The sequence below is a fragment of the Phodopus roborovskii genome, unplaced genomic scaffold (assembly GCF_943737965.1).
Source record: "Phodopus roborovskii unplaced genomic scaffold, PHOROB, whole genome shotgun sequence".
NCBI lineage: Eukaryota > Metazoa > Chordata > Mammalia > Rodentia > Cricetidae > Phodopus > Phodopus roborovskii.
The window spans coordinates 20,403,373-20,547,551 of record NW_026126563.1 but is presented as its reverse complement, the minus strand read 5'-3'; the positions used below and the strand labels follow the sequence as shown (position 1 = coordinate 20,547,551).

Here is a 144,179-nt window from a genome sequence, read left to right as displayed (position 1 = left end):
TGTGGATGATCCCTCTTCTGTTTTTTTTTTTTGTTTGTTTGTTTGTTTGTTTGTTTCCTGCCAACATCATGCTGTTTTTAAAGCATTCTGTGACAGGAGATTGGCTGGGAAAGAGTTCACATGTCACACCAGTGTGGGAAAAGGCCAAAACATTTGACACTGAGGAGCCCTGTGGGAGAGAATGGCTCCTGCTCTCTTTAAGCAAATTTCTACTCGGCAACTTCTGCTATGTTAATGAGGGCAGTCCTGACTGTCTCCTATTGAACACTGTATGGTGTGGAGGGACCCCAAAGCTGCTCAGTGGTACAAGGCTATGTTTGCCTGGGACCTGTGGATGCTCAGCTGATTGCACTGTTCCCTCTCTTAAAGTTATATTAATTTATTTATTTAGGGTGTGTATATGTGCATGTGTGTGCGTGTGCATGGGTATGCATGCGTGTGTGCAGCACAGCACACAAGGGAAGGTCAGGGACAGCTTTGTAAAGTCAGGTCTCTTTCCACCGTATGGTATGGTTCCTGGGGTCAGGTTTGACAGCAAGTGCCTTTAGCGGATGGTCCATATCCCTGGCCCTGCTGGTCTCTGTTACAGTACTAGTAATGCTTGCTGAACCAGGCTTGCTTTGTGGAACTTCCCCCAATGGGGTCTGTTCCCCTTCAACCATGTGTGTCCTTCTCTCCACAATTCCTTTACTCAAAGAAATTTCATTTACCTGTTTCTGAACTTTGTTTTTCTTTCTGGTTTCCAAGGGTTCCCGTCCTTACCTCCAAACACCAATAAAACCCATCAGCTTGCAGCCCACCCCATGCTGCCCTCTGCATCGTTCTAAGCAAGGAGCATCATTTGTCACTCTGCACCAACAGATTTGGATGCAGCTACTGCAGGAAGTTACTAGCACAGACATCACTTAAAGTCAAAGCTGTGTGCACCAGGTTCAGATATTTAGTGGGAGTGCCTGGCTGAAGAAAGAACTCATCATGGAGCGGAAGGGAGCAAAGGGGGTCCCTGGAATTTGGCTCTCATGTGACCTCATTCATAATGCTTATCCCAGGACCTGGGTGGTTAGTAAGAGAGAATGAAGAGAGAGGAAGGGAGGGAGGGAGGGATGGATGGATGGAGGGAGGGAGAGAGGAAGGGAGAGGAAGGGAAGGAGAGAGAGAGTCAGGGACAGGGAGAAAAAGAGGAAGGGGGAGGGAGAGAGAGGGAGGGAGGGAGACAAGAGTAAAAAGAAAGGAGAAAAAGCAGGCATAAGTAAGATTTCTTTCATATGAGCATTACTCATTTGCATCTCATCTTTTAAGAACTCTCTGCTCATTTAACCCTATTTATTGATTAGGTTGTTTGATTTCTTGTTTAGTTTTTAAAATTATTTGTATATTCTAGGTATTAATCCTTTGTAATATGTATAGCTATCAATGATGACCCAACTGTAACACTCCTGGGCATTCACACACAGGACTCCAAGGTTTATTGCAGAACTCCCCAGAATGGCTAAATTATGGAACTAACCAAGGCATCTTGTATGTCTAGATGATATGAAATGGGATAAAACTGTTTAGGAGGACAGGGGGAACTAACGAGAGGGCTGGGGTGGGAGGGACAAGAGGGAGTTTGGGGGAATACACTTAACATATGACATATACTTGCATGAAAACTTCACGTTCTTTGAAAAAGAAATCCTCTATGAACTCATCTGAACTATTTTCCTGTGGAAGGAGAGTGTTTGCAGGGTGCTCTGATCACACAAGGCTGCATATGAAAGCGATGTCCCGGGTTCAGCTAGCTGTTCAGATGATGAGAGACCACTGCAGCTGCGGACCATGGGCCTGGCTACTGCTTCAGCGGTAAGCTGCCTGTGCAGGGATGAAGAAAGATGCTGGGTGTGACGCTACTGGGCTCTAGCGTTGCTTGGGTCCCACCCCATCCCCTCCCTGTGCTCTCCTTTTCCAAGTAGGAATGTTTACTCTGTGTGTACATCTTTACATCACTTTGACTAATGTAGCTGACATGAACAGCTAAACAAATGTCTTGAATCTCAGTAGACGCTTTAGGTGTAAGACTTTTGCATAACGTTAAAAACAGTTAAAGCGATGGGGACTTGAGGTTGGCGTGGTGACAGCATGCTTGCAATCCAGGACTTGAGAGGTAAAGGCAAAAGGATCAGGAATTCAAGGTCAGCCTTGTCTACACAGTGAGTCTGAGGCCAGTCCAAGTGACGCGAGACAGACCCTGTCTCAACAAACAAATGAGACCCATGGGTATTTTCAAAGCAGGACTGAATGCTTTTGAGATGCCCTGAGCCTTTTGTGCCTGGAACAGGATGCTGTGGCCTGAGCCAGGAATATTTACTCCATGCTTTTGTCTTGAATGTCCCCTGGTGGAGGCTATTTTGGAAGGTTCTGGAAACTTTGAAAGGTGGCGTCTGCCTGGAGGAAGTAGGCCTCTGGGATGTCTTTGAGGGTACATTATCTCTGTCTACTTGTTGTTGCTCTTTCTGTTTCCTGCTCAGCTTTGCTACTTCCTCCACGTCAGAGGGGCTGAAGAACTGTTTGACTCCCTTGGATGCTCTGTGGCGGGCTTCTCAGTTATCAAGACCAGCGTTAAGGTCACACCTTCCTCACGGAGTTCCTCTTCAGGGTAGTTCTGGAAAATGCGGGCGTCTCGTCCCATGCCTCATTATGAAATGGATTACTTCAAAGGGGCGCCTGATGGATTTGTTTACCATCATCTGTTGGTGCCCTGGCCACAGCCTGACATTTTCAGGGAAGCCCGAGAGAGGACAAAGGCATCAACAGAAGGATGTCTGCGGCTCTCTGCTCCGAACTGTCCCTTTGTTTTACGAGAGTGGGCATTTTGCCTGTGTGTATGTCTGTGCACCACTTGGTACTCATAAGCCAGAAGAGGGTGTCAGACCTTTCAGAACTGGAGATAGAGATGTTTTTGAGCCACCACATGGGTTCTGGGAATTGAACCCTAGTCCTCTGGAAGAACTCCCAGTACTCTTAAACACTAAGCCATATGTCTATCCCTGTATCTAGCATATTTTTATGATATTTTTTATTTAAATTAGAAACAATCTTGGTTTACATGTCAATCCCAGTTCCCTCTCCCATCCTTCCCTATTCCATCCTCCAACCCCCATCCCATCCCCTTTCTGTCCCCCAGGGAAGGTAAAGCCTTCTGTGGAGGATCTTCAAAGTCTATCACATCATGTGGAGAAGGGCTTAGTCCCTTCTGCATGTGTCTAGGCTGAGAGAGTATCCCTCTATGTGGAATGGGCTCCCAAAGTCTACTCATACACTAGGGATAAATACTGATCCACTACCAGAGGCCCCATAGACTGCCCAGTCCTCCTAACTGAGACGCACATTCAGGGAGTCTGGGTTGGTCTTATGCTGGTTTGCCAGCTATCAGACTGAGGTGCATGAGCTCCCCCTTGTTCAGGTCAGCTGGTTCTGTGGGTTTCTCCAGCCTGTTCTTGACCCCTTTGCTCATCAGTCCTCTCTGCAACTAGATTCCAGGAGTTCAGCTCAGTGTTTAGCTGTGGGTGTCTGCTTCTGCTTCTATGAGCTACTGAATGAAGGCTCTAGGATGGCATATAAAGTAGCCATCAATCTCATTATCGGGGAAGGGCACTTAAGGTAGCCTCTCTACTATTGCTTAGATTATTAGTTGGGGTCATCTTTGTAGATCTCTGAACATTTTCCTAGTGCCATATTTCTCTTTAAACCTATAATGGCTTCCTCTTTTCTTGCTCTCCTCTATTCTTCCCCAGACTCCATCTTTCTGCTCCTTCATGTCCTCCTCTCCCCTCCTCTTCTCCCCTTCTCTTTCTTCTCACTCTCTCTCCCCTCCCCCCACATGCTCCCAATTTGCTTGGGAGACCTTGTCTCTTTCCCCTTCTCCGGGGGACCATGTATGTCTCTCTTAGGGTCCTCCTTGTTTGCTAGATTCTCTGATGGTATGGATTATAGGCTGGTGATCCTTTGCTTTATATCTAAAATCCATATATGAGTGAGTACATACTTGTGTTTGTCTTTTTGTGACTGGGTTACCTCACTCAGGATGGTTTCTTCTGGTTCCATCCATTTGCCTGTGAATTTCATGATTCCATTGTTTTGTTTTGTTTTTTCCCCTGCTGAGTAGTACTCCATTGTGTAAATGTACCATTTTCTCAATCCATTCTTCAGTTGAGGGCATTTTGGTTGCTTCCAGGTTCCAGCTATTGCAAATTATGCTGCTATGAACATAGTTGAACAGATGTCTTTGTTGCATGGATGTGCATGCTTTGGGTATATGCCTAAGAGTGGAAATACTGGATCTTGTGGTAGTCTGATTCCCATTTTCCTGAGGAACCACCACACTGATTTCCAAAGTGGATGTACAAGTTTGCACTCCCACCAGGAATGGAGGAGTGTTCCCCTTTCTCCACATCCTCTCCAGCATAAACTGTCTTTGGTGTTTTTTATTTTAGCCATTCTGACAGGAGTAAGTAAGATGGTATCTCAGAGTTGTTTTGATTTGCATTTCCACGATGGCTAAGGATGCTGAGCAGTTTCTTAAGTGTCTTTTGGCCATTTTGTATTCCCCTATTGAGAATTTACTGTAGTTGTCTGTTTAGTTTTGTATCCCACTTTTTAATTAGATTATTTAGTGTTTTGGTAATTAGCTTCTTGAGTTCTTTGTACATTTTGGAAATCAGCCCTCTGTCAGATGTGGGGTTGGCGAATATCTTTTCCCATTCTGTGGGCTGCTGTTTTGTCTTGTTGACTGTGTCCTTTGCCTTACAGAAGCTTCTCAGTTTCGGGAGGTTCCATTTATTAATTGTCTATCTCAGTATCTGTGCTACTGTTGTTAAGTTCAGGAAGTGGTCTCTTACCAATTTGTTCAAGGGTACCTCCCACTTTTTCTTCTAAGAGGTACAATGTGGATGGATTTTTGTTGAGGTCTTTGATCCATTTGGACTTAAGTTTTGTGCATGGTGATAGACATGGATCTATCTGCGGTCTTCTACACATCATCATCCAGTTGTGCCAGCACCATTTGTTGAAGATGCTTTCTTTTTTCCATTGTATAATTATAGCTGTTTTGTGAAAAATCAGGTGTTCATAAGTGTGTGGGTTAATATCAGGGTTTTCATTAGATTCTATTGATCTGTCTATTTAGTACCAAGCTGTTTTCAGGACGATAGCTCTATAATAGATTTTTACTATGTTGATATTACCTATCCAAGAGCATGGGAGATCTTTCAATTTTCTGTTATCTTCTTTAATTTTTTTCTTTAAAGACTGAAAGTTCTTGTTATATAGGTCTTTCACTTGTTTGGTAAGCACTACCCCAAGATATTTTATGTTGTTTGTGGCTATTGTAAAAGCTGATGTTTCTCTGAATTCTTTCTCAGCTCCTTTATTGTCTGTATGTAGCAGGGCTACTGATTTTTTTGTATCCTGTCACTTTGCTGAAGGTGTTTATCAGCTGTAGGAGTTCCCTGGTAGAACTTACGTAAACTATCATATTATCTGCAAATAGTCAAAGTTTGACTTTTTTCTTTTCAATTTGTATTCCCTTGATCTCTCTTATTGCTCTAGCTAGAACTTCAAGTACAAAACTGAAGAGATAGGGAGAGAGTGGGCAGCCTTGTTTTGTTCCTGGTTTTAAAGGAATCACATTGAATTTCTCTCCATTTAGTTTGATGCTGGCTGTTGGTTTGCTGCATATATTTTTTATTCTGTTTAGGTATGTTCCTGTTATCCCTGATCTCTCCAGGATCTTTATTATGAAGGGGTATTGGATTTTGTCAAAGGCTTTTTCAGCACCTAGTGAGATGATCATGTGGTTTTTCTTTTTCAGTTTGTTTACAGGTTGGATTACATTGATGGATTTTCATATGTTAAACCATCCCTGTATTGGTCATGGTGAATGATTTCTCTGATGTGTTCTTGGATTCAATTTGCCAGTATTTTATTGAGTACTTTTGCATCAATGTTCATGAGGGATATTGGTCTGTAGTTCTCTTTCTTAGTTGTGTCTTTGTGTGGCTTGGGTACCAAGGTAATTGTAGCCTCATAAAAGAGTTTGGCAATGACCCTTCTGCTTCAATTGGGTAGAACACTCTGAGGAGTATTGATATTACCTGTTCTTTGAATTTCTGATAGAATTCTGCATTGAAACCATCTGACCCTGGGCTTGCTTTTTTTTGGGGGGGGGTCTATTTAAATTACTTATCTGTTCTTGATTTAATTTTGGTAAGTGATATCTTATCCAGAAAATTGTCCATTTCCTTTAAATTTTTAAGTTTTGTAGAGTACAGGTTTTCAAAGTATGACTTGAAGATCTCTGTATTTCCTCAGTGTCTGTTGTTATGTCCCCCTTTTCATTTCTGATTTTGTTAATTTGCATGTTCTTTGTCTGCCTTTTGCTTAGTTTGGATAAAGGTTTGTCTATCTTGTTGATTTTCTTGAAGAACCAACTCTTTGTTACATTGATTCTTTGTATTGTTTTCCTAGTTTCTACTTGATTGATTTCAGCCCTCAATTTGATTATTTCCTGGTGTCTACTCCTCCAGGGTGAGGTTTGCTTCTTTTAGTTCTAGAGCTTTCAGTTGTGCTGTTAATTCTCTAGTGTGACTGTTCTCCAGTTTCTTCATGTGGGCACTTAGTGCTATGAACTCTCCTTTTAGCACTGCTTTTAAAGTATCCCAGAAGTTTGGGTATGTTGTGTCTTCATTCTCATTGAATTCTAGGAGGTCTTTAATTTCTTTCTTCATTTCTTCCTTGACCCAGGAATGGTGCAATTGCACATTGTTCAATTTCATGAGATAGTAGGGTTTCTGCAATTTGTGTTGTTGTTGAATTCTTACTTTAACTATGGTAGTCTGATAAGATACAGGGGGTTATCTTCCAATTTTTTTTTGTACTTATTGAGTTTTGCTATATTGGCAAGTTTGTGGTCAATTTTAGAGAAGGTTCCATGTGGAGCAGAGAAGAAGGTATATTCTTTTGTGTTTGGATGGAATGTTCTATAGATATCTGTTAAACCCAATTGGGTCATAACTTCTGTTAGTTCTTTTGTTTCTTTGTTAAGTTTCTGTCTGATGGTCCTGTCTAGTGAAGAGAGAGGAGTGTGAAATCTCCCACTATTAGTGTGTGAGGTTTTATGTGAGATTTGAGTTTTAGTAATGTTTCTTTTACAAATGTGGGTGCTTTTGTATTTAGAGCATAAATGTTCAGAATCGAGGCTTCTTCTTGATGGATTTCTCCTGTGATGAATATGAAATGATCTTCTTTATCTCTTTTGATTGATTGATTTTAGTTTAAATTCTAATTTGTTACATATTAGGACAGCTACACTTATTTGTTTCTTGGGTCCATTTGATTGGAAAATCTTTTCCTAACCCTTAACTCTGAGGTAACGTCTGCTGTCTTATACGCAGCAAAAGGATGGATTCTCTCTTCGTATCCAGTCTGTTAGCCTATGTCTTTTTATAGGCAAGTTAAGGCCATTAATATTGAAGGATATTAATGACCATTGATTGTTAATTCTTGTTTGTTTTGGATTTATTGGTAGTAGTGACATTGTGTGTGGATTCCCCCCCCCCCATTTTTCTTTTGGCTGTTGGTAAAGTGGGATTATCTATTGCCTATGTTTTTGTGGGTGTAGTTAACTTCCTTGGGTTGAAACTTTCCTCCCAGAACTTTCTGTAGGGCTGGATTAGTTGATATGTATTGTTAATAGGATTTTTGTCATGGAATATCTTGTTTTTTCCAACTATAGTGACTGAAAGCTTTGTTGGGTATAGCAGTCTGGGCTGGCATCTGTGGTCTCTTAGTGTTGGTAGAATATCTATCTATCTATCCAGGACCTTCTGGCCTTCAGAGTTTCCATGGAGAAGTCAGGTGTAACTCTGATAGATCTGCCTGTATATATTACTTGGCATTCTTCCTTTGCTGCCAGGAATTTCTTGGACTTAAGACTTTGGTCGATGACTCTATTTCTCCTAGTGTATCTTTGATGGCTGAGATTCTTTCTTCCATCTTTAGTATTTTGTTGGTTATGCTTATATATGCAGTTCCCAATCATTTCCCCAGTTTTTCTATTTTTCTCAGCCTGTGGTGGGTTTTGTTTTCTTTGTATTTTCTTTGTATTTTTTTTTTCGTTGCTGTTGTTTTTGGTCTCTATTTCAGCTTTCAAATCTTGCCCTGTTTGAATTGTTTCTTCCAATTTTTGGTTTGTCTTTTCTTCCATTTCTTTAAAGGATTTTCTCATTTCCTCTTTTAGGGTCTCTATAATCTTCATGAAGTTGTTTTTAGGGTCATTCTCTTCTGCTTCCTCTGTGCTGGGAAGTTCAGTTCTTGTTGGTGTAGACTCCCTAGACTCTGGTGGCGTCATATTGATCTTTCTGTTGTTGACTGTGCTGTATTCTTTTTTTCCCTTTCCTTTGTTTTTTCTTTTTCATTTCTTTTCTTTTTTTCTTTTTGTTCTTTCGAGAAAGGGTTTCTCTGTATTTCTTTGGTGCCTGTCCTGGAACTCGCTCTGTAGACCAGGCTGGTTTTGAACTCACAGAGATCTACCTGCCTCTGCCTCCCAAGTACTGGGATTAAACATGTGTGCCACCAACATATGACGACTGTGTTCTTTATACTGTCGTCTACCCATCCCTTCTTCCAGTGTGTACTGGTGAGGTCTCTCCCTCTCCTGGTGGGTATCTGACCAAGGTTCTCTTCCAGTGGGTGCACACAGGTCCAATACTCTGATGGCTCTCCTCTTCCAGTGGGTGGTGGCAGGGCCAGGACGCTGGCAGACTCCGGATGGATTGGTCCACCAGGACGGGCTACCCCGCATATGTGCAGTCACCAGTCCTCAGGAGGCTCTGAGCAGGGCCCCGGAAGTCGGCCCAGAATCCATATCTAGCTTTTAAAGTTATTATTACTTTATTTTATTTTATTTTTCCTTTGAGACAGGGTCATGTGGCCCAGGTTGGCCTGAAATTCATTATGTAGTTGAGGATGACTTTGATCCTCCTGCCTCTACCTCTCCAGTGCTGGCACTGGAGCATGTGCAGCCATGTCTGATAGTGATTTTAATTGGCACTTAAAAGTTACACATATTTGTGCTATGTAACATGATGTTTTGATGTGTTTACCAGTTGCCAAATGATTAATTTAAGCACATTAACATATGTATTCTATCAGAGTTTCATTTTTTTTGGGCAGGTTACATTGCTAAGAAAATGTTTTGTTTGTTTTCCTTTTGGAATGAGGAAGAGTGGTAAGAAAGGGCATGGTCAGGAGAGAGAGAGAGAGAGAGAGAGGGGGGGGGGGAGGACTAAGAGGGTAGATAGACATGCCAACTTCTGGAATGTACCCGAATAGTCCTGGTGACAGCTGGATGTGATGAGCAGGAGAACACTCTTAAGGGTCTGCCGTAACTCTAAGTGGACTGGACCGTGAAGATAGCTTGTCCATGCCCACTCAGCATCTGAAGGAAGAGTCAACTCCCCTGCCCTTGAGGAATTCACTCTTCAGGAATAGGCGAGGACAGGAGGGGGAAATGACCAGTAGTTAGCATGAGGCTTCAAACATGGCCCCCAAACTGTGTACTGTGTACCAGGCAGCAGCGATGTTTCGTCTCCCAACCCCACCCCCCCACACACTTGAGTTTACTGAGCTGTGACGATTATTAGTGACTGTTATATTTTTCGAGTGACCTCCAGTCTGTTTTCGACTGTGTATTGATGTGTTACGGTGTGAAATTATAGCAGTATTCATGGAATTTACAGCAAACATCCTAATTCCATGTTATTATGCTTGGTGTGATGGTTAGCTGTAATCGGCAACTTGGCACAACCTGGAATTAGCTGGAAAGAGAGTGTCAGTGAAGAGCTGCGAACTTTAGGTTGGCCTGTGTCTGGTGGGGGGTTGTCTTAATTAACTGATATAGGAAGGTCCAGTTCCCTGTGGGCAGGGTCCTGAACACGGCAAGTGAAGCAATCACCAAACAAGCAAGTAGCATGTATGAATCCGTTTCTCTTTGCCCTCGACTGTAGCCGTGGTTTATTAGCCACTTCAAGCACCTGCCATTGTGACTACCTTGCTCTATCAGTTATCTTTCTATTGCTGGGATAAAACACGGTGACTGAAGGCAACCTGTGGAAGAAAGAATTTGTTTGGGCTGATCATTCCAGAGGGATAGGAGTCCACCATGGCAAGGAGAAATGGCATAAAATGGCAGGTGTGGTGGCTGGAGCAGTAAGCTGAGAACTCCCGTCTTCAACTGAAAGCACAAACCTCAGACGGAGAACTGGAAGAAAGTAAGGCTATGTGATCTCACTGATGTAGTTCCTCGAGCAAGGCTGCACCTCCTAAGCCTCCCCCAACAGTGCGGTAACTGGGAACCCAGGGTTCAAACACCCGAGCCTGCAGGAGTTTCCGTTCTTATTGAAACCACCACACCTGCTATGTGCGCTACAGTGTATTGTAGAACTGCAAGCCAAGTAAATGCCTTCGCCCTTAAGTTGTTTTTTGGTCAGGGTATCTTATCGCAGTGACAAGAAAGAAACCAGAAAGCCCATGACACTTAGTGATAGTATATCATAGAGCTGTGATTGCCAGAGCCACTGATGGACTTCACTTCGAGCGGAGACATTTCTTAAAAATACATTTAGTATGATTTTATGTATATGGACGTTTTGCCTGCTGGGTACCATCAGAAGAGGCCATCGGGTCCTCTGAGACTAGAGTTAAAGAAAAAAAAGAGGGGATCAGGGTCCTGTACAAAAGCAGCTTCTGCTCTTGGCCACTGAGCCATCTCTCTGGCCCCATGGAGCAACTTCTTAGTGAGTGGTGTGCTGTGTGGTTTTACTGATGAGTTTGGAGGTTTACAAGCCTTGAAAATGGCTTAGGAAATAGCATTGACTCACTGTGGATAAAAATATGCTCCTCTTCCTGCCTATGCTCACGGAATTTATGCTGCATTTGCAAAACTGAGCTGTACGAAATGCTATGCCGTGTATTTTAACTACGAGTGAAAAATGTTGCTTGGTCTTCTCCATCACTGGCTGACAGGACGAGCAAGGGTCAGCAGATGGCTTCCTCCTATTGTGTTTGACTCACCGCATGCATTTCAGTCCTCCAGTGTAGGTCACTATGAGAAAGACTACTAGATACTGCCCATTTCCTTCTCCCACAGAATGAAGTAGAGAAGGAACGTGAGGGACCGTGCTTATCAGGAAAGGGCTCCTGGGAAGACAAAGGGTCTGTGGAAGGCCATCCGGAGAGCAGGCAGTAAGAGGGTAAGGAAAGCAGAAGGCTGGTATCTCATTGGAAAGTTACGGGAATGGGTAATGAAAATGGTTGATAATAAAGGGAAGGGCAGCTTAGGGGCAAGTCCAGCCAATTCGTCCCAGGTTTGAAACCTAACCAATCTGTAACAGAAATGAACAAAAAGCAGAGGAGACAGAAACTAAGGATGCCCTAAAAGGAGCTTGTGTGGAACAGAGGTCTGGGGAACACAGAGATCAGCAACAGAGCCAGGCTGCCCTAGTGGCTGAGGCTGGTCTACAGGCAGCTATGGGGTTTGAACCGATGCAGCTGCCATCCTGGGAGTCCCCTAGAAACTGTTGAGGCCACAGGAATGCAGGGACCTTTCCAGTGAAGAAATTTGAGCAAGTCCCATGCACCGGGGTGAGCAATGCCGTCTCCTCCACAGCCCTCTGGGGTCACATGGGCTTGAGCACTGATGTTCTGAGCCGTTTTTTTTTCTACACCCCCTGCTTCTTGTTTTCTTTTCAAACAGAATCTCGTGTAGCTCAGGATGGCTCCAAACTCACTGTTTAGCCAAAGCTGTCCTTGAACTAGCTAGCATTCCAGCCTCAGGCACCCAAGCTCTGGATTCTATGTGAGTGCCTTCACATCTGAACCCGGGCATCTCACTCTGCTTCTTTTGTGTTCCTGAGACCAAGCATACCTCATAGGCCTGGTTTAACCTAGAAAAGCAGCAGATGCAGCACTGGGCCAAACACAACTGAATATGTGTCATCTAAAACATGGTGGGCAGGAGTTAGATGCTCCTGTGGGAAAAAGCACTAGACTCTAAGTTACTATATCAGCATGTCGTCTGTGAAGCAGCAGTCCTCACCAGACCTGTGAGCCTTGCGTTGCTGTTGATTTGCAGTCCCCGTAGGGAGTATGATGAGGTGAGGGATGACACGGCCCAGTTTAAACTGGATAAGGCATTGTAGACAGCCATGAACCCGAATGGGCGGGGAAGGGGGCTGGAGTGGAGATAACACTCATCCTTACCTTGGTTGCTTTTCTGTGGCTGTATCTGAATATTTGAGACTGGATAATTTATCAGGGAAAGATGTTTTGTTGAATGGATGCAGCACTGTGGGAGGATGGTGAGGAGGTGTCAGGCTCACTCTATTAGAACCTACTTTCCCGGGGCTGGACAGATAGATGGCTCCTGTAGAGGACCTAGGTATATGTCCCAGCATCTACACTCAGGTTCCAGGGGATCTGACACCCTCATTTTGGCCTCTGTGGGCACCTGTATTTACATGATGTACATTTGCTCTTAGAGGCGCACCCACCTATTCACAAATAAAAATAAAAACTCTTTTTGAGTAAGTCAGATTCCTAGGTTTCATACTAGGAATTCTGGTTGAGTAGCTGTGGTATAATAGTACATAGAATATCTGTTCTTTGTTCCTAATCCTGACACAGAGCTCCTGAAGGAGTGCAACTTCCTTTCTGGCTTCCTTCCAGACTGGGTCTCTTATAGCCCAGGCTGGCCTCAGACTTGCAATGTAGCCATTGTCCTTGTTTACCCAGCACAACTGGACTGTAAGATCCTATTGCTCAAGACACCACGCATTTTGGTTGCAGGATGAAGAGAAATAAATCAGTATCAAACTGATCAGGAAACATCTCTCCTGGCTAACTTTCTACGCCGGCTGCTGGGGAGAAAAGACACGGAAGGTCTTACTCAGTGGTGGATTCTGCAGCTGCAATACTGACCGCCCAGGCAAGATGTGCTCACTGGTGCAATAGGGACATGGCTCTCACGAGGGTAACCAACTGTCCTTTACCTGGGGTTAATACCTGCTCCGCAGGAGGGAATTCATGCATGGTGCTACCAAGCTGGTTAAAAACCACATCTGGGGAAGCCATAGGTCTTAGAGGAGAACCTAGCACTGTTGTTGTGATTAATGGACATGTTGTCAATCTGCTTTCTAAATATGTGTTCATACCGTAGATTAGCTCTCAACCTTGGCCGGTTAGCTTCTTTTTGTAGTGGGTGGTAGTTGAGTACTTAGAATAAGTTACTGTTGAGTACTCATCCCTAAGTGGACATCTGCTTTACCCACAAGTCTCAGGGAACGTCATAGAAGAGGGGGCAGAAAAAAAAGTAAAAGCCAGTAGACAGGAAAGAGTACTATAACATACTTTCTTCTGGACAGGGCATGCCCATTGCACTTACAAGCCATGCAGTTGTGGTTACCCTCACAAGACCTGCATAAAATAAAACCAGTCAACATTCCAGCGTGGATGGGGGAGGAGCTTAATCTCCAGGTCCCACCCCTTGCTACAGAGCTGATAGTTGATGGTTTCTGAGAGGAGGGAAGTCTTTTTATGAAGATATGGCTGCTGGTGGGTTGCCCAGTCTAACGTGGTTGACTTCATATCTGTGTGCACATGAGCAGTGCTGATTAGACGTAGTGTTTCTTGGTTTTTTTTTTTTTTTTTGTTTTGTTTTGTTTTGTTTTTTAAGAAGAGAAACTAGGTGGGATGACACACATCTTTGGTTTGAGCATTTGGGAAGCAAAGACAGGCAGATTTGAGTTCGAAGTCATCCTGGTCTATAGAATGAGTTCCAGAACAGCCAGGACTATACAGACAAGACCTGTCTCAAAAACAAACAAACAAACAAATTAATTAATTAAAGAGAGGACATATGAGAAGGGGGTGTATTGAAAGGTGTAGATATGATCATCATTGAACAGGTGGATGAAGCTGTGTTCAGGTAATCTTTGTTTTCAACAGTACATTTTGTTTCTGTTCTGGACAGGTGATTTCCCATTCGATTCTACTCGTCATAGGAATAATCTGTAATGAAATAATTCGGATCTAAAATTCTCATGCTTAGGCACAGACCAGTTTGCTAATTCTATAATCGTATCAACAAACAAACAAATTAGTCTTTATTCAATTTGTCAGGAAATTTGGGAGCTCGCTTGAGCAGCTGGCTGTCTTTCCTGCCAAATTAATCATAACGAATGATCTAATTTCTGATAGAAATGTGTCAGAAACATTCTTGGATTAAACAGGTCTGTGACAAGGAGGCAGAATTATTAGTTTTCCTGTACTCTGTTGGGCACTGTAGACATTCCATCCTGGGGCTTAAAGCTAGACTAACAAATGTCACTTTGAAATGAGACTTTGTTTTGATCATCTGTCTAACTGCTCCAGGAAACCAGCTGGATGGGGCAGTTAGGGTCTGACCTAGCTGTAGGGATTCCAGGACCAACACGGCAGGTGGTAAGAAAACATGACTGGACTTTCCTTCTTGTTGTGAAGGGATTGGAAAGTTAGATTCACCTAGGTCTTGGGAAATCAGACCCTGATCACCTGACCTTGACTTTTTATTTTGAAAAAGGAACAATGCATGGGGCTGGACCTGAGTTCAGTTCTCAGTGTCCAGGTCAGGTGCTCACATCCATCTGTACCTCCAGCTCCGAGGGAAACTGGAGTGAGTCCCTTCTGACCTCTAAGGGCCTTGCCTTCACGTGCGCATTCACGCCCACCCATACCCATGCAGGCGTAATTAAAAATAACAGAGACAAATCTTTATACCTGGATTATAAAGTAATGGATTTATTTTGAAAATTGCATTTCACTTATTTAATATTTAGTGTGTGTGTATGTCACAGTGCACATGTGGAGATCACAGGGTAGCTTGTAGGAGTAAGTTCTCTCTCTGCCATGTGGGTCCCAAGATCCAACTTAGGTCAGAATGTTTGTCCCAAGTTCCTTTACCCACAGAGCCACCTTGCCATCCCTGGTGATGAGTTTCATTATGGTGTTTTCTTACAAATCTGTCACTATACTTTGTTCCAATTTGCCTCCCTTCCTATTGCCCTCCCTGCCCCCACCACCTCCTCCCATCATTCTCCCAGAGTCCCTCTCTGCTCTCCAGTACACATACCCATTCTCCTCTTTATCTCCCTTAAGATTTCTCTGCCCCTCTCCGCTGTCTCCTGCTTTGTTTCCCCTCTCCAGCCTGAAACTGACTATTGTAGTTGTGGTTTTATTATCTTCAGTTTCTTAAAACTTTAAGTCCTATTTCTTTAGTTCTTGGGCTATTTTCAAATTCCTGGCTGTATTGAACAGCTCTTGATTTGATTCACTGCTTGAAAAACACTTTTTACACTCATTCACAGGGTTCACAGTGATGTTTAGTTACACCTTAAATATCCTTTGCTTCTCACTTATCCTTCTCCTATATTATAAACAGGCAGTTGACAAATAAAAATTAGATGAATTCATGGATACTTAATATATGCACACATTACAAAATTATTAAATCAGGCTTGACATATCCAACAACCACCTCACCTACTTATTATTTTGTGGTGAAAATACTTGCCATCCATTTAGCCCTTAGTAATTTCCAGGATATAACACATTGCAATTCTAACTACAGTCATCATGCTGTTCCTGGAACTCCAGAATTCCTCCTGACGGAAGCTGTCCACCGTTGACAGTGCTGGTAACAATGTCCTACACAGAATGACTGTGACAGGTAAACAGAAGGATTGTTCCTGGGTAAACAGAAGCCTAAATTCAGAGTTCCTCCCACTCTTGGCAGGTGAATTGGGAGCCCGAGGGTTGCGATGATCTGTACAAGATTGTGAACTGGTAGGAGGACCTGGGGCCTGAATTCCAGCCAGGATCAGGACTCTGTTTCTCTAACCATTGTGCAGGCTTTTGCACTGTGCTTTGGAGAGCTCAACCAATCTGACCAAGATAAGAGAGGAGATGCCATGTTACAAATAAATTGATTCCTTCATTCCATATACATATGTATATATACACACACATATACATACATATAAAACTAGTGTGTGTGTGTGTGTGTGTGTGTGTGTGTGTGTGTGTGTGCGCGCGCGCGCGCATGCGCGTGCGTGCATACCATGCACCACAATATGGGATTTTTGGAAGTGAAGGTTAGAGAGAAATTCTCTGCTCTTATGAGCATCATGTTCTAATTGGAAAAGCAGAGAACAAACATAAATATATATTATAAATAGGTATTTTAAAGAATACAATGAAACATAGCAAACAGAGTGGAAGGAGGTTCTCAGGGTGATGTGTTTAAGTTGGGTTATTATTATTTATTATTATTTGTATGATGAGGACAAGCACAGTCATCTGAGGAGTTAGACAAAGACCCTGGGAAACACATCACAAACAGTTAGACATGATTTTTTGTTGTTTTCTTTCTTTTTAAAAATGTCCTAGATTTAAAAAAATATTTTCTGTGTAAGAATGTTTTACCTGCATGTGTATCTGTGCACCCCATGCGTGCCTGGAGGAGGTGGTGAGCTTCCATGTGGTGCTGGGAACTGAACCTGAGTCCTTTGCAACAGCTGGTCACACTGTTAACCACTGAGCCCACTGACCTTTCGTTTTCTAGAATTGTCAAAGCATCCAGTAAGGCATCAGGGCTCTGCCCTTAAAAGGTCACGAGATAAAAACAAACAAACAAGCACACATTAGAAAGCAACTTCATACATGTTTCTTATTTTTACTATTGCAAAAGTAGTTTGAGGGCTGGAAAGATGGCTCAGCAGTTACAATTGCATTCTGCTTTGGCAGAGGACCTGAGTTTGATTCCCAACGCCCACATCAGGTGACTCACAGACACTTGTTAACTCCAGCTCCATGGTATCTAACCCTCTACTGGGTTCTATGGGCATGCCACTCATGTGCACATACCCATACATAGGCACACACACATATACACATAATTAAGACTAAAGTAAATCTTAAGGCAGTATTTTAAGTTCTGTTCTAGTGAAGTTACAGGATGATGATAACCCACAAAAACAAGTTGCATTCACCGGTTTTGGATACTCAAGAAAGACACCGAAAATGTGTGTACAAGTAAAAAATGGATATATCAGTTCATTGAGGCAGCGGACCCGATGAACATTTTTAAGGAATCCAAGTTAAACATTAACTGATACTAAAGATTATCTATTTAGACTCAAATATCATTTAGTTGATTACCCTCTAATGTTCCCACAGATTTAGAGCTTGTGTAGTGGTTTAATTTTCCAGAATGATCTCCCAAGTCCAATTTAGCACCCACAAAACATGATTGTTCTGTTAATAATAGTACAGACCATCTCCACAACGATTGCCATGTTTCTGAGAAGAAATTAATCCAGGTGAGGCAACTCCCATCTTCCTGAACTTCAGTTCGCTAACCCACTCAGATTCTGTTTGAGGTTGCAACAGCAGCAATGGGATCTCTAGAGTTCATGGGACACTAAGGAGAACCCCAAACAGTTAAAGAGGTCCAAGTGGCTGGGGAGACTCATGTAAGAGGCCTTTAAGTGTCAGGAGGGGCCAGAGTCCAATTGTCCTGAGTGGTAGGAGGGGATAGAAATAGAACAGAGTGGCACAGGCAGGGTCCAGCCAGGCAGCATGACCCAGTTGCCACCTGTAAGGGGGCACTATTCCCTTTGTAGAGTGGCTGCTCTCACAGGATTATCTCACAACTTATAGAAGGGAAACCTTATTTTCAGTGGAATGTCAGAAGATCTGAACTCCTAAATTAGACACCCATGTCAACCTACATTTATGTACCAGGCATATGTCAGTCCCAGAGAATCTTCTAATCATCTATTTATAGATACAGACATGTCCATGTAAACTTAGATTTATGCAAACACACATATATAAACTTCAAAGCATCCAAAGACGCCATAGAGTCATTTGGGTTCATGATTTTTCGTAGCTCAAGTGACACTATCTAACTTGCTAGTTTCTTTCTTGCCTAGATCATGGTCTGAAACAGGAGACTTTTACAAGCTTAGGTAGTAAAATTTCACCTGAGGTCAGAGAGAGAATAACCCAGGATGTTTCTTGCTTCCTGGCAGACTAAGTAGGTGATAATGAACCCTGGCAAGGAACAATTTTAGGGGAATGATGGTGAGCTCACTTTTAGATACACCAATTTTGATGCATCCAGGGAACAGTCCATGGAAAGATCTAGAAAGCCTGGAGCTGGGCAGAGATGAAGGTCTGGTCACCTGCATGCAGATAGATGCAAAGCCAGGACAAGACAAGCACTCTCCACTGTGAGCTCATAGAGAAACAGCCTCCAGGAGGAAGCAAGCAGCCTGGAGAGCACAGTTAATGTTTGCATAGAAGCCTCGTGCCCAGGAGGTTATAATCAAAAAAATTTAGAGATACCTTTAACTTGACTAATAATAAAGTGTTGGAGTCAATCTATCCACTTCTAGCTACCCAATACTCTTTCAGTGATGAACATTAAAACTACTTACAATAAACACAAAGTAGGTGGCTTCTTTCTCCTTTGTCCTATTACTAAAATACAGTATTACATAATTGTCTGCAGGGAATTGAGCGTCAAGCAAAATAATATTAAGTCAACAAAAGACGGCTTAAAAGTTATAAATGTTTCCATTGACTTAAAAAGTTTTTTATTGCAAAACAGTAAAATCATTTGGTCAGTTTTGTACTATTTTGGCCAACCCTGCCACCCTGCCAACATAATTAAACTTTTTCATAGTTTTAAAAGTGTCAATAATATATCATAATTGCTTAACCAGAAGAACCTAAAGCATCTTATTTTCTTCCTTCTAAAAAGGCAGCTAGCCTTGATTTATTTATTTTCACAACTTTCTTCTCTGAAAATGTCACACACGCATGTAATGTATTCTGATTTAACTTAAAAAAAAAAAAGAAATAGGTTGGAAGTAAATTTGAAAAATGCTAGCAATGTTTGTGTGATGGTGGAAATGTGATAGTCATGTTGTTTCAAGAAGTTACATAGTTAAGAACATTTTTCCGGTTTCTTTACTCACCCGTGGCCGACAAGCACAAGCAGAGGGTACAAAGTCCTTCGCAGTCCACAGTGCGTCAGGGTTTACAGCCCGTTGGCATTATCACTAAGTCATTCAAACAAGTGGGCCAAGGGCTAACTAACTCTACGGGTGAATAGTCGTCCCCCAACTTTGTATTTTTGACCATAGTTGAGTAACCAGGAGGTATGGACATTTCATTTGCGACTGAAGAGCTTCTGGGTTCCCTTTTAACCTTGACTGCAATAGCCCCAAGGCGGGCTGCAGCAGGATGATTGGCAGGTGCCTCCCAAGGTCCTGGAGACTGACAAGGAGCCAAGGCTAGGGTTGAGGGCAATGTCACTTCATGTGCTTCTCCAGGCAGTCTCTAGAGGGCAGAGCAGAGGCCGGGCTCAGCCTGAGAGGAGGCATCTTCCAGCATGACCGCCACTTTTTAAATGCCAGGCACTGTGCTTTGTAATATCCTTGGTACATTTACCTTTTTTTCCCCCATGAGATATGATGCCACGTTTCACACATAGAGTTTGTTCCCCAGAAACAATCAATATTGCTTGGTTTGACCAATTCTCTACATATCCTTTCAAAACCTGTGTACATGTGTTGTGTGTAATTGTATGAAGCACACCATGGTCGTTTATGCCAACAGTCCCATCTCCTTAATTATGTCTAAAGCCACAGGCTCCTCCCATACAGCTCAGACAGAAACACAGACTTCTCTCCCTGGTTTAGTTTCTGTGTAGGAAATTCATTTCAAAACCATTGCTTTCCAGATATCTCATGACTGACTCAAGCAGGGACACACACACACACACACACACACACACACACACACACACACACACACACACACACCCTTAACAGTTCTCACAATCTTATTTCCTCTCTTTCTTGGACTGATTTGACATTGGGGAAGGTTTTCTAAGAGCCCAATAGAACCAGGGGATCACAGCCCATGTGTACAATCACCGTGGGTCCTCACTGGCCACTGTCCTGGATCCTGTGTCTTCTGAAGTATTACTGGCAGGTTAAACTGTATGTGTTGGGCTTTGTCATGACTCCCACAATGAAATCCTGCCATCTGTCATTGCCCACTCTCTCTCTCAAGCCCCAGTTACCCCACTGTTCATTGTGGTACCTCTCTGTTCTTTCCAATGACACACATCAAGGTCTGGACACACAGGCATTCTGCTCAGCTGTGAGGAGTCAGGGGTGGTGTTTCAGATGCATCTGCTTTGTTTTCTTACCATTGTTTCCTATGATCACACAAGAAGCAATTTGAGGTTGTTCTAGTTCAGATTGAGAGCCTAGAGTCCATCATGGTGGGGAAGGCATGATGGGAGAGCAGTAGTCAATGTGGAAGTCTGGGTATACTTCCTCAGGTCTCAGGGGCAGAACTTCAGGGTACAAACAGGGCTGGGTCACATGCCTCAAGGCCCTGGCCTCTGTGACTCACTTCCTCCAGCTAGACCCTGCCTCCTAAGTGTTTCACAGCCTCCAAAACCAGCGCCACCACATGAGGACCAAGTGTAGGAGCACAGGAGCCTATGAGGGACATTCCATATTTCAACTGTGAACAAGATGATGGGAATGACTAACTCATGCTTGTGCAGAGATACGTCTGCACTCTTCAGCCTGAAAATCAGACCCGGAGTAGCTGCCAAAAGGTGAATCTCCATTCCTTACCATCTCCTTTCTCCTTTCCACTCCAGCTGAATGAAAATGTCATCTCTGCCTTTCTTGCATGCTGGGGCCTCCCTTACAGCATCATCTTGCCGCTCCCCATCCCTGGTTCATGGCAGACAGAAAACTCAGCAGAGATCTCTTCTAGGAAGGTCACTCCCCCTAAACCTCCCCACACAGGCCCCCCAACTGGGGATGAAGTGTTAAAACATCTGAGCCTATGGCAGAGATCCTCCATTTTTAACTGTAGCTTTAAAAAAATGTAGGATGTAGTTCATTGGTCAAACATTGTTCTGCTTAGTAAGTGCACCACACACAGAAAAGTAGGAAATAATTTCTCTCCAACAACGCAAAACAAAATCAACAGAACAAAATGCATCCTGGTGATATTGTGCTCAACCGTCACAAAGAGCCCCATTTGTTATCAAAAGCCCAAAGTCTATTTTTCTTCAGGAGTCCATTGGTTATAAGGCCTGGTTGGAGGATGACAAGATGACCTTTCCCCAGTAAACAGCACCCTTCCTGGTAGTGGCTGCTCCTTAGGACTGGAGAAGAGGAAAGGGAACAGTGTCACAGCCCCCTGGAGTTGGGGTTGACCCCTGGTGGCCCCAAAGAGCTGGCATAGGCACCATTCTCCCAGACATATGAAGATGGCTGTGTGAGGCACAGCAGGAGGCTGACCACCACTGGGATTTGTGGCAGTTGGGAACATCGAACAACTTCTGCGCTGTGGAGTCAATGTTTTCTTTAAAAAGTGGAGGCTAACCACCATTGGGTGGTAGAAGTGACCCAGACAAGGAGTTAAAGGTTACAGGAGCATGTACACAGGACGGGCACAAATACTACACCATGCTGGACAGTTTTATGTCACATTGATACAAGCTAAATCATAGAGGAGGGAACCTCCTCTATGGAGGTAGGCTTGCAAGGCATTTTCTTAATTAGTGATTGATGAGGTAGGGCCTAGCCCATTCTAGGTGGAACCATCTCTGGGCTGGTGGTCCTGGGTTCTTTAAGAAAGCAGGTTGAGCAATCCATGGAGAACAAGCCAATAAGCAGCAATCCTCAGTGGCCTTTGTTAGGTCTCAAACTTGGGACGAAGAGTTGAGGTTTAACATATTGACATGGACCTGGCCAGCAGGCTCTCCCAGCATCCCTCAGTCCCTACCTGTTACAGGATATGGCTGGCACCCCCTTCCCCGCAACTTCTTGAGCCCAAGAGCTGGGGCTGCCTGGCCCCTAGATGGCCTTCCTTATATAATCCAGACATTTGGTTACCGAGCCCATTTGCCCACCCTCTACCCTTTACTCTCTTGGCCCAGGCCACCCCCTTTGGTTGGTGGCTTCTCTCCCCTCCCTCCTCTCCTCACATGGCCCAGCTCAATCTGGCTATGTCCACTCTGGACCTGCCCAGATGTCTCTGGCTCTTATCTCCCTTTTATTTACAGTTAGCTTTCTCCTGCACCACAGCTAGAAGCAGTCTTGTCCTTCCTTTTGTTTTTTTTTTTTCTCCTCTCCTCCCACCCCCCCCCCAACCAGGTGCCTTCTGTTTGAATTCCTGCTCTGACTTCAATGACTGAACAGTGATATGAAAGTATAAGACAAATAAACCCTTTCCCCCCAAGCTCGCTTTTTGGTCATGGTGTTTCATCACAGCAATAACAATCCAAACTACAATGTATGCTAATTTATATAAGGGGTTGAGTGTAGCTTTTGGAGTCTGTAGGGATCCTGGAGCCAGTTCTGGGAGGTACGGAGGTTGATTTGGCTCCCTTCAAAGATGGCTCATCTGCTCCATTGACTACACACTTTGACCTGCTTTGGGAAGATCTTGCTATCCCCCCCCCCCATCACCAGTCTACATCCATTCCTTGTACTTCTGATAACAAAGGCTACAGCTTTTGATGTAATAAGGGATCCTCATCCTTGATGAGTGTATTTTTGCTGCACGTGCCAGCATCCAGTTCCTCTTCTCCAGCCTGGGCTTCTGGTCAGGCTTTGCTGAGAAAACTCTGTATGTCTCAGAGTCCACACTGTACATCTGCCTTCTAGTTTGCTAAAACTAGACTTTAATTCGCTCTCCTTTCTGATGTCCTTTCGTATCCATAAAGGAGCAAGAGGACATCCCATCTTAGTCATGCAAGTCCTGAAAGTCCTATCTATTGATTTCTAACATTTTAGCTACTGGTAGTAAAACAAGTAACCACTACTCAGTCTAATAGTTGTTAGTTCTTAGACTGTGGGGGAGCCATGAGACTGGGACACAGCTCAGTGTCTTGCGAGCGTAAGGACCTGGTTTAGCTACCAGAGTCTATGGAGAAAAGCTGAGTATGTAATCCCAGCTCTGGGGAAGTGGGGACAGGCAGATCCCTGGAGACTGCAGGCTAGTTAGCCTGCCCTAATTGGGAAGGTCCAGGTCAATGAAAGATTTTTTTTTTTTTTCTCAAAAGAACCAAAACGCTGAGGGTACCTGAACAATGACACCCTTGCCTCAACACCCATGTGAGCAACAACCTCCTACACATAGATGTGTACACCCTCACCCCCACCACACACATCTGCTACTCAAGACCTCTGGAGTGACTGTGTATTAGCTAGTTGATAAAACACTATGACTGAGGCAACTTATAGAAGGAGGAGTTTATCTGGGCTTATGACTGCAGAGGGCCAGATATTGTCATGAGAGGGATGCATAGCAACAAGCAGCAGGCATGGTGACAGATGGAGGAAGCTGAGAGCCCATGCCCTTTCCAGGAACTAGAATAAAGATAATTAACAGGAAGTGGGGACAAGGCTATAAACACCCAAAAGCCTGCTCCCAGTGACATACTTCTCCAGCAAGGCTACTCCTCCTAAGCTTCCCTGAACAGTGTCTCCAACTGGGGACCAAATGTTCAAGTGGCTGAGCCAATGGGGAACACGCTCGCTGAAGCCACTACAGACAGCATGTCCTCTAAAACTAAGTGATGGGAGATGTCATTCTGTAAATATGTTTCTTTTGATTATTATAGATAACTATCTATAATCTGTATTTAATTATACATTACATTTTTAAATGAGCTATATAAACACAATACGTAAGAGGAGAAATATACATATCACAAAATTGACCTTAAATTTGTATCAATGAATGAAAATCTATTCCAAAACAAAATATTTGTATCTATACCATAATCCCCCCCTTTTTATCTTGAAAAGAGATTGGTTGTGGTCATTAGGCATTTATAACCAATCCCATTTAAATGAAAACAAACATTTATAAACAATATTTCGGAATTTGGGCATTGTTCTTTCCAAACTGCTTCCTGCTGGTAGGGGGCGCTGTAATGGGGATCCTAAGAAGACGCAGAAATCCTGGCTGTAGTGGTCTGTAAGGCTGCCTTGTCCCAGATGTTTTGAATGATGGATCACTTGGACCATTGCTTCAGGGGGTCTTGTTTGATCAAACCATGTTAGTCTGGAAGGAATCCACAGCTTTTTATTTTCTGTGGAAACAAAAATAGAAATTCTTTCCCCCAGTAACCTGTCCTTAGACTTGAATTTGGAAGTCAAAGCATTTTTAAAATATATAAGTTGGGTTAATTCAGCAGCATTGATAATCAAGTGTATTTTGGCAGTTGTTGTTCCTTCCTTAGCAATTGAGCAATTCAAAGACAACACAATAGCATACAGTATCCAGACTCTTTGTGCTTTCCATCTTTACTCGGCTTCTTTATTACTCTGTTTCTTCTATTTCTATTTTTTATTTGTTGAGACAGGGTTTTTCTCTGTAACTTTTCCCTGTCCTGGAATTAACTCGTACACCAGGTTTACTTTGAAATCACAGAGATCCGATTGCCTCTGCCTCCCGAGAGCTAGGATTAAAGGCATGTGACACCAATGTCCCAGCTTTTCTTTTAAACCAGCTGCTCATACACACCATTGAATTGTTAGCAGCACCTTTTAAAAGCGGTACGGTTTTTTGCTGCTATGCTGAGTCAGGAAACCTCCCTTAAAGGAGCTTCACAAATCTCTGTTTGTCTCTAGCAAAACAGAGCCCAACTGAGAAAAATGCTGCTACCAAGAAGCCTTGCTTGTCTCTGTTCTTTTGTTTCTAAAACCTTTTTTTTTTTTTTTTTTTTTAAGCTTTTGTCAAGTTTTAAGTGAAAGTTCTCAGGTCCACGTTGCAGCACCATTTTGTTACAAGCAGTTTTCCTGCCATTCTGGGACCACAGCTGTGCCAGCCCCAAATAACACACAGAGACACTGTATTAGATATAAAGCTGTTGGCCTGTTACTGGTGTTTCTTATTGGCTAGCTCTGTCTTAAATATTAACCCATTTCTATCAATCTAAGTATTTCCATGTGATCTTATCAGAGAGAGGGTCCATCCGGAGTTGTTCTCTCTTAGTCCTACATGTTGAATTTCCTCCTACCTCCTCCTCGAATCCTCCTTCTCTTCTAGTCCTGCCTGTCTTGATTTCCTATTGGCCAACAGTGCTTTATTCATCGACTAATAAGAGAAATATATTTACTGAATGACATCTCCCATCAACCAATGATGTTTTTGTTATTGCCTTGTTAATGTTTGTATGTGGGTTGAATAAAAATGGCCCCTATAGGCCCACAGGGAGTGACACCATTAGGAGCTATGGTCTTGTTGGAGGAAGTGTGTCACTAGGGGTGGGCTCTGAGGTTTCAGAAGCTCATGCCAGGCCCAGTCTTTTCCTGCAGCTTGTGGATCTCTCAGCCATCTCTTTAGCACTATGCCTAACTGCACGCCAACATACTTTCCACCATGACAATAATGAATTAGACGACTGAACTATAAACCAGCCCCAATTCAATGCTTTCCTTTGCAAGAGCTGTTGTACTGCGACTCAATGGGCCACATTACAGCTTTCACAACAAGATTCTTCTTTTTTATTGTTGCTTATCTTAGTTTTGTTTCTTTGTTTGGCTTGGTCTCGTTCTTTCTCGTTAATTTGGTTTTGATTTGGGAGGGAGGTTGCAAGGGCAGAGGGCAAATTCAAGGAAATGGGGAGATAAGTGGGATCAGAATGCACGATGTGGAATCCACAAAGGATCAATAAAAGTAAACAAATAAACAATCTTAAAATAAAGTTTTATTGTTAAAAAATTATGGTTAAAGAGTTTCTATGGTAATATGTCTCATCATAACAATAAAATCTATGATATGACAATGTTTTTATCACATAATTCTTTTCATTCCTATTCTTTGGTTATAACTTCTTAGAAATTTAGTATTGCTGGTGATAATTTCTTTCATTGTCTTTAGCCTGTAAAGAATGCCTCGTCTGAAGAAAGGTGCTATGCTTGCTAATACTTTCATTATAAAATGAGTGCCCTGGGGCTTCACTATTAAATCCATTGTTATGTATTAAAAGCATTATTAGCTTTAGGTCTGACCTAGTTTATATTTTAATTACATTTTGTTTACTAATTAATTAATTTGTGTGCATGTGTATATGTCTACATGTGTGGAAGTTGGGGAAGAGCTTGCAGGGAACAGTTCTTTTCTCCTGCTTATGAGTCCTGGAGATCAAACTCAGATCCTTAGATTTGATTGGTGACAGCCTGTTCTCTGTGAGCCATCTTGAAGCCGCTGACTGATTCATTTTAAAATCAGGACAGTGAGTGCCTGACCTATGTTCTGCCTCCAGCCCTTCTTGCACGTCTGGTGCATCTCAGCACTGGGTCCTCACAGGGATTTACGTGTGAGGTAAAAGCCTGTCTGCCATTCTTGTTTCAGATGGTAAAGAACACCTGTCATTTGAAGTGCTAGATAGTCAGCATAGCTGAACCCAGGCTCTCACATCTAGCAAGAAAGGGTGTTTGGAAAGCAGAAACCTGACCAGTCACTGGCACAAGGGACAGCCATGAGAATATGTGGGGTGGCCCATGGCAGCAATTCTCATAAAAAGAGAAATAGATGCTAAAGCTGTTGAGACAGTGAGCAGGCCTGAGCTGTGTCATTGTGAAGACCGTTGCTTATCTCTGGCAAATCCTGGGGTCTCTGTGCCTAGGGGTTTCTAGACATCCCTCCTGTTCTTGCCTTTCTGCCTTAGGCCCTGTGTGTGTGTGTGTGTGTGTGTGTGTATTTCTGTGTGTGTGTGTGTTTGTGTATATGTGTGTTTCTGTGTATATGTGTGTATATTTGTGTATGTATGTGTGTTTGTGAGTATGTGTTTATGTGTATCTCTCTCTCCCTCTCTCTCTCTCTCTCTCTTTCTCTCTCTCTCTCTCTCTCTCTCTCTCTGTGTGTGTGTGTGTGTGTGTGTGTGGTGTTTGAGACTTAGCTCAGGATCTTGTGCATACCAGACACACTATCAGGAGCTACATATCCAGTGTCTTCTTCCTCAGTTCCTGATGCCCTGCTTCAAACAGCAGGCTACTTCCTCTGCACTCCTGAACAAGCTCTCCCTGACTTTGCATACACAATTTGCTAGCTAGCAACTGCCAATCCTGAGACCAGCTGACCATGTTTCATTGTTGTTATTCTTGGCAAAATGACAGGAAATAGATTAAGAGAGACTTTTACCTCTGAAGAGAAAATAGACTCTGTTCTTCCAGTGATAGGCTTTATGGCCTCGGGGACCGGAATAGATATCTATTTAAATGTACAGTACTCACTCACTACTACTGTAATACTGGTCTGGAAATAACCCATGAGGTCACCTGGTCACCAGCCCTTTACTTTCAGTGAAAGATGACTATTCTAGATAAACATATGAGCTCATGGGTCCTTTTTTCTGTTAAAGTACCAATAAAGACCATTAAGGAAAACTTCTGGGCAAGAGAATAGAATCTCTAGCCTGGGTGGAGACCTAACATTCCACTTGGGCTGGGTCTATTACCTTGTCAAGGAGCTACTAGGAAAGCAGGCTCACCTTGAGCCATGCAAACGAGTAGGCAGAATAACGTCTCTTTCAATAAATGGCCCCCAAAGGGAGTGGCACTATTAAGAGGCGTGGCTTTGTTAGAAGTGTGTCACTGCTGGGTGGGCTTTGAGGTCTCTTTTTGCTCAAGCTTCCCTCAGTGTGACTGTCAGTTGACTTCCTGTTGCCTGCAAGATGTAGCTCTCTCAGCTAATCCTCCAGCATCATGTCTGCCTTCACACCGCCACGCTCCCTTCATGAAGATAATGGACTGAACCTCTGAAACTGTAAGTGAGCCATTCCAATCAAATGTTTTTCTTTATAAGAGTTGCTGTGATCAGAGATCAAGAGGCTACACATTGGAAAGGAAGAAGTCACTATTTGCAGATGATATGATAATTGACCCCCAAACTTCTACCAGGGACTCCCACAGTAATGTGGCAAGATACAAGATTAACTAAAAACAATCAGTAGTTGTCCTATATGTAGATGATAAAGGGGCTGAGAAAGAAATCAGAGAAACATCACTCTTTTCAATAGCCACAAACAACATAAAATATCTTGGGGTAACTCTAACCAAACAAGTGAAAGACTGTATGATAAGTTTTTAAAGAAAGAAATTGAAGAAGATATCAGAAAATAGAAAGATCTTCCATGATCTTGGATAGGTAGGGTCAACAAAGTAAAAATGGTAATCTTATCAAAAGCAATCTACAGGTTCAATGCAATTCCCATCAAAATCCCAGCACAGTTCTTCACAGACCTTGAAAGAACAATACTCAACTTCACATGTAAAAACAAACAAACAAACAACTCCCCCCAGGATAGCCAAAAAATACTATACAGTAAAGGGACTTCCAGAGGTATCACTACCCCTGACTTCAAGCTCTGCCATAGAGCTACAATAATGAAAATAGCTTGGTATTGGCACAAAAAAGACAGGTGGACTGTTTGATTCAATTCAATAGAATTGAATCAAAGACCCTAATATTAACCCACACACCTACGAGCACCTTATTTTTGATAAAGAAGCTAAACTTATACAATGGAAAGAAGAAAGCATCTTCAACAAATGGTGCTGGCATAATTGGATGTCAACATGTAGAAGAACGCAAATAGATCCATATCTATCCCCAAGTACACAGAACTTAAGTTCAGATGGATCAAACCTCAACATAAGTTCAGCCACACTGAACCTCATAGAAGAGAAAGTGGGAAGCACCCTTGAACAAATTGGCACAGGAGACCACTTCCTGAATTTAGCACCAGTAGCACAGACACTGAGATAAATGGGACCTCCTGAAACTGAGAAACTTCTGTAAGGCAAAGGATACCGTCAACAAGAGAAAATGGCTGCCTATAGAATGGGAAAAGATTTTCACCAACCACACACCTAACAGAGGGCTGATCTCCAAAATATACAAAGAGCTAAAGAAACTAGACATCAAAATACTGAATAATCTAATTAAAAAGGGGGACAGAGCTAAACAGAGAATTCTCAACAGGGGAATCCCAAATGGCCAAAAGGCATGTAAGGAAATGCTCAATATCCTTAGCCACCAGGGAAATGCAAATCAAAACAACTCTGATTTACCATCTTACACCTGGCTAAGACCAAAAAATACTAATGAAAGCTTGTGCTGGAGAAGGGGAACACTCTTCCATTGCTGGTGGGAGTGTAAACTTGTATAGTTGCTTTGGAAATCAGTATGGCAGTTTCCCAGAAAGTTGGGAATCAATCTACCTTAAGACCCAGTAACACCACTCTTGAGCATATAACCAAGGAATGCAAATTCATTCCACAAGGACCTTTATTCAACTATGTTCATAGAAGCATTATTTGTAATAAACAGAACCTGGAAACAACCTAGATGCTCCTCAACCAAAGAATGGATAAAGAAAATGTTGTACATTTACACAATGGAGTATTGCCCATTGGTAAACAAAACAAAACAAACAAACAACAAAAAAAACCCAACAATATCTTGAGATTTGCAGGCTAATGGATGGAACTAGGAAAAAAAAAACAAAACAAAACAAAAAAACATCCTGAGTGAGGTAAACCAGACACAGAAAGACACAGTATGTACTCACTTATAAGTGGATATTAGACATAAAGCAAAAGATAGCCAGCCTACAATCCACAACCCCAGAGAAACCAGGAAACAAGAAGAATCTAAGAGAGACATACAGGGATCCCCCCCAGGAGGAGGAAATAGACAGAATCTCCTGAGTAAACTGGGAGCACATAGAGGGAGGAGGAAAGGAGAAAGGAGGAGAACATGTAGGATTGGGAAAGTCAAGTGAAAAGAACAGAGAAGGAGAGCAAGGAAAGATATACCTTGATAGATAAAGATTGCCACAGCTAAGAATCTAAGCACAAGTGGAGAGGGTACCCTAACTGCCTTACCAGTATAATCAGATTGATGACTACCTTAATTGTCATTATAAAACCTTAATCCAGCAACTGATGGAAGCAGATGCAGAGATCCACAGCTAAGCACTGGGCCAAACTCCTGGAGTCCAGTCAGAGAGAGGGAGGAGCAATAATATGAGCACAGGCGTCAAGACCATGATGAGGAAATCCACAGAAACAGCTGACCTGAACAAGTGGGAGATCACTGACTCCAGACTGACAGCTGGGCAGCCTGTATAATACTGAACCAGGCCCCCTGAATGTGGGTGTCAGCTGGAGGGCTTGGTCAGTCCCACTGACAGTGGGACCAGGATTTATCCCTAGTGCATGAACTGGTGTTTTGGAGCCCATTCCCAATGGAGAGATGCCTTGCTCAGCCTGGATACAGTGGGGAGGGCCTTGGCTCTCAAGTGATGTGACAGACTTTGATGATCCCTCATGGGAAGCCTCACCCTCTCTGAGGAGTAGATGGGGGTGTGGTGGGGGGAAAGGTGGGGAGAGGGAACTGGGATGGTATATAAAATATAGTTTTAAAAATAAAAAGAGAGAGAGAGAGAGAGAGAGAAAAATATAAGGGAGAAGAGTTGCTGTGGTCATGGTGTCTCTTCACAGCAGTGAAAACCTAAGACAATGAGATATGATACTCTTCCTCCTGGCATTCCCCATTACACCCTCTCCCCAGAGTCCACACTAAGGGGCATTTGGGGTTTGGCTGGGTCTTCTCATCTTTCTGAGGCCACAACTTGCCCTTTTTCTTCTCTCTGCCTTTTTTCTTCCCCAACCGTGGTGGCTTGCTCGCTGAGTGTCTAACAACATGGCTTTTGTCCCTTCACTCTTCCAGGCTTGCCCGCGGTGCAAATGGAGCTTTTGAACTCCAATAAAATTGTTCTTGAGCTTCTGTTTGAGTCAACTCTTAAATTCTTTTGTTAGTGAAACTAAGAACTCCAAGAAGGGACACCAATTTCTCCATTTCTACCAACAATGTTGTCTGAGTACAGGCAACTATAGGTGACTTGATGTCATGTCAGCTCAGTAGGGCAAGTGTGTAACACCCAAAGCCCCGAATTTAATGCCACTGTTGGGGGTGGGGGAGGTATTTTTCTTTTCCACGTCTAAGCTGGGAAATTATTTTGACTTTATATGCTTCGAACTATTTCTCTATTGAAAATTTTCAGTTAAGCGCAGGAGAAAACTCAGCTGGGAAAGCACTGGTCATGCAAGCCTGAGGTGTGCATCCCTAGAATGCCCGCAAACATCCAGCTGTGCTAGAACACACCTGCAATCCCAACACTTCTACAAGAAAGGAGGCAAAGAAAGAAGGCTTGAGACCTAGTTAGCCTCAGGATGCAGGGCAGCAGTACCCACCATGAGAGAAACCCTGGGGCAGCATGGAAGAAGGTAAGAACCCACTCTGCAAAGCTGCCCTTGTAAGGATGCGCTGTTAGAATCCAACCTCTGCTCAGGCCTCTTCTCACGGATGCTGACGGCAGCCTGCTGGGAAGATCGTCCAGCTATCAGACTTGCTTGTACCATGACATCTCACCTGGAGACTTAGGATTTTTTTTTTTTAATTGCTGTGAAGAGACACTAGGACCACGGCAATTCTAATAAATAAAAACATGTAATTGAGGTGGCTGGCTTATTGTTTCACTCCATTACCATTAGGATGGGGAGCACTGTGGCTTGCAGGCGGATGTGGTGCTGGAGCTGAGAGTCCCACATCTTGACTCAGAGGCAACAGGAAGTCGACTGACTGTCATACTGTGTGAAGCCCTGAAAGCCCACCCCCACAGTGACACATTTCCTCCAACAAGGCCACACCTTCTGATAGTGCCCCTCCTTATGAGGGGTCATTTTCCTTCAAACCACCACGCTGGGAAGTGAGTTTATATTAAAGGGGTACCACAACTTGGTCCATACCCACTTCCCTACAGTCCGTCTCGTCTGGGAATCAGACAGCCTGGCTACAGACTCCTCTCATGAAATCTCCCTACACTCGGTAAGCTAGAAGAGGCCCAACTCATTACCTGACTGTTAGGAAATTCCAAGGTCTGAACCAGGTGACTGAGGTAAATGACAGGTTGAACATCTCATCACTGTGTTTAGCAACAGTTCTGAGCATAAAATATTCTTTCAGGCATGGCTGGCCTGCACTGCTGTTGCCAGTCCAAAGGCTGATCTGTATATTATTTTGATTTTATTAGTCAGTATAAACTGTGTTTTGCATCCCTAGATGTCCAGAGACCTGGAGTCTTCGACCTCTCTTCCTTAAGTCTTTCCCTTCAGCCTTATAATTGACTGGTGGGTCAGGGGTGTGGTCCAGTGGATGGGTTAATTCATTCTCTGTTTTCCTCTCCCTCCCTTCTTCCTTCAGTGTCTCTCTCTCTCTCCCTCTCTCTAATTTGCATACTATGAATACTTATATAGGAGTTGAAATCAGGGTCTTAGGCTTACCTATTACTAACAAAAAAAATGTCTTTAAGCCTTGACAGGCCAGTTTTCTCATTGACAAAATGGAGTTGCTCTGCTTTTATTACGTTTACTGTGAAATCAAACAGTTGTCCAACTAATCCAGCAATGGTTGGCTATGAACAGAAAGTCCAACAATCCAGAAATTGCTAAGACATCCATCTTAGCTGCTCTTCAGTGGAGACTGGAACAGTTCACAAGACTGGATGTCTTAGCTGCTCTTCAGTGGAGACTGGAACGCTAAAGAAGTAGACTTCAGTGCCAGCAAAGAGATAGACTTGCTAGCAAGGCAAGAACAAGCAGGCAAAAAAGCAGAAGTTGCCTTCTTTCATGTCCTAGACAGACTTCCAGAAGAAGGTGTGGCTCAGATGAAAGGTGTGTCTTCAAGCCTTAAGATCCAAATTAAAGACTTGTGTCTTCCTACCTCAAAGGTCTGGACCAGAAGTGGACTCACCCACTTCAAACCAAGCAAAAACTTTCTCACAGTTGTGCCCTCCATTTCTGGATTGTAATTTGTTCTAGATATAGTCAAACTGACAACCAAGAACAGCCATCACAGATACAACTCACCAAAAATATCTATGTTTTGGATGTTTGTGCTTACAGTATATGGAAATCTAAGAGTAATATGTTAAGCTCAGAAGAGATGATGTAGCAGGGAATTTTACTTGAAAAGACTATACAGGCCATAAGCTCACTTCTCTGGTTTTACTGTGCCAGCAGCTGCAAAAGTGGGTTGCTCGAGAGAATAAGCTGTGTGAAATTGCCAGGTATCATTAGTAAAACTGCAAGACACTCAGCTAAGTTCCATTTTCAGATGAACAATAGTAGCATTTAATGTGTGTATTTTCTATGTACAACAGAAATTTATGCTAATAGCTCTTGCATAAAAATGTGGCTTTCAGGGTTGGAGACATGACCCAATAAAGTGCTTGCAAGGCAAGCTCCAAGACTTGCATTCAGATCCCTACATAAAAGATATGCCTATCATATCAGTGCCAGAGAAGTAGAGACAGGTGGGTCCCCTGGGGCTTGCTGGCCAACTCTCCGAATGCCCAGACTCAGCGAAAGACCCTGTCACAAAAGGAAAGGTCAAGTAACCATCCGTAACTCCATTTCCAGGGATCCACTGCTCTCTCCTGACTTCCTCAGGCCCTATATGCACCAATAGAGTATGCATGCATGCATGCACACATACATACATATATACATGTGAGTAAAACACTCATACATATAAAATATAACAAGTAAGCCTAAAAAAACAGGTTTAAAAAATAAGTTGAAGAATGATTAAAGACATCTGACATCTTCTCTGGTTTATACCCACCCCCCAAAAAAAAATCCACAGACACATATCTCATGCATACTTGAACACACATGAATACATACACATACACACACACACACAAATATGATTTTGAGTTTATTTTTTTTTTTTACTCTTTTTTTTCCTCCCACTAATTCTAATGCTCACATGAGACCTGGTCATTTTGGATTTGCCTGTGTCTGGGCTGTGTTTAACTTCTCAGCCAAATGCTCTTTATAAAAAAAATTGTCTGTTTCTGAGGAATCACACAACCTCCTGTCATGAAATCTAAGGCTGCCCTTGACTGCCACCTTCATTACAACTGTTTAATTTCACGTAATAAAAGCAGAGCAACTCCATTTTGTCACGAGAAAACTGGCCTGTCAAGGCTTAAAGACATTTTTTTGTTAGTAATAAGTAAGCCTAAGACCCTGATTTCAACTCCTATATAAGTATTCATAGTATGCAAATTAGAGAGAGGGAGAGAGAGAGAGACACTGAAGGAAGAAGGGAGGGAGAGGAAAACAGAGAATGAATTAACCCATCCACTGGACCACACCCCTGACCCACCAGTCAATTATAAGGCTGAAGGGAAAGACTTAAGGAAGAGAGGTCGAAGACTCCAGGTCTCTGGACATCTAGGGATGCAAAACACAGTTTATACCGACTAATAAAATCAAAATAATATACAGATCAGCCTTTGGACTGGCAACAGCAGTGCAGGCCAGCCATGCCTGAAAGAATATTTTATGCTCAGAACTGTTGCTAAACACAGTGATGAGATGCTCAACCTGTCATTTACCTCAGTCACCTGGTTCAGACCCTGGAATTTCCTAACAGTCAGGTAATGAGTAGCCATGGGCCTGTTCTGCCTCAAGAGTAGCACTGCAGGGTCAGAGAGGGGTTAGCCATGCAAAGGAGGAGGAGGTGGGGAGAAGCCATAAACCAAACTCTCAGGTTCCAGAGGAGAGACGATTGCATGCCTGTGGGTGGCAGAAGAAGCTGAGGCACTCATCTCCCTCCTTAAGCTCTTTGCTCCCAAGAGAAACCCCATATCACCTGTCACCACCCACCTTCCAGGGAGCTTGGCTGTGCTTACAGGAGAAATGCATTTGACTCTAAAAGTTACAAGGAGTAAACTGATTTTCTCAAAGGATTAGTTGTAGCATCATCTATTCATTACCATGAATCTGATGTCTTCTCTACATTCTGTAAGCACACTGAACCTTGAGATAATCCTGCAGGAAGGATGCTTAGATGGAGGGTCCTAGGCAGATACTCTGCACATGATGCCATGTACATCAACGCATGAGGCTTGGGATGAGCACAGATACAGCGCCAGGCTGTAGCTCAGCAGGTTCTCCTAAGCCTGAGCAATATGTATCACACTGTAGCGAAATGAATGAGTTATCATGAACATTTGACTCTGATAGAGCGTGTGTGCAGGCGTGTGTGCAGAACTATGTTGGACTTTATTAGCCTCTAAAATACTTGAAAAATGCACCAAATATCAGAAAACTATTGTGTTGTGTAGCAAAGCACAGCAAGCACTCAGCTTTCTTCATTTTCACTCTTCCATGACAGTATGATTACAATTTATGTATTTATTTTTATTTTGTATGTTCATGAATGCACATGTTATGATGGTACCTGCATCAGGACATTTGTTAGACTTTGGATGTGTCAGGTGGCTTGGGGGACACTGAGATGGATTACTGGAGCTAAAGGGTTGGTTAGAAGAATTATTAATGTCCTAGACATGGGCCATAGTTCACTTTAGAGACCCCACCGTTCTGTCTGTGTCTCTCATGGGGCCTGAGCTCTCCTTGGAGCCCCCAGCATGCTGATGGCCTCTGCCTGCCTGTCTAGGACATGAAAGAAGGCAACTTCTGCTTTTTGCCTGCTTGTTCTTGTCTTGTTAGCAAGTCTATCTCTTTGCTGGCATTGAAGTCTACTTCTTTAGCATTCCAGTCTCCACTGAAGAGCAGCTAAGATGGATGTCTTAGCAATTTCTGGATTGTTGGACTTTCTATTTATAGCCAACCATTGCTGGATTAGTTGGACAATAGCCTGTAAATGATTCTAATAAACCCCCTTTGTATACTATATATAGGGGACACACACACACACACATAATATATATAGGACATATATACATATACATATACATATACACACACACACACACACACACACACACACACACACACACATATATATATATATATATATATATATATATATATATATATATATATAAATAACAGAACATTGTCAGGGCCCAAGAAGGCTGGAATGCAAGTCAAAGACTGGGAGGGGATTCAGGCAATGGTGAATATATAAATATATATATGGTATTATATATGTACATATGTATTATACATAAAGGATTTATTAGAACACCTACATATATATCTAAAGATAGAGATATAGAGATGGAGGGAGTAGGGAGATTCATTCTATAAGTTCTGCTACTCTAATGCAGTATAGGGGCATCTTGCTTTGCCAGTGAACTCTTGGAGGTGGTCACATCCTAGGGGTGTGGCTTCAGGTGTGCAGATGGAACCCCTTATAAAGAAGAGGAGGGGCTGACTCCCTCTTTTGGGTTTTGGTCAGAGCAGCAGAATGGCAGACCCTGCCCTAATTTTATTCATACTTATTGATTCCTTTCCCTAAATGCATACCTATAAAATTTAAACTTTCTGTTTTGACATTATTGTTTAGGTCTTCCACGGTGAACAATAAAATTTCCTAACAGCAATCTCTGAAGTCTCCAGAAAGAAGATGGGGCCCCACAATATTGATTCTACTTGATTCTAAATGTTTTCTTTGAAGTAGTAAACACCACTCAAGGATCAGTCTTGGACTAAAACTGCTCTAGACAATTCCAGAGCAGCTGGCTGAGATGGTCTATCTTCTTATAACACTCTGGCTAGAGCTTCAGATAGAACTTCAGGCAAGCATTACGTGCTACTCAGAGACGTACGTGCTACAGTGAGACCCCCATCTTTACAAATGTTAGAGCTAGTCCTCTTGAAACTTAACCATTGCTTTAGTTTAGTTTTGTTTGTTTGTTTGTTTTGTTTTCTACAGTATCTCATAGAGTGGCCTTTTCCGGCATGACAGCTAGAATAATTCTAAGAAAACAATGCTACCTTCCCCTACAGTTGGCTTAGATGGTGTTTTGGTTTTTCCCAAGGATATGGATAATGGTCACTTGCTTGGGGTTGGTTTGAAGTTGTGTGGGGTTGGGAATGGAATATGACATTCAGACTCAGGAATCACTTTCAGAAAAGTATAAAGGGAATGGATGGAATATAAGTAGATTAGTATATCTTCTTGTGAACTATTTTAGTGGCTATTAGCTATAGACACCTTACATTGTTATAGATTCTTGTATTATATTGATATATATGTAATATTAATTTTGTATGCCTGTCTTGGATAGTTTGTATATTGTTTCAAACTTCAAATTGTATTTGTCATACTGTGTAGACTCCTCTTTCTGTTTATGATATTTTTGTGCACAAATGTAAAACTTTCTTTATCATATTGTATGAATGTATGTTTCTAATATGCTTAAGATATTTTGTGTATTGATACAATTTAGGATCTTTTAAATCATTTTGCACTATACAGTTCTACCTTTGGTCAGGATATTTCAGTTCTACCTCTGATCTAGAGATTTACATGTATATGTATATAGTTACAAATTTGAGGTCATTATCCTTATGCTGCGCATCTGTTTAAAAATTGTTTAAATTATGTATGGGAGGCTTCAGTCAGTAAGTGATAATATGTTTTTGAGAATTATAGATTATAGTTACCCATGCTTCTTATATCTAATGATGTTACTCAGGTTCTCGGTGTACTCAGAGATGCACCCTACATAGACCTAAAGAATATGGCACATAAATGTTTTAATAATTTAGAACTCTGTTGACATGAGACACAATTACTCCTGGCAGCACCGAGCTATTCCCGAGAGTATGATGGGCACCGATGACACTCCATTTGGAGTTCGTTTTCTACTGTTAATCCCATCAGGTGAGAATTAGACCGCTCCCAAACTTTTTTAAGCCAAATTAGAAGCAAGCTTTATTAAATGCTGGCCAGGACAATGAACAGTGGCAAGGTTCATACCCAGGATTCCCAGAGTATGGCCACGAATTGCATTAGTCAGGGTCTTATAAAGACAAAACCCACAAGTCTATGTACTTTTCCCCTTAGCCCAATCTGGGGCTGACATACTTCCTGGCTATGTACCTCCCACCTATGTGTGGCCAAAGCTTGTTTAGAGAAGAGAGAACATGTGCCTTGTTACACGAAAAACAACCTCAGTATTCCAGGAAGTCATCTGCTCTTGGGTAAGTGGAGCTCACAGGTTAAAACATAACCTTGATCTCGCATTCTCCCTGTGCTGTGTCCTGAATCAAATCTTTGACTCTGTGGTGGGTACCTGTTCATATTTGGATGTAATAACCATCAGCTTAATGGCACCCAAATGGAAATTTATGTATTCAATTAAAGCATTAATGGTACAAGAGAAAACACTAATCAATGGAAACAGAAGGGCCAAAGGCACTGTGATGGCTGACATCAGAGTTTACTAGTCAGAAGGAGCCTGAAAATAAGAATGGGAACCAGTCATTTATTTCATCTCAGGCCCCTTCTTTGCAGCTTTTTCCTTCTTCCTTCCTTCCTTCCTTCCTTCCTTCCTTCCTTCCTTCCTGCCTGCCTTCTTTCCTTCCTTCCTTCCTTCCTTCCTTCCTTCCTGCCTGCCTGCCTTCTTCCTTCCTCCTTTCTTTCTTTCCTTCCTTCCTCCCTCCCTCCATCCATCCCTCCCTCTTTCTTGCTTTCTCTCTCTCTCTCTCTTTCTTCTTTCTTTAACTACAGCCAAATTATCGCTAATGGTTTCCTAGTGGTTTTTGTAGAAACAAGAATTTTCTTAAAGCCACACAATAACCTCCTTGTTTTACGTAGAGCAGGTCAAGTGCCCTATCATATTGTAGTTAATGAATTTTAGTTAATGAATCTACCTGTTGACCGCTCTGGGTCATTTGTTTTTAACAGGCACCTTTCCTGGTATTCCAAGAGGCACTATAGGTAGTCATTTTGCCTTTTCCAGGGAGTTTCCTTTGGACCTCACATTCCAGCCTTTGTTGAGGATAAGGGTGATATACTCTCTTCTGTAACTGCTTCCTGCTGAACAACAGCATAGTTGTCAGGGCCCAGGAGGGCTGGAATGCTAGTCATAGGCCAGAAGGGGACTCAGGCAATGGCCATTCATCAGAAGCATCATTGCTGACCCAGCTGAAGAGACAGGAAGCAATCATATTGGCTGGACTGGTCCACATCAGCTTTCAGCAAGCCCACGACTTGCAGTCCTTTGGAGCAATTTGTAGTCCACAACTGATTTCTGGATGGGGTCTGTCAGCTGGGTGGAAATCTGTTCTTAACCACGAGCCATCTCTCTAACTCCAGCTCCATGGGGTTCCAACATCCCCACACAGACATACATGAAAAACACCAAGGCATATAAGATTAAAAGAAAAGTTTAAAATATCTCAATTATGGAATCCTACAATATCAAAAAATAAATCAAATACCTTTAATACTTTAAGAGGGAAGAAACAAGACACACTCACAGTCTGGACAAGACAAGACCACACTCCAACAGTGTGAACAACCCAGTGCTCAGCATCTGGGACTCATGATCCTCTGGGCTCCTCCAGGGGGCATGGGTCACCTGTCCACATCTGTCCTCAGCAGCACGCACAGCCTGCCTTCTGGGCTCCAGCCAGGTCTACTTTATTGCAATTGTTTCTGGTGACTATCACATGGCACCAGCATCTCTAAAACTGTGGGAGTCCCTTCCCTGGTCTCTCTTTGGAATCTCTAGCCCCGCTACACAGTGCCAAGTCTTAGCTATTCTCCATGACCCTGTCATGCCTTTAAAACCAATACCACCTGGGTGACTCTAACATTTCAAAGCTCAGCTGCCAGCACGAGGTCTATTCTTGTTATATGAACATAGGGAGGTGAAGCTTTAATACCTCATTAAACAAGTGTCATTTTTAAGTTCTATCTTTTATAAACTTTGTGGTGGTCTGAATAAGTATGATCCCCATAGACTCATGTGTTCGAATGCTTGGCACTATATTAGGAGGTGTGGTCTCGTTGGAGGAGGTGTGGTCTCATTGGAGAAAGTGCGTCACTGTGGGGGGGGGTTGATGTTTCATTTATGCTGAAGCCACACCCAGTGTGATACCCAGCGTGATGCACAGTGTCTCCTGCTGCCTTCAGATACAGATGTAGCATTCTCGGTTCCTCCTCCAGCACCACATCTGCCTGTGTGCTGCCATGTCCTGCTATGATGATAATGGACCAAACCTCTGAAACTGGAATCCAGCCACAATGAATTGTTTTCCTTTATAAGAGTTTCTGTGGTCATGGTGTGTCTTCACAGCACACACACGCACACACACACACACACACACACACACACACAAACACACAAACCAAACGAAGACAAACCTTGTTTTTATTATTTTATTTTCAGAACAAGGATTATCTTACAAAAACCCATCTTAACCCAAAATTTCTTGGAGGTTTGTTATTGACTCCTTAGTTGGTTTATGTCATGAGGCCACCTTTAATCAAGATGTCAGTGAAGTCACATGACATCCATTCTTCCCAACCCCAGCAAAGATGGCTGCCAGCCACATGGTCTTTTCTATCCTATGTGGAGCATCAGCTAAGATGGTACCAAGCCACATGTTGCTTAAGCCCAACATGGCATCATGTCACATGGTTCCTTTAAGATTATATATAGATTTTCAACTATCAATCCCCTGTGTAACGAGTTTTAAATTAACCTTTTTTTATAGACTTTATAGATTTTTAACCATATCCAATAAACTTATAATTCTTGAGGTACAGAAAGCTTGCATATTAGTCTTAAAAATCTCAAGGTAAGGTTTAAATCTTAGTATGATAGGTTGAATGTAATTGGTCCCCATAATCTCATAAGGAGTGGCACTATTAGGAGGCGTGGCTTTGTTGGAGTGGGTATGGCATTGTTGGAGGAAGTGTGTCACTGTGGGGGTTGGCTTTGAGGTTTCCCATGATCAGCATATTGCCCAGTGTCTCAGTCAACTTCCTGTTAACTTCTGACCAAGATACAGCCAGCATCATGTCTGCCTGCATGTCACCATGCTCCCCTCCATGCTCCCTGCCTTGATGATAATGGACTGAATCTCTGAAACTGTAGGCAAGCCACCTCAATGAAGTATTTTTCTTATAAGCGTTGCTGTGGTCATGGTGTCTCTTCACAGCAATACAAACCCTAACTAAGACAGAAGCTGGTACGAGGGACTGAGGTATCTCTATGATAGGTACTTCGGTTTAGGAAAGCAGAGGAATGCTTTTAGCACTGCTTCATGGGTTTACTGGTAGGAGCATGGAAGACAATGGCACTGATAATGATTTGAACTGTCTGGGGCTGAATCAAGAGGTTACGGAGGAGAAGAACTTTAGTATATTGCCTAAAAATAATTCTTGTGATATTTTGGTAAAGAAAGAGGCTGCCTTTTACTCTTGTCCAAAGATTCTTCCTGAGGCTAAAGTTAAGAAATTTAGATTAATTCCATTGTCAGACAAGAGCTCAAAACAGCCTAGTAGAGACTCTTGCCATGTGGTTGTTAGCGATAACTCTAATAAAGATTTATAATGAAAAGGGACAAACTGAGCAGGGAAAATTACAAAATGTAAATTTTGAGGTGAGGAAGCACCAGGAAGTAGGATGGAGCTAAATCCTGTGTTCAAGGAAAGAAATGGATTAAGAAATTGAGTGAAGGGAGTGGTGGCCTCAGGGCAAGATCCCATTGAGCTACATTTCCAATTTGTGAATTAGGGAACCGCTTAGAGCAGATGTGGTGGTGCACACCTTTATCTCAGCACTGGGAAGATAGAGGCTTGCAGATCTCTTGGTTTGAGGCCGGCTTGGTCTACAGAGAAAATTTCAGGACAGCCAGGCTTAGGCAGTGAAGGACGGAAGATATACCTGAACGAGGGGTCATGTTCCAGCCCTAGTAAGGAACAGAACTCGGCAGCTTTGGCCGCATGGTGTTTGCTTTAGAGTTAAGGATAGATGAAAAGGGTTATGGAATTTGCCTCCACGCCTAAAGAAAGCTGCTGAAGCCAGGCATGTGGCAGGGGTGTCCCTGAATGAAGGCCTAGTGGAGAGGTCATTGCATGAAGCTATGAAGTTAACGTTTGGATTGCCTTGGAGAACCCAAGATGTTTGAGACGCCAGACTCGTGGGACACCTGCCAAGGACAGATGCTGACAGGGAGTGGAGCCAGCCCAAGAGAAAGACGTGTATCAAAGCTGAACAGCTGGGGATTTGGAGAGCATTTCAATATCACATATGGAGATGCAGAGTCTGGAGTTTGCCCATGTGGTTTTCAGCCTTGCTTTGGTCTAATATCTCCTCACTGTGCTCCCTTCCCTACATGTTGGAAAGGTAATGTATATCCTGTGACATTTTATGTCGGAAGTATGTGATCTGCTTTTTTATTTTGATTTTTACAGGTGACTATAGTTAAGGGATTGCATGAATCTCAGAAGAGACTTTGAACTTTGGACTTTAAAACATTGTTGAGACTGTGATAGACTATGGGGACTTTTAAAGCTGGATTAAATGCATCTTGCATTATGATATTGTTACATGCTAATGGAGGTCAGGAATGTGGTACTCTGAATGTATTTGGCCCCCATAATCTCATAGGGAGAGGCACTATTAGGAGGTGTGGATTTGTTGGAGTGGGTATGACCTTGTTGGAGGAAGTGTGTCACTATGGGGGTGGGCTTTGAGGTTTCCTATGCTCAGGTTATTGCCCAGTGTCTCAGCTGACTTCCTGTTGCCTTCTTTCTGACCAAGATGTAGTTAGCATAATGTCTGCCTGCATGCCACTGTTCTCCCTGTCATGATGATAATAGACTGAATCTCTGACACTGTAACCAAGCTACCTCAATTAAATGTTTTCCTCATAAGAGTTGCTGTGGTCTTCACAGCAATAGAAACCCTAACTAAGACACTTAGCAAAAGAAGTTTTAGGCAGTTAAATGAAACCAATATCCTTCCCCTGTTTTTGGAATGGCCTCTTTTGCTTTGTTCTCTTCTACATGGCACAGCATCATATGGATCTCTTGACACAGGACACAGATAAGCATGCTTGGGTCTAGAGAAGGGAGAGCCACAACCCAACTCCAGAGCCAGTTTTTCAATAAAGTAGAATAGCATAAAACAACTTTAATATTATCCACACCCAAAAGACATTTGCATTCCTGCTAAACTTAATCCAGTGACCAGAAAGCTCAGAGATAAGGTTTTCTGAGCTCTGGCCATCACAGCAGCCATGGTGGCCAGCAGCCAACAGTGACAGAGACAGAAACAACAAAACCAGTGAACATAGAACACAGAAAATACAAGATACAGAGACAGCAAAAATGAAAGGAAAGACCAGGCAAACATAACACAAAACCAGACTACCTAAGGTAAGAGGTTCAACAATCTTACTTCTTGCACTGGATAGGAGAGTTTTGGGTTCCATCAGAACCAGGTGTTAGAGAAAGTTACTATGACTCCAGGTGGAGGTCTGTGTAGTTGTTGCAGTTTTTCTCAGCATGGCAGTTCACTTAGATAGTACATAAAACCAAGGCACACCTTGGAGTCTTAGAACATCTCAAGGTCTATACCTCCTCAGGTGGTCCTTTAGCCCGAGAGCCCCAGAGTGAAGATTCTGCTTTAGAATTTGTGTGGGTGGTCTGATCTCACTGGGGCCTCTGGAAAATATTAATTCTACTGGGTGAGAATAAGACTACTACCCCAACTTTTGAGTCACATTTGAAACAAGCTTTATTAAACACTGTCGAGGACCATGGATACTGGTCAGGTCCATACCTGACATTCCCAGATTATAGTGCCAAATTATATTAGTCAGGTACTTTTAAAGACAAAACCTACAAGGCTATGTCCTTCCCACTGTTGTCCAATCAAGGGCAACATATATCCTGAAGTACTTCCTGCCTCCATAACCTCCTGCCTGTGTGTGATCAAGCACATTCTAGGGCAGCCAAGCTTGTTTACAGAAGCAAAAACATGTGCCTTATTATTTCACATGAACAACAGCCCCCAGCATTCCAGGAAGTATCTGTCCTAGGGTAAGTGGGGTTTTCAGTTCAGAGGCATTTTGTTTTCTAGATCTCTTAAGCATGGCAATTTAAGCTCAAAGCATAATTTTAGCTGTTATACCACAACAGTGGAAATGTCCTGCGCTGTCTACTGCAGTAGGCACAAGTCATGTGAGGCAACCACACAGGAAGAATTGGGTTTTTAGTTTTACTTACATGTCATTAAAGTTAAACTTCAAATAGTTGCAGGCTGCTCTAAACTCTGGACTCCAAACTTTAAGCTACATCCCTCACAGTCTCCATGGGCTACTTTGGGCATGACTTTTCATGTCTCAGAAACTTGGCTTTTCTGTCTGTAACATTAAATTAATAATGCTTTATACTTTACAGTGTTGTTACAAGACTTTTATGAGATGAAGTGGATAAAGCCCTGAAAAAAATCTGTGATTGGTAATAAATGTAAAATTTGGGAAGCAGCTTATTTTAGCTTATTATAACTTTATTTACAGTTTTTGTTTTTGAGACAGGATCTCGCAACAGCCCTGGCTGACCTAGAACTTCCCATGCAGTCCAGACTGGCTTCAGATTCAGGATTCTGCCTGAGTGTGCCACCACAACTGGCTGATTTACATATATATTTTTTTATATAGAGAATTTCAATTTTGGAAAGAAATTGGTGGAAATGAAAAGATGTAAACGATAAAATATCTTTCTTGTTAGTAAAAAGGAAAGTAAAGGGAACACTATTTTCATACACTTCCTGGGTTTGGTTATACACTACAGTCTTTGGTCATAAGTTAGTAAACCATATATGAAAATGGCCATATATTGAGCCTACCAAGACACAGATTCATTAACATTTCATTCCTTGCTTAGTGGCATTCGTAATCTGGAACTGGGAAGGAGCCAATTAAAACAAGAAGTGAAATTTATATGGAGCATAATGCCATTAAAAATAGGAGAGTGAATATCAGTGTGAAGACAAGAAGGCTTGTGGAGAAAGACACAGAGGCGGCTTTTGTAGATAATCCCCCAACAGGAAAGCTACAGGAGGGTAAACCATTGGAAGCGTAACAGCCAATGGCAGCCACAAACTGTTGCTGAAACCCATGGTAAGTAAGAAGAGAACTTCCACTACAGCCTGTTTGTAAGCCATTTGGAAAGGGGTCCAGCAGGATTTCTCAGATTTTAGTGTTATTAAGATTTTAATATTATTATTATTATTATTAATGTTATTCAACTTTAACTTAGTAGCTACAATCCTTTTAGGATGTTTTATTATAAAAACATAAGCATTTGAGTAAGCTGTGAATGAGGAGTAGCGGGACTCTGCTTTGTCAAATAGAACTTAACATTATTATCTTATAAGTTACTTATTTTTCGAGACAGTGTTTCACTTTGTCACCCAGACTAATTAGGAACTCGGTATGTCAAAGTAAAAGAATAGAGAAAACACAGAGACAGGAAAACACGGAGATAGGTGACACAATAAAAAGATGCACAGTTGATACTGCTGAAGTAGAAACGAACGGATACTGGGAAAAGTTAAAAAATACAACTGACCTAAAAACAGAACAAGGACCTCTATTCAGTGTAGATTTTGTTGCCTCTTTCACACCTATCAAATCTTGTGTTTGAGTCATCAAGTTTTAGTTTATTGCTCTTTTGTCTATACTAGTCTCTGCTTTATATTTCTAGCATGTTATTGATTATCCTCAGACTTTAAAATACATAGTTAATTTGTTTGCACATGAAGTGGAAGCACACATGATAGAGTCTCATTCTGTAGTTCAAGTTGGAAGACCTGGAAGACAGGATCATCTTGCTTCTGCTTTCTGAGTCTTGAGATTTTAGGTATTCACAAGCATGGCCAGCTTTTAAACTCGCATTGTGGCAGGCATGAGAGGTGCTTGTTGGGAAGAAGTTCTCTTTAGAAAGACAGCAGTCTTCAAGGGATGAGCACAGGATCAGACATCCACGAAGAACATTACTGATGATATACATCCTTTTGTAAAACTCTTAAAAAGTAACTGTTTAGGACAGGATTGTAACTTTGTGCAAAACAAATAAATAACTCCCAAACCAAACCCAAGCAAAGACAAAAGAAAGGGCTGGCAGCTTCCTACCAGGATGCATAGTTTCAAACGTAGTTTGTGATTGCAGGCTGTGTGGCCAAAGCTCTTCAAACAGGGAGTCCCACAACACATGGGCCTCCCAAGGATGAGGAACACCCACATGAATCCATTCTCTCTGGGAATTGTACTACATTTTCAAACTAATGTTGGAGGTATTAGATCATAAAATTGCATAAAACTTAATATTTGCTGAGGATTTACTATGTTCTAAGCACATTGTCTCTTCACTGCTTTTCTGAATATAATTTATAAAACTCCCCAAACATATTCTGATATGGAGTGAATTAAGAGTGAGTGAATCAGCAAGATGATAAAGTTGCTTGAATAGAATTATGAAAAAATGCTTGTGTATGTGTTTAAGAAGGATGTTAGAATAAGATTGTGCTTGTAGCCACAAGATAACAAAACATCTGAGCTCATCTTTTCTATTCTATTGAAAATACTTTAGGCCTAGTGATCTACCTGCAAGTTAATATATAATTCCACTAAGTGTAAATTCTTAGTTCCTGTATGAGTCATACAAAAAGATCTGTTCAAAAGTCAAAGGAATTTTACCCCAATAGTTTAGTGATTCGTGAATGAGCAGGGTTAAATAATGACCCAGTGTGTCACCAAAGGCACACCCTGAGTCCTCTCTGCCTTAGATCTAAGTTTTACACATCTCTTAAGGGAATTACACTGGCATTCTTAGAGGAATTGACTCCACAGAATATCTCACTGTACAGGGGATTTGCTAGACTGGCTTGGGCAGTCTGAGGCTAGATAGTTGCATGATGCTTGCATGCATGCTGGAGAGCTAAACAAACAAAACAACCAGCTTAACCCAAGCTGGAAGCCCCCAAAAGGCAGTATTTTAGTTATTTTTCAAGACAAAATACCACGACCAAGGCAACTTATAAAAGACAAGGTTTATTGGTGGTCACAGTTATAGGGAGTTGGAGCAGTAGCTGAGAGCTTGCTTATGACCGACAGGAAAGAGTGGAGGAAAGAGATAATTGGTAATGGTATGGGCGTTTGAAATCGCAAAGCCCACCCCCAGGGGCACAACTCCTCCAACAAGGCCATACCTTCTAACCTTCTAATCCTTCCCCAATTCCCACCAACTGGGAAATGAGTTATCATTCAAACCCCAAGAGGCAGGGACCAACAACACAGTCCCAGATTCAGGCTGAAGACCTGGGGTCCCTGAAAAGTGGCTGATGTGAGTCTGCGTTAAAAGGCTGAGGACCTTGGGGTCTGACATCCATGGACATTGCTGTGGGAAAACTGCACTCACTTGCTGGCTTCCTTCTGCTTTGATGCTACCTGGGCTGTTGGATGGGGCTGCTTGTGTTCAGAGCAGGCGGGCCTGCATCCTCAGTGGCTTTCCCACGTGTCAGTCATCTCCGGGAATGCTCCATAGATATGCCTGTCTCCTGTGTGTCTCTAAAGCCAACCAAGATGATCATCAGGACTACTCATTTTTAAATGAATTAGAATAAAGTATAAGAACCAGGTTTGTGGTGCATGCCCTTTACTGTAGTACCTGGGAGGCAGAGACAGGTTGGTTTCTGAGTTCAAGGCCTGCCTGGTCCAGGTAGTCAGAGCTACATAATTGAGAGGACCTGTATCAAATACAACAAAACAAAAACAAAAAGAACAAAGCATAATGCACCCCCCTCCCTGACCAACATGCCAAAATGAAATCCATCACTTTGCTTGCTAACCTAAAACATCAATAAGGGATTAATCATCACAGTACATGGATGTGTATTTTGTCCTCGTTAATGTCATAGTTAAGAAAATAAGGCTCAAACACATGAAATGATACAAGAGGCAGTAAAAGACCTAGGTCTGCATTATTTTTCTCTATTGTAATTCTCATCCATAAATTAAAAATGACTACATGTAAGTAGCTACCTGGCTTTTACCTTATTAGTCTTGTTTGGCTGATTTTCATTGTATTGGACCTGCTGTTTATGTGTGTGTTTGTGGTTCTAGTGATATGTTTCTGTTGTATTGTATACATACATACATACATTCATACAGTGTGTACACATGTGTGCATTAGTGCGGTGTATGTGTTTGTGGTGTGCACACCAAGTCCAGAGATGCTGTGTGCCTTACTCTGTCACTCTCCTCTTATCCCCTTAAGTCAGGGTCTCTCCCTGATCCCGGACTGAGGCTGGCAGCCAGTAAGCCAAGGAGTTCTCTTGTTTTCACCTCCATGGCACTGGGGTTATAGTCACACTGCCACAGCAGCTTTCTATGTGGTGCTAGGAACTGGACTCAAGTCCTCAAGCTTACACAGCCAGCATTCTCCACTGCAAGCCACCTCCCTATCACCTAGCTTGCAGGTTCTGCCAAACCCTTTAGGCAAAAGAAACAAAATTCATGTAGAGTTATACTGATGAAGACTCAACTTTGCACAGTTGAATACACTTCCTCTCTTCATCTTTCTCTGGTTTAAGCTGGTCAGTCATGTGACACTTCTCCAAGACTGTTGACTATTTGTGTATTACACAAAAGAGGTCCCAATAAGTTGCTCGATATTATTATGGTAAAACAAAACCAAAACCCTTTGATTCCTCCTGGTAACCCTGACCCAAGCTCTTAATTCACCAAATGCTCTCACACTTAGGAAGGGGCAACAACTGACACAACTTATCTTGTAAAGATGAAATCCATCACCACTCCTAGAAAACGGAGGCCCTACACCAACTTTATCAGACTTCAACTATTCCCAATAATGCACAACAAAATGTACCAAGTTAGATACGGACCATTTCTGACTTGAGAAGGTCTCTCAGCTCCTCTAGGGAAGGTTGGGCTTGGCTGCTGTTTCTGTTATTCCTCAGTGTCTTGAAATCTAACTCTTCAGACTACATTGTGAGGCACATTGTGAGACTATTAATAGTGGCTGATACTTGGCGCATGATAGTCTGAATTACCACTTACTGCAGAACGTATAGGACCTTTTTAATGTGTTCAGCTTCCGTTGGCACTGGTATTGTTTATGGGAGATATAGACAACAGGATTAAAATCAGGGCCGGGATGCATGATTCATTATGGTACTGAGGACATCTCCCTCAAAGTCTCCTCACTTTAGTTTGTTAGCTTTTTGGAGATAGGCTCTCACTATGTAGCCATGGCTGGGCTGGACCTTACTAAGTTTGTCAAGTTTGCCTTGAACTCACAGAGATCTGCCTGCTTGTGCTTCCCAGGTGTTGGAATTAAAGGTGTGTATCACCACACCTGCACTTCACCTTTATTTTTGAGAACTTTCCAGGTCCTTACTGAGAGGTCATGGTGTTTATCACAGTACTTGGAGCTCAGGTCTTCTCTGCCTTTCCAACAGCTGTGGCTTTCTGCGGCAGACGATCTCTGCTGCAAAAAAGAAATGGCATTGAGGAAGGATGGGAACGACAATTACCTGGGCCGTTGCCACATGTGTTTGCTACAGAGTCCCTGGTAGCAAGCAGCTAATTAGTTTTTAAAAATCAGAATCCCAAATACTGAGTTTCATTATGGTGTTTTCAGCCTCCCTCTGACTTTGTTGACCCCGTCCCCACCCACACCCTCCTGGCCTCCTCCTGCCGGCACCTTCGCTGCCCCAGAAGTCCCTCTGCTGCCTCAGTGGCAAATGCATCTCATTACCCTTTTGTTCATCGGTCTCCATCTTTTAAGATCCCCCTCTCTCTTCTCATAGTCCCCTTTCTGGTTCCAGGACCTAAAACCCCCACACATAAATGCACATACTCATAAACAAAATTCTTGGATCTGTGTGCTTGGCATTTGTCTTTCTGAGTCTGGGTTACTTCACTGGATGTTTTTAGTTCCACTGGATGAAATTTCAATTAGTGCTTAGCTCTTTTTGGTTACCAGTTAGTCCTAAAACCAAATGAGAAACAGAGCCCTTCTCCCACACTCTGTTCCCCAAATGTATGTGTGTGTTTGCAAAAATCTTCTTTTACAATTTTAAAGACCAATTTCAGTCTTGTTACTGATACAATCTTTCTGATATGTGGCTATTTACCTTTCATATGCCATGTCGCTTTTTGTTTCCATTCCTTCTGGGCCTTATCCTGGATCTGCCTTAACTAGTTTTGTTTAGGATGGAATTTTCCAGCTCAGGTCATGGGTACAGGTCAAGGTGGCACTTCAGGTGCAGGAGACCTACAAAATGTTGCCTTTGGAGCTTTCTTATTAGTAATGGCTCTGTGATATGGTTCCAGTCCAGGTTAAGAAGTTGCACTTGTTTTTCCTGAATCTGCGCGGGACGTGGTTTTGCAGTAGACTAAGTTCGGCTGCCTTTGGCTCCGCTTCAGTACTTTCCAGACTGGAAAAAACAATTGTCAGTGCAGAACTTCATGCCCTCCAAGGTTTCCCTTCACATCTTCAAGGTGTGCTCCCCCCCCCCCAGCTTGTTTGTTGCAGAAGTGCTGAGTGTTCATGGCTGGTTGAACAGCCCTTCTCTTCCATGTAATCAACAGGGGCAGGAATCCTTTCCCAGCATTCTCCCTGCCTGACAGAAAATACTCCCAGCCTCTCTGTGTTCCCCTTTCCCAGTCAGAGTCTCATGTAGCTCAGGCTGACTTCAGACTCATTCTGTGGATGAGGATGGCCTGGGCTTCTGACCTCCTTTCTTTACCTCCTGAGCACTGGGATCACAGCATGTATCACCAGGCCGGCTCAGCAAGTGCTCTACCATCGGAGGGACATCTGTGGTCCCCATGCTTGTTTGGGATATTACAGAACACAGGAGGCAGAAGCTGGAAGGTCTCTGTGAATTTAGAGCCAGCCTGTTCCACATAAGAGAGTTCTAGGACAGACAGAGCTACATAGTGAGACCATGTCTTGAAAAGCCCCCAAACTGAGCTAAGCATGCTTTTAATCCTGGCATAATTTTAGTATCGTTTCCCCCAGAATCTCTCTGAGTTTGAGGGCAGCCTGGTCTCTGGCCTGGTCTCCAGAGCATGAGAAACCCTGGTTTGGGTTGATGTTTAATAAGGATCAGGAGAAACAAATAGGGCTAATAGATGTTTATTCAGGGAGAAATAACTCACAACATAGACAGACGAACACCAGCAGGTTCCTGGTCCCAAGGATGCCTCCGGATGTTCTCCTGTCCCTGTGCTGCTAGCAAGAAAGCTCTCAGAGCCCCCTCCTCAGACTTAGTTCCCCCAGGTCATGTCCAGCCCTGTCTCCACCCCCAATGGACGTGGTCTATGCTACAGGTGTGGACAAGGTGAATATCTTACTACAGTAAGATCCTGTCGAACGAACCAAACCAAACAACACCGAAATAATCCCCGAGTTTGTTCATTAGTTACCAAGTGACTCACATTGTTAAAGTTACTCTGAAGTATGTGCTCTGGGCATCACTGGATTTAAATTTATTTCTCTTTTGTTTGTGCTGCTGGTTTTATAGTTACACATGTTATTGGGACATTTTGTATAAGACAAGGTTTTGTGGTATGTGTGTGTGTGTGCATTTGTACATGTGCGTACATATGTACTACAATGTTGGGGACTGAGCCCAGGACCTTGTGCACGGCAGATAACCCTCTAAAAAGCTTCATACCTTCCCTTAGTAGCTTTTATTATATACATATATACATATATACATAATATACATATATATGTATACATATGCATATATACATAATTATATATTTATATATTGTATATTTATTATATATATACATAAATATACATATGGAAAGTTTTCATTGAAGTGAGCTATTTGAGGATAGTTTCTGTCAAGATGACAATGAAAGCCAGTAACTTAGTTAAAATTGGCATTTTCTTTAAGTATCCCTGGGAACTGGAGGCCCTCTAGTGATTTTCATTCTGACCTTTGACAAGGACAGCAGAGATGTATTTAGATAATTAATGTTAGGGTTGAGATGGTGGTGTGTGTATGGGTGGCTCAGCAGTTAGAGCACTCCATGCGCAAAGATGAGCCCCCGCCACCCCCCCAGCTTGGATCTCCAGCAGGCACATAAATGGAAGGTGGGTGTGGCTGCCAGATGTGATTCTGACCTCTGAAGGTGAAAGGGAGGTGCAGGGGTGGGGGTGGGGTGGGGGTGGGATGGTGGGGTGGGGTGGTGGTCGCTAGAGCAATCTGATTGGCAAGACTAGCCATTCCACTCTCCACGAGCTCTGGGTTCTGTTGGGAGACCCTGCTCAGTGAGTAAGGTGAGAGGGTGACGGAGGAGGATTTGTTTGTTTGTTTGTTTCTCGTTGTTTCTGACAAATATTCCCCCATTTTCTCTGGTCAGAGTCTTAGCCAATCAGAGAACAGAATCATCTGACCCCACCCCTCCTGCAATGGCCCTACTGAGTGCAAAGACCATTACCACTGTCTGTGGCCTTGTCAGTCCCGTTCACATTCCTCTGGATGGACATGTCCCTGTCACCAATGATGCTTTTGCTTGCAGAGCATTTCCACAGCACATACAGCTCCATGAACCTTCAGGTGTCAGTCAGTCTGTGTGCCGAGGGCACACTTCCTCACTCTGCTTTTTTTATGTGCTTGGCCATTTTGCCACATGTATGTCTGTGCACCTACTTTCATTTCCTGGGGTCAGAAAAGGCCAGGCAGGGTGTTGGATCCTCTGGAACTGGAGTTACAGATGGATGTGAGCTGCCATGGGTGGTCTGGGAGTCAAACCCAGGTCCTCTGGAAGAGCAGCCGGCGCTCTTCACCACTGACTCCAGCCTAAGGATGATTGTTCATATCAAACTCTGGTGTCCATACATGTGTACCCACACACCTGAACAAGCATCCAATACATATGTACTGACCACACACAGGAAAAGTGGAAATATATATTGTATTTTTGATTTTCTAGATTGTGTGACTTTAGTCATTTGCCTAGCGTTGTTGCAAGACACGTGCACATCTGGCTGAGGCTCACTGACTATGGTGAGCCGCTGTTATCAGATCAAAAGGACTTGGCTTCTTTCTTTCTCTAACTGCGTCTGCCATACCTAATGTCCTTGTCTTTTACAACAGCATCTTCCCTTTTACAGTAACACTGTCTTTCCTGTGACTGTGCACTTGTGGAGTTTAGTTTATACACCAGTACCTCAGTGTTCTACAGTCCTCATTTCACACTCAGAAGCATTGAAGTCCTTCATCCAGCACAACCAATCTCCATTTCTCACTTTAGAATTACTACTCAAAGAATGACTGTCACGCTCGGGAACCTGGACATGCTACCTGCACAAGATCAGTTCAGCCCCAGTTCTGTTATAGATGGGAGACTCTCTCCAGGGCCCATCCTTTACTGGGGCACTCTGGCAGAGGGGGAATATTCCTTTTTGAGGTTGTTCCTCATACCACTAGGGGTCTTGATTGGATTCATTTTTTTTTTTTCCTGCCAGTAAAAGAATAAAAAGATAGGGAAATTCTCAAGCCCAACAGGCAGCAGAGAGTAAAATCCCAGGCAGAAAGAACTAGGTGGAGGAAAAAAAAAAAAAAAAAAAGGCTTTTATTAGGGCTATAGACCACACCCACCCCAGCCTCATCGACACTCACACACAACAAGGCATATACATACAAGTTCCTGCAGAGTAGAGGGAGACTCCGGAAGCTAGCATGTCCAGTTTCTCTTTAAGGGATGGAGGAATTTAAGGGCCTTTGAGGGATCTTCTTCTAGTTGAGGGTTCATCACATGAACAAAGAGATGGGTAAGATTATAGGTCTATAATTTTGGTGTAAACATGCTCTGATTTGACCCTCTAGCAGAGTGCCTAGTCACAGAAGAAAAGCCTGCCTGGCCGTTGTTCTCAGCTCCCAGGCTGTTGTCTCAGGTCAGGAGAATGAGGAAGAAGCCATGTTTCCCATGTTTATCATGCATTTGTGACTCCTATCATCCATCTGTCTAACTTCCAGCTGCTCATGCCTCCCATGCGCTGGTGGGTGGCTCCACACATATCTAGTCATACTTGGGAGTGTAATTGGACTTTGTAGGCTATCAAAAGAAAAAAAAAAGACACAAAGTTGGTAGGAAGCCATATAGCCTGCTGGGGAGAGTTTGGAAGGACTGAAGGAGGAAAATGGGATTAGATATGATCATATTTCATTGTATACGTGTATGAAATTCTCAAGAGTAAAGAAAATGGACATAAATTACAAATACATTAAAGCTCCAAAATTATTTTTCCTTAAGTCACTAAAAGAATAGCCTGGCAAAATACCACAAGCTTTGATGGGATGCTTAATATGGTAATAAATGGATAAAAAATGGTCTAGAAAATTCCCTCATTAACAGTTATTCTGAATCATAATTCTTGGTTTATATTCATAGCTGCAGTTATAAAATAAAAAAAATAATAATAATTACTTGGCTACCCTGGAACTCATTCTGTAGACTAGGCTGGCTTGGAATTCAGAGATCTGCCTGCCTTTGCCTCCTGAGTGCTGGGATTAAAAGTGTGTAGCACCACCATGGGGCTTTAAAGTTCCTGTTGACATGAAAGGACACTTTTGTAATACATTACATTTTATTTACGTGAGAAGTTCTCAACCTGTGGATTGTGATTCCTTTGGATGTTAAGTGGCCCTTTCACAAGGTAAAGCATAGGGTGCCTAGGAGTATGATAGATAGGCGATAGGGTTGACCTTTAAAGCCATTGGCTGGCTGTTCTCCTGCCATGCATATTTATTTATTTGCTTTAAATGATGCTTGCTATGGGGGCAATAAATGAGTTCCTGCTTGACTAGACTCCCTGTTGGGTCTGATTGTCTCCAGGATCCTGGGAGGCTGGGGAATGAGCCCTGTTTGCTCTGATTGTCTCTGGGATCCTGGGAGGCTGGGGAATGAGCCCTGTTGGCTCTGATTGTCTCTGGGATCCTGGGAGGCTGGGGAATGAGCCCTGTTGGCTCTGATTGTCTCTGGGATCCTGGGAGGCTGGGGAATGAGCCCTGTTGGGTCTGATTGTCTCTGGGATCCTGGGAGGCTGGGGAATGAGCCCTGTTGGCTCTGATTGTCTCTGGGATCCTGGGAGGCTGGGGAATGAGCCCTGTTTGCTCTGATTGTCTCTGGGATCCTGGGAGGCTGGGGAATGAGCCCTGTTGGCTCTGATTGTCTCTGGGATCCTGGGAGGCTGGGGAATGAGCCCTGTTGGCTCTGATTGCCTCTGGGATCCTGGGGAATGAGCAGTGGTGCACTTACCTTTCCTCGGACCCAGCTCAGCCTTCCTGGATTGGGCTAAGACCCTGCAATATATGAACGTCTTTTCAAGGGACACAGCCAAGCTGATGATTTGCCTGCTGTCCTAAGGGCGGGTTTCTGCTGGCTCCTGTCACCTACTGCACTTTTAAATGGCAACCATGTGGTTTGCCTCCATGTGACTGATGACCTCATTTGCATAGAAGTAACCCTGTGCTTCCACTCTAACAAATAACAATAGACCCCTTCTCCAGTCACGTTCTCGTTTTTCATTCACTGGGCACATACGTGTCAATGTGGTGACTTCCCTCAGCCTTTTGGGGGTCTCACAGGTCCCATGTATCTGCAACCTCAAACAAGTGAAGGCGACCTCTTCTGGTCAACCTGGATGTTTGAGATCACATCACCCCTTCCTGTGGAGGACAATGGGCTTTGCTTTCTATGTGACTCTGCTGCAATTCAGTTCTTCTATCTTCGTTATTCATCTGGGTGTGATGATGAATGGCAGTCATTTCTAAGAGGTGGAGACAGGATGATCAGAGTTCAAGGTCATCCTCAGCTACACAGTGAGTCTGAAGTCTGCCTGGGCTATTTGAGGCCCTGTTGCAAAGTAAAAACTAAGACTAACAAGAAAACAAAAATCCCTCTGCCTGCTCACTGCTCAGCTCCAGAGCATTCTGGACCCCTCATTTCCACCAGGCAGTCAGTCTTGGATTGCTGGCCCTGAGCTGGGGCCAGTTGGTGGGTATCAGGCAGTTCAGATTCTCTTTACGGCAAACTGCTGAATATACCCAGCATAAATCAAGCGGAGAAAAGGCATGGATAAAGCAGACACAACCTATTAGTTTCCCCATTTCGATTTATCAACAAATGAGAAGTCAGGACTAGATGGAGGCGATCTGCTTGCTGACTCAGACACGGGGCCTTGACATCTTGCTTTACCTTTCCCTCACAGCTTTGATTGCATGTGGTATCATTTAAATAGAACCCTGACACAGATGCCTATGACAGAATTGCTAAAGAAAGCATGAGTCGCACATTGTCTATATCAATTTCAGCAAAGATGGTAAAAACACACTAGCTAGAAAGGTTTACCCCGACAAGTGAAGGAATCCATGTGAAGATGGATGCCAATGAGGCTGGCAGGAAGGGAATGAGATCGACTCAGCTGATAATCTCTTGGCTGCGCTCCTAGTTCCTTATTCCTCTTGACCCGAGGCCAGTTATTTTGGCTCATCTGGCTGGCTTCTATTTCCTCATCCCCACATGACCTATGATGCTCACTCGCCAAACAGGTGTTGTGAAAATGATGTGCAAGTGGTTTGAAATCTTGAAAATACAACAGGGGGTTCCAAGGACATGCAAGAATGGAAGAATGTCTTTCATGGAAAACGAAAGACAGAAAGCATGTGATATCAGTACAAAATCTGGGTCAAATGATGAACTAGGGATTTCCTTTAAGTTTTTATTAGACACCATAGGTATGGCCTTAATGTGATGTTTGCCTATTGATGTAATATTTATCTTAAATTTCTCCAATATAACCTAAACATTAAAGAAATCAATATCTTTTTTGATCCAGCACAATTCTGACCACATTTATAAGGGAAAATTTATTTAAGAGACGGTTCTGTACTATAACATATGTATAAATAATTTTATGACTCATGCTAGCATCTAAATTTCATATAATTTACATGTAATTATATAAAAATTATGTAAATCATTCAGCTGTCTTAAGCATAATTTATCATCCCAATAATATTCCTGAGCTAAGTCTCAGATAGAAAGACCATGTATTGGAAAAGGTATAATACTACATATTAATATGCTTATAAAATTAAAATTAATTTTTACATATGGTATATGCATGTGTGTCTGTTGGTATGTGTGTGTGCAGGTGAACTCCTGTATGTGAAGGCAAAGTGTCTTCCTAGCTAGCTCTTTACTTTATGTTTTGAGGCAGGGTTTCCCACCAAACCTGGAGCTCCCCCTGATTCAGTTAGACTGGATGTCCAATAAACTCCAGAGATCCTCCCAGCCTTGTTTCCTCAGGATTAAGATTATAGGTGAGTCTTACTGTATGCAGCTCTTCACCTGTGAGCTGGGGATCAATACTTGGGTCCTCACGCTGAGCAAACTCTGTAACAACTCAACTGCAACCCTCACCCTATAATTTAACTAGTGATTACAATATGGAGGTCTGAAGACTTAGCAATGATTTAAAATGAGATGATATCTTCTTTGTCCGTGGAGACAGGATCTATTTAGATTAACTTGTCTCAGCCTTCTTTTTTTTTCTACACACACACACACACACACACCCACACACACACACACATTTGTGGAGTTGGTTGAGACAGGGTTTCTATGTGGCTTTGGAACCTGTCCTGGAACTAGCTCTTGTAGACAAGGCTGGTCTGGAACTCACAGAGATCTGCCTGCCTCTGCCTTCCGAGTGTGGAGATTAAAGGCATGTGCTACCGACGCCTGGCTCTTCTATATTTTTTTAATTTAAATGAGAAATAATCTTGTTTTGCATGTCAATCCCAGTTCTCTCTCCCTCCCTTCCTCCCTTGCCCCCATCTATGACTCCCTATTCTGCTCCCCAGGGTGGGCGAGGCCTTCCATGGCGGATCTTCAAAGTCTGTCACATTATTTGGAGCAGGGCATAGGCCCTTCCCCACGTGTCTAGGCTGAGAGAGTATCCCTCTATGTGGAATGGGCTTCCAAAGTCCATTTGAACATTCTTGATAAATACTGATCCACTACCAGAGGCCCCATAGACTGCCCAGGCCTCCTAACTGAGATCCACATTCAGGGAATCTGGGTTGGTCCTATGCTGATTTCTGTTATCAGTCTGGGGTCCATGAGCTCTCCCTTGTTCAGGTCAGCTGTTTCTGTGGGTTTCTCCTAAGTGCCAGGATTACAGGTGTGTACCACTCACTACACCTGGTCAAAGTGAGACTCAAGTTGCTAATTTTATTATTTTCATTTTCCTCTTTGATTAAAAAAATACTTTTTTTATAAAGCTCATAAAGAAATCTGGCTGGCAGTGGTGGTGCATCCCGGCACTCGGCACGCAGAGGCAGGCAGAGCTCTGTGAGTTTGAGGCCATCTTGGTCTACAGTCTGAGTTCTAGGACAACCAGGACTGTTAGACAGAGAAAGCCTGTCTCGAACCCCCGCCCCCACCCACACAAAAGAAGTCTCGAACACCCCCAAAACAAATCTGAAACACTTGGTGGATAGTGCTCAGTCTTACTCAGCATATACCCCACAAACGTCTTTTATCTCCAGCAACTATTTCTCCATCCTTCTCTTTTTGCAACAGTCTTGCTCTGTAAGCCACAGTCGTCTCAAACTCTCTATACACCTGCCTTAGCCTCCCAAGTTCTGAGATTACAGACATTGTAAACACCATCAATTATGACTTAATTTATTCAGTGATATATCTAAAATGTCGAGTGTGGGGGCTCCAATAAACAGAAGATAATAAAAATCACTACATGCCTAGTAGTAATACAGCTAGAAGGAAGTCATTAAATAGGATTGCCTTCTGTCTCGCCTTAGTAAATTATAGTCTACTCTCATAGGTTTAAGGTCTTTTCACCATTCTTAAAAAAAAAAAAAAATCAAACATCTTATATTTCTGTAGTCTACTTTGCTGTGGAGTTTACCTGCCCCCCCCCCCCGCCCAGGAAGTAGTTGCTAACAAAGGCTCGAAGAGGCTCAGTTTGTATTTCCTAGGCTCCAAGCATTCTCTCTGTTTTAGAAACGAGCTAAGTACAAAGTTTAAGGTTCAGCTCAGTGCTGTTACCTGCTTACAAGCCTCTAGGTTTAATCTCTGCCGTGGGAGTTGGGTAGGGAGTGATGACGAGGAACAATGAGACCTTCAGGCCCCTCTTAAGATAACCAGAGACAAGAAACTTACTGTAGGAAAGCTGGTGTTTAAATAGAGAGATTAGCTTTCTTGTCCCTAGGGAGACTGATCAAAAGGAGAGATTTTTAAAGAGGGTTAAAAGAAGATTCCACTACTGCTCACCATGTACCAGGCTCCCCCGCGCCCTTTGCCTTTTAAAGGCATCAACTTATTAAATAAAGTCACCACATGTACTTGTTTTCTGGTGCAAGTGTAGAGGTGTGGTTTATTTCAGAAAAGTCAGGTGTTTTTTTTTTAATCAAAAGTTCTGTGTATGTATGTGCATGTTTGTATATGTGTGCAGGTTCACCTATGCGTGCATGTGTTCGTGCGTGCGTGTTTGTGTGTTTGTGTGTGTGTGTGTGTGTGTGTGTGTGTGTGTGTTTGTAAGGGGAGGGCAGAGACTGACAATGGGCATCTTCCTCTAATCCACTTTGGTTTTTGAGAAAGTGTTTGGGGAAGGGGTTGTCTTCCACTGAATCCAGAGCTCACCAATTGCCCCAAACTGTGTCTAACCTCCCTGTGATAAGATAAAAGCACACATAACTTTTGCTGCCATTGTTAAGTCAGAGTCTGGGCTCTAGGAGTCCTAACAACCCAGGACCAAGCATCTGCCCTCAAAGGAACAGTTCAACAGATAAGTAACAGTGACAAAGAAAGGCATTTAGTGTGGCCACACTGGGAAAAGAAACAAATACTGAAATCCAGTGACCTCCTCACCCTGTTTCTCTTCAGAGTCCTGACATGAGGTTTAGGTTTAAATGCAGGGTAAAGGATATGACTAACTATGCAGTCCTGGGCAGAGTGTGGTCCCTTGCATCGCTGACCTAGCTCCCTCTCTCCTACAAGGTGGTCTGACAAGTTGTCAGAACTATGTGAAACCTCTTTTGGATAAATAAGTTCCTCCTTTGGCTAGCACCAGGCTTCAGCCTTTTCTTTCCCCAGTATGAGACTATGGAGAAATTCCAATAGACCATTGTTTTTAATAGTTTGATGGCTAAAAGAAGGAACATATGTATATATCTCTTTGGAATCTATCTTCAGTCCTGCCATGGTGGTTTATATAGTCATGGTTAACTGATCAGCTGACAAGAAACACCTGCACACAATATACTGGAAATATGTGAAGTGAGGAGCCGGAGTAACATAGCTAGCAGCAAGAAACATTCGAACAAAGGAGGTGTATCAATTCAGTGGATGGCTTGTGGTTAGGGATTGGGCTGTGGTATTCATGGGCCTATTGGTTGTGTTTACCTTCAATGGGAAGGCTTGTCAGGGCATACCGGATACACATAGGCCCAATCGCATCCAACAGTCCATAAATCCGAAAGGGAAATGTGTCTCCTTCGTCCTTCTCCAAAAGGTCCTTGTTTCCCACAAACATCATTCTTGGTGTAAAGCGCATCCCATGCTGGGGACGAGGTCCTTGACTAGTTTAGGGTCCAGCGGGAACAGTGACCTGGGAAGGCGGGGCGGGGTGGGGACGCTGGTACCCTGTGCCAGAACCAATCAGGACGCGCGGCGCTCCAGGGACGAGGGCTCTTGGTTCCCCTGCTCCGGGCGCAGCGCCGCCTGGCGAGTTGTGCACGGGCGGGCGGAGCCTGGTGGGGTCTCGGGGCGCACAGGGCTGTCGGGATTGTCCTCGTGGGTGTCCGCGGTCCGCGATCGCCGCGCGTCTGTCACCTTCTTTCCTTCACCCTCCGGGCTCCGGGCGTGCGCATTCGCGGGGTAGTCCGGGGTCTGTGCGGGGGCGGTGCCGCCTCTCCCTCGGGCTCCGCGGCGGGAATGCGGCTGCCGTGGCCGGCTAAGCAGCGGGCGGCGGCAGCAAGCGGAGCCCGGGCGCATTCGCCGCTGCCCGGGACGCCGCCCTGGCCTGCGCTCGGCTCCAGAGGCCGCCGCTGCGCTGCGGGGCCCGGCGCGGAATGAGGTGCAGGCCACGCGCCGGCGAGCGCCCGGCTCCGCAGCCCCCAGGTTCCCCGCGGCCGCCCGTGCCTCGCGTGCCCCGGAGCCCACGCTAGAGCTCCGCACTGGCCGCACTCGCCCGGGCGCAGGCCCGCAGAACGCACGCAACCCGGCCCGGGTCCCGATCGCGGGGACTCGCCTCTTGGACGCCGCCCGGGGTGCGGGGAGCCCAGCACGCTGCAGCCGGCGGGCCGCGCGCCGCATCTCAGCGGTCTAACCAGCCTGGCCCGTGGCTTTGGCCTCCACGGTGCCCGGTCCCCGGCCTCCCTCCACCTTTCCCCGCATCCTCCCTCCACCCTTCCCGCTGCTCCGCTGCTTCCCATTCATTGCATCCGTTTCCCCTTCCCGGCTCGGCCCTTCCCCTCAAAGCTTCCCCGGCCGGACCCCGCTACCTCTTGGGGTTCTCCGTACATTAATGAAAGTTTAGGGCCTGGACCGTGGCCCCGAGTCAGACCTAAGAGCGCAGCCCGCGCTGCTGGCAGGACAGAGGAAGATGTCTGCGCTCAAGCGGATGATGCGGGTCTCCAATCGCTCCCTGATCGCCTTCATCTTCTTCTTCTCCCTCTCCACGTCCTGTCTCTACTTCATCTATGTAGCTCCAGGCATCGGTAAGCACACGGACACACCCTCACCTCCTATGGTCAGAAAGAAGGTAACTGGGGGGGTTGAGCAGTTTGGAAGCTGAACCAGAATCTGATTTGACTTTTTTCAAAACTGTCGAAGAAACTGCTTGACCACGCTAGCTTGGTTAATAAATGTTTGAAAGAACTTAAAAGGTCGCATTCAGTGGATGCAGGGAAATGAGGGCCTGTTGGCGGAGGGTAGGAGTAGGGGTGGACTGGGGTGCCTCTTGTCGCTTTCTTTAGTATTCATGACAACTTTATCCGGTAAATTCAGTGTTTAATTGCAGGTTTATTCAGAAATCTTTATGTCCAGATACAATAACAGGTTGTGAAAATCTGATGGGGAAACAGGAACTGGAGGAAGGTCAAGTGTATGCATTGCTAGTATTGTAGGTCAACAGACATTTGCTCTATACTCAAGCATTTCAGGGGCTACGTTGTTGAAATACAGCTCTGTTATTTGGTCGGCTTGCGTCTTCTTGTCAAAGTCAGCCTGTGTTTAACCTGTTAGGATTCCTGCTCAAACAAAATGATGATTAAAATAATTATGCAAAGCAATTTGTGGGCTAAAATTGTTAACTTTCAGTTAGTTACTTTTGACTTTTGGTCCGAAATACACTTTTGCATGATCTTGGCTTCTTTATTGGAATATCCTAAATTCCTTATTTCTCTTCCTGTAGACAAGGGGTCCACATGGTTTTGTTTTAGTGAATGAAAATCTCTATGAATTTATATGGTTGTTAAAATATTCCCTGTTCTCTAAACCTGGATGAGTTTTCTCGTCACTGAGTATTTAATGTTGAGTGACTTAGTAACAGTGCATGTTCTGTCATTTCTTATTAGATATTCAGTTGTCTTTTTTGAGTCAGTGTTTCTCCCCTGAGTTAAAAATGTCATGTGTTTCAGAGAGGGAAAACATCTGCAGAATTTTGAGGTGAGATTTTTATCCCCTCAGGTGTGTGTGTGTGTGTGTGTGTGTGTGTGTATGTGGGTGTATGTGTATGGGGTGTGTGTCTGTGTGTGTGTGTGTGTGTGTGTATGTGTGTGGGGTGTGTGTATGTGTGTGTGTAGTGTGTATGGATTATGTGTATGTGTGTGTGTGTGGGTATGTGTGAATGTGTATGTGTGTGTGTGAATGTGTGTGTATGTGTTGTGTGTGTATGTGTGTGTGAATGTGTGTGTTTGTGTGTGTGGGGTATATGTGAGTGTGTGTATTTGTGTGGGGGTATGCGTGTATATGTATGTGTATGTGTGTGAGTGTGTGTATGTTTGTGTGTGTGTCTGTGTGTATGTGTGTGTGTTTGTGTGAGGTGTGTATGTGTGTGTGAATGTGTGTCTGTGAATGTGGGTGATAGGCGATGGTGATGAATTGCAGGGGAGAGACTGAAGCCTCATCCAAACTGATTTCTCATGAAAAAAGTTATTACTATATAATCTTTTCCTTATTGGATTTAATTAAAAGGTATACAGTCAGATAATGATGCTTGGAAAAACCTTGATGTATCATTGCCAACTAGAAGTTTAGGGTAAAGTTTGAAGGAGTATGAACATTTTAACAATTTGGTATTTTAGTTAGTGTTTTCCTTTAGGCAAACAACAAAAACCATTCTCTTGAAATTTTTGATACTTATGACAGCAGCTAACATTTTTGCCTGAATTAGGGCAACATTTTCATACATCTGGGATACAGGCTGTGTTACATTGGATATTTTGAATCTCTTTCATTAAGCAGTCTTTATTAATTCTATTACACCAGCTAGTTTGTAGATGTCAAATGTATTTTACTGTCTTTTCTGCCATTTAGTCTATTGGCTATTATTTAGGACATTTAGGAAAAGGTTATAAACAAAATCTTTCTTTCTTGCTATGTTAAACATCAAATAAATCATCTAATTCATAGAAACATTTTACTTTTTTATGTAACTCCTCAAAACTTGAACCTCTTTGGAGAATATTATTTTACCAGATATTTAGCTCGGAGAGATTCTGCACAAGAAAAATTTATTCAATGTAATATTTTTATTGATTTTTTTGGGAATGTCACATAATGCACTCAGGTCACACTCACTTCCCACAAGAATAATTTTAGAAATTTCTTTCTTTATTGTGTTGCGTATATGTGTACAGGTGTGAGTGTGTGCGTGCACGTGTGTGTGTGTGTGTGTGTGTGTGTGTGTGTGTGTAGGTCAGAGAACAACTTGTAGTCATCTCTTTTTCTACCTTGTGGGTCCTGCAGATCAAGTTCAGGTTGTCAGGCTTGGCAGCATGCAGCCTTACTTGTTTAGCCATCTTTCTAAGCCCTGACAAGATTTATTTGTTTATTATTTTTTAGACTGGAGTGTTTTATGTAGCCCTGGCTGGCCTGGAACTCTCTATGTAGATATAAATGCTGAGATTAAAGGCATGCACTACCATACCCAGTGTGACATTTTTTGAATTTATGACTTTGAACTTATAACTTTGAAAGTTCTTTCTTTGCTTTCTTGTTCCCCTTGTGATGGTGGGGATGAGTGGTACTCAGGGCTGTGTGTTTGTGCAAAGAAAACAATATATAAACAAGCTAATCCTGGGTCCTATTTCTTCATATATTGGGTAACACGATAAAAATTTAAGCAAAGAAATTCTGAATTCCACCTTTCTAGTGTTAGTATACTATCTCTAGAGTGTTAAAATTTAGTTGATATCAAAGCCTATACATTTTTCTTATTTGAGTGTATAATGTTGCCATAGAACAACCAATGATGAATGTCATAAAAACTTGGCAATTGTCTTGTAAGCAAGTAGGTCAGTATGGTAGCTTGAAAGAAAATGGCCCCCAAAGGAGTGGCACTGTTAGGAGGCATGGCTTTGTTGGAGGAAGTGTGTCACTGTAGGGCGGGCTTTGAGGTCTCTTTTGCTCAAGCTTCCCTCAGTGTGGCTGTCAGTTGACTTCCTGTTGCCTGCAAGATGTATCTCTCTCAGCTAATCCTCCAGCATCACGTCTGCCTTCACACCGCCATGCTCCTGAAACTATAAGCTAGACTCCTCAATTAAATGTTTTCCTTATAAGAGTTGCCACCATGGTCATGGTGTCTTTTCACAGCAATAACAAAAACCCTAACTAAGACAGAAGTAATAATTTAAATTACTCTATTTTGAGAACCTTATAATTAAAAATGTTAGCAGTGAATTCAGGAAGAAAAGTTAACCAAACATAAATGTTGTGAATTTTTTTAACCAGTGTTTTCCCCCCCTCCCCTTGTGCTATGGGGGGGGGTAGAAATCAGTGTCTGCCCCCCCCCCCAGTGCTATGGTGGGGGTGGAAACCAGATTCTGCACTCACCTTCTGCTATTTGGAGGGGACCTATCTGTACCACCCTTGTGCTATTTGGGGGCAGACACACTTGTGCTATGGAGGGACCCTGTACTATTTGGGGGGGCTTGAAGGGATGTTTTTCTCATCTTTCTTTACATTTGGGAAGAAGATTTCTTTTCTTTTTTCCTTTTGGTTTTTCAAGACAGGGTTTCTCTGTGTGGCCCCAGCTATCCCAGAACTCACTCTGTAGACCAGATTGGCCTAGAACTCACAGAGATCCTCCTGAGTGCTGGGATTAGAGGTGCACACCACCACTGCCTGGCTGGGAAGAAGTTTTCTAAAATTAAAAGTTTTGCTAGAAAATTCAAATGTTGTGTTTGGTGACAAAGGCTGTCTGCTTTCTTCTTCCCTCCCTCCCTCCCTCCCTCCCTCCCTCCCTCCCTCCCTCCCTCCCTCCCTCCCTCCCTCCCTCCCTCCCTCCCTCCCTCCCTCCCTCCCTCCCTCCCTTCTTTCTTTCTTTCTTTCTTTCTTTCTTTCTTTCTTTCTTTCTTTCTGTGTATATCAGGTCACTTTCTTCATGTCTGAGAAAATGCAGGTCAGATACACAGGTCTAACCACAGTGTGTCATCTGTTTTTTGAAGTGAAAATGATGTGGAAAAATGTGGTCAGTTGAGTCCCCAGTTCAGCAGCCAATTGCATAAGTGCTTTTCCTCGAGGCCACTGGTGCCTTGGTGCAGTGCTCTGGGCTCCCAGGCCATCACTTACTGCTTTATAGTTTTTATTGCATATACTGATAAACATCCTGCAATGCTTAATAGTCTCTCCCAAGTTACATCTTGAAGCAAAATTTCATCTTGACTGAATTATGCAACCTAGAAGTTCTTTTTACTATTTGTAAAAATTCCTTCTTATTTTTTGTGTATGACTATTTACCTGCCTGTATGTCTGTGCATCATATGCATGCAAGAAGCCAAAAGATATTGGAAGTTACAAAGCTGAAGTTACTAAGTTATTAGCTGTCTTGTCGCTGTTGGAAACTGAAACTAGGTCTTTTGGAAGAGTAACCAGTGCTCTTACCTGCTGGGCCATCTCTCTAGCAGCTCTTTTCTTTCCTTCTTTTCTTTCTTTCTTTTTTCCTCTCCAAGACAGGGTTTTTCCTTGGCTGTCCTGGAACTTGCTCTGTAGACCAACCAGATTGGCCTCGAACTCACAGAGATCTTCCTGCTTCTCTGTCCCGACTCGGATTAAAGGGACTCACCACTCCAGCCCTTCTTTTTGTTGGTTAAAAAAAAAAAAATGTTTCAAATCTGTCCTGTTAAGTCTTTATGCGGCACATCATATCAACCTGTTTTCTGGGTGTCCCTGTATTTCTCAACCTTTTGGGTCCAGACATGTTTGGTCAGGCGCCTTCCCCCAAACAGTGCTCCCATGATTTAGTTTACTCTGTCCTGTGCCCATCTCCTCCTGCCATTTCCCCTTCTGAGCTGACAGGCCTCACACAGTAGACAGCCAGTGGGGTTACTTTTCTGTTTTCTTGATGCTCCTGTGCATTCTCTGTGCTGTGGATCCTTGCTCAACAGAACTCAACACTCATTATTTTAAGAACAATTTGAAACATTTTCCCTGATACATCATTCGGGAAACACAAGATAGCGTCTTTACATTAACTTGGGTGCTGAGGGAACTGGGCTGTAGATAAGTCTTTGGCGTCATCCCACAGGAAGTCTGTGGAGACTTTGCCCTAGCCTTCTTCCCAGCAGAGGTAGGAGTCAGGCATTCTGTTTTGTGCCCGCCTCTCTGCGTGGTTGCCAAGAGATGAGTGCAGTGTCCTTCCAGGGCATTGAGCTGGCTGTGTTGAGAATAGACTTCCATTTATTAGGAAGCCATTTCCAATATAACTTCCCCCACAACACAGTCACATCCTGATGTATCAGAGGAGCAATTAGTCCAAGAGAGGCTGGACAATGGGGTCTGAGAGTCTTGAAAGATGATGACGACACAGTCACTTGTGGAGGCTAGTGTCCATGATAGGAAGCAGAGAGAGAGAGAGAGAGAGAGAGAGAGAGAGAGAGAGAGAGAGAGAGAGAGAGCGAGCTTGTTATAGGTTCCTAGGATGGGTAGAATAGGATTTATTATACCAAGCATAGAAAAAGTTTTTAGAAAATGCCATCACTCTGTGTCCATTTGGCTATTCCTTAGGGTGTGGAGAGGCAGATTTCAAAAAGGCCTTTGGTACTCTATATTCAGCCCAGGGGAATGCTAGAGGCCACTAATGTTCACTGCAGAATGAACTGGCCTGGCCCACATAGCTTTATCTAAAGGATGATAAGGAAGAAACAGATGTGCCTGCCTCCGGTAGGGCAGTATCAGAGGGAGACTGCATAACTCCCTTGGGAGTGGGGCGTTTCCTATCCTTTTGACACCAAAGTCCTTTTCCTGGACAGCCTTTCTTGGTCTTTGGGAGGCATAATCTGGTTGGTCACTTTGTCCGAAATCCTGTGGGTCTCTTGGTTGCTTGGGCCTTTAGGGGAGGTGGAGTGGGAAGTGTGGGAGTCTGAGGAGACAAGGGTTTGCTCAAAGGTCAGCACATAGCCCAGTGTCTTACTTTGGTTTGCTCTGGGCTACCTCCGCATGTAGCTCGTTGCTTTGCAGCTTTTTAATGCACCCTTCAGCCTCCTATTCTCAGGTGCCTTTTGTGGCCTTGATTGAGCCTGCTTTGTGTTGAAAAGGCCCTTTGTTTTTTGTTTTTGTTTTTTGTTTTTTGTTTTGTTTTGTTTTTTTCTCCCCTCTTCAAGTTCCCTGTTCTTCTCTGGGGCCCTTGCCTGTGGTTCTGACCAGGTATTGGTCACATTTTGCCTCTGGCCCTCCCTTGCTCTTGCGTGCTATTTTTGTTCTGTGAGTAGCAGGACTCGGCAGGAGTTTTGCAGAGGGAAGTGAGGCGGTGCTTTGTTTTAGAGTAATCCTAGCATGAAGGATCTGAAATGTAGGGCAGACCCAGAGCCAGGGAGAGCACAGGAGAAGCTGAAGAGGTCCCAGCAGTAGGTTGGATCCAGGCCTGGGCTCTGGGCTGGCAAAGGGGCAGTTTTCCTGTGATGCTCAGCTTCCAACTTTGACCCCAGGTGACCAGTCACAGATAATATCCAGGTGCTGGGACTGAGGGAGCAGTTTTGGTTTTAGGGCATGGGAATTGGATGCTTTTAGACTATCCAGGAAGAATTTGTCACTGGCTGTAGGTAGAAATAAGGGCTTGGAGCCTAGAGGGCAGGCTTGGGTGTCATGATCGTTCAGGAGAGAGTGGTGTTTGTCTCTGTCTTGCCCATCACAGCTGAGGAGTCTTCTCATCTCTTCGAGTGCACGTTACACACTAAGTTGATGCCTCCTAAGCATGGCCTCCCAGTGACTGCGGGAGAACACCATGACATGCGGTTTGGATTTCTTCCCACCTGGAATTCCCCACAGGAATCAGTGAAAGCTTTCAGGTTTGGAACTGGCAGACTGTCGGAGCATGGTAGGATTTATTGGGTAAAAAGAGTTATTCCCACCAAGGACATAAAAACAGCAGCATGGCAGGGGCTTTGAAGAGAGTTCAGGCCAGCAGACAGAGTGGAGATCCCTTCTTTTAGCTCTTGTAGGAAGGGAGTGGTTTCATGTAGGCATGGAGTCAGGCTGTATCTGATTCTCCGACAGGGAGAAGGAGCAGGGCTGGGGGTGTGCCTTGCATTGCTGGCAGTAAGAAACGCACAACTCTAAGATATGAGGGAACGGGGGGGGGGGGGGGGGGGGAGGGGAAGGCACATCTAGTTGAGGTGTACCCATTATGGAGGGGAGTTGTGCCTTCTGATTGATGTCTTAGCACCTGGCTACTTCCCTGGGGAAGGGGCAATGGGATCTGTCATTGTCTTGGAGTCTGGGCACCTGGAGAGTCTGTTAAGGAGGCAGGGATTTACCCACATGGTCTTGGTAGGGGACTCAGCTTTTCCCTTTCCAGGGAGGCTGCTGCAGCTTGGTGTGGCCTGAGCAGCAGTCTGGTTTAGATTCTAACAGACTGTAGGCCCCTTCCTTGCTCACACACAAGAGGTCCCTCTGAAGGATGGCTTCCAGCAGTGGGATGGCCACTCACGAGTAGTATTTGTAACTCTGCCCTTCGTGTCAATGAAAATTAATGTCAATTTATTGATTCATAGATGTCTGGCTCAGCCAGCTGCTATTCTCTATCTTATTTGGTGGTGAGTGAATTTGAGAGCTGGTAGATCTTCATAACAAGTAATGTGTGCATTCTACAGCCATGCTTTTCATTTCTGCCTTCTAGTATTTATTAAAGATAAAAATAGCAATGCCAGCAAATATTAGTAAAGGAATTCATAGCCTAGACCGGTAGGTGTGTGTGTATGATAGGTATTTCAAACATTATTCAGAACTGTGGGAAGAAGTATATGTTGGGAAGTTGTATAAATATGGTAGCTACTTTTTGAACTCACCCAAGCCATATTGAATGTAGTTTTTTTGTTTTTTGTTTTTTTTAACCCAAGGTTTCTAGAAGCCTCTATGTAGCTAAGAATGATTTTGAACTTTTGCCTCCCCTTCCTGAATTGCTGGAACTGTAAGTTTGGGCTTGTGCATGGTAGGCAAACATTGTATCAGCTGAGTGATATCTGTACTCTTAAGATGTGCTGTTTCAATAACGCATTTCTTACATCTTACCTCTGAAGATGTTGGTTCTGATCATTTTTAAAAAACATAATTCACCCCGCTTGAATGACTCCATAGCTTTTTAATCCTTGGACTTCATGTTCTGGCGGTTCTAGGTGTGGCTGTGGCTGTCCTCAACACCGTTCCCATGTTATTTTTTTCCTCCATGCAAGAGTGTGGGCCATGAGAGCCCTGGGCATAGATGCAGTGGTGTCTTGGATGCCATGGATGTTGCAGAGAAGTGTCAGGAGCAAAATCCCAAAAGTGGCCCATCACTTTGTCCATCCTGGAGCAGCACCATCAGCGTGGCCGCACTGTTTGCAGAAAGGGAGAACCACACATAGTCTCCCACTTCACGTCTCATTCAGCGTTTCTGGAAGACATGAAATGTCTATGCTAGGATGTCTGACTCCTGGGTCTGTGTGGAAAGAAATTTCCGGTTTTACTTGGATAGCCTCAGCAGAAAGGGTAATCACAGGATTGATTTTAGGCTTGTAGAGAAACATACTGCACACAAGTACATATACCCTCAATGCACTTGTAGGCCTGAAATCCATGGCCTTATGAACTAATTTCTTTTTTTTTGTTGTTGTTGTTCAATTAAAGTATATGGATTCCTTATACGTTCTAGTGAGGGTCGATGACTACCCTTGTGGGACTGGAGGGGACCTGGAAGAGGAGATGCCCCTTAACATGACCTAGAACTTTTGTAGCTCAGTACTGTGTTGACTCTCCTCTCCGGCCACCTTCAGAGCTGTCAGTAAACATGTTCATCTGTAACAAGCCATACCATTCTTCTTTCCCTATCAGCTTAACTTATATCAAAGGTGTCCTTTTACACAGATTTCTAATGTGTGTACAACTCAAGCAATACAAAATGATACACACAGCCTGATAATTTAGTAGAGCCCCAAACTTACTATGCCTCATTCAATGAACTTCAAAAACAAACAAACAAACAAACAGATCAAACATCTGTATTAGTTACCTGGGAAGGGGCTGTCCTATTTAGCTTTTCTGTTGCTGTTATAAACCATTACGATCAAAGCAACTTGGAGAGGAAAGGGTCCATATCCTCTTAGATTTCCAGGTCATGGTACTTCACGGAAGGTAATCAGAGCAGGAACTCAAGGCAGGAGGAGCCTGGAGGCAGGAACTCAGGTCAGGAGCCTGGAGGCAGGAACTCAGGTCAGGAGCCTGGAGGCAGGAACTCAGGGCAGGAGCCTGGAGGCAGGAACTCAGGTCAGGAGCCTGGAGGCAGGAACTCAGGTCAGGAGCCTGGAGGCAGGAACTCAGGTCAGGAGCCTGGAGGCAGGAACTCAGGGCAGGAGCCTGGAGGCAGGAACTCAGGTCAGGAGCCTGGAGGCAGGAACTCAGGGCAGGAGCCTGGAGGCAGGAACTCAGGTCAGGAGCCTGGAGGCAGGAACTCAGGGCAGGAGCCTGGAGGCAGGAACTCAGGGCAGGAGCCTGGAGGCAGGAACTCAGGGCAGGAGCCTAGAGGCAGGAACTCAAGGCAGGAGCCTGGAGACAGGAACTCAGGGCAGGAGCCTGGAGGCAGGAACTCAGGTCAGGAGCCTGGAGGCAGGAACTCAGGGCAGGAGCTTGGAAGCAGGAACTAAAGGCAGGAACCGTGGAGGAACATAGCTTGCTGGCTTCATCACTGACTTTTTTGCATAGTTCAGGCCCCCTTGCCCAGGAGTGGTACTACCCATACTGAGTTGGTCTATCCTGCACCAATCCCTCACAGACATGTCCACAGGCCAATCTGATAAATACAAGTATTCAATAGAGACCTTTTGTTTTTATTCAGGTGACTATAGGCCAGTGGGTCTCAACCTTCCTAATGTTGAGATCCTCTAATGCAGCTCCTCATGTTGTGCTGACCCCAACCATAGAATTATTTCATGCTACTTATAATGGTAATTTTGCTACTGTTATTAATCATAATGTAAATATCTGATATGTGACTCCAAAGGGGTCGTGACCCACAGGTTGAGAACCACTGTTCTAGGCTCTCAGGTTGACAGCTAATACTGACTAGGGCAATCAGAAACTTAAGGTTTAAGATTTCTAGGCATAGCTTCATCAGCATATAGCTGTGTCACACACCAAAAGTATCCTCCTGCCTCTATCTCCTGAGTGCTGGGGTTTTGCTTGTACACTGTCAAGTCGGTTTATGCAATGCTGTGGTTTGAACCCTGGGTCTTGTGTCTGTTGGGCACGTGAGCTATCAGTTGAGCTACATTTCCTCCCCCTATGTGTACTTTTCTGAATCGATCATCTGATGCCATATGATCTTTCACAGAACTAATCCTAGATTTTAAAAACCAGACTAACTGGTTTAAAAACCAGACTGACTATCATGATGAATAGTTTCTTTCATCCAGAGAAGTAGATAGATAAATTGTTTAAAAGAGTGACATCATTGGTTGGAGTGCAAACTTGTACAGCCAATGTGGAAATCAGTATGGTGATTTCTCAGAAAATTAGGGATCAACCTATCTCAAGACCCTGCAATACCACTGTTGGGCATATACCCAAAGGAGGCACGTCCATACCACAAGGACATTTGCTCAACTATGTTCATAGTAACATTATTTGTAATAGCCAGATCTTGGAAGCAGCCTAGATGCTCCTCAACTGCAAAATGGATAAAGAAAATGTGGTATATTTATACAATGGAGTAAGAAACAATGGCATCCTAAAATTTGCAGGCAAATGGTCAGAACTAGAAAAAAACATCCTAAGTGACCCAAAAGCAGAAAGACAAATATAGATATAAAGCCTACAATCCATAACCCCAGAGAAATTTGAACCCTCTTCCAGAAACAGATGGAAGCAGATGCAAAAATCCACAACTAACTAATGGGCCAAGCTCCTGGAATACAATCGAAGTGAGTGAGGACCGATCATATGAACAAAGGAGTCAAGACCATGATGGGGAAACCCACAGAATCTACTGACCCCAGCAAGTGAGAGATCACTGACTCAGATCTGACAAATGGGGATCCTGCATAAGACCGAACTAGACTCTCTTAATATAGGTGACAATGGTGTGACTGGGACAATATATGAGGCCACTGGCAGTGGGTCCAAGATCTAACACTAATGTACAAACTTAGTGGAGCCCATCCTATATGGAGAGATCCTATGCCCAGCCTAGACACAGGGCTGTGGGGGTGAAGAGGTGTGTTGGTTCTGCCTCAATGAGATGATGGGACAGACTTAGTAGACTTCCTAGGGAAGGCCTTACCCTTTCTGTGGAGCAGATGGGAGGATGGGGGATGGGGAGGAGGGCAGGAGGAGAGGAGGGAGGGGGAAGTGGGATTGGAATGTAAAAAATAAATTAAGAAAAATACTGAAAAAAAAGAGTGACATCATATGTTCATTTGTAGGTTAGCAGTGACAAGGGAATTTGGTCATAAGTTGATCCTAAATATGTTATTTATCACTTTTAATTATTAGAAATATATGCAGCAGTTCTTTAACAAAATTAATAAAAGTTCTTAAAACATATAGCCTTACAGTTTTTCCAATAGGCATAATTTAAAAATAGGATTTACTAGCATTTGGGTAGAAAATCTACTTAAAATATCTTTATAATAGAGCTAGAGAGATGGGTTAGTGGCTAAGAACACTGGCTCTTCTTGTCAAGGACCCAGGTTCAGTTCCCAGCACCTACATGGCAGCTCACAATCATTCATAACTCCAGTTCCAGGGGATCTGGTCCCCTCCTCTTAACTTCCAGGAACTCCAGACACCATGTGATGCACATACATGCAGGCAAAACATTCACACACACACACAAGACAAGAACTGACTCTACAGGAAAATGTAACACAGCTTTACAATAGTATCTTTGAGTGGTTGCCTAAAGTTTGTTACTGAACCACACTATCTTGGTTGAAATATTCCATCCTATTGGTTATATGTATTTGATAACATTGTTTAAAATCACCTCAGCTGCCCAATAAAATAATGTTACATAGATTGTCTTTGACGATTGAGGAGCTGGTAAATGCCTCTAGTACCAACTGTTCAGCAGCCTGAGCCAAGGCGATTGCTTATGGCTAGGAGTTTGAGGCTAGCCTGTACACTATAAGACAATATTTCTTAAAATAGAGGAAAAAGAAAAGAAGAACGAGAAAAGAAAGTGCAATTTCTCAATCTAGTGTAATTTCCAATTTGACTCATAGGAAGGAAGAGGAATTGGACTGTTTTCATTTCAGTCAACAGGCTGAAGAGACAGAACTATATAGTGCCTTGTTTCCTGATCTAAAAATATCCTTTGGGCTTGGAAGTTGCTAACATTCTTTTTTTTTGGGGGGGGGTCGGGAGCAGTGTCCTCTTTGTTTCTAGTTTTAAAGTCACTCTCTTCTAGTGAATCAGTGGTGTGAGATTCTGAAGTTTTAGTCATGGAAACACAGAGTGGTTGGAGATAGAAAACACAGTTTATACCACGCTCACTTTGTCTTTTTGTTCAGTGTAATTCTTAAGTGGGTAGAGATTTGGTTCACGTTCATCTTATGGATGCTGAAAACACTAATTTTGTAATGCTTTCCAGGCATGTTTATTTGTGGCTTTGTCTTTCAGTCTGTAACATAGTTGAGTTTTCTGATTAGATTTTGCGAATCTGTGCCATTGCCCATCTTCCTTTCCTGAGTCCCTCACTTCCTCCTGGATTCGTTTCCCCATTAGCTTTGTGAGGGTACCTGTAATGCTTGGAAGAAACTATGCATGTATTCTCCGTGACTGCCATTGTGAATAAACAAATGCAGGACATGCGGCCGTCCTTTGTCCTTTGTTAGTGTTTTCATGACACTAGGTTCCAAGTGTACTCCTTGGAAAAGTTACTTTTAAACAAGGCTGAACCCATGCTTGGCAATTTATCTCTCTTTGAGTCCTGATTCCTTCCTTCCTTTGTTCCTGACTTTTAAGGCAGGGTCACTATATAGATCAGGATGCCCTTGAACTAACTCATAGAGATCTGCCAGCCTTTGCCTCCTGGGTGCTTGAATTAAAGGGATATGCCATTACACCTTGCAATTTATTTTATTTTTAGTTATGTGTATGTGTGTGTCTGTGTGGGAAAAGGGACATTCTTCAGATCTAGAATTACAGGCAGGTGTAAGTCATCCAACTTAGGTGATGGCGGTTGAATTTGGGCTGCTTTGCAAGAACACTACGTGTTAATGCTAAGCCATCTCTCAGCCCTGTTTTGTTTTTGAGATAGGGTCTCATGTAGCCCCAGTTGGCCTTGAGACTATTATATAGCCAGAGATGACCTTGTACTTCTAATCCTCTTTCATCTACCTTTCAGATGTAGGCTCTGGTTTTATGCAGTACTGGGTATGAGATCTTGGTGAATGCTAGGCACATGAACCCCACAATGAACTCATGGTCCAGGATCTTGATTCTCTGAATCTACATTGCCACTTAGTTTCCAGCAGTACTTGGTAAATAGTCAGTAGCAAATATCTGCTGGGTAAACTTCCTCCAACCTGACTAGCTTTCATATAAAGGGGCTGGAAAAGTCAGTTTTGTTTAAAAATGAAAGTTATGACCAGTCTGAACACACAGTCATTGACAGCAGCGTGGACATGGTGGGCATGCTGCGAGCTGAGAAGGTACCCTGTTAACTTTTAGTGACTATTGTCATCCAAACAGGCGCTGTGGGTGGGATTGGAGACAGCCGTGTTCTGCCTGCTATCAGGAAATCACGCTTCTTGTCACTTGTTGAAGTGGGACTCTGAACCCAGAGTTCTCTCTCTCTTCCTGAGTCAGTCTAGGACTGACTTGGAGGATGGAGTTGGTACTACAGGCTAATGGGTTTCACAGTTAGATTGCCTTGGGGCCATGTCTGAATTACCTACCATCTTTGTGTTATGACACTCTGTATTACTTTGTCCTCGTGGAAATTATCAGCCTGGCCTAGTCTCAACATTTAGTTTTTGATTTTAATCCTTCCTGTTACAAAGTGGTTTTCAACCTTCCCAGGGCGTCAACCCTTTAATACAGTTCCTCATGTTGTGGCGACCCCCCAATCATAAAATTATTTTCATTGCTATTTCATAACTTTAATTTTGCTACTGTTATGAATCATAGTGTAAATACCTATGTTTCCCGATGGCCTTAAATGACCCTTAAATGAAAGGGTCGTTTGACACCCAAAGGGTTGAGAACCCCACAGATTTTGAACCCTTGCAAAGTACAAATGACGTTTCATGCTTGATCCTACCTAATCCTGGTGTTGGACCATGATTATTATAAGTGTATTTTCTTTTTGTGAACATGGGTGAGCAATTTTTGGGCGTTTATTGAGCATGGCACTGAACAGCACCTAAACCAGCTATTTAGCGATTATCGTAGTCCCTCGAAATTCTTAGATGCTTGGCTCAGTTGGTAGCAGCAGGTAAGCGGGCACAGTGTGTCCTGATATGGTGTTTCCTTGTGTGTTCTGAGGTGATGTGGGGGGCAGCCTCTCCCCTGTCATTTTGTGTCCCTTCTGGCTTCTGATGTTAATTGTGGTCTGGTTTATGGCCCTCCTTTCTCCATGAGTGTGTGTGGCGTGTGTGTGTGTGTGTGTGTGTGTGTGTGTGTGTGTGTGTGTGTGTGTTAGAGACAGAGAGAGAGACAGAGAGAGGGACAGAGAGAGAATGGGCACATGGATCCATGGCATGTGTGTGGAGGTCACAGGATAGCTTTCTAGAGCTGTCTCTCTTCTTCTACCCTGTAGGTTTTGGGGGTCGAACTCAGGTTGTCAAGCTTAGGGACTCCCACCCTGTAACTTTTTTTCCTGGATCTCTGCTACATTGTTTCTAAATTGCTGTCCCTCAGGCCCTTCAGATCTACTTGTAAGGTACCTCTGTTTTTGTTTTTCTTCTTCTTCTCTTTCTGATCTCAAGCTGACTCCCTTTCAGCTAGTACATTAGTTTCCGAGGTCTGCACACCTTCAGACACCCACGGCTTAAAACACTGATGCCCAAAATGAAGGCTGAGGCAGGATGCCTCGTCCTGTGGTTGCAGGTTCTGCTGGCCTCCTGGTCTGGGGTCACATGAGTTTCTGTCTCTGTCTTCATTTGCTTTCTGTAAGTCCACACCCTTTTCCCCCTTCTCTTATAAGAGCCACTGCCAGTGGGTAATCCTGATGATCCAGAATGGTCTCTTTGTCTCAAGATCCTTAACTCTGCTTTGCTGAAGGCTGGGTATCAGTTGGTCTCTGTGTGGCTTGTCCTTCCTATCCCTCCACAGACCACAGCTACCCAGCCTTCCAGGGCCGACAGCTCTTCTCATTTTTTTTTCATATTCTTTTTTTTTAAATAATAAGTTTTATTTAAATTAGAAGTGATTTTAATTTACACGTCGATCCCAGTTCCCTCTCTCCCTGCCATCCTCCCATGCCCCCCCCCACCGGTCCTCCCTCCTGTCTCTAGGCTAAGGGAGTATCCCTCCATGGGGAATAGGCTCCTGAAGTCCTTTTGTGCACCAGGGGTACATCCTGGTTCCATTGCATCTCGCACCCCAGCCTCCTTTCTCCATTTCAGTCGTCCATGTACTGGGAGCTGTCCAGCTCATCTTCCATTGCTACTAAACTCTTACAGTGGCTGAATGTCACACTCCAATCTCTGCTCCTCTGCTCAAAGGGCCATGGGCGGAAATGCCCCTCCTTCCTTTTCTATCATTGTCTGAGGGCTGCAAATCGTTCTGCTGGCCTCATCCACCTGAGCTGTCCACTTTCCTTTCAGTGGAATGTACTGTCCACTGAACTGCTGACTATTCTTTCATTTCCAAAAGACACCGTCTCAAAGGTTGGCAGGGACCTCCTCCCAGCCAACTGCTTCATCACCTGCAATAAGGACATGGCTTCTCAACGCCCCCCTCAATCTCTTTATTTGTAAATGGGAATAATATTAGTACCCATGGAGATGTTCGAGAGAATTAATAGGTGGCACACATAAGGCATATGTAGGGATGCCTGGCAAAGCATATATTGTATGTCATGTGTTAGGTATTTTCTCCTTAATTTTCTTTTTATTTTGTTGTTTTAAGACTTTGTTTTTTTTTAAGACTTATTTTTACTTAGGCACCCACAGAGGCCAGAGGATGGTGTCAGATCCCCTGGAGTTGGTGTTTCTGGCCATTATGAGCCATCTATAGTGCTCTTCAAGAGCAGCAAGTGCTCTTAACCCCTGAGCTATCTCTCCACCCTCAAGCATCACAGTTTTTTTCTCTGTAGCCTTTGCAGCATTTAATCTAGGTGACTTTTTAGTCTGTAGTCTGTAGTTTTTAGTCTTTAGATTCTTCTGAGGTTAATTAATTTGGGGGTCATTTAGCCTTAGTCCTCCTGTGTGTTGTCTACATACATGGGCACATATCCATTCTAGATCATTTTTCTGGTAATTCACTAGTCTAGTTCCAGTTTGTGCCGTTACCTTCATGTCTGTGAGTTAGGTTTCCAATCCCTTTCTTAGCTGCAATCCCATCATTATAACTTCTGCCAGGTTGCTTACCCCTCACTCGGTCCCTTGGGAGGTATCTGATCACTTGATAGTAAAGCAGCTAGCGGCCGGTGTGTCTCATCAGATAGGAACCTGGACATCAGTGCTGGAGATCTAGCTCCCTGTCCAGTGACACTGTGATGCCCTTGCACATAGTGCAGACTCCTCCTCATCAATGCTCAACACTTCCCGTGAGCAGAGCTGGATGTGGGAAGGATCGTCAACACATGTGTTTTGCAAATGTCTTAATTTTTGTGTAGTGGAGGAGGAGACACATTCACAAAGCCCCTGTCATAAGCCCTGGATAGAACTCCTAGATGATTTGGTAAACAATTGTCTTTTGATGTTTTTTCTTCTTTTTCTTCCCTTTCCCCAAGGTGTTTTTTATGGTGTTTTTCTTCCTTTTGAAAGGATAACTGGCAAACAAGTTGGATTTATGTCTCATTATGTTGAGGGAAGTAGAAAATGAGCTAATTAAAGAACACACAGCATGGTTTTAATTAAGTAGAGGTGCTTTTTAGTATATTTCTGAGTTGTCTCAAGACATAGGGGCAAAGCCAAGAAAGGCAACCTTATTTATTTTCTGAGTTATAGTTTCTTACAAATTGGAATAAAAATTTTAGATAAGGATTTTTCTTTTCTTAAAGACTCACCAGGGAGAGATTGTATTTCCTATTATCGATAATTAGCTTGAATGTAGTAGTAGTCAGTGTAGCTGTGTGATGTTGGGGACTCTGTCCTGATGGTTTGTTTAGTGTGGCTGAGTCCCTGTCAACTGTTCTCTGTTTAAACACATCTTCATTCCCAATCTGGTTCCTGTCTTTAGGGAGCAAATGCACGGGGGCCACTCGCCTGAGGAATGGAATTGTCTTAGCTGTAAATGTTTTTAAAAAGCTAATAGCTTTCTTTCCATTGTTGAGCATATTCACCATGTTCTCCTCATGTTTGTTTCTCCAACCAAGCAGTGAGTATAACATGCATTTGTGTCATGATAATCTATTTTTCTTCTCCAAACAGTTTTGTGACCTGTAGCTGAAGGTAAATATATTTTAAACTTTATGTCTAAGACCCAGGATCATTTCCCTGTATCTTAGCCTCTCAGCATCCACTCGAAGGCAAAAATATAGTAAAATTGTGTGGTGTTTCTAACCATACATGATAGCAAATCTGAATAAGTTATGTTCAATTATAAGACCACTTTCTAGAAAGCGTGAAGACATACTCTTTATGTTTATTTTAGTGTGTGTGTACATGCCAGTGTGCATGTGTGTGTGTACATGCCAGTGTGCGTGTGTGTACATGCCAGTGTGCATGTGTGTGTACATGCAAGTGTGTGTGCGTATGTGTGTACATGCCAGTGTGCGTGTGTGTACATGCCAGTGTGCATGTGTGTGTGTGTACATGCCAGAGTGTGTGTTTGTGTGTGTGTGTACATGCCAGGGTGCATGTGGAGGCCAGAGGAAAACTTGCAGGAGTCAGTTTTCTTTTTTCAGTTTGTGGGTCCTGAGATTGAATTCAGGTTCAGGCTTGGTGCTGGGTGCATTTACCCTCTGAGCCACCTCATAGCCTTAGACGTACATTAAAAAGTATGACTGAAGTAAAGCTTATGTGAAACACAGATTTCTGTTTATCTCCTTTTTGTGGATTGAAAGGGAAAGAAAAAGTCGTGTAGTGTTGGGATTGGTCCCAGGGTTTCTAGCATGCTGTGCCAGTACTCTCCAACAGACGCATCCCAGCCTGGGCATTCATTTTGTGGGAGCAACATTACTCTACACTGACAGCTTTTTTTTTTCATGTGGACAGATCTGTTAACCAAGTCTTGCTGTGGGAATGAAATTAGTTTGTGATGAAACTAGTTAGCATGGAAGAGACTTTGGGGGGGCCATCTGGTACAAGCTACCTCTTTTTAAAATGACAGAGTTGAGGTCCTGTAGGCTGTTCCAAGTGCCCCCCCCCCCCAAGAGGGTCTCCCTGCCTGCTCAAGGGAGTGTAACACCTTAGTCAGGGCATTCTGAAGTCTGTCAGTGTACTGATTTCCCCAACAGATAGAAATTAGGGGGCCTGCTTTTGAAACACCACAAAGAATTAAAGCTACCAACCTTAAACTGTGCATTGATCATTGATGTCTCATACTTTGTGTTTGAAAGGAATTCTAGTTTTCTGAGTACTCATAGAAATTAACTCATAGAAATGATCCAAGTGGCTATCAATTCTAAGTTATTCTTCATTTCAAACACACCAAGGCTTTGTAGGGGGTCTGGAATGGTGACCCCCATCCTAGTGTTATGGTGATTTGTAGACACCGTCCTGGGGTAATGGTGATTTGTAGACCCCATCATGCTGTTATAGTGGTTTATAGTACATTTGCTGTCAGATAAGGGATTTGCCTTTGTGGAGTTTTTGGTTTTAGGGAATTAATACAGAGTTTTAAAAAAATGAGTTTTGAATTATAGGACTCTCATTTGAAATGACTGTTTATAGGAAATTAAGGAATTTTGCTACCATTTATGTATTTAGTCTTATTCTGTTAGCTAGATGGATGTTGCCACTTAAAGTTTTTCATTTTTACTTAAAAGTTGGCATTTATTGATTTGTGCATATGCATGTGTTTGTGTGTGAACTCAAGTGCTATAGTGAATAGATGGGCCAGAGAGCAACTCCTGGGAATTGATTTTCTTCTTCAACTATATGGGTACCCGGGATCAAACTCAGATCCCTGTGCTTGCTGGCAAGCATCTTTACCCCCCCTCCCCCGAGCCATTTTGCTTACCCCTATTTTAACTTTTAAAGTCCATTTGTTCCTAAGGTTTTTTGGTGGTGTTGTTTTGTTTTTCAAGATACAGTTTCCTCTGTGTAGCAGCCCTGGCTGTCCTGGAACTCATTCTGTAGACAAGGCTGGCCTCAAACCCATAGAGATTCACCTGCCTCTGCCTCCCTAGTGATGGTATTAAAGGTGTGCATCACCATGCCCGATGCTCCTAAGTTTTTAAAGCAGGAAATAGTCATCTTGTATTTTGTTTTTCCCTTTGACATGGTAGGTAATCGGGTGTCCACTTTTTAGCCACTTTGCTAAGTCTGAATATGATTTCTCTAAGAAAATCTTACCATTTCATGACCTCCTTTCTCTTGTTTGTTTTCTTTTATAGCCAACACATACTTCTTTATGGTACAAGCTCGAGGTATCATGCTGAGAGAGAATGTGAAAACAATTGGACATATGATCAGGCTATATACGAATAAAAACACCACACTCAATGGGACAGGTAAGGCTGTGTCCTCCTTTGCTTACCCTGGGAGTTGCAGATCAGTCAACAAACCTTTTACATTCTAGTTCCTTTACCTGCTCATAACTCACTGATAAAGAGGGAGCTGCCTTCTACTAAGTGCCCCTCTAGATGATTAGCATCCCCTCCTGCTAAGTGGGCATCTTCTAAGTGTACTGCTAGGTTGGCATCCCCTACACAGTGCAGTCTAGGGCCTTGTAAAGAAAGGAAAGGATACATTTTATGATCCCGAAAGTCAGCACCTGCTCTTTGCTGTGTGCAGTGTTAACTGAAAGTGGGTTGTCCTTTCGTCTTGCACAAGGTTAATATCCATTTGACTCCACTAGGGATTTTCTCATGGGAAGTAGTTGGCGTTAGTGGCTTTATTTCCCTATTGTGGAAATAAAGTGTCTCCCAGCATTATATGGGATGTAACATTGACAAGATCTCGAGGCACTCTTTAGTCTGTTTTAATAGTTAAAGTGCCACAGTAAACACAGTTCTCATCACCTCTGCCCCTCCCCCCCACCAGAAAGCCTCTATCTCCCTCCATAGTGGGGTTTTAGTTAATGTCAGGTGGGTAGGAGTTTTACGCCTAAGATTTCCAGATGATATATGTACTTGCAGAGAATCCATCTTATTCATTTGCCTGGGTTATTTGTGACTCCCTAAATCTAAGCACTCTTAACTTTCCTTTAAGCTTCCAACCTTGATCTCATTTAGAAAGGCTGTCTCAAGGTACCTGACCTTTCAAGGCTGTCTCAGTCACTGGTCTCCTGCATCGGCTGGTCATATTAGAAGTTTAAGCATTCGAGGAGCTTTTGTGGGCCGTGCTAGTTGAAGACGTTGATTGTGAGGATTTTCATTGAAAAGTCCATTGAGCTGGAGTGTAAAGTGTGTTTAGGTTACTGTGTTCGTCTGTGTGAATACTTGGCATTTCATGTATCTTTTCTCCCTCTCTGGGATATGAATAAGTTTTATGTGTGGGTGTTGAGTTTGGCTGGACGCAATGATGACTCGAGCCAGCAGATGTTCCTACAAAAAAAAAAAAAGGAAATTCTTCCTTTCCTCTCCCAGCCATGGCTTTAATGAAGATGAAATGACGGGGGTTGGGGTGGGGGTGAGTTGTGTACTTAGAACCTTCCATAGGATCCCCTTACTGATGGGAAGTGTGTTCTAGAAGACACACGAGCCATTCTTTTCCGTGTGAGTGTCACAAGCTGGTGACACAAACCACAGTATGTTTCCCTTTTTGTCACACCTGTCCTGCCACCTTATTCTCAGTTAACTTACAGCCCAAACTGGCCGCTGGGACTCCAGTCATCCACTTTTCCCCTTGCTTGTGGTCCAGGGGGTGCGAATGGAGGGTGGGAGAGGTGGGGGGGGGCAAAAGATGTCCTCCTTTAAGGAGACTTACACAAAAGTTCCACCGTGTCCCTTCACCGGCTCACTGGCCAGACCTAATTACCTGGCTGCAGGGTCATGGGAACGAAGATGTGAAATTGTTCTGAGCGAAGCTGGGATTGTCACCCAAGGACACCGGAAATAGAGTCTGTGTTGGAAGCGTCAAGACTCTGCCAGGCTCACTTAGGCAGCGTTTACTGAGCAATTAGTATAGGTCATGCATGAGTAGAAATGGAAGATGCTGTGTTAGGAAAAAACCCTTTAAACGCGGAGCCTTCCAGGCTTCTGGGAGAGATGGAGACATGATTATTAAAATGTATCTAATTATTTCTGCAAAGACTTAGATAAATTTGTCAAAGTTAAAAAAAAAAAGAAAAGAAAAGAAAAAAGAGATGTACAAAGCGGCAAGTGAGTGCCGCAGGAGAACGGATTAGTACATTTATAACGTACCAACAGAAGGCCGGTTGGTTGTGGTGTTTGTATGCCTGTTTGGTTTCAGAAGGGCTTCGGTGCTGTGTCTGACTGTCAGCACCATCCAGTGCAAACGGACTTAAGATACTTTTGTGTAGAAATCCTAAGTTCTCAGACTCAAACCATGCCTTTCTGAGTAGCCTGTGCAATTGATAAAACGAGCCGCAGTTAATGAAAGTGTACTTAAGAGGCAGCCAGGGCTGTGCGGGGTAGAGATGATGGATTCGTGAGGGTGAACCTGGTGCACTTCCTTACTTGATGGGTGCTTCATCTACCCATCTACCCATCAGTGACAAGCACGTCAGAGCTCTAATGGAGTTCCCGTGCACCCTCCAGGACTCCCTCTTGCAGAAGAGAAGCGGTGGAGAGGTATCCTTCGGTCCCCTTCTTTTCTCTGCCCTTCCCATTTGATGGTGGTGTTGGGACCTGCCTGGCACTGGGTGTGGTTCTGGGAGGGGGAGGCAGACAGGTTGCCTGGAGCTCGTTTTGTTTCCATCCATTCATTAGATGAAATAATGTCTGCCTTTCTCAGAAGCTGTGGTGAATCTCCAGTGTGTCTATCCCACGTAGCCGCTGGAAACTGTTCAAGGTTTTCAAAGCAGCATTTGCGCTGTGGATGGTGCTCACTCACTGCCTTCACGGGAAGATGCTTGTGTGGGTTTCCAGCATTGTTCCCTAACCTTAAATCACACAGGCTGTTTTATCAGCCACCGTCTGTTCCTCCGATGCCGTAGGTGACTTACTTATGCGGGAGGTTAAAGACAATTCAGTTTGAACTAGCTCAGGCTAGTGGTCTCCACTGTGGTCAGGTTTGGCTCAAGATGAAGGACTTGGGCAGCTCAGAAGCATTTCTGCCATTCTCTTAGTGACTTCTGCCCTGCCTGGTCATTTACAGGTGTTATGGGCAAGGGCAGCATACATTTTGCTCTGAAACTGGAAACTCAAGTGATTAGCCAGTATTGCATGTCTTTCCGGCCCTTAAAAATATTGTTTGGTTTTTACTAAAACTGGCAGAAGTAATGATTGTGTTCTTTAATGAAATATGTAATCAGTCTAGCCATAGATTGCCCACCCTGGACTTCTTTTTCTGTCCTCAGACTCCCTCTAGGGAATGATGGTTAAATTTGTTTTATAGAAATAACCAGAGAGTTTGAAATTTAAGGGAGTTGGACTTGGGTGCGGAGAATCACAGAATGTGGAGGAGGAGAGGCCCGGGTATTAGTGACAAAAATTCATCAAGTATGCAGACCAAGAAAATGCTTCAATTTAAGTTAGTACATAACATCTCGGAGTTACTTGGTGGGGCTGGAGAGGTTGCTCAGTGGTTATCAAAAGCACTTTGCTGCTCTTGTGGAGGACCCCAGGTCAGTTCTCAGCACCCCCATAGGGCAGCTCACAACCTCCTGTAACTCCAGCTCCAGGGGATCCAGTACCTTCTTCTGGCCTCTGTAGACAGCCATATGCACTGTATATACTCTCCCACCTTCTCTCTCTCTGTGTGTCTGTGTCTGTCTCGTCTGTCTGTCTGTGTCTCTCTCTCTCTGTGTCTGTCTCTGTCTGTCTGTCTGTCTCTCTCTCTCTCTCTCTCTGTGTGTGTGTCTGTCTGTCTGTCTCTCTCACACACAAATAAAACAGTTTTGTAGAAGAAGAAGTGACTGGAGCATTAGATATAGTGGCCATGCTTGTCACCCCAGCACTTAGGAAGCTAAGGCAGGATGGTTGATGCAATTCCGAGGCCAGCCTAGGCTGCATAGTGTTTTGAGTTCTAGGCCATCCTGAGCAGAAGACTTTACCACAAGCTACCAAGTAACCTAAAAACAGACAGGAATATTACTTGAGGGCTGTATGAGAAGCCTAGTAGTTTTCCACCTTTGTATTATTTTTAAAAATGAGTTTGGGGAGCACACAAAGGCGGTGGGCCCAGGACAGCCTGGTTTTCCATTCCCAGCTACTGTGCACGGGCAGCAGGTGTTTAAGAAAAATGGACGAGATCAAGAACAGCCATTGATAGAGTGCTGGACTGTCTGTTCCTCCCAGTGTGTGCAGAAGAAAGCTGTGTGTGTGCTCTGGGGTGGGGGTGAGGGGTGTCGTGTTTGTCTTAACCATTGTTCTCATATTAAAAAGCAGCCTATATAAAATGCTTTCTTCAGTTGTCAGTTTGAGTAGTCATTTCTTATTTTAAGGTAGAGGAGGGCTATGGTAAAAACAGTTTCCGTCATTCCTCTCCTCCGGTTCCCATCCTCAGAGAGAACCACCTAGAACTTTACAGTTTATTCTGGATTTATGTCTAAGTCTCTTCCCCACTCCCTCCCTGGTTGAGCCTAGGGCTTCAGCAAACTGGGTGTGGGCTTTGCCGCTGAGCCACACCCCAAGCTTCTCTACCGCTGCTTGCCGCTGTCCATAGCTGTCCTGCAATGGAAGGAAGGAATGCTCACTCTGCTTACACAGTTTCCTCCCTGGACGGAACACTGGGACTTAGTCAAATCCGCAGGGTTCAGAGTATAAATAGTGGTTTCTGTGTTCCTAGGGTCAACTAATGCCACTAATGGCATTGCTTGCCCATGTCCCCACCTCCCCCCCCCCCCCCCCCGCAGCTTTTCTGCCGAGTATCATTGGGTTTTCCCCGGGCTGCTTAGACACACAGTGAGTCATGAGTTCCAGCCTCCCCTGTATCAGTTTCTGTCCTCTGGTGTCAGTTTTGAGAGTATGACTGGCATTCTGATGACAGTTTTTTTTTTTTTTTTGGTCTTTCTTCCCCTTTCTGGAGCCTTTGGAACCCCCCCTCTCCTCCTCTTCACCTTCCTCTTTTTAAATCTATTTTTGTGCTGTCAGATTTTACAAAGACCCTCCACTTTGTCACTTTGCCTGTCTTCTCTTACGGCACTTGGTCCTTCGGTTCTGTGACGTCCCCTTTGCGCTGATTTCTGCCCCCCCCCATTTCTAGCTCTCTTTCTTTCTACTTTATAGGAGAGTGTTTCGATCTGTTACAAATCTTTGATAGGATTTTAATCTTTTTTCTAAACCTATCTGTCATTTTTAGGAATATGCCTTTTGTTTTCTTTCCTTTTTTTTTTTAATTGTTGTTATCATTATTATTTGGTTTTTCTTGAGGTGGTGTCTCTCTATATAGTTCTGGCTGTCCTTGAATTCACTATGTAAACCAGGCTGGCCTCAAACTCACAGAGATCCACCTGCCACTGCCCCCTGAGTGTTGAGATTAAAGGGTGTACACCAGTCAGCCCAGCTTGTTTGTTTTTCTTAGCCATGTATCTAAAATAAGAATCCCTTTCCTGTCAAATGAAAAAAAAAGTTGTATTTTAATAAGCAGGAAATCTATTTCTTGATTAGCTAAGAAACTCTAAGGTATAAATCCAAGAGTTTGACAAAAATCTGCTGAAATTCATAGCAGTAGTGCTAGTCAAGTATTTTTTGTGGAGATGGAGAAACTTTTGTTTTTACTTTTTAAGAAAATTCTTTTAACCTTTATTGATTCTTTGTGGATTTCATACTTTGCATTCTGGTTCCACCCATCTCCCAATCCTTTTGAATCCTCCCTCTACCCTTGCAAGTTCTCCCACAAAACAAAAGAAAACTTTAAAGATAAACCAAAGACCAAACATACCAGACAAAACAAGACAAAAAAAAAAAAAAAAAAAAAAAAGGAGACAAATCTCATTGTGGAAGCTGTAGTGTGGCCCATTGAGTCACAGTTTCCCCGTTTCCCTTTAATCCGTTCATCTTTACTTGCAAGTATTCATTGCCAGGAGCCAACTGATCTGAGGCCTCTGGTCTCTGCTACATCACTGGTAATGGGCTGTCATTTGGGGCTCCTCTTGGATATCCTGTTGTTGTCCTGTGTCATGGAGATCCTGCTGCTTTGGATGTGTATGTGTGTCCCCTTCACATGCTCCAACAGTTCACAGATGTGGTGGATGTTGGGGTGGGCCAACTCATAGCCCTGGTTCTGGGCCTGAGTGTAGTTGGTCAGCTGCCTAGCCTTCCCTCATCATCACTACCCCAGCAAGCTCTCCAGTACTGCGCCAGCCAGCTCACCCAGTGCAGACGCAGCAAGGAGCAGGGCCAGTTCTGCTCTTGGGCTCTAGGGTCTGGCTCATCTGCTCTCACATCACCAGGACCAGCTCTAAAGTTTTACCCATGTGAGGTGCAGAGTGCTCTCTCCCAATTGCTGTAGGGGACGGACATAAGGGGTATTGTGTGGGGGGAGGTGAGCTTTCCTATACTCACTCCCCTCCGAGCTGGTCCATCTGTACCTCTACAATAGGGTCAGCTCTAGTTTGCTGCCCAGATGGGGTACAGGGTCCCCTCTCCTGTGTACTGCTGCTGGTGAGGGGCAGGGCTCACTCTCTAACCTGCCATGGGTAGCAAAGGACAGGTGGGGGAGGGCACCTTTCTCTTAGGGCTGGCTTGCCTGCATCCGAGAATTTCTTTTTTAAGATTTATTTTTATTTTTGAATTATGAGTGTGTGTGTGTGTATCTATGTGGGCAGATGTGCATGTAAGGGCAGGTGCCTGTGGAAGGCAGGAGAAAATATTGTTGGATCCTGTGGAGTTGGAGTTACAGATGGTTGTTGAGTTGCCTAGTGTGGGTGCTGGGAACCAAACTGGGGTCCTTGGCAAGCGCAGTATGCACTCTTAAATACTAAGCCATCCCTTCAGCCACATGCAGACTCTTAATTCATGTTTGGAGCGAGCACCAATCACTGCCATTGGCAGAGCAGAATTCCTTATGAAAGAAGAAATCATTTTAAAAATATGATCTGCATTTGATATATCCAGATACATCTTTATAAAGCTCCTTGAAGGGATGAGCCTCATCGACCCCGTAGTCCTGGTTTACGTGGCCTATGGTATAAGTTTCAGCTGCATTAGGTGGACGTATAGCGTTTGGCCCCAAGAGGAGTTTCCATGATCTTGGTCTGCCCTTGCTTGGACACATGCAATGATGGCTGCTCCGTCTCTCTTTTGTCCCCTGGCTTGGAGCAGTTCCTTGCCAGCTGCTTTCCAGGGCTCCTCCTCAGAGCAGCTTGGGGAACCTCTGCCAGGGGCTTCCCATATCCTGGTGCTACCATATGCCTTAGCATTGTGCCATCACTGTCTATCCTGTTAGGCATCCTTGGCAGTTCAGCTAATGCCTCACGGATGCACTCCTCAGTTCATAGTGTGGGTTTCCACACAGGCCTCTGGGACTGAACCTTCTTCTTTGGGCTTCTGTCTCTTCCTTGGCTTTGGACCCTTTGTCCATCTCATCTACCTGTTAGGAGACTCGGCAGCATCTTCTTCCACAGTGCCTGGAAGTAGGCTGAAGCACCGCTCAGAAACGTCTCCCTGGCTCCCAGGATACAGCCCCACCAACTCTGCTTGATGATGACAATTTCTGTTCACAGGGGTGGTGCTTAGCTTGCAGTGGCTCTTCTCAGACCCCATAACCATCCTCACGCAGCTTTCCCGTGGGCCAGAGGGTTTAGTTTTTACAGTCTTTGTCCTGGAGCTGATTGCCAGTGGCTGTAGGAGCATGTTTACATTTGCTGTGTCTGTGGTTGAATGTTGCAGACACAGCAGTTCTCCAGCTGTTTCTTTCTCTTATCTCTGTTCGCCACTCTAGGCCAGCTTCCTTCACACAGCAGGAAATGGGCACATCCTGCTCCTCAGATTTGCACTTTGCATGTATGCCCTACAGAGTACCTAAATTGTGATCCTGGGTTCCATGTTCAAAACCCTATGCCTGTGACTGTCACATGTTGGGTCAGGGACCCCATCACTCATCTCTAAAGCTGTTGAATAGTTTCATAAGAGTATTTTCTCTAGGCTCTTGAGCACGCGTGTGTGCGTGTGTGTAAGAGACAGAGTGTGTTTGCCTAACCTGCATGGTTGTATGCACTTACGCACATGCACATGTGGAGGCCACAGGTTGACATCACTTGGGTGACTTCCTCCATCACTTGGGTGTCTTCCTCTGTCGCTCTCCACATTCTATTTTTGAGCCGGGGTCTCTCACTGAAGCTGGAGCTGGTTGTTTCAGCTGGACCCACTGATAGTCAAACCCCTGGGATCTAGCAGTTCCCATCTGCCTACCCCAGTGCTGTGTTAGGTGGTGTACACGGTGGCTGTGGATCTGAACTCAGGTTCTCATGCTTGCATAGCAGACACTATCTACTGGGCCAGGTCTCCAGCCTCCTTTAGTCCCACTCTCAAATGGAGCACATGCTGGAGTGGGATTTGAAGGCAAGCATTTGGTGGCATTTCAGGCCATTGCTCTGTGTGTGGTGGAACTTAGTGACCCTAAAGAACACGTAACCGTTCCAGGATCTTCAGGAACAGCAGCCTGCAGGGTAAGAATGTGACTGACCTGCGTGCAGGGCAGTGGTGGCTGGCACACGCCTTTAATCCCAGTACACAGGAGGCAGAGGCAGGAGGATCTCTGTGAGTTGGAGTTCAACCTGGTCTACAAAACCAGTTCCAGGACAGCCAGGACTGTTAGACAGAGAAACGCTGTCTCAACAAAACAAAACAAGACACCCAAAACCAATAAATAAATAAAATTAAAAAAAAAAAAACAGAAATAAAAAGATGTGACTGACCGTCCTGGAAGTATGTTGAAGCTAAGTCTCTTGGGTAAGGTCAAGGAACCATCACTGCCTCCTCTGCTGTGTGCTCAGAAGTGCACAGATGGCCAGGCTGCTGTAAGGTTGAAGGACTCCTTGTTCCTTTAGGTTAGGCCCAGCCATGGAGGTGAGGGAGCAGGTGTCCTCCGGCTGCAAAAGGCCCTGTTGTGTTTGTGTGTAAGGGTGAGGGCCTGCGGCTCTCTGCACCTCTCCTGGGAAATCCTGTAGAGTGTCCGGCTGAGCTTCCGTGTACTTGACTCGGATTCTTTCTGGGTTGTTGCTTGTGTATTGCACACTGCAGCCCTCTGTGCTGGTGAAAATACTTCATGCTAGAGGCAAAGAAAAAGACAACACTGGGTTGTAAATTTCTTCTTTCTCTCCAAGATTATCCTGAAGGCAACAATTCAAGTGACTATCTTCTGCAAACAACAACGTATCTTCCACAAAACTTCACCTATTCACCGCACCTCCCCTGCCCAGAGAAGCTGCCGTACATGCGTAAGTGTGAACTCTGTCATTATAAAAGATTAGAAACTACGTGGTTTGAGCATGTCATCAGATGGATCATTATTGTGAATGCTGACATTTTTAATATACTAGATGCTTTTCCATTTTGTAATTTTAATTTGGGGGGGCAGTGAGCACTGTTTTTGATGGTGGATGGTTGAAAGCTAAAGAAAAATATAGAAAAAAAAAAAAAAAGATAATGAGAAATACCCGTTATTTCTCCCATCTAGATTTGAAAAAAAATACTTGACTTAGCTTTTTTTGTTGTTGTTTGTCTGTTTTGATTTTTCAAGACAAGGTTTCTCTGTGTATCCCTGGCTGTCCTGGAACTTGCTTTGTATACCAGACTAGCATCAAACTCACAGAGATTTGCCTGTGTCTGCCTCTGGAGTGCTGGGATTAAAAGTCTATGCCATCGTGCCAGGTTATAACTTTTTAAATTCTCTTAAAGCAGATTAGGACACTATAGATTAAGCCATTTCTCGTCCTCTTCCCCATTTAAGCTCCCCTTATCTCCCTCAGAAGTGACCTGGTGTCTGTTTGATATATGCATGTATAGAGTACTGTAAACTTAGTTTTACATAGATAAATGGAGAGATAAAAGACACAGTTTCAAAAGCCTTAAGGATTTTCTTACCCAAGTAGCCATCTCCAATTGACAGTCACTCACTAAGGAAAAATGAGTTTTCTCCAATGGAGCCGGACTGGGCCAAACCATTCCCTAAGGGCAGGGCCCATGCTCAGCAATATGTGGACAATACAAAAATGAACTCAGTGGTATTTTTGTCTTATAGTGATTTATCTGGGCTTTGACAAAATTTATTTATTCATTTACTTGTTTGCCTTACAGGTTATTTTTTTACTTAAATGTTATGGTTTTCAATTCTGTGTTTTTATGGAATTCTGTGTGTGCAGGTGTGTGTGTCTCTGTGTCTCTATGTGTTTCTTGTGCTTTGGGCTCTTTGTTTGTTTGTTTATTTATTTATCTCCTGTTTGTTTCTTTATTTTGTCCTGTTCTGGTTGTTGGTTTTTAAGTTAGATTCTTATTTCTTTAATGAGAAGTTTAATGAGAGAAAGAGACAGAGACAGAGAGAGAGAGAGAGAGAAGAGGAAGGAAGGAAGGAAGGAAGGAAGAAAGGAAGGAAGGAAGGAAGAGAGATATGGATTTAGGTGGGTAGGGAGAACCCTGGAGGAGTTGTGGAGAAACCATAACCAGAATATATTGTGTGAAGAAAAATCTATTATCAATTTTTTAAAAAGCCTAAAGGGAGAAAACAACAACAACAAAAAAAATTAGGTGGTTCTCTAAAGCACAAGTTCCTCTGTGGCCTGCATTTTAGCTTGTTTTTGGAGAATTACCCATGGTCTGTCATGTGGATTTGAGTTGTTTCTGAATTATTGTGGAGAATGGCTTTGATAAACATGCCATGTTTTATTTTCCAGTTCTCACCTGATGGGCAGTTAGGTGGTTTCTACTTTTTATTTTTCTTTTAGTCACACAACTGGAAAAAAAGTCCTCCGTCTTCCTCATCTTAAGAGCAGAATAGCCCAGCCCTCTCTGCTCCCACGTGTGGGCACACTTGGGCACTGATAACTCAGGTTGGCGGCTGTTCCAGCTGCCCTTGGGCTTTCCAGTTTCTCCCAAGTTATTGCAACAAGCAGGGCTGATTTATATCACATTCATGTCTGTAGGCTTTGTGGTCTTTCTAAGAAATGACTTGTTTTAACTATGTTTTGTGGGAGGGCTTATGTTCCCATCCTTGCTTGTGTTCATGGAGTCTGGAAGAGGGTATCCGATCCCTTGGAGCTGGAGTTACAAGGGTACTCGGGAGTTTCCCGGATATGGGTGTCAGGAACTCCCAGTCAGAGTGGAAAGCTTTCTTAACTTCTGAGCTGCCTCTCCTCTCTGTGATTTTTTTTTAAACTGACCAAACAGTAGAAACAGTGTCCCATTATTCAAGATTTTACTAACCTCCTTACTGGTGGTTTAGCTCTCTCTCGCTCGGCCCCTCATGGCTCTGCCCCTCATGGCTGTTGGGTCCTGTTCAACACCTGTGTCAGGTATTGATATTTCTGAAGTCACAGTTGCCAGCTGTGTGTGCTCTAAGTGTCTCTTCACAGTCCCCGGCTTGCTTCCTAATCCTTCTCATCAAGTCTTTTACGAAGTTCAAATTACAGGTTTTGCAATGGATCAATCTCTAAGATTTTGCTTTTTTTTTTTTTTTTTTTTTTTTTTTTTAAGGAAGCTTTTCTTACCTCGACACCATACAAATACTGTTATTTCCTATTATTTTTTTTTATTTTGTTCTTATGCATTTGTATCCAGTGTGTGCCAGTGACCCAGGTGCTATAGTTCAAATATATATTTTCAAGCATCAATTTTTCCAACTTGTGGCGATAAAATTCTGTCCTCCGGCTATCAGAAGCTCTGTTAATTGCCATTGGGCTCCACTACGCTCTTAGGAATAGTTTCCATACGCTACTTTGTATCTTGATTTTTATACACTTGAAGATTTAAGTAAACTTCTTTTTGATTGTTGATCCCCATGCTTTATTGCCCTTAGTATCTAAGTATGCTTCTTATATTTTTACGGAGGAAATTGCTCCCTGCCTATCATGGTTGTAGGCTGGCTTTTTAGTTAATTGTTGGTAGCTGTTATAATGGTAATACAAAGGAGGGCTGGCTTTGGCACATGGCTTAAGGAATGGTTTTTCTCCATGGAGGGTGCATCAGAATCACCCAGAAGGTTCTGTAGAGCACAGTGTCCCTATGCCCTACGAGTTTCCCTTTCAGTGGGGCTAAAGAGGCATTGGGAATTTTCATCTTAAGTTCCAGGGTGCTTCTGGGGCTGATGATGCTTGGGATATATGTCAAGAACCTAGAGTTCTAGCCTTTTCTCTGGGCAATACAGAATTGCCTGGGGAGCCTCTTTCCTGTTTGGGAACAGCGCATAAATAAGGTTCTTGGTTTTATTGATCTAAACTGTGCCCTGGAATTAGCAAAACAAACAAATGAGCGAGTGATTCTGCTCATGCTAGCTCTGTGTGCCCCACAGTGAAGGATGATGGGCAGTGACTCCTGTGGCCCCCTCATCTGTCGTTGGTTATGACAGCCTTGTTTTCCCAAAATGAGTGTTTTTGTCTGCGCAATACTGAAGCCACTGGGAAATGTCCCGTTGGAGTATTGATTACAGTAATTTCCTCTTCATAATTTGCATATTCAGGGAATTATAGTTGTAGGAAATCTTTGTCCTTGGTTTAGTGACCATTTTCTTCATTATTGGTTTATGGACACTAATTAAACAGTTTGAAAGTGTCTGCCTGCCGGGCCCTCATGCCAGCATCCTTCTCCTACAGTGCTAGAACTCCTGTGGAATGGCTTCTTGGCCTGGTGCTTGAGGGAGTTCAGCTTGGCTTCTGTGGGTTCCGGGGCTGCCTCTCCCCTGGACTGACAGCTAACCATTCACAGAGGGCTGGCTGCTCCATGGTGTCTAATTTAAGACTGAGCACCAATCTCATGTCCAGCGAGCCAGGGCAAGTGGGTTATTTGACAGAAAATGTCACCATGTACAGGTGATATTTCAGAAGAGGACTATGAATATAATCAACATAATAAGGTTTCCTGCAAAGAGGGTCCTGTGTGAATGGGGCAGGGGCGGGACAGAGAGAAACAGAGAGGGAGACTGAGACAGACAGACAGACAGACACACACACACACACACACACACACACACACACACATTTGCTGGTCACATGACTGCACAGGACATCTGTAACACACAGATTGTCAGTGCCACCTTAAGTGTGAATGAAGATGAATCACAGTATAGAGTGTGAAGCTCGACCGATATTAATCGGAGTTCTTCCTTCTTTCTCCCGTTTGTTTTGATGCAGCCAGACTTTGTAATAATCAAGGGGATGAGACAGGTGTGTTATCCTGAAGCTTGCCTAGCTGTGCAGCCTTAGAACAATTCCCTGCGACCACAAAGAGCAGCATTATGTGACGTCTGAGTGTAAAATCTCGTAGCATACAAAATAATTGAATATAATGCCCTTTCCAAGATGTAGTTGGAGTCAAACATTCAAGTATGGCTGCTATTTAATCTACGTGTAACTGCCAGCTATGGTGTGAACTAATATTGGTGTGCGGTTATGGGAGAATAAGTTCTGGTGTCTCCCCTAATGTAGCTGTGCCATGGCCAGCCCCGGGATTTCCATGCTGTGGAGTTTCAGCAGCGTTTGGTATTCAAGAGCGGCCAACCACTCTATATAAAATCTACCTTAATTTGTGCTGTTTGTATGAAGAGGGTGAGTGATAATTTCATTGCTATCTAATATTTACAGGCTCTCCAGAGGGCAAATCAATTCTCAGCTTTTAAAAATCTATGTAGGACTCTTTGTGATAACCAAGTGATATAGAAATCTGTCCTCCCGGAGCATAAACACAAGTGCTTAGCATGGGTGTTTTGATTTTTGATTTTTCTGTGTGGAGTAGAGATGGAAAATGACAGGTGTGCACTCTGCATAACAATGAAGATGGTCTTACCTTCCGCCTGATTGTCACTCAAATAGAATACCCCGGCAGTGACTTTCCCTTATCCTGTCCTTGTCCTGATAGCCTCCACGGTTGCAAACCTTATGAATGCAGGAGTTTGCGAAGATGAATTTTAATGAGGGGATTGAAATTCAGCAAAGGGGAAAAGCAAGTAAACTCAAGGAGAGCTCACACAATGCTTAGCGCAACAAACTGTCTATCATGCGGATGTCTGCTGCAAAGCAGCCATTCAGAGTGAGTGAGAGGAGTCTGTGTCTGGCTGCAGGCCTGAGTGTGCAGGGGTGGAGGCTCTCAGAGAGCAGAGCTAGTGAGATCCAGCAGAACTGGCCAAGGGCAGGCAGCACCCAGAGACATGCCCGTGTTCTGTCCTCAAGGTGAGGCATGAGGCAGAAAGGACAGTCACTGAGGGGGTTTGGATCTTCGGGCCAGCCCAGCAGGAAGAGGAAAGAGCTGCCATGGGCTGAGGAGGAGCTTTTGTGCTGGGGCGGGAGGGCTGCTCCAGCTGGGAGGGCTGGAAGGGAGTCTCACTGAAGGTGATGATGGGGTCGAAGGGTCTGTATATAGTGCTGGGGAATCCCCAGGCAACCATGAGACGGCTCTGGAGGGTGCCAGACCTGGTGCCCACATGCACAGGGTTGATAGTGTGCAGACTCCTCTCAAGTCAGAACATACGTTTCCAAGGGCAACGGAGTGGGGGTGGGGGAGGCGAGAGCATTGCTTTGGGGAATGAAGGTGGCCAGATGACCCATGGACTAGGTGTGTTCTTCACAACAGTTGTTCAGAGGAGAATCTCAAAGAGACGAGGGTGGAGCCACTGGCGAGGCATGCCTTGGCCAGGTGTCACAGCCGCCTGAAGGTTGTCTGACTTGGTGATCCTTTACTGAAGCAAACGGCTCAGATAAATATCACAGGTGGAGAATGGGGGAATTCAGGAGTTTAGTAGGGCATGTGGCTCCAGGAACGTGGCTGGAGATAAGAGAGAATGGGACAGAAAGAAGGCTGAGGACAGGGTTCTGAGAGGCCTGCAGTTATGGGGTAAGAGCTTGTTAGTAGCGGAAGTCAGAGCAGAGTCCCAGGGATCAACTGTTCCCCAGAGAGCAGGTGGAATGAGGAACTGTATAAAGGCCATGGAACTGGATGAATGGAAGTCCTATGCCAGCGACTACAGGGGTGTCACACCTGAGAAGTGAGTCAGGGTTGTAAACCTGGATGATCTTCAAACTTAGTTTTTCTGAGATAGGGACAGCCTTGGCCGCCCTGGAACTCCTTCTATAGACTAGACTGGCCTTGAACTCACCTGCCTCTGCCTCCTGAGTGCGGGGATTAAAGGTGTGCACTGCCACCTGGATGATTTTCGAAGATAAAAACTTAGTGGGATGGGGAAGGAGAATGAGGGTTCAGAATCCGACCAGTGAGCCCAGAGAGAGAGACGGTCCCAAGAGTGTGGCTTGAGCATTACAGGGAGAAGAGTGCCAGGAGATGTTGGACGGAGCGGCACATGGAGTCTGTAGAGAAAGGGAAGGGCAGCAGGGGTAGCCTCGGGTGGATGAGCTAGCTGTGAAGAACAGGAAGGTGGTCCCTGTGGAGATGCATCTGGCCATCTAAGGCTTTGCTTGCATGGTGCTGGATACAATGAAGAGGTCTGATTATGTGGGAGACAGAGGGGATGGGGGTAATAGGAAGAGGAGGCAGGGAGGGAGGGATGAAGGGAGAGAGGGACAGAAGAAGGGAGAGAGAGAGTGGGACGAGGCAGGGGGGAACACAGAGAATAGAAGCAAAGAAGGACCGAGTGCCATGAAAGGTAGGAATGCGATAGAAAGTAGTCGGCTAATCAACAGTTAACGGTGACTCACCAGGTAACCAAGGAAGCCTGCCAAAGCACTCACAGCATGACCCTTGTTTTTGTCCAAAGCTGGATATATTGGACGCAGTAGATGAGGTTTGTCCCTTCATGATGGGATTAATCTGTGGTTTTCTTCAGTGCGTTGTGTTAGGTGGAGAATTTGAGCACACATAGTCATTGCTTCAAGGTCAGATTAGAGTCCAGGTGTGACAGGTCCAGAAAAATGCTAGAGACTCCAGGAAACCTGGGTGGCCAGGTAGGTTGAGAGATTGAGAAGCACAAACAAGGCCCAGCCCACGCTGTGAAGTACCTCTTGGTGCCATTCGGCAGAGCTCACAATTCCCTTCGGCCACACTCAGGTCTGAAGACAGAACTGCCATTGCTTGGAGCCCTCAAGCCACGGTGCGGTGTTTACTGCAAGGCGTTGTGCAGAGTATCCTGTCTTTATGCTGTTTATTGCTTTTTCAGTGTTTTGTGGTCACATGACCGTCCTTTCCTGCTTGAGATGCTGAAGGTTCGATTCTAAATTCTTCCTTTGGGAGGCCGGACTCAGCAGTAGAGGCGGTAGCCACAGACGTGACCCACGGGCATCTTTTGACATAGGGTTGCTGACAGAGTGGCCCAAAACATACATTTTTAAACACAAACATGCCCTTGGCTGGCAAACCTTTTTATAGATACAGAGGCGATACTGAAACAGAAAAAAAGAAGACACTACCACCAAGAGGCTATGGAAGGAACTTACAGGAAGGGAAGGGGTGGGATGAGAAAATGGAAGATGAACAGGAGGGGGCCGTGGATGGCAGAGGGTGTGCAGGGCAGGAGCCACCTGACAGGGAATGGAGCTGTGAACCAGAAGGTGGCGGGGCTGTGGGCATAAACTGTAAGGTGTTGAATTTGTGTTGCAAGGGAGTAGACAATTTGGAGAGAGCAGGAGGAAGTGTGTGGACACCTTTATGCTTGGCTTTAGGGTTGTTGATTTGATAGTGTGAGCACCTTGTGTTTCGTACAAGTTGCAAGCAAAGAAGGGTTTCTGTGAGATGAGGAGCTAGAAATGCTGATAATTTATGCAGGCCATTGAGACATAAAACATGGGCATTTCTTGGTGTGTGCGCATATCTCCGGGAAACACATTGGAAAGGGCAGAAGCAGACGATGAGCTGTATTTTCTTGATTTCATTTGTGTAATGGCTTTTTGGGGACGAGAAAGAAGCATTGCATTTAATGCACATGTTGGACCTCGTGCCAAAGCAAAGATGAATGATGGATGTGCATCTCAGAAGCAAGGAAAGAGAGAAGCAGCCATGGCAGGTTATGTCCTCCAAGGGGATTTTCAGATTTTTTATTGTTGGGGAAGGGGAAGGCAATTTGGCAGCATCTGATGAAAGATGTGAGTCTTCCTAGGAATCCCCAGAGTTCACAGGGGGGATTACAAGGTAGACCTGGGAACAGAAGCAATAAAGGTTGATTGGAGGCTCAGTTAGTTGTTAGTTGTTCAGGACAAGTCAAGGAAAACACAAGCAGGTGGGGGTGGGTGGGTGTTAATAACTCTGTGCTGTTTAGATTAGGAGACAAGGGCCTGGGCAGTTATGGGTCTGTGAGTTTGGGTCATTTACACGTGGCATATTTCTGGCACAAGAGTTTTTAAAGATGTGTTATAGCACCTGGTCAAGTCAGAGAACACAAACGCACATACAAAAGAACATGGGGTGCAACAGCTTTGCTGCCAACATCCATCTGTCCACCTTCTCCCACCCATCCACCCAACTATCCATCTACCCGCTCACTCATCTACCCATCCATCCATCCATCCATCCATCCATCCATCCATCCACCCGCTCACTCATCTACCCACCCATCCATCCATCCATCCATCCATCCATCCACCCGCTCACTCATCCACCCATCCATCCATCCATCCACCCCCTTCATCCACCCACCCCCTTCATCCACCCAACCACCCATCCATTCATCCATCCACCTACCCACTCACCCATTTACTCATCCATCCATCCATCCATCCATCCACCCACTCACCCACCCACCCACCCATCTCCACACCTACCTACCCTAGCACTGGAATTTGTAACTGAAAGCTTTTATGTTTAGAAAGCTCTAGTTTGATCATTTTAAGAATAGCTGAGTAAGAACACATTTGTTAAAACAGTAGTTATGGACATTCTAGAAGTCAAGAAGTCTATGGAAGGCATATGAAGGAGTGTCTGGTGTTGGCTTCTGAGAGGACATAGGTGGACAGTGGCAGGGTGAGTCATAGTCATTGAACCACAGAGGCACAGGAGGGTGGGGGAAGAGAACAGCCTTCTCACCAGAGAGCAATATTTCTGGGAGTCTTTCACACTGTCCTTACAGCCCGGGACAGTATATTTAAAACTCTGGAGGCAAAACTGGCACAAAGGCAAAGAATCAGGAACTAGTCTTTTTATACCCAAAACTGATGGAGGCCCCCGTGTGAGTGATGAAATCATTTCACACTGTTGATTTATAGGGGAAAGAGCCTTTGTCTACAGATTAGAAGCCTTACATTTCACTTGCATTGTAAGAAGCATGTAAGCCTGGGTAATTCACATGGGTTGAATGTTTGTGATTCTGAGAATTAATTTAATAGAAAAAAGAAAAGAAAAGAAGAGCTCTGAATCATGTCTGGGGATATGTTATAATACACATCGGTGCTGAAAGCTGTCTTTTTTGGTCCTTGAGAACTCCTTAACAGGCTCCAGGCCCCTCCGGTCCAGATTCTCGACAGGAGGCTGGAGTCTTGCATCCACAGTGGTGAGGCTCCATTATTCTCATTTGCAACAGCAGTCCTTGGCTTGTGGGCGTGACTGCAAGACTGACAGGTGGCTTACCTCTGCAAGGATTCCCTCCTTTCCCCTTTGCCCTCTAGATAACTGAACAGAGCAGGTGCCTTGTCCCTTGGTCTTTACTCTCTGACTCCAGCCCCACCCTCCAAAGAGTGAAATTCATTGTGATAAATTTTATTCTTTGTATCGTTTGCTGATTGATTGCAGTTCTATGTGAGGGTACTTTGTAGAGCAGGCTGGCCTCAAACTCAGAGATTTGCCCGTCTCTGTCTCCCAAGTACTGGGAATAAAGGTGGATTTTAGTGAATGCATTTATTCTTTTGACCTTTGAATCTTTAACAGGAGGCAGACTTCACTTATTGGCAGTAGAAAGGTGAAGGTACCAGTCTCTGGGGAGCTCTGTACAGCCACTGCAAATAAACTCAAGGGCTGGCTGGCCTGGTGGCTCACTGTATAAGTGGTAAGGGTTAGGGTGTGTTTATACTCCTGGCTCCTTCACAGCAGGTGGCTCTCGATTGTAAAGCACAGGCACTCTTATAGGGGCCTGCTGTTAAGTCAGAAGTGGAAGTGGTTTTCTATAGGGTCCAGAGGACCCGCACCCCCCAGTGCTGGTGCTGCTGTTGCTGGCAGGATGGCTTCATGACACTGGGTCATCTCTGCCCTTCAGCCAGCAAGGTGTTGGGATTCCAGAGCAAAGCAGTGGGAACACAGGAAAGCCGGTAGCAGACAATGCTGGTGACCCGTGAGGGGGCAATCGGAAGGAAGATGAAAACAGGATGTCTCAGGTCTCAGGCGTCCTCCATGAGCCAGCAGGAATCCAGAAGGCCTGACTCCTGATTACGTGGACCGTGTATATGCAAGGGATGCTGGGAGAACACTGATAATGGACAATTGCAGACGCCGAGCCAAGAAAGCTGGAGAAAAGACAAAAAGTTGTTTAACAGTGCAAGAACACAACCCAGTTATTTATGCAAGCTGCTTATAATTGAGCCTCATCACTATAATTTTAGTAAGGTGCTTACTTTAAAATGCATCTGATTTATTTGTGATTTTTCTTTTCTCCTTTTGGTTTGTTTTTGTTTGTTTGTTTGTTTGATGCAGGGCTTCTCTGTGTAGCTCTGGCTGTCCTGGGACTCATTTTGTAGAACAGGCTGGCCTCAAACACAGAGATCTGCCTGTCTCTATCTCCCAAGTACTGGGAATAAAGGTGTGCGGCACCACTGACTGGCTATTGGTGTGATTTTTATTTGATGAGTTTTTTGTTTGTTTGTTTGTGATCAAGTCTTGGTATGTTTAGGCCCGATGTCTACGGTTACTCTTATATTTGACTTGTCTTTCTAAGATCATAGGCCTCATTCTCTTGTACATCTTTAAATTTGACCTTTTAAAGATCAACCACTTTGCGATTTGTCTCACCAAAGGGTGGGTTTTTTTTTTGTTTGTTTTGTTTTGTTTTTTTTTTTTTTAAATAAATTCATCATCAGAGCAGGCCGGCATTAGAAGGTGGATTTTTCTCCCTAGCTCACTCTGGGGAATATAGGCAATTACATCCACAAATGCTGCTATGTAACATGTATGCATACTGCCTGCAGCCTCTGATGGCCTTCTTCATCAGATGAGGTAGGACAGGAGGGGAGGCCATAGAAGACACCTGAGCATACAGAGAGGAAAGGCAGGGTTGTCTGGGGAGGAACCAAGTGTTTCCTGTGTGCGGTTGTGGCTGTGAGAGTCTCTGAAGATGCAGAAACATTTCCTTTATGAGATGAGGAAGTTAGAAGGGGGAATTGACTGGAGGACATTGTAGACTGATTTGTGCCTACTCTGGACTTCAGCAGGTGTCAGGTTAGTTAACTGTTAAAAGATGACCTGTGGTTCCGTCTTCCCGGCTTTCATCAGAGATGGGGGATGCTGGGGGAGGGAAGTTTGTGAGCAGCTGCTGTACAGTTCCGAGTCTTCCTGGCTGTCACTGGAGATGGGGGTGGTGTTGAGGGACATTAGAGAGGGGCTGATATACAGTTCCAGTGAGAAATGAGAAGCTTCCAGCTCTTAGTTAAGGACTTGACTAGATTAGGAGAGATTCAGGCTCATTTCACAGGGAGAACCGTGTTACATTGGATACTCAGTGCTTTTTAGACCAAGAGCATCTTAGAAATCCCTGGCTTTTCAGCTTTGTATAACTAGGGGCAGGCACTCAGAATAAATATGTTGGCTTATATATGCAAATTTACTTCCTTAAGAGCTGCTGGGGGTGGGCAGGATTAGGATAGCTTAGTAGTTATATTACTGCTTACAACTGAGGCTTTGATGCCTGTGGCCTCCAAGGGCATCTGCTCTAACCTCTCTCTCTCTCTCTCTCTCTCTCTCTCTCTCTCTCTCTCTCTCTCTCTCACACACACACACACACACACACACACAGCATGTCAGGAGGCCAGTTGTGGTGGTGCATGCCTGTAAGCCTGGCCAGAAAGCAGAAGCAGGAGAATGAGAGTTCAAGGCTAGAGCTGCACCTGCTGCTGTGGCGTCTGTAATCCCAGCTCCTCAGGAGACCAAGACAGAACGATTGCAACTAAAGCACCAGCTTGGTCAGCTTGGCGAGGCTTTCTTTCACAGTTAAGACCAGCTGGGTGGATGAGATATAGCTCAGTGATAGAACACATGCCTAACGTGTGTCCTAGGTTCAGTCACCAGCACTACCAAACCCAAGCATCCAGCCCACGGGAGTTCAAGGCTAGCCTAGGATACTACTACTATTGTCTTCATCTCTCTCTAACAACAAACAAGTCAGTAACGGGATTTAGCTCAGTAGTGGTATCAGCATGAGCAGGGAGGTGCTGTAGAGACCTCTTCTCAGGTAAAGCCTGGTCCTTGATTACACTGCAAAAGAAGCATTTCAGGACCAGCCAGGGTGAAGCAAAGGTATTTAGACAGTGAGGCATACAAGGAAAGGAGACCACACACCAAAGACATGGGTGTGGGCTTCTCAAGAGCAAGAGTCCCCCATAAGTGTCTTTAGGTGGCTGCATACATGGTTATGTGGCTTTGTAAGTTACAATGTTCAAAGAATGTAATTTACAATAAAGTTTCAACAGAGGTACAAGTTTAAAGTTTAAAAATATGTGAGAGGGTTGCTTATTTATCTTAAGTAAACCCCCCCCCTTTTTTTTCTGTTGTAAGTGAAGTTGTACGGTGGTCTCCTGAGGTGCACTGTTTATATTTGGGGTCTGGAGTAGTGCTGACAGGCTGCATGCAGCTCAAGCCCACACTCATTCTGGCCCCAAGAAGGCATCATTTGCTGTTTTCACCACCCTTTGGGATGCTAAGCACTGTCTTTGTAGCAAGTTTAATTTTACCAGTTGTACTGTAGATTCTTGACCTTCAGCCAGTGAGAAATGCAAAGTAGCTACTTGGATCTTTAACTTATCTCTTTCTCTCCTGCCTCAGCAGCTTATATGGGGCCCTGTGTTCACTTTCTGGAGGGGTGGAGGGTGGGGAAGGATGTCAGGAAATAATAGTAATAGCAGCCAATATTTATGGAGTATATCTAGTATCTGTCCTGTCCCCTGTCCTTCCTACAGGTGACATTTCTCTCCCAGGGCCTGTGCAGAATTGATTTCAGGACTCTTCCTGCCCAGAGTACCTAAGTCCATGGACACCTCAGTCCCTTACATAAAATGTCATATTTACATGTACCCTACGCATGGCCTCATGCATGCTTTCAATCACTTCTAGATTAGTGATCATAGCTAATAACTGTAGTGATCACGTGTGCTGCTTGTTTAGGGAACAGTGACAAGAAAAATGTCTACACGACAGACTTTTCCCTCCCAAATGTTTTTTGTTTCGTTTTGGCTTTCTGAGACAAGATTTCTCTGTATTGCTTTGGAGCCTGGCTCGATCTGTAGACCACCACCAATGTCCAGCTCCTCCCCCCTCAAATGTTTTGATCTGAGGGCCATTGTATCTGTGACTGTGGAGCCTGCCGATACTTCAGGCTTTTGAATCCAATGGCTATGGCTACCTTGGAGGGCAGCATCACTAACTCTCCTACAGACAAGGAAGCTGAAGCAGAGAAAGAACAGTGTCCTGTAGTAGGCTCTAGGATTTAGATCCCCACAGGTCACTCATTTGACTCTTTATAGTTTTAAGGGCTCGGGAGATGGATGATCTGGAGGGTTTGTGCCTCCCCAGCGTGAGGACCTGAGTTCACATCACCAGAACTCACGCAAAAAGCCAGATGTGTTGGTGCATGCATATAATCCCTGTGATGGAGAGATGAGAGACAAAGACAGTGGATTCTGTAAGCTTGTAGCTCACCTAGCCTATTTGGCAAAGTTTCAGGCCAGAAAGGCCCTGTCTCAAACACAAGGCTGAGACCAGAGGAAGTCATCCTCTGAACTCTACATACACACCATTCACACGTAGAAACATTCATGCACACACACACACACACACACACACACACACACACACACACACACCACGCACACTTGAGTAGCTGTTAAATTATAAGAGTGTGGTATGTTAGAGCGAAGTTTAACATTTTCCAAATATATTAAATATATATATATACACATATTACACATATATGCGTACATATGTATGCATATATGTGTATATATATATATATATATATATATATATATATATATATATCCTTAAAAGTGTTTTCACTGAAAAGCAAAGGGCTAAAGAACTTCACTTTCTTCAGCCAGTATGTCAAATGTAGTGAGGGTGGCCATACAGGCTTCCATCTGAAAGTGAAGGGATGTGTTACTCAGTAAGTACATGGTGACCACAGGAATGACCCATACTGCCCATCACTCTGTGACTGATGCTGGGCCTTCATGTGTTTTGACTTGCAGGGGGATTCCTCAATGTCAATGTGAGTGAGATCAGTTTTGATGAAGTTCATCAGCTCTTCTCCAAGGACACAGAGATTGGGCCAGGAGGCCACTGGAGGCCCAAAGACTGTAAGCCCAGATGGAAGGTGAGGCAGTTTTCCTCAAAGGCTGCGTGACAGTGACTAAGAATTTGGGGACAAGAATGTGCTTGGTTCAAAACAGAGAGCAAACTGTTTCTTTGGTTTTGATAAAATGAAAGCAAGCGTGTATTTAGCGCACCACCCTTTACAGTTTGCTCATGGTCAGTGCTGTCACTTTGTGCACCTGTGTATGCAGAGTGTGTTCAGCTCACGTGTTCAGGGTTTCAGCATCTCCGGTGAAGAAGGGAGACTGGTTTAACTTGCAGAATGGACCTCTTTTCGGTGCTACCTTGCTCAGAGGAGAGGCCGCTGCCAACAACTGCTGATGCCTGCCAGCATTTCCCACCAGTTTCTGGAACTAAAAACTCATAGGAAGGATGCTAATGTCCTTATTTTCAGTTGGGGTCAACTTGGGCCTGCCAAGCTGTCTCAGTCAGTCACCAGAGGCCTCTCAGAGGTCAGTCTCAAACTTGAAAAGGGAGCATTGAGCTTTTCGCTTGATTTTCAGAAGGCAGAGCACAGGCATTTGACAGGTCAGAATTCTATTTAATATTTTGTTTAAAAAAAAACTGTAAGGGAGTATGCCAGCCTCTTGTGCACTAAAACAAAACAAGCAGAAACAAAACAATAACAAAGAGAACTGGTTGGAAGTTGTACTCAATGCTGTGAAACGGACCCTGAATGAAAATTTGTATAGTGGTGCTATGTTAGAGTCCAGCATGGTACTATGCACCTGAAAGGAAAACAGAAATCATCAAACAGGTGGAATGCCCTCAAGGATTTTCATATGCCTTTAACCTGAAAATAGTCCTTTAAAAAATACCAGTGTTCTAACATAGTTGCATGTTAGAAAAAAATAAACAAAAGAAGGGAGGAGAACGCTGTTCGTTGTCTGATAAAGATCATGTGACATCATTGACCTGGCCTTGAACTCCTTCTGTTCAGGGATGCATGCATTTCTCTCTTCATCCCTCATGGTCAGCAGAAAACTTTGCATGAGTAAATGACACAATTTTGTCGAGTTGGCCTTTTGAGATTAATAAATGCGTTTGTGGCCTTATTAAAAGTGAATAAATAAAAGTTTGTTTTTCTCATGACCTCAAGCAAGTTACAAAGCTGCTTCAGTGGGTTTTAGTATGAGATTTGGAAAATACTCTTTTATAATTGCATGAATTAATTTTCATATTTCTTGCTAGATCCTCTCTGAACAGTTGTGCCAATATGGAACAGTCTACTTTAGAAAATGCCCTTGGAAAGTGGGTTATTTTTATTACTTGAGTGATGAGCGCATATGCTGAACGCTCTGTGAGGAAAAACATTATCATGAAGACTGAGGGATGCCATGGAGACTGATGCTAGCATGTAAACAAGACACATGACGTGTGTCGTACTGCTGGGATGTTAGGGATCAGAAAATGTGTTCGTTCTACTTACCGTGGTTTGCACTGGAGGAGTCTTAAATTTTCTAGCATATTTTACTTTCTGGAACAGCGGGAAACACAGGGGTCATTCTTAATTAGATCTGTAAGTGGGCTACATACTCACATGACTGAATAGGATTGGAGGAATTCCTGGGAGCAAAATAATTTAGGGATTAAAAGAGTTAGCTTCTTTTATATAGATGCTATATGATAACACTTACTTGAGCTTTGTGCCACCTTTGTAAATTTATTAGTCAAGGTTCTCTAGAGCTTAGGGAGAGAGAGAGAGAGAGAGAGAGAGAGAGAGAGAGAGAGAGAGAGAGAGAGAGAGAGAGAGAGAGAGAGAGAGAAGAGGCTGTAGACCAGATAGTTCGGCAATGGCTGTCTACCAATGGAAGGTCCAAGAATTCAGTAGTTTCTCAGTCTACAAGGCTGGTGCCTCAGATGGTCTTCAGTATACACTGGAATCCCAAAGAAGTAGGCTCTAATGCCAGTGAAGGGATGGACTAGCTGGTGGGAGTGAGGACAGGCAAGCTTCCTTCTCCCGTGTCTTTATACAGGCTGCTTGCAGAGTATTGCACCGGATTGAAGGTGGATCTTTCAAAAGGTCCAGATTAGAAGTGGATCTTCCACTTCACATGGATTAATTAAGAAAACAGTCCCTCCTAGGTGTGCTCGGCTGCTTGAGTTTTAGGTAACTCCAGATGTCGGCAAGTTGACAACTCAAAACAACCATCACAGTGAAATATACTCTTTAGTTTTAAGCAGAATTAAAACAGCAGTAGGAAGTTTGAAGCCCTTCAGAGGTGAGCTATACGCGCCATGTTTAATTTCCCTCTGCCTTCATCCCCATGTGTGATTCTCATAATGCCCCATTGTCATGCCATGGGATTCTGAGAGAAGAAAGCAAGCAGTTACTAGACACGGGTAAGAGTCCGCTCCCCACTTGAACCTTAATCTTTTTGTTCCCTTTCTTTATTTAAGTACCAAGTCCATCTGCACTGCACTCTTCCAGTATTAGTCCAGAGCTCTGTGGGCATCCCGGATACTGCAGGGTTGAGAGGAAGATTCTTCACAGGTCAGGCATCTTATGGAGGTGGGCATGTTTCCACAGGGGAATTGGAGAGGAAGAAATCAGGGCTTTTCAGCTGTTTTTCTACGACGTTGGCTTTCTGTGCAGGGTTCCAGGGAGGTCTGATACCTACAGGCTAAGGCCTGATGCTGCTGTCCTAATTAGAGGCTCAAAGTCCCTCATCTCACCCAAGGGCCCTCAGGGTTGGGTCTTAGCCACCTGCTTCAGCCTACACGAGATGTTCAGTTTCACAAGGCAAGTCTTGAAGAAAGTCATTAGACACTATCCTCTTGTAGAGAGAACAGACAAGAATTACCTACCACCTCCCTTCTTTGTCAGTCTGAAATTTGTTCCTGTAGGCACTGGAAATGAGGAAGACAAGGAAGGTAGAACTAAAACACCCCAGGAGAATGAGAGCTCAGTAACTCACATTTGCTTTCATCTAATTCAGGGGCAACATCCAGGTGGGCTCTAAACCAACCTGGTGTAAAGCTGCTCCATGCTGGGGCGTGAGTATGAGATAGGGCAGGACCTAGCTGGGCAAAGACTGCATGGCAGACATTTTCTTGATTGTTCCTTCACCGTGTACTTAAGAGGACATAAGCAAGGGGGGGAAGTACAGAAATAATTCAGTAAGCTCAGTGGTTTGGAAAGGGGACGTAACTGAATGGGGTAATTTTTCTTGAACAAGAGATGGTAAAGAAGCACTTGGAAAGATAGAGTGTAGAAGGCAATGACCGGATGTCTTCCATCTCCTCTGCTGCATCATCCAATAGGGGCGTGTACAAGTCCACACATGGAGTAAAGGCTGGTCACCCCCCAATATTAATGACCACGAGACACTGTACTCTATCGACAGTAAATTACAACTATTAACAATATTGCTTCACAGATAGGAATGCTAAGTGAATTTTAAAGACACACACACACACACACACACACACACACACAAACCTACCTTTAGGCCTGTCACTTAAAATGTAATATCTGATTGTGATCTGGACATGCATTTACTATTAGAATGTCATGTTTAGCTCCTTCTGTTTGCCAGGACACTTTCTTTTATACCATCTGCAGTTTCTTACTAAGATTAAAAACAAAAAACCTCCAAACCCAAACCAGCTCCTGATGTTTCATATGGCCCACTGAAGAACTCACTATATTAAAGGCTATAACTTGGTATTTGCTGATCCTTGTATGTTCAGCTCCTCCACCTGGGCTATCTTTAACACAGTCTCTCACCCATTTGGTGGCCTCCTACGTATCTATAATTTTTCTGAGCTCAGAGATACCTTCTTGGAGCAAATCAAATGGGAGTGGGCTCCACAGGGCATCGGTGGTTCCTATGACTACCAAATGTAACACCATCCACAGCAATGCCAGCCTCAAAGCTTGTCTCTGTCCTAGCTGTCACATCAGTAAAGGAAAGAGAAACATGGCCTTTCTGGTCTAGATGCCCTCACGTTTCCTAAGCTGGACCGTCTCCTTCTAAGTAAACCTTCTACTCAGTTTTGGCCCATTTGCACTTCTGGCAGTATATGTGCTCAATGTCACCGTTGCTTTCCTTCTCTGGAGTTGGGAACCCAGTCCAGGACCCATTCGAGCTAAGCACGTTTCACCTTTGCTAGCTCCATTGTTGATTTGTTATTGGTGGTGTCAATGCCTGAGGTTATATCCTGATTTTAGAAGTAAAATGAGTTCCAGAACTTAGCATTCTCAATTGTTTGTAGTGTTTTATTATTACTATTGTTGTTGTTATTGTTATTATTATTATTAATTTGGGTCAATGTATTTGGTCTAGGTAAAAATTTCAACGAACTGCAGGCATATGGCTCTTTCAAAATCCATAATATAGAGTGGTGTTGATATGTTTTTGTAATCTTTTCATTTGTTAAAGTGTTTGAAAATTTGGTGAGTTTTGGAATTCATCAGGTATAGAAAATTTGCTTGTTGATTTCAAGTTTTGTTAGCAAGTTAACAGCTACAATAAAGCCAATTTAACTCAGAAATTAAGGAAAGTAAATCAGAAGACACTTTAGCTTTGTCAAGGCCAGAAACTGGCCTATAAGGTTTTGCTTTTCCAGCAAAGTTTGAATCCTAGAAGTTTGAGTGAGTGAGTGAGTGTGTATGTGTGTGTGTGTGTGTGTGTGTGTGTGTGTGTGTGTGTGTGTGTGTGTGTGAAGCAGGGTGAGTGATGCTTAAGAATTGTTCAGAGCACACCTGTCTCTCCTACCTTCGCACGACCTCGAAGGGTGTGAAGCCAGGGCTGTGCCTGTGTGAATACATGGTGTAAGTCTGATGAGAGCATTCTCAGGGCTATGCCTTGAAGGCACTAGGAGTTTCTAGGGCTCAGCTGTTGTGTGCACTTGCACGGCTTGCTGCAACACCACCTTACTCATGCTGCGGGGGTTCTGTTCTGTTTTGAAGGTGGCGGTTCTTATCCCCTTCCGCAACCGCCATGAACATCTTCCCATTTTTTTCCTGCACCTGATTCCGATGCTCCAGAAACAGCGGCTGGAATTTGCCTTTTATGTCATCGAACAGGTGAGGAAAGTTTTCAAAAAGCCACTAAATATTCTAAAACTTCAACTTCAGATGGGATTTGATTAAGAATACTCAGCCAAGGTCCATCGGTGACTCATCCTTGGATTTACAATTGCATAAAATCATACTTGGGATTGACCCTGCAATTTTTTCTTGTAATAATTGCAGTTTGGTCAAATAAATAGAGCAGAGGGTATGGTTGACTTTGAAATGATGGCTTTGATATACGTTATGGCTTTATACTACCTACTGGGTTGTGAGCCTGGTTTATAAGTAACTGGATGATGCTCATTCTGCAGGGTTAACTGCTGGACTTGTAACATCATTCTACTTCTGCTTTTCTTGTATTTATGAGTGTGCTTTGTTCTTACAAACATCTACTAAAGGCAGTTTACTTGGGAACACTACTTCTTTTGTAATCCAGGATACTCGGGATACAACTGTCTGGAACTTACAGCAGTGCATGCTGGGGTGTCATCAATGCCTTTCCTATTCTGAATTATGAGTGACCTCAGACACATCCACTGTGTTCTGTTTAGAAGGTGCTTTCTGCTTTTGACCTATGAACTTAGATACATGAAGTGAAGGATAAAGGGTTCACGTTGTGTCAGCGTGGAACCCTGACAAAGCTTGATGGGGGACTGCTCTGTCTACTACTGCAGGCTAGCCTTGAAAGCTAATGTTGCCTTGACCTTACTAGATAATTAGGGGAGCCTGAGGACAGCCAGGTAGGAACCCTTAAAGAGAGAAATTGTGTGTAATGAACATTTTCTATTCTGTTTTTATAGTTTCCCATGTTCACAATTACCTTTCCTGGTAGTGGAGCCTTGACTGTTTCTGTTGTAGACACACACACACACACACACACACACAGCTCCTCAGCTGCACTTAGGCTGATGTGAGCATAGAACACTATCCTGTTCCACAGCAGAGAGACTGGCTCAGTAAGGAAATGCCCATCCAATGACTGACAGGTCAAAGAAATTACATAGACAAGCAAATCTGTGATGCCCAGGATCCCTTCCAGATGGGAGTCTAGACTTCTTTCCCAACAAGAGGTAAACGGGAAGAGAGTAGAGTTAATAAATATTGGCAAAGAAAAAACCAAAACAAACAAAAACTCCATTCCATTTGCCTTGAATGGACACTAGGCAAGCTGACATAGTCTCCATAGAATTGAAGTGGCTTCGCTTTGCTGCTGCAGTCTGTGCCTTTGTTTAAAGACTATAAGTGTAGTTATTTCATTTCTATTCATTTGTAAAGCTCTGTCTCAGGAACCTAAAATAGTGTGCTAACCCTTGAAGAGAGAGGTCTCTACTGACTTAGGCCTCTCTGTAACCTCAGCGGTAGGCAGTGTATTCTGTACTAATGTATACCGAACATTTCATCCCTGTTGCTGTAATAAAATACCCCGATAAAAGGCAACTCAGGGGGAAGGACTTATTTTAGCTGACAACTCCATGTTATAGTCCATCATGGCAGGGACTTAAAATAGCCATCACTCCCACAGCCAGGAGCTAAGAATAGGTGATTATGTGCTCACCTGCTTGCTGGCTTTAGCTCAGCCTCCTTTCTCCATGCCCACAGTTCCAGACAGGCAGGAAACAGTGCCACCTGCAGTGGGCTGGCTCTGCCCTCACCATTATGTTGGGTTGGGCCAACCCAACATAGGCAGTCTCTCATTGAGGCTCTGTTCTGGGGTGATTCTAGGTTGTGTCAAGTTGACAATTAAAGCTTGCCATGATGCTGGCCTTTCCAATCACATTGCATTCTTTCCCACACTTGTCATGGTTAATGAGTCTGTAGAGTCTAGTTGCATCTTTCATGTTTCTTACCCGTTTAGGGTGGTCATCATTTTATGCCTTTGCTGTTCATATAGATTAGGAAGTCTCATCTTTTTCTGTTATTTTAATTGAGGTGTCCTTTTGTTGGTTTGCAGAATTCTTTGTGTCCTAGTTGTAGGTCTTTTGTGCATCAGGTTTGGCAAGTATTTATCTTCAGACTGTGGTCTGCCCTTTAATTTCTTGATAGTGTTTGTTGTTTCCCCTTCAGTGCTGGGATTAAACTCAGAGCCCTGCACCTGCTATGTAAGTACTCTACCATTGAGATACATACTCAGCCATGAACAGGGTTTTATTCAAAAGTAAAGGTGTCAGTTTTAATAAAGTCCAATTATTTGATTTTTTTTTCATAGTTTCTGCTTCTTATTTTGCAGTTGAGAACGGTTCTTGGGTACTTTTAGAATGTTTTCTTCCAGAATATTCCTGGTGGTTTTAGCTCTCCTATTTGGGTTAATCCCTCTGAGTTAATCTTTGTATGTGGAGTGAGGTAAGGATGAAGGGTTGGGTGTTTCTCGTTTGGCCTATGAGTTTTCAGTCATTTCATCATCATTTATGAAACAGCTAATCTTTTCCTCGTTAGCCTCTTTGTTGGAAGTGAGTTCATCCTTGTGGGTTAATAACAGACCTTCGTCTCTCACTTCATCTTCAGAGAGGAGGCAAAGCCATGCACACCTCTCGGTCTTCTGGCTTCCTGGGGTGCCTTCGGTTGTCCTGTACTATCAAATGTGTGTTCCTGGTTTATATCGGTCAAGGCTGAGGTTCAGACCTAACAGGCTTGAAAATTAAAATGCAGATCTCAGCTGCTCTGGTAGATGTCTTTATCATATACACAAAGTCATTCAACAGCACAGGACTCCAGAGAGCATTCACCTCCTGCACACTAAGGGTGGCTGAGGTTTCAAAAAGGAAAGCTAGCAGCTTCTGTCAGCAATGTAGATCCACAGCAACAACTATCGGGAAAGCAGCTTAACATTCTGACTAGTTATCATTTTGTAAAAGGTCAACTTTTATAGTATAAGTTGCCATCTTGAAAAGTACACATGTTTTGGTCAGGTGTCACCTCACACACCTTTAATTTCAGCGCTTGAGAGGCAGAGGCAGTTGGATCTTTGTGAAAAGGCCAGCCCAGTCTACACAGGGAGCACCAACCAGGCCAGGCAGAGCTACACAGTGAGATCTTGTCTCAATGAGGAGAATACAAAAGCTAGAGACGTGCCAACATATGCACCAGGAATAAAACATAAAGAAGGGTCACATTCGCCATGTAATAAAAGCCAAGAAGTGTTTTGTTTTTGTTTTGTTTTTTAAATTCAGAATAAGCCATAAAAGAAAAACTTTTAATTGGATATTCTTCAATCCTTAGTAAAAAAAAAAAATAGTCTTCAGTAAAAAATCTGAATAATAGCCACAAAAATTAGCAGCCTTTAGTAATACAAATTAGGCCACACTTTGTCCATTATTAATTTTGTTGTATTCTACTGAGAATGGGGGAGAAATTGCAAAAGGACTTCTTATAGAAACCTGCAAGCACATTTAAGGTAACAGAACAGAAAGACCAGAACTCACTTTGCACAAAGGGATAATGAGGAAGAGATTAGATAGCTATTGTATAAATGGAGATGAAATATTGCATTCACAGTCAAGAGCAGAGACAGATGAATACACTCATATCTGCTTCTCCTTTCTTCTTCTCTGTTCTCATATAGTTCAGGACCCAGAGCTAGGGAATGATACGCCTGCAGTGGGCTTGGTCTTACCATGCTAATCAGTGCATGCCCACAGGTCAGCCTGATCTGTAGACAATCCCTCATTGAGACTCTCCATCACACTAACCAAAGCCCCTTACTGTTCTGGATGGGAGAGATAGTAAATTAAGTTATGTGATATGCAGACAACTTAAGAAACCTCAATGGGTTCTCTCGCAGGTGAGATAGGAAGGAAAGAAGGAGGCCAGTTAGAAAGTTTCTGCAGTCATCGAAAAGGATATGATGACATCTTGGGCTCTGGTGGCACAGGACATTGCAAACAGTGGTTGGGTTGGGTTTTATTAGCGTAGAATTATTTACTGATACAGTGATATGTGGCATGAACACTATGGAAATCTCCTTAGCTTTGTAGTATTTTATCCACACATGAGTAGGCAGCCACAGAGCTCCAGGTTTTAAAGAAAATGTTCACAAAGGAGACACAGTCAAGCAAAGTAACGAGAGAACAAAGAAACCCCAAAGACAGAATCAACAAAGGCTCAGAATTTGGACCCACGGAGCTAAGGGAAAAGGAAAGGCCATTTCTGAAATGGGAATGTTTGCCATAAAGGAAGAGCAATCGGAGTAGAGTGTCAGTGGGATGGAAATGTGGTAGGGAAAGCTTTTGAAAGAATAGTTTGGAAGACAAAATAACCCCTATAGCAGGACCAAAATATAAGAGAGGGGAGTCTAAGAGAACCACTTTTATGTGAGGATAACCACCCTCCAAGAGGCCCGTGGGATACAAGGTGAGTTGCCTGGGGAAACCACTACCACAGAAGAGTCAGTCCTGATTTGAGAGTCGGCCACTGACACATAACTGCTTCAGCCTGACCATCTTGGAAGGCCAGCTGCTACGTCTTGAGGTTGTCCTGGATGGCCTATGGAGAAGGAATGACTTCCTGGCATCATCTTGCCTATCACATGAATGAGCCACTTTGAGAGTCGATCTTTCACCTGCCCTGACCAGGCCTCCAGCCATAGCCTCAGATGAGAGGAAACAGAGGCGAGGCTCGCTGCTCTGCTGAGAGTTCCATTTCTATAGATGCCGTGTTCAGCGTCGTAAGTGAGCACTGCCTTTTTATTTCTGTTCATTTTTCGTAGGGAACAGTGCTAGGGATCCAGCACTGTCAGCGAGTTACAGCCCCCCACATATGACTTTTCTTAAGTCACCAAGTTTTGCTGTGATTTTTAATATATTAATGTATAACTAACATACCACTCATCAGAATTCTGGAAGAACCACAGCAGCAAAAATATTTTTAGGAAGGAAATGGCTAAAGAAAAAAGATAGACAAATTTCCAAAGCTGGGCATGGTGGTGCACAGCTCTAATCCCAGCACTTGGGAGGCAGTGGCAGAGAGATCTTGGTGACTTCCAGGCCAGCCTGGTCTACATAGAGAGTTCCAGACTAGCCTGGGCTACATGGAGAAGCCCACTTCAGAGAAGAGACAGAGACAGTCAGAAAGATAGACACACACACAGATTTCCTGAAGCAAAAAGCACGTCTTTAGGTGAGAGCCCCCCCACAATGCACATGTGAATAAACATACATCCATTGTAAAGCATAGTATTTTCCAATTTTAGAATACAAATGCAAAAGAAAAGGTATTAAAAAGACTACAGGGAAAATGACAGGTAGGAATCAGGAATGCATGAACAATCCTGCCATTGCAGGTGTCTACAAGAAGACTTACAACTTACAGATTCTAGAAAAAGAAAGGTACTTTGCCCCGGAACTTTCAACCCAGAATATCAATTCAAGGGTGTGGCATTTTAGTCATTTGTTGATGAAATACACACGCACGCACGCACGCACGCACGCAAGCCTGAAAAACATAATTCGGCAAATTAAGTAAGCCACATGAAAGCCATGGTGGATCATGACTGGCATGAGGACAACGGGAACTGAGCTGAGGAAATAGGGAACCAGAACAGGTTTTGAAATTCCTGTAATTACATCAGTTACTAAAGGTGCGGGTCATATCAACTGACCTTTCTAGTTACACAGGAAACTAATTAATGTTCTCCACAGAGGAAAAATATCAACTCACTCAGCACTGAAGAAATATTTTTACACAGTGCTAGTAACTTACACTTCATTAATTCAACCCAAAATCAAGGCAGCCATATTGGGAGGTGGGAGGGAAGGGCAACGGTGTGGTTTAACTCCTCTGCCTCCAGAGGAAGAAGTCTAGAAAATGTGTGCTGTTAACAAAGCAAGAGATGGCATCCAAGTGTGGACATGGACGCCAAACTAAGCATGCAGAAGAGTTGAAGAAGCACACTATTGGTTGATGAAGATGGGTTAGAAATGGAAATTCTTCTGCCTAAACCTCTAAGTATCAGGTCCACATTTAATAGAAGCAGATTTTAAAACCTTGAAAAAAGATAGCATATCAAAGCCGATACTGATGAACCAATAATAACATTATAATTTACCTTCCCTGCCTTATAAAAGCTGTGTGCCTTCTATGGCCTCGGGTCCATGAGGACCCGTGCCCATGCTGATTGATGTCTCTCCCGAGGCTGCATTCTGATGCTGGCTGCCCTGTGTGGCTTCTTCACTCCTGCCAGATCCCTTTTCTTAGGTGTTGGGAAAAGATTTTGTGAAATGTGCTAAGGCATTTGTGAATGTTCTTAATCTTTAGATGCCGAACCAAGCTGTGTTGCTTGCAGCAGACTTCTGTCATTATCCTGAATAAAGGAAAGCGTTGCAATACAGGAACTTGGATTTTATGTAACACGTTCCTCTATTGTGTCCATTAAAATGTTCTTGTCTTACCATAAGCAGAGATACAGGGTAAAAAAGGAAACTGTTACCAGTGCGCCCTCATGTAGGATGGCTACAATAGGAAGGAAGGGGGGGGGGGGAGGGAGTGTATGCTGTCTAAAATGCTCTCATGTATTGTAAACATCAAGACTTCAAAGTCCTTCAGAGTGCATCTGTCCTGCCAAGAGGACGCCTGTCTTGTTAATGTAGAGAAGGTCTGCGTGGGAGTTGCCCTCAGTTTCCTGCCTTAATCTTCTCCCCATCTCCCACATTAGGGAGCAAATCCAGGATCCCAATCATACCAGGCAAGCATTCTTATCACCGAGTCATACCCTCTCCCTCCTGTATTAATAAAAATTACTTATTTTTATTGCTTTAAGTGGGTACGTGCTATTGAATACAGGTCCTGAGAAGGTGAGAGATACCAGACTCCATGAAGCTGGAGTCACAGATGGGTGCTGGGTACACACTTGGTTCCTCTGTTAGAGCAGACAGGGCTCTTGGCTGCTGAGACATCTCCCTGCGCCACTACTGACTTCATGTTTAGTATCACCAAAAGCAGCAGTAAAAAGTACAGCACATTCTTTCTTTTCATTGTTTTATGCGTAATGTGGTTTTTTTTTTTTTACTATTTTATCTTTATTTTTTGGTCATATACAGTCTGTGATCTGGCATGTTTGGAGTAAAGCAGTTATATATATATATATATATATATGTATGTATGTATGTATGTATGTATGTATGTATGTATATATATATATGATAATATGTATATATAAAACTATCTGCCAATAGAAGATAGTAACAGCCTTCTTCATCATCAAAATATGTCATAAGAAACTTTAAACAGTATGCAGTCATGTGCCCTGTGATGACATCATCAGTCAGCAGCAACATGCATGTACAATGGTGGTCCCCATAATTTGTGTAAATGACTCTAATGTCTGTGCTGTTGGTCACTCAAAGGCACCTCAGAACAAACCCTCCATTGGTAAGTGGTGCCTGACTGTATTTGGAAAGCCTGACAAGCTTCTGACTTGTTTATTTCATTACCAAGATAAAATTATTATTTGACCATGATACAATAAATTAATAAGTGATGGCAAATATCCCATGACCAAGTCTGAGTGCGTTTCTGGTTTTCTCTGCTGTGGAGACTGGCACACAACCATTCAATCGTGCGATGCTCTTTAACGTGGGTTTCAAAGAGGCCATGAAAGACAGCGCCTGGGACTGTGTGATCTTCCATGATGTGGACCATCTGCCTGAGAATGACCGGAACTATTACGGATGTGGAGAGATGCCGCGTCACTTTGCAGCAAAGCTGGACAAGTACATGTACATGTGAGTAGAGTGTGGGCTCTGGATGCTGTATAGTGTGCCTGTGGCAGCATGTTGGGCCTCCACTTGAGACTGCTCGGGAGCCTGGTGCGTGTTATCCCTGACTCCAGCATGTTCTAGGGGGCCAGGACAAGACTGGTTTGTCCAATTGTGATCACACAGAGTAGTGGGGGGGGGGGGAGAACCTGGCTCCTGTAGTGCACACATTGATTTTAAAGTGGGTTCTCACCCTTCGGGGCTTTCTTATGTTCCTCTCAAATTGCTTTCCTCTGCCTTGGACAATAGAGCCCATTTGTGGGGCTGCTCTCTTGGATCATAGACCCTAATCCTGAAGTATGCAAGCTATGTGACCTATGCTGCCCCCCCCTTCCACCCATGCCCTGCCCGGCCCCCTTAGGGATGGTTCAGGGTCCAGATCTGCCCTTCTGAAGACCATGTGTTCTGTGATTATAAGAAGCAAACACAGTGCTCTGTGTGTGTGTGTGTGTGTGTGTGTGTGTGTGTGTGTGTGTGTAGGCAGGTATATATGCATACGTGTGTCCGTGTCTGAAGTCAGAGCTTGCTGTTGTGTTTCTTTATCAATCTCTTTATATCTGATTTTGAACCTGGAGTCTGCCAAGTGCTTTGACTGGATGGCCAATAGGCCTCACGGACATTCCTCTTGCCAGAGCTGAGACTACTGGCCCATTCCTCTGTGCCCAGCTTTTTATGTAGGTGCTGGGGATTCAAACTCAGTTCCTCAAGCTTGCATGGCAAGCACTTTTCATAGTGAATCATCTCCCCAGCCCCCTTTAAATATCTTTATTATGTAAATAATTGTTAATCTGAGTATGAAATCTGCAGCAGCCAAGTTGAAGTTAATGATCCAGTATTGACAGAAGGCTTAGGGAAAACACAAGCAGATGACTCAGATGCGGACCTCTCAATTAGGCCTTACCATGGATAATGCTCCCTCGTCGTAACCAAATACCCACTGTTTTAAAGTGCAATCTGATTGGCAAATATCCATTGCATGCACACAGTGACATGAAGACGGTCCTGTACATTGGGGACTCTGTTCCCCTTCCTTCCCCCTCCCCCTCCTGATTTTCTCTTTCCTTCCCCCTGAGAGTCATGCTCCTACATAGATATACTTTTACATACATCATCTCCGTAAGGGCTAGGGTTCTACAGATGAGAGAAATTGTGTAACATTTGTCTTGCTGAGTTTGACTTGCTTTGCTTAATATAATGGTGTTTGGTGCATCTCTTTTCCTCTAAACCAGTGGGCATTGCATATCATATCTTTCATATCAGATATTTACGTTATGATTCGTAACAGTAGCAAAATCACAGTTATGAAGTAGCAGCGAAAATAATTGTATGGTTGGGGGTCACCACAATATGAGGAACTGTATTAAAGGGTCTCAGCTCTATTAAGATTTTTTTTTTAAATATTGATGTTCTTTAGTGCATTTAGGATACTTTCATTTTACTTAGACTTATTTCTGTTACATATAGAATACAACTCCCAAAAGTTGTCCTCTGATAATGCCCTCTCTAAAGGCACACACACACACAAATAAGTAAATGTTATAGACATTTAAAATGTTTCAGGGTTTGACCAGCTCCTTGGAATTTGAATTAGAGAAAGTAGGGAAAATAAAACAAATTGAAAATAAGCCCCCCCCTCCACTTAAATACTAGCCCATTAGAAATAAACATATTTAGGGCTGGTGAGATGTCTCAGCAGGTAAAAGTACTTGTAGCAAGCCTGAGGACCTGAGTTTGATCTCCACATGGTAGAGGAGAAAACTGACTCCTACAAGTTGTTCTCATACAAGGACTCCTACAAAATAAGCCGGACCCTCTACAGGTGCAGCATGGCAACTCCCCATAATAAATATGCAGGAAATATTTTAATGTATATATCAAATATCTATGAGTATTTTGTGTTTAACCCAAATAGGTAAAGTAATTTTAGAAATAGTTCATTAGTTAATTAAACATGTATTTCTTCCCCATTTAAATTTACCTTTTCTATGTAACAAATAATATGTTAATAAATAAAGACAGTTAATATTTTTAAATGCTTTTAATTTGGCAAGATCCGGCATAGTTACTAGCATGTTTAAATGTGTGTGTGTGTGTGTGTGTGTTTTTTTTTTTTTTTGTGAGAATGTTATGCACTTTTTGAACACTGGGTTTGAGTCATAAAGTAAGAGTATTAGATTTCAGTTGCCACGCATGTTTTTATTTTACATTTAATGTAAGTACTTGCTTTGCTCTTCTAGGAGAATGTTTTGTTTCTCTATCCACATTTTTCAGAACACCTTTTTTCTGTCTCAATTGGCTTGTTTTTGTGGAAAATAGAAATGTATGTCAAAGCACGTTCGAGGTGGCACAGGTGTGGCCAGCTGTCCTCACTGACATGGGACACTGTCCTGTTCTCTTTTGTAGTCTTCCATATAAGGAGTTCTTCGGTGGGGTCAGTGGCCTGACAGTGGAGCAGTTTAAGAAGATCAATGGCTTCCCCAATGCCTTCTGGGGTTGGGGAGGAGAGGATGATGACCTTTGGAACAGGTTTGTGGAGGAACAAGTTGCCCAGCAACCAAGGTTCTAGATCCTACCTGTATTTTGTAAATCGCATTTGCCTCTTCTAAGAAGGGAGACTTTGGGCTGGGAAGTTTGGAGTTCCTAAATCTGTTTTTGTTTTCCTTTTTTTTTTTTTTTTTTTTTGTTCTGAAATGTATTCAGTCAATTTTATGTTGCCTTGCAGAGTTCACTACGCTGGGTATAATGTAACCCGGCCAGAGGGGGACTTGGGAAAATACACCTCTATTCCTCATCACCATCGAGGGGAAGTACAGTTTTTGGGGAGGTAAGTTCAGTGGTCATCTTGAGACTTCAAGGCTTCAAAGCTAATACACTGCATGTTAAAAAAAAGATAGATAGATAGATAGAAAGATAGATAGAAGGAAGTTACTTCCATGATGAAAGGCCTCTTTGGCAAATGTTTTTTGGATTGCAGCATGTGTGTGTGTGTGTGTGTGTGTGTGTGAGAGAGAGAGAGAGAGAGAGAGAGAGAGAGAGAGAGAGAGAGGTGATATTTGTGTACAAAGAAAGAAAGACAGATAAATGTAGACACTGTATGTCTATATTCACACCTAGTTTACTGCCTTTTGTTTTAGGTATAAATTACTAAGGTATTCCAAGGAACGTCAGTACATAGATGGATTGAACAATTTATTATACACGCCCAAAATACTGGTTGAAAGGTTGTATACAAACGTATCTGTAAACCTCATGCCTGACTTAGCTCCAATTGAAGACTATTAAAAGAAGTCTCTCACGGTGGTGTGGACCACAGTGCTGGATGGTGAACTTGGCTTGGAGTGCACTCTCCATGGAGGTTAGAGAGTGACATGTCTGTGTCCCAGTCTGTGAAAAGAGCCAGCAGTCCTTATGTTTACAGCGGGGGATTCCATACCATCACACACACACACCCTCCCTGCTTTGGGACATCCTCCATGGCAAGCGTGGTAGAGACCTGAACCCATGGCTTGGGATTGGAAATGAAGAGAGCTCCCTACAAAGAGAAGATTTTTATACTGAAATCTATAATTTAATTCAAGAGAATGCTTTTATTTCCGTTCAAAACATATTTTGTACATATGTGATGTAAATTAAATGTGTTCAAATTGTTGAAAAATAAGATGTCACAATTTTGCATGTAATTGGTTATGCCTTCATTGGACTTTTATAAACTTTTTTTTTTTATTTGCATGGGGGAAAAAAGAAACTATGTAAATCTATGTCTTGAAACAAAGGTTAAGCCTTGTATGGAATGAAGGGAGTGTCAGGAAGGACAGATGCTACAGTAACTGTTTTACTGGTGTTCAGCTTTAGACCTTCAGCCCCATGTGGGAGAAGGCACAGCCCTTGGAGGGCTCCCGGGAGGAAAGAGGAAACACCTAGCACAGCTTTCCTCCCTGCCAGAATGACCTCTTTTTGTTTTTGTTTTTATTTTTGTTTCATTTGGTTCTGTTTTTCCTTGCTTGCAATCTCATCAGACTTTGCCAAGTCAACAGCCATATTGTTTATGCATACTGCATGAGTATTACCGAGAAAACCTTCAGAGTTGTGAAGTGTCATGCTGTACAGGACCTCTTCACGTTAAATGTCTCTATGTACCTCCGATGTAAGTGTCAGGGATCTTGTGCCTCAAGAAAAAAAAATTTCCCAAGGTCGTGTTTATATACTGTATTCTTTTTTTTCAGTTTCCAATTAAGAAGAACCAAAAGAAAGTATCTTTTTTTTGAAAACATTTTTTTAAGAATAAACTTACAGAAAACCCGGTAGTGCTTATACAGATGGATTATACTATTAAGTGAGAAATTAGATGCTCTATTTTTATGAAGATAAATGTTTAGATTAAAATAAACTTCAACTTTAATTCTCAGATGGATACAATTCCCCTTTCACATCAGCCAGTCAGTCAAACTATTTTCTTTTCACTTTCAAGAAATCTCTGGTGTTATTAAAATTTTCTCACTAAAAATGTAATTTAATAAGTCCCCTCCCCTTTGTGTGGTGTTGGGGATTGAACCTAGGACCTGTAGGCTTAGGGTCAGTTAATAGGATGTGAGGATACTGAAACCTAACGCCAAGTCCATTCATCCTCAGGTTAGATGAGGTTTTCCATGTCAAAACAAAACCCAAACAGTATTCTTACTTTGAAAATTATCAATTATAAAGATCCTTGAAAAATATCTCATGTTCACATGTTAGATCTTATTTCCCATACTTACGCCAAGTTGGAAGAGAACACCGTCTATCTGTAAAGTGAACCTTCCCCAGGAACGAAGAGTGAGGGAATTCTGGGTGTGAGAAAGTTTGCTTCCCTTATCTATCTAGTGTTGAGAGCTCAGCTTGCAGTTGTCATCCTCCATCATAATCTTGGTAATGCTGATGGCCACAAATCAAATCATAGAGTAACTAAAATCCTTACCCTATCTGCTGTGAAACCAGTCTTTCTATGTTTATTTCTTAGAAGTGGTTCTTAAATAGCTACCTTCTAATTTTTTTGCTACTCCAAAGAATGAAAAATCAGAAGATATTTGTATGTTATCCACTTAATTTTTTTGTCTCTTGTGGCTAATGCAGTGTTTAATTTGATGGAACGACAGCGGAATGAAATATTACCATTGCTGATGGCTTGTGGGACAGGGATACAGGCAGGTGGTGAACCCAGAGCTGGTCCCTCCTCACAGTGGTGGGGAAATTGGCAACCATGCTGAACCTTATTCAGAAAACACATTTTATAACATGGGGCTGTCCACATTGGGGGGTACCTTTTCACACTGGCACATAATTCACTGTTGTGAAAAAGTCAGGACTCCAGGTAATCTGCCTTCCTCTCTTGGGTTAAATCTGGCATTGATATGACTACAGGAATAGGATGTATTTTTGCTGTATTTTGGTGTTGAATCTGGTATGTCAACTTGTAAGAACCACCTCACCACTTTCTTTTCCATTTTGCTTTTTAAATTGAGACCCAGAATTCTTTTCAGTTATGAACAGTGACATATATATGTCCCATGTATGACAGTTTTGCCCAGTTACCATGGTCACAATAAATAGCTTCCTTCCATATTAGTGGAAGCAGACAGTCTGATATAACTACCCAGTGGTTTTGCATCAAGTGTCTACTCCCCATTGGTTGCCGTTAACTGTTGCTGTTTGAAAGTGCTGTGATTTTCCCCCCTAAACAAGTCAAATGAAGAAAGTTAAAATTTCTCTGAAATAAGGAAGGCACTCTCTGATATCTGCCAGTCTTAGTCTCAAATCCAGTGTGGACTCAGAGATGCTGGGAGGCCCTCATGGCACTGGGGACATCATATGATGCCTTTGAATTAGAGAAAGAAATCATGACTGATGGAGAGGGAGAAAGTAGACATATTCGTTGTGACATTCTTTCTGGTTCTTAGTGAAGATGTTTAATTCTTTGCCAAAAGTAGGCTTTGCATAAGGTAACTTTTTTTTCCTTTTTATAAAAGTATCAACCGTTGTAGACCTTTGAGATGGCTCAGGGAGTAAAGGTGCCTGCACCAAACCTGGCAACCTGAGTCTGATACGTGGGACTCACACTGTAGGAGAAGAGAGCCTACTCTTGCAAGTTGTCCTCTGACTTCCATATGTATACACATGCGCATGTGTACATATATACAGGTGCACTCACACACAAATGCACACACAGTTACTCACATGTGCATACATGAGTACACACAAAGTAAATCAAAAGGTAATTAAAAATTAAATTTCTGTTTGTGTTTTATGAAATGGTTTTCACCAAGAAAATATTATTTATAAAATTTAAGTACAAAATTATCTATTAAAAAGTTGCATTCCTATCCCAGCCAAGGTACTGATAACCATCTTAAAACAAAATGGAAGAAAAGCCAATACAGATTCTGAAAGTCAAAGCAGACTTTATGTCATTGTATTTGGCCTTGTCCTGTACCTTTATATACCTGTCAGATGAATAGCACTGGAGATTTCTTGCCTTGGGTTTGCAAATTTGTCATTTGAGAAGCAAACTGTCACTGTGTTGTTTTTCAGGAGGTGAAAGTGTACTTAAGATTATTTATTATAATATGAAATACTTCTATGTAAGTGCATTGATGTAAATGCTAGTGATTCCTTGCAATCTTTTTTTTTTTTTTTTTCTTTTTTGTCCTGTTTTGCTTCTCATGGAACTGTTTGTACTTTTTTTATCATTGTCTTTTATGAAATATAATGATCTAAAGACTTTATGTGGTGATGTCATGTTTCCTCTCTCAGGGTGTCTTGGGGATTATCTTTTGTTTCTCCCCTAAATTTTGGGCGCACTATTGATAACTTAGTTGATGTTAAGGGTGCACTGTAAAGATGCAGAGGTCAAAGCTTACATACCCTCACTTAGTGCTCATCACCCCCCCCCACCACACTATTATTTAATACTCATCCATATACTTGGTAACTCATAATACCAAGAATTACCTAGTAGCCCAGGGCTGAGATGAATGAGTGGCTCAAGTGTTTTCCCCACATATGTGAGGGTCTGAGTTTGTCTCCAGAACATATGTAATGGCTGACTTGGAAACACATCTCAAATTCCATGGTGAGGTGGGAGATGGACACAAGAGAATTCCTGGATGCTTGTGGACCAGCTGGCCTGATGCTTACAACAGTTAACAATAAAAAAGACCGAACGAAACAAGGGGAAAGGCAAGGATCAATATTTGAGGCCGTCCTCTGACTTCTACCTGCAATGTCTTACGTATCCCAGGTTGGCCTTGAACTCACTGTGTTGCTCCTGCATCCACCTCCTAAGTGCTGGGATTTTACTGAGGAGGTGGCCCAGACAAGGGCACACATTGCCCTTCCAGAGGACCACAGTTCAGTTGGCGCATACCAGATAACAGGTATGTCTCAACCAGACAGCCTTAAAATATATTCTGATGTCCTTGAAGTACATTGTTAATGTAATCTTCAGTGTTTCAACTGTTGTTCTAGAGGCTCTTGAAGGGGTAGCAGACACTCTAACCTTCAAAAGATATTTGTCTTCTGAATGTGAAACTGGTATGGACTGGGCAGCACTGAAGAACACGTGCCATCAATGAGGCTGCTCTTGTATCAGATGCATGTTTCTGAGCATCACCTCTGATGTGACTCTTTCAGTGGTAGACACCTCCCAGCCGTAAACATGAACTCTGAAAGGGCAGTTGAAATGATTGTCCTTCTGCAGTAGACCTTCACACATGCACGCATGCACACACACACACACACACACACACACACACACACACACACAATTATGGTGAAAGGCCGAGATAAAATGTTCATGAGTTCTTTTTGTGGTGATCCCTCTCACACCTGGCCTCTATGATTTTCTTATTTTAATGTGCTTTGAATATTTTGTAGGATCACAGGGCCAGCTTACAAAATGGTTAATGACTTATTACATTCTAAACCCTTCCAATTTAATTCCTCTTTTGACTCTCACATCTGTGCAGAGTGAGAGTAGGTTTGGGAGTGAATGTAGATTCATTTTTCCATTCCAAGAGAGGGCCCCAGGCAGAGGAAAGGGAAGACTCCATGCTAGGCACTCGGCTTTTTCAAAAGGAACCAGGAAAAAGACTCCGTTGATGGAATTTTGAGGATTTATAGAAGTCCATATATCCCAGGACTTAACAACCTACAAAATCATTTCTAGAAGACAGTTTGTCACAAGATTTTTTTCCCTTAGGGAAAATGTGAACAACATCCACTCCCTCCTCTAAAGGTGCTAACCACAAACCAAAGGACATTCTGCCTCAGTTTACCCTGGGAGTCAATGAGCTTATTTGGACTATTTACAAAGCAGGCGGTGATGAGTTACTGACACAAGTATGAGTGACCCTTCAAAGCAGCCACACTGGAAAATCTTCACCCGGCAAGGATGGTGGCCTCATTGTAATCCCATAGATGGGACCCTTATACTTAGTTTTCCCCAACTTGTACACAAGCTATGGGCAATTAAGGCAGAATTGCATACAAATGGCTGGAAAGAATGGGGGATACTCAGGTTGAGGGTTTGGGGACCCACCCACCCTCCTAGGACAGAATATTAACAATCCTGCCATGATGCGCTCTGGAGAGTGTACTCACAGCCTACCTCAAGAAGATGGTGGCAGTTTGGCTCACGGGATAATATCTCAACATAGTTATAACTTTAGACTTGAAGTTCAAAGAAAGTCAGCAATTTAAAAGGTTTTACCCATCCATGAGTGTGTACACATGCTGTGTACAGTGTGAAGGGTTTTAATGCTTCTAAGAAAAAATATAGCATTGTCCATACAGAGAATTTTTATAAGGAAATAAAAGCTATACAAAGGACTATTAGGAAAAACTGGAGGAAACAATCAAGTAATTATTTGTTAATAATGAGTTTTTAGTAGGTACTTATCTAAAAGATTCTTTTAAAAGTCATTACTAGAAATGGATGTAATTTCACTCTATGCCCTGAAGCTAAAGCATTATAATTACAATCCCACTGAGAAACAAATTGAACAGGAATCATGGAACCAGGGAGGACATGTACAAACTGTTCAGTTCACTTTCTTTACTTTTTATTAGATAAGAAATAGAAGAATCTCCTTCCTTCCCCCCCCCCCCCCAGCTCTCTTCCATTCTTGGTTTGTCTTGTTATGTAGCCCAGGCTGGCCTGGAACTCACAACCTTCTTGTCTTCCCCATGCCTGCTCAATATGAACAGAATTGCTGTCTCGTCACTGGGCAGTCGTACCAGGCTTCCAGGGCCTCAATCCAGTCCCTCAGCCCCAGACTGAGAGTCAGAAAGCCCTGATTAGTCCTTACTCTCCTCACCTTCCCTGGCTTCCCCATTGCCCTGGGTTTTAATTTCTTACCAAAGTTCTCCAGACTCCTTTCCTCAGGAGGACATGCCCCAAGTCCTAATAGCCAATCTTTCTGTGAATTCTGTCGGTGTCCATCTCAAGTCCTTGGACCTTCACTATTTAACCTTCCTTCCGTTGCTGGGTTTTGCTGTTTACTTGCTCTGTAGCTCCTTGTAGCTTCTAAGGATGGACAATCTGCCTATCTTCATGAGGTCCTTAGTTCCCGGGAGATCAGAACATGGCTTTCTATTTAGCTACTCTAAGATTTAAAATATTTTTATCTCGATGATGACTGGTTTCCCAGCTGACTTGTCTTCTCGTTTCCCTGCCTTTCTCCCTCTTTCCCAGCCGCCCCCATTCCCCCTGTGTATGTGTATGCATGTGTGTGTCCTCACATGTGTACACGTGTCAGAGATCCATGATGAGTGTCTTCCTCTCTCACTAGCCCCCTTATTTTTTTGAGACAGGGTCTCTCCATGAAGCTAGAGCTCACTGATTTGACAACGCTAGCTAGCTAATGAGTTCCCGGCATTCTCCTGTCATACCTCCCTAACATGAAGATTATAGGCATACATTACTGCATGCAGCTTTTTATGTGGATTCTTGGCATCCGATCTCAGGTCCTTATGCTTGCATGACAAGGACTTTACTAGTCAAGCTGTCTCTCCACCCCCTCTCCTTCCTTTCCCTTTTTCTATAGCAATTACATCCGAGTTCTTCTGTTGAACTCCCTTCTCTGTCCTAACAACCTCAGTGGGACTCTGGCCCCAGTAGTGTCCAGACCCCATCTGTGGGTTCCCTTCTCATAGTTCCTTTCTCATAGTTAGGCTTGGGGCAGCAGAAGGAACCAGGGTTTTTGAAGACCCTGGCTCAAAGCCTTTCCATTGCCTGTCACTGTCCTCTTGAAAGAAGAAATTCCTACTCCTTTGTCCTGGCCCTAGTCAGGACATTTTCCATAACAGTTTCTACACATAGTTTAAGTTCTTGAAGTCACTCTAGGACTGTAGAAACTGACCCTGGTACATAAAACAGGTTACCCAGAAGAGGTAGAAGATTTCTCATGTTTCCATGGTGTCAAGTGTATGATGGAGAGAAACCCCAACTGGTGGATCACAGGAGGTGGAAGGCTCTGATTTGCCCATCTGGAACTAATCCATTCATTCATTCGTTTGTTGGTTTGTTCATTAATTCATTCCACATATTTGGAAGGGATGCTACTCCATGATGCTCAAACCTTTATTATGCTCTTTGTGGTAGGTGTTATTTTCCAGAGATAGGGGAACGCATCCAATGTGCTTTCCAACTGCACTTTCCCGAGGAAACCAGTGAACCGTGTTGCCCCTCAGCTCAGCTCAAGTTTTCACTCACACTGCTGTTCTGGGTTCACCTTGTAGTCTCAGCCTTGGCCTTCTCTGCCATCATACCTTGTACCCATGTTTATAGCCTCTAGATTCCTGCGAGTGAATACGTGGCAGCAACAGCAGTGGCTGAGTACTGAACCTGGGGCAGGCGCATACCTGGGATTTGTTTAAGGGAGCCTGCATGCAACCCATCTCCTTGCGCACAGAGGCTCTGGAATGGACCTTCAGGGTTTCCTTGGGTTTGCCAAAGATGAATTACCATCTGCTTTGGCTTAAAATTATCCAGGGCTGTTCCCACCAGAAAGAATGGAGGGCTGAGGAATTGGAATTGATTTTAAGATTATTTCCATTTTGAAAGGCAGGAAGGAAAACTAATGGAGTTTAGGGAGGCGTGTGTTCTCTGAACTGTGAAGTAAAGGAAGGAATTGCTCGTGAGATGAAGGTTTGAGGAGACATAAATCTGCCTCTGTACAAGCTCTTGGTGGATAAAATAAACCAGAGGCAGCAATGCCCTTGGTTTTCTTGTTTGGCAAGTGCTATCATATGCTGCAGGTAGGATTTGAATATTTATGACTTTTTATTTGAGAGATTCCTCCGCCCCTTGTTTCTGCATGTCCATACACTGTCAACTTTAGAGTTTAAAAACTGGTCTAATTACATTAAACTTTGTGGTTAATATTGAACTTGTTCTCTTTGATGACAAATCTGGTTGTGTTTTTTGCTTGTTTGTTTGGCTATTATTACTGTGTTCATCCCTTGGCATGTATGTTAAACATGGGTTTGGGATAGATTACGTTATTGTTGTTAGACAGGGTCTTACTATGTTGTCCTGGATGGCCTAGAACACACTTTGTTGACCAGACTGGTTTCGAACTTGCTGACATTCTCCTGCCTCTGCCTGTCTCCTGAGAGCTGGGTTCTGTTTCTTACCTGATTGCCAGGTATCACTGGTCTAAAGTGGGTTAGAGGGGCTGAATTAATTCTACGTTTGTCCCTTTGAGACTTACTATTCTTTAAAGATGTCTTAGTGATTAATTTTGTTTACTTCAGTTTCATGCGTGTATACAATGTGTTCTGATGCTCTCTTCCCTGTCCTCCCTTATTTTCCCACCCCTATCAAACCCTCCCCAAGTTGTCACCAACCTTTCTCCAAGATTCATGACTTTTTGTTTGGTTTTGTGTATTCACCTTGGCGCCTGGTGGGGTCACTGGTGGATACCTGAGTGAAGACAATGACTCCCCTTTCCCTCAATCTATCAGTAGGAAATAGTTCAGCAGCAAGGAATAGGACCCTGAACCCCATCTCCATCATTCCTGACTCCTGGTAGGCCCATTCTTGTGCAGAGGAACTGTGATAACCCCCAAGTAAAGCACTTAACAAAAATGCCTGAAGAACTAGTCCTTTACAGTTTGACTATCTATTCATTAAAGTGCATGGAAAAAGAAAACTATTTTCAATCTTTTTGGCTTGATTTTCAGTGTTGGGGTAGAACCCAGGGCTTTGAGAGTGCTCAGGAAACACTATTGCATGTCTCCTAAGACTATGTGCTTTTAATGTCTACAGACCATCCTTCGCATGTGCTTTGCTTATAAAGCAGTGAAAAGTTGGCCCACTCTGCTTCCTAATTTGTTGCCAAGAGCAACCATGAGCTCTCCATGATGGACAGGATCCCTGTAAACCATGGCTAAAAAGATCTTCCCTTCCTTAAAAAAGTTCTGGTCAAAATTTTTCTTGAATTCTTTAGTGACACTGTAAGATTTGGGGTTTAGGGACAGTGGGGGGAAATGGGTGAATAAAGAAGAAACTAAGTTTGAATGAAATGACAAGTGATTTAATAGAACTGTTTCATGGCATCTTTCCGAGTTGCTAACACAGTTTATAGAACAAGAACACTGTTTCAGTGCAAACGGGCTGCTACTGCATTGGCAAGATCCTCCTGGGCCAGGCACCTCACTCCTTGGGGTTGCTGACCACGGCAGTGGTGCTGTAGGAGTATGGGCTGAGCAGGGCAGCGATGGTGTAGTGGCGATGGCCAGAGTCGTTGGCTGTGAAAACCACCTGGGAGAAAAGACAGACAGTTGCTTCAAACAGAGCCCAGAGGCAGGAGTCACCATCCTGGAAGTTAAATGCTAAATTGATAATATTCGTTTTATTGTTTGATTTTGAGGGGGATGAAGAATTAGAACAAACTCAAATGTGCTGCCTTAGGAGCCTTGTGCAGTTCCTGGAGCATTGCAGGAGGCCTCTCTGTGCAAGTTTATGACCAGCCCTGGCCAGACTAAGCTGAGACGCAGAGTTGGAGGGCTATTGTTCATGTTCTTGGGTTCAGAGAAAAGTGGGGAGAAGGGAAATATCAACAGAAAAAAAAGACCAGAGGGGAAAAGTGGTTGTCACCCCACCGCAGGCTTCCAGACCTAGAATGCTGGCAGGAAGCAGTCTCCTACAGACCTGCATGCTGTGTCTGCCTTCGGTCCTACAGTGACAGCCCAGCCCCTCCACGACAGAAGGCTCCTTGTCACCAAGTCCAGGCATTTCTTTCCCGCTGCCCTTTGCACTTTCTAACATGAGAAGACGCATACTTCCAGTAAGTAACGAGGCTGAGGGGTTGGGGGAAGGCATCACAGGCAGGCTTCTCTCCACAACACAAGCAGCTTGTGGCTGGTGACATCAGCAGAAATGTAAACAAAGGAAAGCTTTGGTGCTCATGGAAGGTCTCTGGACAAAAATGTGGATTTTGCAGTTAACTAGCCACATCTCAAGTCCCTAGATCGGCTGAGACATGGGGGCAGAGACAACCCGGGTGGGTGCAAGGGGTGAGGCTAGACGGAATGGTGGGCAGAGAAGGTGTGAGTAATTTTACTCATTTTGTGTAAGTTTTGGATGGAGCATCGGACACGCTTAGAATAAATGCCTTTTATTTTCGAGTGCAGGGCAAAGAAAGCTTGGATGTTAGAGTGAAACAAACTATCACAAAACAGCATCTAGAGATGGAAGGGGGACTCATCTCAAACTCCGTTTTATTTATTTATTATTATTCATAATGCTATGGATCAAATCTTGGGAATCCCAGGCGAGTTTTCTGGCACTGAGTTACAACCCTAGTAGCCCCTGGCCTGAGCTGGCCACTAACTCATGATCATTCTGTCTTAGGCTCCCAGGCCGGAAGCATAGGTGGGGCTTCCGGACTAAGAGAATGTTGGGAAGAGGAAGGCAGAGAGGAGCCACCACGCCTTAACTTCTTTGCATCTCAGCAGACAAGAGATCGAGTTCCTGTCTCTCCCTGATTATATCCTGTTTCCACTCAGCTACCTCACATCCTGTCTGTCTGTACAGACCTCCAGACCTCTATGGTTAGCTAGTGGCAAGCTCCATTCTCTGACCTTCAGACAGGCTTTATTTGTATAAGCAAGAGATCACCACACCATTCTACTAGTATGTTGGTGCCCAGTGAGTAGTAGTTGGATTACATGGAAGACTTTTGAAAACCGTGAACCCCAAGAGTCCAGCAGGCCCCTCTGGCTTGTCTGGTAACAGAGTTCACTGAGAAAACAGAAAACTGAGAAAACTGAGAGTCATCCATGGCCGGGCAGTGGTTCCCTGTCACACTTCACTAGTTACCTTTTGTCCACTTGACACCACCTAGAGTAACCTGGGAAGAGGGACCCTTGGCTGAGGCATTGCTTCCATCAGACTGGCCTGTAGGCAAGTCTGTAAAGCATTTATTTTGACTAATGACCGATGTAGGAGAGCCCGGCACACAGACCTGAGCTATATAAGAAAGGTGGTTAAGCAAGCAAAAGCGAGGAAGCAGGTTTCTTCTCTGGTCTCCGCTTCAGTCCCTACTCTCAGGTTCCTCCCCTGCTTTGCTCCATGATGGACTATAAGCTGTAAGATGAAACAAACTCTTCCCTCCCCAAGTCTGCTTTTCGGTCATGGGATCTATCATAGCAACAGTCAGCAAACCAGGTCACACGCAGAGCTATTTTTGATGGAATTCGTTCTCTCCAGTTCTGACCAGGAGGTCTGGATTCTATTTCCATGACAGCCACCCGTGTGAAGTGACAGGGGAGCCAGGGAGTCTGAGCCCGGTGTGAAGTGAAGGTCACTAACACGGTTTTGCTTGTTGGCTTTGTGCTTTGACTTAGCTCGGTTTCTTAGAGGTGCTGGCTGAGGCATGGAAGGTACATCAGCCAGAACAGAGCCCAGCTCCGGCCTGGGCTCCAGTGGATGTCCTTGTACCCTCGCTTGCTCACACGTGCTAGCCATGTGACCTTGATGAGCTACTTAACTTCCCTCAGCTTCTTCATTGGTAAAATGGGGGCAAGACAAGGCTAGCCCTCCAAAGACTGGTCTAAGGACGTAACAGTTTTGATACAGAAATCCCTTTGCCATGTGAGTTGTACTTAGAGATTTAGCTATTCAGCGGTTACAATTTTGAATGTGTTGTCAATGTGTGCATTGTCAGGAATTATTTACCCAAACCTCTGGGGCACTAGATGCATTCTGGAATAAAGAAAAGGCCAGAATTTAGAGAAGTAACATGGGGAATGCTCTCTTTGGCTATGAAATGTCCTCAGTGGTATCTGGAGGCTGCCTCAAAGGTAGACATTAATATTCCTTCAATATAGAAATGGACATTAACGTAAATGTGACTAGCTGAGCATAAGTAGCACGAGCAGGTCTGGGTCGCAGTGCAGAAAGAGTTTTTGACTGGAAAAAGGTTTGCTTCTTTTTGGCTGTAGGATGGGAAAAGGGCCCTGCTTTCTTCTCGCACCCAAGAGCCAAGTGCACTTCCTGAGACTGAGGACAAGCCCAAACAACTTGGTGTGACCACTCACCTCTGCGTATTCGTGGAACGGGGAAATGCCAAGGGCCTTCCAGTAGGATTTGGTGTCCAGTTCTACCCTGTACACCCCTTCTACGAACTTCTCGTCTGTGGTGAGCCCGTGCAGCTCTCCAGATTCAGCTGTCTTCCTGGAAGGCGCAAAAGTCCAGATGAAGTAATGGGAAAAGAGGAGCTACCACACACAGATGTGTGCATGCATGTGGTTGTGATAGATATGTATGTGTGCATGTGTGTGTACATGTATGTATCTGTGCATTTTTTTTTTCAGCAAGTGAATCAAGAGGGAGGACATTTTTGTGTTTGTGATAAAATAGCAAGAAATTTACAGAAACTTTATGTGCAACTCATTGTAGAGTTTCATCTTATGAAAATACAGTAAAATGTTTACCTTAAAAACCTTAATTTAGGTATGTGGGGCCACCTGTTATCCTAATGTGCTCTGGGGATAGAGGCAGGAGGGTTGCTGCAGGTTTGAGGGCAATTTGATTTACATAGTGAGTTCTGGACTAGATAGGACACTGTCTCAAAATTAATTAATTAAAAAAAATTTTTAAGAAAGAAAAGAAAAGCCTTAAGGTCCAGGGGTGTTGTTCAGTGGTAGAGTTCTGCCCTGACATTTGTATACCCCTGGAATTAATCCACAACCACACACACACACACACACACACACACACACACACACTACTGCATTCAGGGTTAATGACTTGATGAAAGTTCATGACAGGCCCTGACATGACAGCTGCTCTAACTCCATGATAGCAGAGTGACAGGCTGATGTCTCATGGAACAAGAGTAACTTCCGGAGGTAGCGTCATTTGTCAGGGTAGAAACCCCAATAAGCAAATAAAAGCTTAACTGACTTCCTCCTTTTATACAGGTAATCTGCTTGGCAATTGTTTGCCAACAGAAATACCAAGCGACTTCCGTTTCCACATAGGCACCAGTTACTAATGGAAATGCCAGAAACTGGGCCTCATTTAATTACAGCCAAGACAGATGAAGTGGCAGTCATCTTTAGTGACTGACCATGCCTGTCCCCATCCCTCCACCTTTCTTCTGGTGTGTGTATAAGAGAGTCACAAGAAAGTCTGGATATTTAGGCGTCAATTCTATTGCAACTTGGGTTCCCTTAAGTGTCATGCTATGCTCGACACTTACATAATCACTAAGAAATTGACAAGTCGAAACCCAGTTAAAACCACACCAAAGAAAATGGTCTTCCCAATGATTGCTGATGAACATTAGTGGTTCTTGCTGTTCAATTAAAGCTTAATATAAAGTCTTCACCCAGGAGACGTAAGTGCTTAGCCATTCTGCTGGGTGTTAAGGGTGTCTTAGCTGCTTTTTCTTTTGGTTCATTTGTTCAGGCTAATTAGTAATTTCTTTGAGATTCTTGTGGTGGTTAACACACACACACACACACACACACACACACACACACACACACACACACACAAATTGTTACATGGCCAGCACAGGTGGAAAGTCTTTTTGACATGTTCGTGGGCAATTGTGAGATTGATCAGGCCCTGGGTTTTGCTTTGCAGATCTCTGTTGATGTGTTTCTTATCAAGCATGGTAGCTGCTAGCCTTGCAGAGAGCTACTCTGTTCTGAGTGTACATTAAAAAGCCCCTGCTTCTGGTTAACACCAGTAAGCTCCAGGAGGATGCTTCCACAGTTCAGTAATAAATCAGCACACATGTGCATCCTTCCTAAGAGTCTAAGACCAGGACTCAATGCTTGAACATCGTCCATGGGTGCCAGGGAATCTCAAACTCTTGAAATTACACATGTGGTTTTATGTGTGTTGTCACATGCCTTATTGTGGCCATGGATACTATAATTTACACACACATACACACTCTCTCTCTCTCACACACACACACATCTCTGCATATATGCATGTGTATTGTATGATTGTGTGTATTGGTTTTTTGTAGTGTGTTTGTGTATGTGTGTGCACATTTGAATGATCTGAACTCAAAGCTGGATGTCTTTCTCAATTATTCTACACGTTTTTCGAGACAGGGTCTCTCACCAAACACAAACCTACCCATTCAGTGGGGCTGATTGAGCAGTGAACTCCAGGGTCGTTCTGTTTCTAAGCCCCCACCCCAGGCTGTTGTTACAAGCACTCACTACTATGCTGAGCTCTTACAGAGTCTGTGGATTCAACACTCAACCGCCAGTCTTCCGAGCAGACACTTCACTGACAGAGCTGTCTTCCTGTCCCTAGAGACTATAACGTTCATCACCTTCTTCAAGCGGACTGTGATGGAAAAGGGTTGCAGAGTCCTCCTGAAGCAGAGGAGTTACTTACTCTCCCTTTTCCTCCTTTCAGTCCCAGACTATGCTCTGGTTCCTGGTCAGGCTCAGCTAAACAGAGCAGGAAAGCAACTGTGTTAAGAAAGGTCTCTCTCTGCTTGTACCTTTGACCTGCTAACATTTCCTTTAATTAATGTGTATGATATTTTGTCTGTGTGTGCATCTGGGCACTACAGGCATGGTGGTCAGAAGAGGGTGCTGGCTCCCCAGAAACTGGAGTTAAAGATGGTTCTGAGCTGCCACTTTGGTGCTGGGAGCCAAACCTGTGTCCCCTATAAGTGCAGTAAGAGCTCTTAGCCACCAAGACATCTCTCTCAGGCCTAGAACTGACACACTGTGTGTCAGTCTCCGATGAGCAGAAGGATGAATGAAAGATAGACCCAATGCTATGGCAGGGCGCTGTGCACACTTACCCAGAGGCAAAGGGCTCCCAGGTTCCCTGAGCAGTCTTTTTGAATACTTGCACAGCCACATCCACAGCAGGGCTGCCTCGGACAGCATCCAGGACTTTGACCATCAGAGGACACTTGGATTCTCCAGTGCCCTGGGCATAGAGAAGACAAGAGGGATGTCAGTAAAACTGATTGAAGTAAAATATTGTTCTTTCTGGTGTTGGAATCTGGAACAAAACCAAAAGTACATGCTGATCTCATTACGATAATGTAAGTGCTGACAATTAATGAGCTTCTTTAGTCAGTATAACACGGGCGGCACTGTTTCCTAAGCAAGAACAGTGTCTGTCTCCAGACACACTGCTGTGCACCAAGGACACAGTTAATGAATTTTCAAAGGGGAAATAGGCCCTCTGAGAGTCCTTGCTTGCCTTGTTCACCTCTCCATCTGAATGGAACCATGGAGAAGGTGCATGTTACAAAAGGCCAGAATGGTGGTTCCCGTGCGACCATTCTAATCAGCTGTTGCTAGAGTAATTTTCTCTAGTTGTAACATAACACCCACATATTTCCTGACTCACTTAATTGTACTGATTTACTCTTTTAGAGAACTTCATCAAATTCTAGAATAGAGTGTTGCTCCCCCCTCAAAAATAATGATCAATAACACATTTTGGTTAGATAAAGAACCAAAATATGACCTTACACGATAGGTATACTAAATGTAATGTCTACTAAATACGTTAAGTAGATTTTATGAGAATTCAATATTAACAGCCCCACTAATGATGGAGCTTAAGCACAAGACTTTCCACTTGCTAGACGTACACTGAATCACTAAACTACATACCCAGGACATTAACATCTTTATTTCTATATTCATTTTACATTTTTATTATCTAAGGTCGTCAAGATAGCGAGCATTACAGACTCACTACAGCAATGCTAAAGGAGAAAGAGCCAAGGGTCTAAACACAGTCTCTGGGTGCCCTTGCCCTAGTAACACTAGCTAGTTGCCAAAGCTAGAGGAAGCCATTGCTTCTTCATCTAAGGTGCACCCACCATGTCTGGCTTCCACAGGGTCACTTACCGCAGGGCCAGCCTCAGACATAAATGCCAGTCCAGCGAGACAAAGGAGGAACAGATGAGGGGACGCCATCCTGCTACGAGCCAGTAGACCTCTGTGAAGGCTGCTCCCAGGCGGAGGGGCTTTTATACTCCCTCTTCCCCAGCCAGGCTGCTGATCCCTGCCAATCTGACTCCAAACCTGCTGATTCTGATTATTGACTTAGTCAACAAAAGGAGAATAAGTAACCTACACAAATATGAACCTTGTCTAGTGAGATTAGAGCAATGGAACATTCATTCTATGAAATAATCTTAGCTGGTCATTTGACCACCCAGAGCCACACAGCAAAGTGACCAAAGGAGAACAGCCTGCTATGCTGGATGAGTGCAGTTGAATTCTTGGGATTTTTTTTCTCTTATTGATTTCTATGCATCTTTTTCCAGTTTCCATACATTTTTATCATTGGTTTTATATACTAGACATGTTGTATTGATTTATTTCATACTGGTTGACATCGGACTGCCCAGATTTAGATATAGAACATTAGCAAATATCACTGCATTAGGGGATGAGCCAACAAAGAAGACCCCTTTGGCAGTCAAAAAAATTCTCTAGTAGTCAAACTAAGTCATTTGGAAGCTTTGCTTTGTATCTGTGTGCATGTGTGACACCATTCCTAGATGAGGTTCATCCCACCCCCAAGAATAATGATGTGTTTTGGATTGTAGTTTGTGAGATTAAAATATAGAATTCTTTACTGAGTCCCCTCACTGGGAATGCAGAAAACAAGATACTGGCTGTTTTTGTTTGTTTGTTTGTTTTGTTTTGTTTTGTCAGAACTGTACTTTCTGGAAGGAAGTAGAGATGGCTGTGAGAAGGAGATGCTGTGCCTGGTGATGTCATCATCCTTACTGATTCAGAGATTGGATGATTTGATGCTGATGCACTGTGTGTGTGTGAGAGAGAGAGAGGGAGAGAGAGAGAGAGATTAAATTAAGGTAGGATTTTAGCCTTACATGACCAATATGTAACAGATACACAGAAGATGAAGATGTGTGTTTTGGACATATGTCAAGGGTAAGTGTAGCTTGGGACACCTAGAGTGGGAAAGACATTCCCATGGCCGATAGAACCAGGTTAGGAGAGAGTCATCAAGAAATCGTGAAGGATCCCAGCTACCAGGGAGACATGGAAGGAACAGGAAGGTATCCCAGAGTATAAAAACGTGCAGAAGCCTTTGGGGAAGAGGGCAACTATAGGAAAGCAACAGTGAGAAGATACAGGGAAATGATCTCTTATGGATCCACAGCTTAGAGTCTGACAGGGTTGGAGGTTCTGACTCACCCAACCCTAGATCTGCTTGCTTCTGGCAATGATTTCCTAGCTCAGATATCAGCCCACACATTTGTAAATCAGAAGCATCCACGATTCTCTTTGTAGGGACTGTTCTATGAATTTTAAATATGAGGTGACATAAACTCATTTTATAAATTGGAAAATGCAAGTCTGGTATGATTCCATTCACTATCTGGGCCTGAGGAGAAAATCCTTTCTCCAGAATCTCATGCATTGCCATCGGGAGTGACTTCACTATTTTCCATTGCTCAGGAAGTGATAGAAAACCCTTGTCCATACGGAATCCCAAACATTTGAAGGTTCTTTTACTACCCCGATAAACCTCCCACCCATGCCTGTTAACTCCACAGTCTGTTGAAACCTGGGATCTTGTAAACTGACAAAGCTGGGCTGCCACCTGCCCACAGGCACCACTGTTTCTCTACAATTTTGAAATATTTTGCAAAATTTACAAACTGAACCATGTTGCATTAAAAGCTGGACTTTTGGCTCATCTTGAGAAACTGGAGGATGACAACAGTTGGCTTATATCCCATGAAAATAATCCGTGGGGGGTCTCATACTGGATCATCTCAGTTTTCCGAGTCCCCTCCAACTCTGAGGCCAGGTGACATTGCTACTGGCGTGTCATGCTTCAGTTTTTGTTTTGTTTTGAATGCACGTTCTGTATTCCTGATCCACGATAACGCCCAGCCTCTTTCTAAATTTGTTGTGATTGCTGGTCTTCTGACAGCGTGTTTTCTTTTGCCAAACAAACATGGCTGCTTCTTTGAGGGAGTCCTCTTCAGACATAGGACCTGGAATCCTCTCGACCCAGGACTTTGTCCTCTGGCTTCCTCCCACTGGTCAGTCTCTTCCACTGTGATGTGCTGATCCGGACACACACTCCAGATAAGAGCACGTCAACCCTGGGGGGCATGGTGATAAGGCTTCAGTGTCCCTCAACAAGGGTGCTCTGCAGACTGCGTTGCACCCTGAGTGCATTCCTAACTTTTCATTCACTATGACGACACCTGCCCTGCAACTAAGTATTGAGATAGAGTATTGAGTATTGAGATACGCTCATTTATCCATTTTGTTTGGCTTGATTTGATTTTAGGGACAGGATTTCACTGTGTAGCTTTGGCTGGCCTGAAGCTCACCATGTAGTCCAGGCTGGCCTTGAACTCACAGAGATATCCATCCACAAACTCTGTCATTTATAAATTTTATTTTTTTATTGTCATTTATAAATCTTAATCTAAGTAGAGGATCCCAAATTTATCTGTGACCATTCAGATGGTATTTCTGACCCACCACCCCATCTTGTTGACATTTGGTAATTGATTCTATTAACGAGGGAATTAGAACGCCCCAGAGACTTTCATTTCTTTGCCTTTCAAGACAACATGGGCCTAGAAACCATCTCATCTTTTTTATTATAGTTTAATTTGAAAGAGACGAGGATGTGAAGAAAAAGGGGGCTGCTGTGAAGCACAGAGAGGGTCTTGAGTGTGACAGGAAAAGCCACTGACGACCTGACTCAGACTGAGATTGTTAGAGCATGTTTGAACAGAGGCCTCTGGCAGAGCAGCAGGTAGACTGTCTGGGCTCCGAGTCAAAGGTCAAGCTGTATTTTATGTGATGGAGGAGGACGGAAGGGGAAACAGACAAAGTAAGAATACATTCTTTGTCCAAGGCATGCGTGTGGAACAAAGGGCAGTTGTTTCCTCACAGAAGCCCATCCAGTGCTTTGTGACAGAGAGTGAGTTTGTGCTGTGACTGGATTACACAGGTAAATGTAATTTTCTAAAGGCAGGAGGGTAACGCCTTTTCCTGTTTAGCTGAATTTGTCAGAGCTCTTCATGGAGGATGGTTGTAGGGATCCATCAAGAGGCATGAATTTGTGTCAAAGTTCGCCACCTTCCCGGAGCCTCTGCTGTAGATGGGGCCTGTTCTGTGGTAAACTAACATCAACCAAGGTCCACATGCTTAACTACGGTGACAGGCTAATTTAGTGACAACATCCCTCTCCCTCCTACCAAATATGTGGTAGTTAATGAACAACTCTGGCTGCCTCCTAGTTTGAGATTCTTCTGCCTTCATCCTTAAAGTGCACGGCCTTATTTGACATGTCTTTCATCTCCTGAACAATTTCTTCATTTGTTTTCTGAAGGTCCACAACCAACACCTAGCCAATAGTCCGTGGACCCTGGAATGCCTGCTAATACTATTGAAGTAAGCTGATTAGCAAGAAGAGGGTCTGCGGGCCAAGTGCTTAGGCTGCACCTCACGGTGAGGGCGTTAGAAGGAAAGAAATAACAGTGTTTGGGGCTCTGGGTCTTCATAGGTCAAAGAATTCAATTTTGTTAGCTCACCTTGAGGTGGGTAAGTCTCGGGGTTTGATTAATGCTAAGCAAATCATAAAGTCTTATTTGTTTTAAAAGCATAATGCTGATTTAATTAAAAGTCAGATGGTCTTCTGATAATCAAGGATTTGGAGCAAGAGTCCTTGCATGCTTTGTGAGAATGTTTTCTAGGTGGGAGAGCCCAGCTAAGTTTGCTTACTTCGTTGTTGAACATAATTGTTTTTTTTTTTTTTTTTTTTGTATTGAACATACTTGTACCTACCTCATCTAGTGTGTCTTTCCACCTGGGAGGTGAGTACACAATGAAAAGGCCTTTCTCTTCTCCTCTTCATTCCTCTGTCTTCTAACCATCCAACTGCAGACTAACATTACCCAGGACATGGTCATTATGTCACATTTTAGTTTTGGTCTGTTGCAGTTTCAGTCTCATCATCGGACTGTAGTGGCCATCTTAGCTGAGAGCAACGATTGAGAACACCCTTGTGTAAGAATGCCCCCCCCCATCTCATATCATGCATGCTGCCATATCCTGTATTGTTTGCTGTGTTCATACATATTTAATTACTTTATCCATACATAGACGTAAGATGTGGTGAGAGTTCTGAATTTTAGAACACTCCAAAGATCTTCTTCCTAGTCTATACTGACAGAAGGGAAGGTTCAGGGTCCTTCTGTCAAATAGATGGTTTCCTTTGGTTTCTCTTTGCCATTCCTTGTAATTTTCAGGTGGTTAGCGAGTCCCAGCACACATGAGATTGCTCGGCATTTAGACCCACCTGGCTATAATCTGTGAAGGGTTAGCAGGAGCCTGTGGCACAACCCAATGGAGAGGTGGTAAGGACCAGACAGCTTTCCAGTCTAAACATGTCATTGGTTATCTCACAGCTTAGTCCAGTTTCCAAGGAGACTGCATTGGGCTTGGGTCAACAGTACCAGCTAGAACTGAAGATTTGATTGATCTTTTGTCTGTGTTCACTGCTGTGTGGCCATGATCCATCAGCAAGGATTCGGGGTTTGGTTTTGTTATCTTCTGACCCAGGAGATATGACTGATTGTAAGTTCAGTTAATTGAAAAAAAAAAGTACTCTTGGCATAAGACAGTGTAAGGAAAGAAGACGTGTTCATTGAGTTGGAAACAGTTGATGAATGGCCAAGAATTCATGGACAGTGGCTCCGAGTTCATGAAGGGACAAGATTTTACTTTTACTATCAAAGGTAACAGTATCTAAGTGGGTAAAAAACAAAATTGTGCTTGTAATTGTTTTCTCATTTAAGAGGAGCAGTGTGTGAGTCTCGAGCTATGAAGGGAGGGGGAAATTAATGACCTAAGTCCTTTAGGCATGGGAAGGAGGGAAACTGAAAATCTAGGACTAGGAGCCAAGCATAGACTCTGACAAAAGCATCAGGCTTGTTTTTAATCTCTCTTGTTATTTTGTACGTGGGCTTTTGCTCATTGCTTTTTTAAGACAGTCTCACTGGGACCTGGAACTCACCAATTAGGCTGAATTGGCTGGCTCCTGAGTCCCAGGGATCCCCTGTCCGCTCCCACACCCCACTGCTTCCTACAATGGCAAACTTTTCATCTGGGTCCTGGGGATCAAAACCCGGGTCCTCGGGCTTGCATGGCAAGCACATAACTAACCATGTTTCCCCAGTGCCAACATCATCTGTTTTAAAGGGTTAAGGAGAGATTTAGAGGAGGTGGGATACAATGGAGTCGTATTAGAGCAAGCAGAAAGGGGGAGTCAGAGCCATTCTAGAGCCTGGAACCCCATAGACTCCAGACACAAGTGGTTTCCACACACAAAAGAACAATCATGTAGGCTGGGGCATGTAAGATTCCCACTCATGTGGAGATGAGCACAAAGAAGGCAGCCATCCCAGGACCCATCTGACAATTGGTGCATGGTCGGGACCTTCCCTGAAAGAGGAAAAAGTGGCAGAAAGACTTCCACCGATATGGCAGGAAGGGAGGGACATTCTAATTCGCGTGGTTGGGGAATTCCTAAGGAACGTTACCATCTTGAAATTCTTATATGTGTTACATCGCGCATGCCTCTTGCCTACAGAGGTCAGAGGAGGGTATCGGATCCCCTGGAACTGGAGTTACAGATGGCTGTGGCTGCCATGTAGGTGCTGGGGATCAAACACAGGTCCTCCGGAAGAACAGCCAGTGTTCTTCGCTTCGGAGCCATCTCTCCAACCCCAGCAGTTGAAGCGGAAGTGAGTGAGGTGCAAGTTTAATGTCAGTTAGATGTTCCTACAGTGTTCTCAGGCCCCGAGTGTCCTTAAAGAGGTAGCTTTGGACAAAGGGGTGGGGAAAATTCAATTTTTAAGTTGCCCTGGTTCTTCAGTTGTCTGGACGCTAACACAGAGTGACCCAATGGGATTGATCTGCCAGCCAGGCGTGTCCCTTCATCTCTGCAGCTACAACTGCCCCTTGTCTCGGACTTCAGGCCTTTGCACTCAGTTGTATTTCTTAGTTCTTAGATCATCCCTCTCCCTGTTCTTCCCAGTGAGTTCCAGACAACTTCAATGCTACTGTGTGTGAACGTCCTCCTCAGCCAGTATGCTGAGCCCTCCCGCTACTACTCCCTCTTAAATGGAACATGATCTCTGCCCGTAGTGGTGTTTCTCTGAAGCAAGTTCCCTGGTCAGAACTTTCGGCATTCCTGGAGCTGGCCTTCCAGCCTGTGCCCCAATGTTAGGTGCTTTAGTGACAGTCTCTCTCAGTTGGCATTCATTATTCTCTGTTTTCCCCTATCCTGGCTGTTTGTTCTACTATCTGATTAGAGAGTACCCATGGAAGGAGGCAACGTGCAAAGTTCACCTAAGGGAGCAATGACAAAATCATCTCAGTCCAGCCCTAAAATAATTGGCTTACTCATTTTGTAGTCTCAGTACAGCTTGGCAATTTATATAACTATATGTGCACTGCGTTTACTGCTCTCTGCTCCTACAATCTGTTCTTAAGGCTTATATATTAACCTTCATTTCTTTTGTGGAGTCTTCCTTGGCATTTCCCTTTGGTCTTGTTCTCCATTTAGAAGATAGTCTATTAATTCTTGCAGGCTAACGGCCATTGTCATCTTAACTGGATTTAGAATCGCCATAGAAACACACCCCTAGGTGTGTCTGGGTATGTTTCCAGAGAAGGTTAAACCCTTTCTTTCCTAATAAGCTTCTGTTGAGCATTTTGTCACAGCTGCGGGAAAAGTGGCTAATAAACCTGGTTTTCATATTAGTAGATGACATGTATCTGAGATGGATTATTTGTTTATTGAAGTCTTACGCCCTCCCCCCATCTTCCCTTCCTCTGTGCCCATGACTTACCCAACACCATTCCGATACGATTTGTTCCACTCCATCTTTCTTTGCCTTTGCCGATGAGCCCACTCTCTTGTCTCATGCTCGTAAGTTTACTTCTCATACCCCCCCCCCCCCGCCTTTGCTTTAGTACTGTTGTTCATCTCATGACTAACTCCGAAGTATTGTGTCAGTTTCTTGCCTTGACCA

At 43.6% G+C, this 144,179-nt stretch overlaps 2 protein-coding genes across 2 annotated transcripts; one reads left to right on the top strand and one right to left on the bottom strand.

Annotated features, from left to right (window-relative positions):
• Positions 1 to 61,582: 61,582 nt before the first annotated feature.
• B4galt6 (beta-1,4-galactosyltransferase 6) lies at positions 61,583 to 124,343 on the top strand. Its single transcript, XM_051202067.1, has 9 exons — positions 61,583 to 61,846; positions 81,490 to 81,606; positions 90,489 to 90,602; positions 104,694 to 104,818; positions 109,733 to 109,849; positions 117,365 to 117,552; positions 119,989 to 120,111; positions 120,308 to 120,409; positions 120,720 to 124,343. The coding sequence occupies exons 1-9, from the start codon at positions 61,732 to 61,734 to the stop codon at positions 120,865 to 120,867; spliced, it is 1,149 nt and encodes a 382-aa protein (XP_051058024.1). The 5' UTR covers positions 61,583 to 61,731; the 3' UTR covers positions 120,868 to 124,343.
• A 5,792-nt stretch (positions 124,344 to 130,135) lies between these two features.
• On the bottom strand, positions 130,136 to 137,138 carry Ttr (transthyretin). The gene is made up of 4 exons (XM_051202078.1): positions 136,981 to 137,138; positions 135,912 to 136,042; positions 133,165 to 133,300; positions 130,136 to 130,384 (listed from the first exon to the last, which is right to left on the bottom strand). The coding sequence occupies exons 1-4, from the start codon at positions 137,047 to 137,049 to the stop codon at positions 130,277 to 130,279; spliced, it is 444 nt and encodes a 147-aa protein (XP_051058035.1). The 5' UTR covers positions 137,050 to 137,138; the 3' UTR covers positions 130,136 to 130,276.
• Between the last annotated feature and the right edge of the window lie 7,041 nt (positions 137,139 to 144,179).

What these genes read in the sequence shown, in the direction of transcription:
- Ttr (XM_051202078.1), bottom strand. Translation starts at nt 137,049, where the DNA reads ATGGCGTCCCCTCATCTGTTCCTCCTTTGTCTCGCTGGACTGGCATTT. An exon ending in TGTCTGAGGCTGGCCCTGCG is followed by an intron (nt 136,043 to 136,980) that starts GTAAGTGACCCT and finishes CTCTATGCCCAG; the next exon opens with GGCACTGGAGAATCCAAGTG. An exon ending in TGGGAGCCCTTTGCCTCTGG is followed by an intron (nt 133,301 to 135,911) that starts GTAAGTGTGCAC and finishes TGCGCCTTCCAG; the next exon opens with GAAGACAGCTGAATCTGGAG.
- B4galt6 (XM_051202067.1), top strand. Translation starts at nt 61,732, where the DNA reads ATGTCTGCGCTCAAGCGGATGATGCGGGTCTCCAATCGCTCCCTGATC. An exon ending in AGAGAAGCTGCCGTACATGC is followed by an intron (nt 90,603 to 104,693) that starts GTAAGTGTGAAC and finishes TTTGACTTGCAG; the next exon opens with GGGGATTCCTCAATGTCAAT. An exon ending in GATGATGACCTTTGGAACAG is followed by an intron (nt 120,112 to 120,307) that starts GTTTGTGGAGGA and finishes GTTGCCTTGCAG; the next exon opens with AGTTCACTACGCTGGGTATA.